At 37.1% G+C, this 121,896-nt stretch overlaps 3 protein-coding genes and 1 long non-coding RNA gene across 6 annotated transcripts; all 4 read left to right on the top strand.

Annotated features, from left to right (window-relative positions):
• Positions 1–2,904: 2,904 nt before the first annotated feature.
• LOC127420723 (synaptotagmin-11-like) lies at positions 2,905–28,967 on the top strand. Its single transcript, XM_051663228.1, has 4 exons — positions 2,905–3,211; positions 18,607–19,508; positions 26,390–26,510; positions 26,653–28,967. Exons 1-4 carry the CDS (start codon positions 3,178–3,180, stop codon positions 26,961–26,963), a joined length of 1,368 nt encoding a protein of 455 aa, XP_051519188.1. The 5' UTR covers positions 2,905–3,177; the 3' UTR covers positions 26,964–28,967.
• A 5,633-nt stretch (positions 28,968–34,600) lies between these two features.
• LOC127420770 (GTP-binding protein Rit1-like) lies at positions 34,601–60,567 on the top strand. Of its 3 annotated transcripts, none has more exons than XM_051663305.1 (6): positions 34,601–34,949; positions 40,420–40,537; positions 50,824–50,880; positions 52,968–53,041; positions 57,631–57,822; positions 58,813–60,567. In XM_051663305.1, the coding sequence occupies exons 2-6, from the start codon at positions 40,456–40,458 to the stop codon at positions 59,041–59,043; spliced, it is 636 nt and encodes a 211-aa protein (XP_051519265.1). In that variant the 5' UTR covers positions 34,601–34,949; positions 40,420–40,455; the 3' UTR covers positions 59,044–60,567. The 3 variants fall into 3 exon arrangements, with proteins under 3 accessions (XP_051519265.1, XP_051519264.1, XP_051519266.1); XM_051663304.1 differs by having other exon boundaries at positions 34,603–34,949; positions 40,448–40,537; XM_051663306.1 differs by lacking the exon at positions 40,420–40,537 and having other exon boundaries at positions 34,603–34,949.
• Positions 60,568–60,714: 147 nt separating this feature from the next.
• Positions 60,715–71,872, top strand: LOC127420759 (peroxisomal membrane protein 11B-like). The gene is made up of 4 exons (XM_051663291.1): positions 60,715–61,014; positions 61,955–62,070; positions 63,082–63,283; positions 66,797–71,872. Exons 1-4 carry the CDS (start codon positions 60,956–60,958, stop codon positions 67,221–67,223), a joined length of 804 nt encoding a protein of 267 aa, XP_051519251.1. The 5' UTR covers positions 60,715–60,955; the 3' UTR covers positions 67,224–71,872.
• A 30,300-nt stretch (positions 71,873–102,172) lies between these two features.
• On the top strand, positions 102,173–107,454 carry LOC127420793 (uncharacterized). The gene is made up of 3 exons (XR_007893877.1): positions 102,173–102,329; positions 102,679–105,340; positions 106,214–107,454. It is a non-coding gene; the product is annotated as an uncharacterized LOC127420793 (long non-coding RNA).
• Positions 107,455–121,896: the final 14,442 nt, after the last annotated feature.

Here is a 121,896-nt window from a genome sequence, read left to right as displayed (position 1 = left end):
TACAATATAATACAGTATAAAACAATATAATACAATATAATATAATACAGTATAATATAATATAATATAATATAATACAATATAATACAATATAATATAATACAGTATAATATAATATAATACAATATAATATCAATATAATATAATATAATATAATATAATATAATACAATATAATATAATACAATATAATATAATACAATATAATATAATATAATATAATACAATATAATATAATACAGTGTAATATAATATAATATAATATAATATAATACAATATAATATAATATAATACAGTATAATATAATATAATATAATACAATATAATATAATATAATATAATATAATACAGTATAATATAGTATAATACAATACAATATAATATAATATAATATAATATAATACAATATAATATAATACAGTGTAATATAATATAATATAATATAATACAGTATAATATAGTATAATACAATACAATACAATATAATATAATATAATATAATATATAATACAATATAATATAATACAATATAATATAATACAGTGTAATATAATATAATATAATATAATATAATATAATATAATACAATATAATATAATACAGTGTAATATAATATAATATAATATAATATAATACAATATAATATAATATAATACAGTATAATATAATATAATATAATATAATACAATATGATACAATATAATACAGTATAAACAATATAATATAATATAATATAATACAATATAATATAATATAATATCAATATAATATAATATAATATAATACAATATAATATAATATAATACAGTATAATATAATACAGTATAATATAATATAATATAATATAATACAATATAATACAATATAATATAATATAATATAATACAATATAATATAATACAGTGTAATATAATATAATATAATATAATACAATATAATATAATATAATACAGTATAATATAATACAATATAATATAATATAATACAATATAATATAATATAATATAATATAATACAATATAATATAATACAATATAATATAATATAATATAATACAATATAATATAATACAGTGTAATATAATATAATATAATATAATATAATACAATATAATATAATATAATACAGTATAATATAATATAATATAATATAATACAATATGATACAATATAATACAGTATAAAACAATATAATATAATATAATATAATACAGTATAATATAATATAATATAATATAATATAATACAATATAATATAATATAATATAATACAATATAATATAATATAATACAATATAATATAATACAATATAATATAATACAGTATAATATAATATAATATAATATAATATAATATAATATAATACAATATAATATAATACAGTGTAATATAATATAATATAATACAATATAATATAATATAATACAATATAATATAATACAGTGTAATATAATATAATATAATACAATATAATATAATATAATACAATATAATATAATACAGTATAATATAATATAATATAATACAATATAATATAATATAATATAATACAATATAATATAATACAGTGTAATATAATATAATATAATATAATACAATATAATATAATACAGTGTAATATAATATAATATAATATAATATAATATAATATAATACAACATAATATAATATAATATAATATAATACAGTGTAATATAATATAATATAATATAATACAATATAATACAATATAATACAGTATAAAACAATATAATATAATATAATATAATACAGTATAATATAATATAATATAATATAATACAATATAATATAATATAATATAATACAATATAATATAATATAATATAATATAATACAATATAATATAATATAATACAGTATAATATAATATAATATAATATAATACAATATAATATAATATAATATAATATAATATAATATAATACAGTATAATATAGTATAATACAATACAATACAATATAATATAATATAATATAATATAATATAATACAATATAATATAATACAATATAATATAATACAGTATAATATAATATAATATAATATAATACAGTATAATATAATATAATACAATATAATATAATACAGTATAATATAATATAATATAATATAATATAATACAATATGATACAATATAATACAGTATAAAACAATATAATATAATACAGTATAATATAATATAATATAATATAATACAATATAATATAATATAATATAATATAATATAATACAGTATAATATAGTATAATACAATACAATACAATATAATATAATATAATATAATACAATATAATATAATACAATATAATATAATACAGTATAATATAATATAATATAATATAATATAATATAATATAATACAGTGTAATATAATACAGTATAATATAATATAATATAAGACAATATAATATAATACAGTGTAATATAATATAATATAATATAATATAATATAATATAATACAACATAATATAATATAATATAATATAATATAATACAGTATAATATAGTATAATACAATACAATACAATATAATATAATATAATATAATACAATATAATATAATACAATATAATATAATACAATATAATATCAGTATAATATAATATAATATAATACAGTGTAATATAATATAATATAATATAATATAATATAATATAATACAGTGTAATATAATACAGTATAATATAATATAATATAAGACAATATAATATAATACAGTGTAATATAATATAATATAATATAATATAATATAATATAATACAACATAATATAATATAATATAATAGCTAGTGGAGGTTCAAGAGCTCAATTCATTGATTGATCTAAATGTGATGTCCTTTTCTTCTTGGTCTGTAGGAGGCGCTGAAAGGCTTGTATGTAAATAACAGCTCACACCGCGCTGCATCCGCCCTGAGCATCATCATCATCATCATCATCATCGCATCTGGAGCGGAGGAGGAGGCGGGAGCGCGCGCGCGTCACCGAGCGCATCCTTGAGGAGTGCGCAGGCACAGAAGACAACATCCTACAGCTCGGCCACACATTCAGCTGGAGGAACGGGCTGTAGAAATACATGGACATTAAATAGAAATTTCATTTTCTTTACTTTTTATTATTTTTTTTTTCGGATCGCAGCCAAGTCACTGGAATTTCAGAATGGCTGAGATGACTAATGTAAAACCAACCTATGGTAAGTGAATGAGAGACCTATATTTATATTTACGGAATGATCCTAAAAGGCTGTATGAGGCTGTGTAAATGTGTTGAAAATCAGGTTACTTGTTGTTGATGAGATCTTCATTCGTGAACTGATTTGTAACTGACTGAGATTATAGACTGACGAGCACATATTTTGTTTACACTAAATAGTCTGGGTATTTTCTTCCTGCTGTGCATTAGTTTTATATAATAGTTAATTAGGTTACTGGAGCAAGTTATTTTGTAAAAGATGGTTTATAAAATAGAAGATCATGTTGGGTTTACCAGTGAAGTGCATAACAAGTGCAGCACCGGAAATACGCGCATGAAGTCAAGATTCATGATTCACCTGATAGATGTATGACGTGTGTAACCTGTTCATATAGACACACATGAGATGGTATGATGCATCATTTGAATGGGTCTAAATGTAGACGTGAATGTTACCCGTCTAGATCAACATGTTTGCCCGGGTTTTCTATTTTGCGGCAGTTTAAACTTCTTTTTTCGTTCAGAGGATAGTCTACATTTTAACAGTTTTAGTTGACGTGATCGAGTCCATAAATACGGATGTTAAGCTGTATTTGTGAACAGCACAGATGGGAGATGATCCCGCGCGGCGCTGATGATGCTCATGCGTGTATGACGTCATGTCTGTTCACTGCGCGAGACATCAACTGGAGCAGTTCAAGTCCTACTTTTTTATAGCATCTCCACCAATCATAATAATATTAATCATAAAGTTGCTTATTGCATTTCTAAATGGCTAAAACTTGAAGCCTGTTTATGAATTGCATTAAATATATTCTTAATTGTTAAACTGCAATGCATTGTATTGTCTATATCTTTTCATTAATAATTGTGACTAGAGATTGGTTGTAATACATTACTTTTCTATTAATGGTTATACCTTTAAGAGTAGTGGCCTATAATGCATTATAACACGCAATTGGATGTTAATCATGAATTACTATTTAAATGTTGCGTATTAGCTACTATTTAAAGTATGAAAAAATAGGTATTTTATGCTATATATTATAACTGTATATGTCATTCTCAAGAACATGCAACTGGTTTTTCTAAGTTTCATTCATAGGCATAAAAACAGTATATTGCATTAAGAATACTGGTAACATTTTACAATAAGGGTGTATTAATTTAACATTATAGGTAACTACATTAGTTAATGTGAAAAAACAATTAACAAAACTTTTACAGCACTTATTAATGTTGGTTAATGTTAACTGCAACATATACTGATATATTGTTTACATGAAAAGTTGTACATTATTATGTTAATGTATGAACTAACACTAAGCAAGTGTATTTTTATAAACTAACATTAACCAAGATTAATACATACATTCTGAAAAAAATAAAATAAATAATAATAATAATATATATATATATATATATATATATATATATATATATATATATATATATATATATATATATATATATATATAACAAATTTTTTTTTTTTCAAGGATAGTTCATAAAATCTAATGCATTAACTACCTATAAATTGCTTGTTCAAGTGTTATCAGTACATGCTAAGCATATTATTCTAAATATCCAATTGTTTATATGCCACTAAGTCTCAGTTTTAATCATAGCTGTGAGTCTTAGTGGCATATAAACAATTAGTAACAATAATGCTGATGATGACAAATAACTTGTGCTAGTTATTTGTCATCATCAGCATTATTGTTACTCTTTTTTAACCAGCCAGAGCATACATAATCTTACCAGGATAGACTGGGGACTGCCACTAATTTTTGAATAGCAATGTGATTGCAATAACTATCATCATAAGAGTTTTTTCAATGGTATATAACCTTTAAATGTCAGATTTTTAGCAATCTTCTGTAGGCTTTAGGAGGATATCATATGCTGGGACGACGCACACCGTTTTGACGTGTTTCCTGGTGAATGAGTGTGATGTAGTTTGGGTCATGTATTTTAAGAACACATCTGAGGCATCTTGGAGCAAAACCCACAGCGTGGGAGTTTGCTTGTCAAACAAGCTTTTATTGCTTGTCACTATATTGTGTTTCACCTGGTTAGGATACAATGTATTGTGTGTGTTTACCTGAGTGCTATAATATGACAACAAACCCATGTGTATAACAAAACAGGTAAAAAATGACAAATTATATCCGCTAGGTCTCTATTTCTGTTGTACTGCACAGTTGAAATCTCCACAAAGGGGTGCCAAAAGCAAGTTGTATTTTTAGTTTAAATGATGTAATAAAGTCAACAGGAATTTATTAACCAAACACTCTAATTCAAATCCTAAACCTAACCAACAGTGGAGTAAAAAAAAAAAAATTCATTTATATAGTAGTTCAGCAGAATGGGGTTGATTTCAGGGCAAATGAACATTCTGAAGGAACAATTCGATTTCACATTTGATCATGTTGGTTGTGCAGCATTTTCAATTTCAGTGTGGACAAACAAATTACTTGTCGCATCAGGCCTGGAAAAGATACGGTGTAAGTCTTTGAAAATGGTGAAGCATGAAACTGGATTTATCAGAATAAAGCTGTATCAATATTAATCAAATGTCAAGTCTTCTCAGATAATATACAATACCCTCACTGATTGAGCAGAGAGTCGATTGACCTTGCAGGGCATCATTTTCATCAGCAAAACAGGATCTAAAATGCTTTCAGGAAAGATGGTGACCAGGTCAAGTCTCAGACGTCAATAGCATCCCTCTTTTGGTTGTCTGATGGAGATTCACAGTCTGGTTTGGATTATTGATGTTGGCAGCAGTGTGATGTCAGAATACAGAATACAGCATTTCAGTTGCATGAATGAGTTTTGTGAACAGATCCTGTCCTTTTTTGTGTTTATGCAGACTGATCTCACAGTGAAATCGGAAACAGTAGGTTGACTCTTCATTAGCTAAAATTGGTCTGTGCTTACCGAAATATGAAACACTGCCCCCAGTGGCCAAAGCCTTAAGTGTTGTTTGGTGTATGGGCATGTGTGAACTCCATTTTCTGGGTGTAATGTCCAAGGAGGGGAGCCAAAAGTGAGTTGTGAAGCAAGTTGTTTTCAGCTGTACAGGCTTTAATACAGTGAAGAGGAATGCATATTTTATAAACTGTACCACCCAATCCAAACCCCAAACCTGAACCTAACCATCAGTGTAGTTAAAAGGTAATGTTAGAGGGAAAAATGCAACCTCCGAATGGTGGTCATCACTGATAATGCAAACAAGTCTTCCACACGTCTGACGCAACGCACTTCAGGACACACCACAAGGGAAGGTAAACACACTAGAGCCAATGCAAAAATGGTGCTTCTTGGTGGGTCTGTATAATGTGGCTGATCCTAGGGTACTGGAACTCTCGGAAACAACATGTCGACTGCCCATATGATCATGTTGGTTTATGTGTGTGATGGAAAGCTATGTTAGGGGCTATCATGATTGGATTTGTGGAAGACAGTTAGTTCAAATTTCCTGGTTAAATTAAGGATGTTAAGTTTTCTGTTTTATATGTCATAGAAAGCCTCAATAATGCCCTGGAAGAATTTGAGTCCTTTGTGCACATTTTATTTTATTGTGGAATTAACGGAGTTCAAGTCAACACGAATCAACACTTGCAGCCCATTTTACATATGTATTGTGATGTTTTTCCAAGTGAAACATAATATTTAATGAGAAAAATGTTGGATGGGACTTGATTTTTCCATTGGGAATTGATTGGATCATGAAAAAAGAGGCTTCTGAGTGATGACATGCTAGCCTTTATCATTTTGACCTCAGCATACATTATAACACACAACTATCTGCAAAGTATACTTGTTCTCTTGTGTGTGTGTGTGTGTGTGTGTGTATGTGTAGAGAGAGAGAGCATGTGAAGCTGCAGTGAATTAAACAGTGGGTTGATTTACAGTATGTGTGCATCTGCTGTCAGAGTGACAGTCCTCTCTCTGTTCCTGCAGTGAAATCCAGAGCACAGTGACACTACAACACGACTGCTGCTGGTGAAGCTCATTTCCACTCTGCTTACACTGAAATATTACCATTGACCAGTGGCGAATTCTCAGGGCCAGCAAAGCCTTCTCTGCTGGCCTAACGTGCCATATAAATAAATATTTTTCATCCTGTCATTCTCAATCACCTTTTTGCCTATGTATTTTTAATTGCTTTCCACTCTTAATTAATCTACAAACAAATACAGAAAAACTAAAAGTTTATCCAGTCAGAATTTATTCCTCGATGCTTACAAGCAAAGTGTGACAACTGTTTCACAAATCGCATGCCCGAAGCGTGAGTTTGAGCTCCACCCCCTCAGGCCTTCAGAATTTTTATAGAATCCCTCAACAGTGCAAACGAATGAGCAACTAAAGTCAGATTCATCAGCCAATCAGATTGATTTATTTGTTCTTGGTGGGTGTGATCTTTAGGATATGTCCCGGTCGAGGCCTTCTAGCTGGCCTTGAGTGACGCAATCACGTTTTAAGTGACGTACGTAATTCAAGAGCGAAAAGCGTAAGATAAAGCTGTCTGACGAGTCGGCTGTCATCACTGCTGCTATCGCCGTTGAGAAAGAGATCCTTATGGATTTAAAAACACGAGATGTTCTGCATGACCGTGTGATTGCTTAATTTATTAATCATGAAAGGAGGACTTATTTTCACTTCAAGCAAATTGGTAAGTGCTTTTTGCATTGTTATAGTAACATCAGGAGTTTTCTAAATGTAAATTAGGCTGCTTGAGCATTCAGTGTCGGATCAAGTTTTGAAAAGTAGTGCTGCTTTCCATTCAACTCGGAAAGTCGGATTTTACAACTTCCTACTAGGAAAAGTGCAATGGAATGCATCTTGAAGTCAGAATTACAACTTGTAGACTCGTGCAGAAATTCTCAATTCCAATTTCACCGAGATGCAGGGGCATGATGTCACACAAACATGTCCACACTCAGGGAGATATACAAAGTAAGTGATAAACATTCACTTTATTAAGTAATATCGATAAATGATTTGGTTTCAACATTACGTGATATTAAAGCTTGTTTAACAAACGCCTGCAGAAACAGGTGTATAAAACATTATAGTCTCTTTTGATAATCGTACACCTGAAGCACAAATGCTAGCGCCGCAGCATTGTTTATCAGTTGGGTTGCTAGGAGACATCTCTAATGAGAGTCAAACCTCTGCTAAGCTAACGGGAGCGTTGCAGTTCCGAATATCGGGGAATGGAATGCATTTATGGTCGGAGATATCAAGTAGGAATATCCCACATCCAACTTGAATGGAACGCTGCGTAACCGTGTAACCTGACGAAATTATATTTATTGCAAGCAAATATTATTAGATAGATTTTTCCAGGTATTATAGACCTCCTTGGTAGATTCATATAAAAAATTATGATTTTTGAATGTCTGTTCAGGAGATGTTTATTTCACAAAACAGTCATGCTGCATTAAAAATTTGGCTTGCTTGAGCATTAAGTGTCGTTTCAAGTTCCGGCTTTCATGCGTGGACGTGTTTTTAAAATGTCAGTTGGTATTACTAGTTAGCTGCGACATAATGTATGATGCCCAAAGGCATAGGGTGTCTTATTCATTGTGAAACTGTGTTTTCTTAATGGCATGAATCACACTGAAGGCCCAGACTTAAAATGCACGGCCCGCCACTGCCATTGACAGCAAAAATAGAGAGGGAACCACCCTAACATGACAACAAACTAAATCTTTTTTGCAGTCTTTTTAAATGGAGATGCCTTCTAAGTAAAAAGCCAAAATTTTTACCATGTTTGAGCAAAAACAAAGAGAAAACAAAGACTGTAGCAGTGCTAAGCATCATTATTCACACCTGTCCACTCTTTCATCCATCCTATTTTCTTCACCACATCATGTTCCTCAACGCTTTCTCTTCATTTCTACTCATCATGAACTCCACCCTGTTCTACAGCTCTCCAGTGACTACAGACAAAGGCATCCTTTCTCATTTGTAGGCAGCAGTGTGTATTTGTGCAATTGGGGCACATTATGGAGTGTCATAACCAGAGATGTGTGTTTGCTGCAGATAATGTATTGTTTTTTTGAAGAATGAGCTGTGTTGACATTCATAAATTACAGTTTAGATGACTAATATGGATTTCTGAAACATTTAAAAAAAGAAACCATGCAACTGTGGTTTTAAATGGATTTAAAACAAAAATTTAGCCTGTTTTATTGTCTGCCAGGTGAAAATCGAAAGTCCGATCTCTTAGACACACCTCTCCTCAACATGCCACACAATTTGAGGTATCATTCATGGTCAGTGTTGGGTGTAATCTGATTACAGAGTAATTCGTTTTTGCAACCTAATTACTTTTAGTAGTAAAGTAGTGAAACACATTTCATTTTAATGACATTACTTGGGTTACACACATATTTCTAAAATAATATTATTGATATATGACACATTTAAAATATGAATTCATACGTTCATATGTATGTCTGTCTGTGTTTCTGTGACAACTGAAGTGTGTACAAAAATGAACAAGGAAGAAATATTGACATTATATTGAATTCGTAGAGCGGAAAAAATACATTTCTGGGAAAAGTGTTCGGAAAGTAACTTAAAAGTAAAGTAATTAGTAATAGGATTACTTTTCAATGAAGTAATAAGTAATCAGATTAACGTTTCGAAAATGTAATTAGTAATTTGAAGTGGAATACTTTATGAGTAACTTACCGAACACTGTTCTTGGCGCAGGAAAAGTTCTGTGCCGAAGTTATATATTCTGTTCAAATCCTTAACCCTAAGGCCAGAAACATACTTTAAGCAAGTACGCAGATGCGAGCGCTTGGCCAATGTATTGCAACGCATGATCCGACTGAACATACGTAACATGCAATCTTATGTTACTGTGGTTGGAACAAACCTCAGTACTGAAAGGTGCACAAAGTTTTTGCTGATTAAAAATGTTTTACACATAAACACATGAATAGCATTTTTTAGAAATATGTTGAAAATGATGTACACTCACCTGAGATGAAGACTCCAGTCTTATCAGAAACCTAATAAAAGCTGTTTAATTTTACATGGAGTGGGTCGCCCTCATGGACACTGCCGTGATGACAGCACACACCAACCTGTATCATGCAATTGACTGAGTTACTACAACTAATTATGACAATAATAATAAAATGTTTACTTTATATAACGCTTTCAGCCAAAGCTCAAACATAAAAGTACATGTAAACAAAACAAGCAAACCAAACAATAAAACAACTAACCCAACATACTTAAGATAACAATGGAGCCCAAGCCAACAGTAAAACAGTATAGTCCAGAATTATGATATTGATCAGCAGGAGTGTGATCCACCAGACAGTCCGAACAGAATGAGTGCAAGTGAAAAGATAAAATGTCCAAACAAGAGGGGGTTATGAAAAAACCACTACTACCTGTCACTCACATGCCGCAGATAACAGATAAACGGTGCAATATCAAATGACAAGCGTGAGCACATGGTGGTGTTCAGCCGGGGCAGAGAGCTCATGCGCCACTGCCCGTTCACAGTCTAGCACACAACAACGTGCAAAAATAAATTTGGATTGGATACAAGAATGTCTATTATAGTGTGTATCATAAGACTCAAAGTAACAAAACAGAAGATAAACAAATATATTCGGTGTAAAGCAGTAGTAAACAAACTTCTAGTATCCAGGACAATGGGTGTCAGTATAGAGTCCAAACCCACAAGTACTACTGGAACAGATGGGATGAGTAAGAGCAAGATAAAATCTTACTTAGTGCACCTTTAAGGGGATGATAGAGTTGGGTTTAATAGTGTGTGTCATTAAACTGTTAATATTCTGGTAAGCTGCAATAAATATATTGACTTTACCTAACCTGCTCAGCAGTATTCTCTTTAAACTGTTGCTCCACCATGACAGTAGACAGCCTTGAAAGAGAAAACTCACCATAGAAGCAGACGGTTTACACTAATATCCGCTGTAGTGCCCCTTGTGGCAACATTTATAATGCAAAGCATACTTGCTTTGTGATATGAATTGTGGTCAGACATATTTGGGAACACAACAACACACAAAATCAAGCTTGCGTAGCTAGAAACGTCTGCATTCACATACATGATTATGTTTCGACCTTAAATATGTGCAATAATACTAGTTCATGCCTTAGCAAACATGAACGTATTTCAAAAGTCATTTAGACACTTTTGTCCTAGTAACTACCACGTAATATTTAAACTAGAATGGTGACACTAATTTATCATTTACAAAGCAATTACCAGTGTGAGAGCTCAGGGCATCAGATGGCAACAGTATTTTTTTCTTTGCCTTCGTCTCTCAGAGGGGTCGTTTCTAAGCAACGGAAGCAGCTGGCTTTTAAACATGCAGCTAAAAGTGACATAATCGGATTCTGAGTCCCTCGGGGGAGTCGTAGTGTCCAGTGGAATTGGGGAGGGGTCCAGTCTTTGTACTGCATAGAAACAGGGTGGAGTTGAGGGAGGCTGGGGGGTGGTCGATGGCAACAAAGACAGTGAGAGAGTAATTTAGCTAAGAAAAGACAGAAAAGATAATGCCAAAAGAGTCAAAATCAGGCTCAAATGTTTCAAAATTGTTTTAAACTGCTGTACATTCCAGACCAACTGACAGATTCGTTTTGAGAATAAAAGATGCTCAATCAGAGATCGTATGTGCCCCTTTTCTCTATAACTCTTGCTCCTCTGTCTGTCACACAATGTCATTATATAATCTTTTCTTACGCCCTTGTTCATTCCTTCTTTCACATCTCTTTGTCTCAAATGACTATGTGCTGTTAATTCCTCACAATGTCTGGATGATGTACTGTGGATCTTCAACCATTATGCACAATGAGATTAGGTTATACCAACGACAGTAATTTTTATGGTTTAGATGAAACCGAAATCAACCTGATCTCACAGAATAACATTACTATATCAAGTAATAAATTTATTTATTTTTTTATGTTTTTTCATGGCTCGTTGTATTTATCATGGCAGTTTCCTGATGAAATGAACAGTAAAGGCACTACAAAAATGATGACTTTTATTCATTTTCACACAAAACTTGAAAAAATGACAGACTATCAGTTCATAAACTCTTATTTTCACCCTGTTTCTCACACAATGCTATCTTATGACATCTGTGTATTTTTACAGTAGCGCATGAGTTGTAAAGCGATAGTTTTTAACATTTGCAATACATTACCAACTATAAAAAGCTTGTTTATATGCAATCACATTGTGCAGTAGCTCAACTGATAGAGCGTTGCACTTGTGATGGAAAAGACGGGGGTATGAATCCAGACACGTGAGACAAAAGTGTCATTGAAGCACCACAAAATTACATTGTTTCTTCAGCAATTGTGTTTTTTAATCTCACGTTTGCTTTTATGACACTATCGGTTAGTTTTAAGATTAGGGTAGGGAGGTTGGTTTTGTTGATTTACAACTCGATGGGACATTAATCATAAAAACTTCAACTGTCAGAGAGCGAGAGGAAGACAAAGAGACCCAAGAGCAGAGGAACAGTTCAAAGATTTATTAACACTAAATATTCACTTCAACTGTGCTGGCGAAGACTGAGGATCCCGGCACCGGCTGCAGGAGCGGGGAGAAGTTTGTAGAGGCATGCGCGCCGTTGCCGCACAATGGGAAAATCCGTGAATAGGGTGTTAGTAGGCGAGTGTGTGCGTTGTGGAAGTTAGGAGCAGATTTGTAGGAATCTTCCGTTGAAGTGTAGTGAGGTGCAGAGAACCGCACCCAGCAGACTGGAAGGCAATCAATCTCCCGACATGTGGGCAGAGATGAGGAATCCTCCAACAAACAGTAAGGATCCAAGCAAGAACAGTGTTGGTTGACCAGTCTATGTGTCGGTTATGTGTGTTAGCAACCAAGGATGCCCCAACCCTACCGGTGCCGATGGAGATTGGATCATGTAAAAGGACAACTGCTCCGTATCATTTCCAGAGATGGTGACTGGCTTGATGGACTGGGTGATGATGGACAGGGCCGTGCCACTGAGGGTGTGGGCGGTAATAGGTTCATCCAATTGGACCATAGGAATCCGCCATTTGGAAGCCAAGTTGATGTCCATAAAGTTCCCTTCGGTTCCAGAATCCACCAGGCTGAGACCGTGTGACAGGTAGATCCATACTGCAGCCGGGCCGGGAAAAGTGTACGAAGTCCGGGGGCTTTGTCCAAAGGTAACCCCCTTCCTACTGATGAGCGGTGTCTTTTACCAGACAGAAAGCAGAAAAATGACCAGATCGAGCACAATGAAAGCATAGTCCATGAACGAGGCATTGCTGCTTCTCCTTATGTGAAATCTGAGTTCTCCCGACTTGCTTGGGCTCTGTGTCGGGCCGTGATTTGAGTGACCTGGCCGAAGTAGTGGACTGGGTAGGATAGCCAGCCACCCGGGTAGGTGGAGAGCAGCGGCGACAGTGTAGGGCCAGACGTTGATCGACTCGGCTAGCCAGATCCACCAAATCGTCGAAGCGTGGAGGCAGATCCATATGATAGATTTCGTCCTGGATGTTGTTGGAAAGCCCATGCAGAAGTCCCACATGGCATGGTCGTTCCACTTACAAGAAGCAGCCAGGGAGCGAAACTCGATAGAATAATCTTAGACTCGCCAATCTCCTTGAGACAGTCCGGATAAGACCCTCGCTGCCTCTTGACTTTGAGCCAAGTGGTAAAAAACTTGGCGGATTGCCGTGGAGAAGGCATGAAAGAGGCGCAACAGGGATATACCTGTTGTCCCACATGGCGGTCCCCCATTCAGTGAGGAGTGTGATCACACAAGCCACCTTCATTGTTTCTGACGGGAAAGCAGAGGGCTGTAATGTGAAGTACAGGGAACATTGTGAAAGGAATGTGCTACAGGATCCCACCTCACCTGAAAACAGGGTAAGAGGAGGGATACGTGCCTCTTGAGCGCCCAGAAACATGGGGTACCGCCGGAGCCGGTGAGGGTGCTTCCTGAGTGGGACCAGCATCGGAAGGTAGGTGGAGTTGTTGAACGACAGAGTTGAGCTCAACAAGCTGCAACGCCATCATCTCCAGAGCCTGTTTAGATGCATAGACCTGATCCTGCTGGCATCCCAGTAAAGCTCCCTGCTGGGAGAGGGAGAAATGAAAATATTCAGTTGAAATGAAAATATTCATTGAAAAACATGACAATAGTGTAGTACTGTACTATGCACTGTGTCTTTTTGTAAGTCAATGTAGTTTATTGTAAGGGCATTTTTTTTTAACTTGATATTTCCTGACATAATATTTCATTAAAGTTTCATTTTCAGTAGGAAGTGTTTTCAGAGGCTTGACTGCAAGACTTGCATCTTCATTGTCACATTTTGTTGCTCAGTGGCTTGTGGTTTGTATCTATGCTCCCATTGGCTGGCACTTTCCTTAAGGAGGCCATTTTGTTAGACTTCTAGAGTACATCCTGTTCTCATCAGCTCATTGAACCCAGGCCGAACTCTGAATTACAATCAGCTCTGACTGGCATGACGACAGAAAAGGACCTGTTGTTGCCACGGTGACCTGGACACTTCACCACCCCAGGGCCTTGAAGTTCAGACCTAGGCTAGAGAGAAGAAAGAGATGTAGAAGGGAAGGAGAGAGAGGGAAAGAAAGAGGGGTAGAAGGGTGCAAAACTAAACTAACAAGAGAAAAGGAAAGAGTGTCAAGTAAGTAAATGGATGAAATGAGAATAGATGAGGGAGAATCAGACAAGAAGACTGCAGAGGGGATGACAAAGAAAATGGAGTAAGTGGCAGCGAATCTATCATAAGTTTAATCTGAAAAAATGACTAATATGTCGCACAGAGGATGAAGTGAGTTTAAGTCAACGTGAAATCCAACTTGTCCCTATTAACTGTGCACAATTCTACTTTTCCAGTTAAAAGTTTGGACACTTGACTGAATTTATGTTCCTCATGATCTTAAAAACCTTGTTGATCTAAAGGCTTATGCTGTTAGATTATTATAATTATTTTCATAGACAAATGTAAATTGTGCTACATGAATTTCTTTACTAACCTATTTCTTTTATTATTAACACAGCCTTGTCTCATGAACGTTACGTGACTGGGGCAGATTTTTTGCCAGATGAAATTACGTGCTTCATTACACATTTGAACGCAGTTTCCCAGTGAAATGTCCAGCAGGGGCGCCAAAAGCGAGTGAAATACTATTGTATTCAGACAAGCTTTTTAAGGTAAATATTAAATGGAGGTTTTAATCTAAAACTTGAACCTAAACCTAACCAATAGTGATTAAAATCAAATGAGAGGTAGACACAAACAGACATCCTTACCCTTAACCAACAACTATACCCATTCGATAATGTCCAAGAACAAAATTAGAAATGAAAAGCAGATTTTCTGAAGCAACCACGACATTTTGTGTCAGTTCTAAGACACTCTTGTCTCACGTCAAAAGTCAATCTATCAGGTGAGCAACCACATGAGCTAATCTTGTTTGAATAAGAGTGTAAATGTAGGTGGATATTTAATACAAGATTTAAAATGTATAGTTTGTGAAAGGAGTTTTGCCCAGGGCGCCATACAAGCTAGAACCACTACTGCAGATGTGTGATGTTTCCTAATTGAATGTCCAGTAGCTTGTGGCAAAAGAAGCACCTGCCAGCTCCAGTTAAGCTTGTTTTGATCTTTTGCTGACATTTGAAAAAGTTTTTTTTTTTTTTTTTTTAATGGGCCAGATATGTCAGCAATATAAATTACCAGAGTGTATTGAAAGGAGCAGAAGTTTGTACATTGTGATTTTGCCTGTAGGTCTAACAGTAAATGCTCCTCCCACATGAATATTACCAGTGGATTCTCTGATGGCCTGTAATAAAGAATCTATGATCATACATATAACCGCTGTGCTCAGCATCAACCCATTAGGCAGCGAACAGCTGTGAAACAAGCAAGCGAAAACAGATATGAATTAAACAGGAAATAATCCAAGCAGCTGCCTCTCGTAAAGAGCAAGAATTATCATGCAGAATTATCAATTATCATCCTAAATTCAGGTTTAAATTTGAGCCAACTTTTGCACTCTAACATACGTGTTCTGTAACTGGGTGTTTCTTCAGCTATACTTACTTTTATGTGTTATGGATTGATTTTTTATTAAAACTAACAGGTTTCAACTCATTAATATATGTTTTCACACAAATAACAGCAGTCCTTTCGTAGTGGCGTCATTTCCACCACAACAAATACTTTTGCCACCCTTTTTTAAAGTTAGTGTACTGTTGATTATCAAGGAGACTTAAGTGTATGAGACATATGAAGAAAACAAATAAAAGTCGTAAAAAGAAAAATAACTTGTGAACAGAATATTTTGATTGTGTGCCATTTCCTCAAACGTTTCTGTCAAATTATGCAAACATTTTGAGTATTTAGGACATATAAAGAGTTATAAAATTAGCCTTAGCAAGACAAACGACTCACACCACACAAAACGTAATTTGAGATGTGGTGGAAATGATGTTGTGGTTAATTTTAATTTTAATTTTAATTTTTTTTAAAGACAGAAATCTGTAAAGCATGCATTCACTTTTGGACATTGTATGTTTACAAAAAAAAAAAAAATGGTGAGATTGTGCAAAGTGTGATTATTTTCTACTCCCATACTATTTTTCTTGTCCCATTTTTCTATCTTCCATACTGTTTTGCAGAAATACCCAATTGCACTGCATTTCTCTATTCCTTCCATTTTTTTTTATTCGTCTTGTATGCATTCCCCTGGACTGACCTGCAGCACTGCTGCTGTTTATTCTCTGTTTTCTGCCTGGTTTCTCTCTGTTCTACATCTATCTGGGTCAGTCTCGTACCTCATTCACAGGCCACTGGTGGCCATGTTTGCTGTTCTGCTTAAGCTCAGTTAGAACACACACGACTCGATACGAATGTGAGTCAGAATTCCTTCACTATGCAATAATGAGTTGATATTAAGTTATGAAGAAATGACTTTGCACATATGCAGCTGATAAAATTACAGTCCTGCAGCAGAAATTATGCTTTCATGGCCTGCATTTTAAAACTAGATTTTCTGAAGAAAATGTGAGTGGTATTTACCCATGCAAAAGTCAATGATTGAATGTTGTGTGAGTGGTTGCCAGGGCATTGCAATGTGTTTTATAATGTGTTTTGAGTGTTTTAAGTGCATTTTTATGCAGTTGCTAAGGTGTTCTGGGTTGTTCCAAGGTGCTTGCTAGGGTGTTCTAGGAGTGGTTGCTTACTGGCCCAAGTCAAAAGAGCCCATTCCTGTTTTATCATCTGTCAGGCAAAACTCATAAGCTCTGTGGTGGGTTGGTAATGTTATTCAAGTTTATTAAGATTGAGATTCATGAAATGCAACTCTTTCTACTAGTTCCGAAACAAGGTTCTAGTTGTGTCAATGAAAAAAAGGTGTGAAAAAAATTAAGCACAATAAAGTGACATGTACTGTTAACAAATAATATGCATACTAAAAGATTTGCATATTATCTAGCAGAAACATTACTGAAGCAATAATTAAAAATACAAGTAAAATCAGTCAGGCTCATCTTTAAATTAATACACAGAATTTCATAAAAAAATGTATACCCTATGACACATTATGAACAAATATTAATGAGTCAGAGCAGTACCTTTCCAACAATAGGCCTGTTTTCCAAATAATGCAGAATAATTACGAAAGAAAAGAAATATATTTACTTAATCTGAAATAGACGCATGCAATTATGTATAATAATATGTAATATTTTAATACAAAACAGCCTGTACTTTCTTTATTTAAAATGGCTCTTGTTTCCTGTATGCATATGTATGTGATCTGAGATGGCCTTAATAAGACATTGAGTACTTGGGTATTATTAAATGATTTTTATTTCCGTTCATGCTGAGCAGAAAATTTTTTCATTCCGGCTCCGGCTATTTGCAGCCTTCTATTAAATTTTTTTTTTTAGAAAGAAATAAAAGAACGGTTAATAACATTCTTTTAAAATGACAGCACTCTGTGCTAAGAGTGAGCGCTATACCAGTTGTTGTACCAGTGTTACTTGTACCACTTCTAGTCCCTGATTTATAGTCATTATACTGTATATTATTCTATTTTTTAATTCTGCCATTTTCGACATTTTTATTATCAGATCGATGCATTTTTCACCCCTATATAATAAGCATCAAAAAAGTCATTTCATTATGGCGTGCATAATGAAATTATAAAAAAAAGCTGATGTTTTGGGTGACATTTGCACACACGGGCACACACGTGGGGACGCCACAGTTTTTCAAATCAAAAGCTTTGGTGCCTTGAATGTTTTGAATTTATAAGCATGGTATATTCTAATTCTCATTTCTTTCTTCTTTTTGTTCTTTCTCATTCAGAGGTGTCCCCAGTCCTTGCAGGTTTTCTTGGCGCAGGGGTCTTGGTCGTGTCTGTGACGGTGGCCGTTTTCCTGTGGACGTGCTGCCAGCGACGCTACCGTCAAATGACAGGTGCCTACAAGCTGACCAGCGGCCCCTACGACCCACCTGTTGACCCCCCCTACAAGTTCATACACATGCTTAAAGGCATCAGCATTTACCCCGAGACCCTCAACAACAGAAAGAAGATTGTACGTGTGGGCAGTCGCTCAGGATCAGGGTCCTTTATGAGAGAATGGGGTCATGGGTCCAGAAATGGTGATGTTCTCCTTGTAGATCCAGATACCGATAGTGGACTGCTGAAAGGTACTCCGCACCTACAGATGAACCACCTGGTACCTCCTGTAGGACCTCCCAGACTGGAGAGAGCGCTGCCCATCCGGGCAGACTACTGCTGTCTGGAGAGCAGTTCGGCAAGCAGCAGTGAAGCACCCAGTAAAACAGTGACGCCCTATAGTCTCAATTCGCCTTCTCTGGGCACACTCAGTCTGGCCATTGACTACAACTTCCCCAAGAAAGCACTTGTTGTCACTATTGTAGGAGTGCAGGGGCTCCCTGCAGTGGATGAACAGGCGGGCAGCTCTGACCCGTATGTGAAGATGACCATCCTGCCTGAGAAGAAGCACCGGGTGAAGACACGTGTATTGAGGAAGACCCTGGAGCCCGTTTTCGATGAGACGTTCACTTTCTATGGCATTCCATACAGCTCGCTGCCCGAGCTCACACTGCACTTCCTGGTGCTCAGCTTTGATCGGTTTGCACGGGATGATGTCATCGGGGAGGCGGTCGTGCCATTGGTGGGCGTGGACCCCAGCACGGGCAGAGCGCACATCACCCAGCAGATCAGCAAGAGGAGCACACAGGTGAGACTGAGTTAAAGACCTCAAGTTCTCAGCTGTGTCCGAAACCAGAAGCCTTGCTGCCTTCCTGCCCAATCAGTCAATGACTTCACACACAGTGTTTTAGTATGAAGGAACCTCCTAAGGAAACTAGTTTCAGACCATCTTCCAAAACACCATAACATGGTGAATTCATTTTAATCTTTATGAAACCACACTTATACAGCAGTGTTGATGGCAATATTATCCTGCTGGAATATGGAAAGTATATAATATGTAGCAGAGTGGGGTGCACCTGATTCTGTTATATTAACATAAAAACAGTGTCATATTCCATGGCTGCAATTTGATCATGGGCAGCAATCATTAGACTCAGTGATTCTCATGAGATGGCAGCTCATATGGATCCTTCAATATGTTTTATGGTTAGCATTCTTTGGCCAGAACCTGGTAAACCTGATATAGGAAACAAGGTAAAAAAAGGAAAAGTATTTGAGCTCTTTGCCCCAGGATATGAATGCCGTGATTGATACAAGCGGTTTTCAAAAGGCAGCATTGCCATCAATACCTGTTCAGTGAAGCTCACAACAAACAGCTTGGGGTAATTGTATTTTTGAAGCTTTATAAGTGGCATTTAGAAACAGTGTTGTCCATTTATTCCTGCTTATCCAATGAGCTTTGACTTGAGATGTTTGAGACAAACCTTTCCAGCTGCATTCAGAGGAAACTGATTAAGGAAACTAATTAATGGTGCAAGACAAACATCAGTATTTCTATTGCTCTTAATTTTTTATAAGTATCACACTTCCCTCACAGGTATTAAACTAGTCCTGCACTGTTTGTGCTACAGACATGAATGATGCTTCAATTCATGTGAGAGGTGTGCTATTAAATGTTCAGTCTTACAAATTGCGCTTGGCGTATGATAAAACAAGTAAAACAATCGGAAGGACCACTCACCCAATCTATTTTTTATTTTATTTTTTTTACATTTATATATTGAATATCTGAGTATAGATATGTGTAGTAGCTGTATACTACCATATTGTTCTACAAACATACTCCCACGTTTAGGCTGGGCTGTATGGGTGGTGAAAACACCTATCGATCCAGGGCCCATTAAGCCGTTATTATAGCAGACAAAGAGTGGAGCCATAAAGGCCACTGACTGCAGGGAGACATCCAACAGCACAACCATCTGCAAACTAAACTAACATCATTAACAATGATACACACAAACTATAAACATCAGTTCTTTGCTGCATGAAAATGATCATTTTCATGAACTGACACTTCTTTTGTCATATCTGCTTCTTTTAAAGCTTTCCATAGCCCTGTTTACACCTGGTATTCAAATATTTAATACCACCATTGTTAAGAATGATTGTTTATTGTTAGTTCATGATACCTAGTGACCTAATAACCACTTGTGATCTGATTTTGTAGTCTGATCCAATATCACTTCACCATAGTGTTATGGATGTTGATAAAGTCCAAAGAAGTGAAAATAAAGCAGCACACTGTTGCCTACAAAGATACTTCTACATTTTAATTTCCCTGCAAATGTTGTTTCAAGTGGAAAGCTCTGTGATATTTTAGTGGGGTTCGTGTATTAACCGAGCTTTAGATGTGATTCACACAATCTGATGTTGATTTCAGGCAAATGGAGATGTTTAAAAGTTTTATTTTCTGTTGTTGTTTTTTATTGTGCACTTCTCCAAATGTTCCAGGCGATTATTTTCCTTTAAAGTAATGCATAACCTGCAAAGGATGATTGACAGGTGACTAGGCAGTTCTTTGATGTTGTTCAGGATGCATCAGGACCAGTTAGCGTTTACACTACAAATGCAATGTGGATCAAGTGATACAATCACAAAAGATTTTGGACCGTGTTTACACCTGTATTTAGCGCTGACCACTTGTGATGGCCTGAAATGGATGTTAATACCACCAGTTGAAAATTGGGCTTTAGTAAACACACATAGAAATAGAGAAATCAAGGTTCAGTTGTGATGAAGGCACAAACATGCCTTGCTCTCAAACACAAGTTGAGCACTGTTAAAAGTTGTTGCATAACAAGTAATCATAGCCTAATGCGCTGATGAATTTGTTTCCATCAAAACAGGAACAATAGCATTATAAGCCATGTTCATAATCTCATTCTTTCTGGCAAGAGGAAATCTTCAGCAATGACAGCACTTGGAGGCAAACAAGCATTGAACTTCTTTTCCCACTTGTGATAAACCCCATGATAAGGTATATACCACAAATGTCCATCATACCTCTCAAGTTCATGCATGTGTAAACTTGTACAAATCAGAAAACTTCCTGTCTTCCTTACTCTTCTATAGAGAGAGTATCTTAAATTGAATCAGCTGCTATTGCTCTGCAAGATAGGAACATTAGGGTGTTGGCCTGGGGGGGGGGGGGGGGGGGTGGGTGAACAATCGATTCTGTCGAGAGAGAGAGAGAGGGAACTAAGAGTGGCTGATGGAAAAAGAGAGGATTATGGGAGAGATGGAGAGAAGGAAGGAGTAAAGCTCAGGAAACAGATGGAGTGTAGCGAGAGAGAGGAGTGATTATGAAAAGTGAGAGACATATTGTGGCAGAGCCATGCTCGTTACGCTCGGAAGGTTACACGTCTTAAATAATTTTTCTAAGGAAGGAAAAGAACAGGAATGAGCGTGGGAGAAGAGTAGCCTCGTTAATGAAAATGAGGTTTAGCTGAGGCAAAATTGTGAGATAGAGAAAGCAGAATGAGGGATGGTGCTAAGCTGCAGAAGATAAGGGTTATGAAAGAGGGAGGCAGAAAGAGAGAGAGGAAGAGGGTAGAGTCTGAAATGACATCAAACTCAGTTGTAAATAGACAATTTTTAGACCTGACAACTACCATCCATACCACACACTTGTCTTTCGCTATGGTGTTTTTAATGCAGATTTCTTTACAGATTTTTAAAAAACAATAGCCACTAGCCTTTAGATTCCTCACAGTACAGCAAAACCACACTTAAGTATCTAGTAATCTAGTTTTTTTTGTTGCATTATCGCTTGCAGTGTAGACACAGAGTAGTCTTTTCCTCAGACAATGCAATTTAAAAGAACAAATCAACAGACAGAGACACTAAGATTTGGTTGTGCAGTTGCCCAGATACGCAGACACTATAATCTTGTTGTACAGCTAAAAAGAAGATCACAAACACTACTACACATTAGACAGTAGGCTGTTTTATGTTCAAGCTGAGCTCCAAAATGCTTCCTAATGCAAGTTGCCATGGTGATAACCAGTGGTGAGACTAGAATCCTTATTCTCAAAAAGAGTTGAGAAAAACAAAGACAGCAAGAGAGAGCAAGAAAGACAGAGAGGCAAAGAGCAAAGGAGAACAAGGTTGATAGCATATAGCTCTTGAAGCAAGGTCAAATCTTTGCATTTGATGTTGAATAAATGCATAGCAGACTCATTTATCCAAAGTGACTTGTAACAAATGAACAAAAATACAAGTGCCATCATAAGGGTACCAACACTTTTAGCAGATCTTCGGTAAAAAATTTCAAGAGCAAACCAGAATAGCACAAAACTATAGCAGAAGTAGAAGGTAAAACAGTACAGAACATGAGATCATAGGGAAAAGGAGTGTCATAAAAGCAAATGTGAGATGAAAAACGCAATTGCTGAAGCAACCATATCATTTTGTGGTGTTTCTGTATCGGCTTATGTGTTTACTTGTGTGCTCTTCAGATATCGTACCGCAGTCCTTTGCATCTCAAGTGCAACGCTCTATCAGTGGAGCTCTCGCACAGTTATTGCCATACAAGTCATGCGCTATAGTGAAAGTGTTTTGATGTCATAAGATAGCATTATGTGAGGAACAGGGCAAAAAGTAAGTGTTTATGAACAGATAATCTGCAGTTTTTCTCATGATTGTAGGAGACCAGGTTGTCCTTTTCATGATCTTTAAAGTGCCTTCATTTATGGTTATGAATTAGTGCATATGGAAGAAGTGTGTTTTTAGACATTTTTTGAAAATTGTGATCTTTGAAATCGTGGAGAGCCTGGAAACTTTAGGAAGCAACTTTGAACGTCATTAGCAGCAAGTGATCACCCTCTCACCACAGAGGATGGGACGGAACAGTGACTTGTAGCAGTGTTGAGGTAGGAGCATCCTGATCCAAAGACAGTTCTGTACACAAGCATTCAATTTGAAAGCCTTGAATTTGATCCGAGATTCATCGGTAGCAAGTGGAAAAGGTGTTGAACTTATGGTGGTTCAGTTCCCACAGAGAGGCATTTAGTTTAGTGTGAGAAGTGTGGAAGGGTAGGTGCAGTCTGTTTTGGGTTTCCAGTGTAACTGTCTTTTATAGATAGTTGTTGCTGAAGAATTCAGTGCTCTCAACGTGTCCGGTTGCGAGGCCAGTAAAGACAGACAAAGGGTGCTTCTTATTTCATAAATTGTGCATCCTTGTTTCCTCGCTCCTCTGTCCTCAAGCCTGTGACCCGGAAACTGTTCAAAGTCCACCATCATTAAGGATGAATAAATTCTCTATATGCACCGTGAGGACACGAGGACAGAGGAAGCTTCCTGAGGAAGCTTGAGCAAGGAAGCACAGCAGCTTCCTATGTGGAAAACTTTTTGGTCATCTTTTTTGGATAAATTCTACTCCCCCTTCACATCTGACACAGATGTTTCACCTTAGCAGTTTAAATAAACAATGATTGTCACATACTTCAACAGTGCATCTCTAATTATTTGGATATATTATGAATATATTAATACATAACATAACAAATAACATATTTAAATAACATAACAGCAAGTGCGCCGACATACTGTACTGTAGTGGCGCAAAAACGTGCTCTGAAGTGACGCTTGAGTGAGCAGGACATTTCATTTTACAAATCCATCTTGCTTTGATTCCTCTGTCCTCGTTTCTTTTCCTTCCATCCTTTCCTCATTTCCTAAGAGGGTGGAGCAAGGAAATGAGTAAAGGAAGCAAGGAAAGGAAACAAGTATGCACAATTTAAGAAATGAGAAGCACCCAAAGTGTAATGCATACATGTCCTACGCGAACCAATGCACGGCTCACTAAGATGCTCATGCTTACTTTGTCCTCTTCTCTGATGACAACGGACATGTCTCTTATTCCACCTTGATTACCCACATGGCCATATGAACACCATTGCCCAGGGAGATCTGACAGGTGCACAGATTGCTTGCATCACAGGTTTCCCTCAACTAGTCCATCTGGAGAATAAGTGGCAATTTAATGTCCAGGGTGTGCAGGACCGGCTCTAAGGTGAGCACAGTGAATGTTCTTTCCTTCTCTATGGTCTATTTAACTGTCTTCATAGAAACCCATTTCAGGTCTGTAAAAGGACTGGGTACCAAGGTAAAATCTGTCAATGTAAACCTTGCCAATAAAAAAAAAAAAAAAAAAATACATACATGAGTTTTACTTTCTGGTCAAAGGAATTATCACACCACCTCTACTTTCTCCCACAGTTTGAGGAGTTCTCTCACAATCTGAAACCTCTGGTTTTCCAGGCAACCCTAAATGACTATTTTTTGGGGTTTGAAGATCTCTCCACGTCTCTACTGCTTCTCTCACACCTTTTTGAGATGCTGCAGGTGTTCCTTACAGAACTCCAGATGGATGACAGCATCATCCTCTTATGCCATAGAGTTGTGCAGACAGTGGGATCACGGAATTATGTCCATCATTTTCTGAGATGTGGCAGGTGGCCCATGCAGGACGAAAGGGAGGCCACAGTGGCCTGCCAATAACACCTTGGAGAGTTGAAGGACATTTTTTCATTTGCTAAGTAACAGAGGGTACCTGCCAATACTTCTTAATTAAGTCGAACTTGTAAACAAACCTTGACTTACCCAGAAAATTCCTGGTGCAAGAATTGCAACAGTGTCCATACATTCTAACTATCTGAAACCACCAAGAACTCTTTTTTCTTACTATGGCTGGTTGCCGGATTAAATTGGAGATTGTTGTTGACTATGAAGTGAGTAGATAGGAGCTGACTGGCATACTGAGGTTGTCCCTTCACTGTCAGAAAAAAAATGTGCAAAATTTTTCTTTTAGGGGTACAACAGCTTGTCACTGGGGCAGTACCCCCAAAGGTACACCCACTTACCCTCTTCACACCTTAAGGTACTAATGTACACTTTAGGGACAGATAAGACACTTCAGGTACTAATATGTATCCTTTAGGGACAGATAAGGTACAAATATGTTCTGACTGACACTGTCCCAAACACGCTGTCGAACCCCCTAAAGGTAAAATTTTTGCACATTTTTTCTGATAGTGTTCTGGACTTGTCAAAGGCAGTACTTGTTACCCTTAGCCAAAGTTAACCCCAAAGGCATTTTGCAGAAACAGGTATTCTAGTCTGGCTATGTCCCAGGGGTCAGGCACACCAGGAAAGCACAGGACTCCAGTACTTCCTCAGCATGAAATCTCGCAGACTTTCAAACCCTGTCTTGTCCTGTGATCAGGGGTACAGTTAAGGTCTCTCAATACTCTGACATAGAGTTTCCATTCTCCTGGATTGGCTGTAACATTCATGGGCATTGTGGGAAGTTGGCCTTTGCCACCATGGACACAGGTGATGGCTTAATTTTTCCTAATTGGTACTAAACTGGGAAGTTATGGCAGGTTGTGCCAGGATTGCCAAAAGGACTAAGTAGCATTAATGTTCAGGCCATCCTCCTGCATCAGAGGCTTAGAATGCTCAATGGTGTAATCGCTGACAGCATGCATGGCTCATCAGCACCCTGATCTTTAGCCATGCATCTATTTTAGACAGTTTGTGGTTGTGTATGTGTGAGTGTGTGTATATGCTTATAAACATATGTCCAATTTATTGTGTTTAATCTCCATTTTGTTTCTTTTTTAGTGTGAAAGTCGTGGGGAGTTGCTGGTCTCTCTGTCCTACCAGCCCGTTACTCACAGGCTTAATGCGGTGGTGCTTAAGGCCAAACACCTGCCAACCATGGACATCACTGGCTTGTCAGGCAGTAAGTATACAGTACACGCACAAATACAAAGATCTCACTGTCACTTTTCTATCTGCTCAATACTGACACCAAACTTCACATACAAAAACGTCAGCATCTTACCACTCAAACTCATGTCTTTATTTATTTTATCCACTTACAGACCCATATGTTAAAGTGAACGTCTTCTACGGCCGCAAGCGCATTGCCAAGAAGAAGACCCATGTGAAGAAATGCACACTTAACCCTGTATTCAATGAATCATTTATCTACGATGTTCCCGCTGAGCTAATGCCGGACATCTCCGTGGAGTTTCTGGTCATCGATTTTGACCACACCACGAAGAATGAGGTGGTGGGTCGTCTGGTTCTGGGTGGTCAAAGCCCCATTCCATCAGGCGTGACTCACTGGAGGGAAGTTTGTGACAACCCACGGAGGCAGATTGCCAAGTGGCATAACCTTTCAGAGTACTAGCATCTGGTTAACACATGGGGAAAGCAAAGTGTATCATACCACTTTCTTCCTGTCACCCCCTCTAAAGAAAGAAGCCCATTTAACAATTCCCTTTCCCTATGAGACAGGTGTGTGTGGGTGAGCATGCGTGTCAACATTTCAAAGGACCACGGGCCCTACTAAAAATATGAAAAATGAATATTTGGAAGGTACTCTGATGAACCAATAGCAAGAAATGACAATGATTAATCATAGCAAAAATAGCAAAAAATAACCACATAAATGTGGTTTTTGGCTCTGATTAGATTCTATGGGAATTGTACCTGTATGAAAGTCATACCATAGTATCCACAGAGCCTTTTCACCAGTATACCGGCATATGAGAATATACATACAATAGGCTACTTAGCCGCCTGCTGGAGATAATGAGGCACTTTTATATATTAGAAAATAGGAGGGTTGTATGGTAATGTTTAGAAAGAAACTGATGAATGGGAATAGTCTGATGTAAAGCAGACACCATCAAGGGTTTTCCATGAGCATGTTAGCTAACATGCTTATATTTGCCCCAGAAGACAAGGTTAAAATAAAATAAAATATGGCTATTTTCAATATCAGGCTAAAAAGTTTTACATTTTGTTTTTGTAGTGATAGCTTAATGAATCTGAAAAAAAAAAAAAAAAAAAAAATCTGAGATGTTAAAACTCAAGAGGAATTCAAACTTTAAATGTAGGCTAATGCTGCCTTCAAGTCTTCCCGGGAAGTTCGTACTTACAGTACATGGTCAAAAGTAAAGATGATGTGATGTACATTCAAGTGATTTAAGTCAGAAAGAATGTACTTGTTTTGCAATTTTTAATATTTCTTTCTCTCATTTTCACTTACTGACAAAGACAAGAAACTTTTTTAGCACCAATGCAACAAAACAAAAAGCAGAGCCGCACATTGAGTGTATAAATTATGCTTTATCTATCTACAGTATTTTATCATTCTCGTGTCATCACATATAATGATGGAAAATGTAGTTTTGTTTCACACGCCTGTCACATCGTAAACCAGCTAAATGAGCCTTATTTTCAGGCAAATTTTGTTGCTATTCTTCATTAAAAGATTAGTTCACCCAAAAATGAAAATTCTCTCATCATTTTCTCACCCTTATGCCATCCCAGATGTGTATGACTTTCTTTCTTCTTCAGAACACAAATGAAGATTTTGAGAAGAATATTTCAGCTCTGTTGGTCCATAAAATGAAAATGTCTTGTAATGAAAGTGAATGGGTGCCAAATTTTTGAAGCTCCAAAAAGCACATATGGCCATCATAAAAGTAATCTGTTTCGACTTCAGTGAATTAATGTATGTCTTCTGAAGCAAAACGCTAGATGTAAGAAATAGATCAATATTTAAAACTTTTTTTTTACTAAAAATGTATGAGGATCGAGGTCAAGCACGTTGGCAAGTTCACGCGAGAACTGACACGTGAAATACGGAAAAAAAAACAGAAGCGCAGTGTTGTTTACAACAGAGGAGCATGGAGAATCATACATAGATGTCTCATTCAGCTCGCTGGATACATTAACTGTGGCGGCATCTCGGAATGGTCAACAAGGAGAGCTGTTTGAATTGGTTTGAATGCAAGTGAGTGAGTGGAGGAGATGCCTCAGAACGAGCTCCTTGCTCAGACCACTGCATAAACTCCTTGTGTTGAAAAAGAACTGTGGTCCATAGAAACAGCTGCTAATAAGGGATCTATGTACAGTATGAATATCTATGCAGAGGAGGCTTGCACGCTTATGTCATGCAAGAGGCAGTTTGAACTCCACCCTCGTCAACGTACAAACCTCAAGCTGGCTGAAAGCGAACATTTTTAGTTGAAAAAAAGTTTTAAATATTGATCAATTTCTTACACACTCCTAGCATTTTGCTTCAGAAAACATTAATTAGACCACTGGAATCGTATGGATTATTTTTTAAGATGCCTATATGTGCTTTTTGGAGCTTCAAAAAGTTGGCACCCATTCACTTGCATTTTATGGACATACAGAGCTGAAATATTCTTCTAAAAATCTTTATTTGTGTTCTGCTGAAGAAAGAAAGTCATACACGTCTTGGATGGCATGAGGGTGAGTAAATTATGAGAGAATTTTCATTTTTGGGTGAACTATTCCTTTTACAGTACAAAATATGTATATAAAATAAACTGTACAGTCCAAATCCACAAGTAACTGAATTATTGCCAACAGCAATTCTTTAATCATTCCATAGATGATTAAGAATTTGTGGTGCCGTTCATGTTTTCTCAACTCTTAAATACGATCATTCCGACATGACTTGAATGCACCAAAACTCATGCAGTACCATAGCTGGTGGTGTTGTGGCTCAAATTTTAACCACCTAGCAAATTGATAGTAGTGTGCACCAGCTCAGGACTAAAAAAACATCTTAATAAACATCTTAGTGTTACACAAATTAAAGCCCTATTTTTTCCCACTACTTTTATGCGGTAGCTACTGTACATAATTTATTTGTAGATGTACTTATACTTTATTGACGGTCATTTCTCAGACTAGATAACTTATACAAAGCACTTCCATGGTATGTTTGTTATCAGGTTATCACAACAATGATCTCAAAGAGCTTACAACCACTCTTTGGCTGTAATGAAATTATTTTTATTTGGCATGTCTTTGCACATGACAATTTTATTGCAAAAGATTTTTTGACCCAGTTACTGTGATATTATAGCACAGAGATCAGGGAAGGGTTGGTCAAAAAATGTTGGAAACGTTTCAAAGAAGGCAAAGAAGGATATAATTTTAGTCAAAGCCAAATGACAGATTAACATTTGTGTACTGTCAGGAAATGTATACCAAACATAATTTCTGTTGCCATTGAACGTGTGTTTTAAAGCCACTTAACTTAACGATTAAGTGTTTAATGTTTGCGCCACTAGCGTCACCATATGGAATTATAAATATAATGTTCAAACAGGTTTCCCAAACACTCCCCCCATCTGCCATTGGTGGAAAAAAGAAATAGTCCCGCTCCAATGTTTTAATAGCACAACATTATTTAGACTTTTTGGGGAGGTCATCCTACAAATGGCTTACTTATAGTTGTCTCTGAATATTAAACAGGACTAGGAGGAGGTATTTTGACATACTGTAAAAAAAAAAAATGACACACTTGTTTTTTGGTCAAGATGTACACAATGTATCATAGGACATAACATTGGTACTCTTCAGTTTCTTTATCCATACTGAAATTGATTAGCGCCAAATATTTATTTGAACTTTGACATGCAAATAGTGTCATGGAAATACAAGAACAAAATTTTTAGCTTTTTAGCCACCCCAACTTTTAACTTTGAAATGTTAGCTGCTTCAATACCCGGTTTAGCAGAAAGCCTATCCATTCTGATCCTAGAAATTATTATTATTAAATTATATTGCTGAAACAATATGCAGATTCTGACCAATTTGTGCACTTTCGTAGAGTACTGTATTTATTTTTATGATTTGTGTTCAACTGAAAGAATATATTTAAATGTATATCAAAAAATGTAAAAACAATAGTAGGACTAATTACTACATCAAATCAGGACTTTGTCATTTACCATTAACCATTAGTCGAAACTAACCAAAGCAGAGATAATAGACCGACGGTTTTGTGGTGTGTATATCTCACCCCCTGAGTAGGTACAGTGTTGGTGACCATGATGAAGCAGCTCACACTGCAGTCCTAGAGTCTATGTTCACAGACAGTCAGTGTGTGTCGATGTGTTCCCAATTATATCATCCGGTGCCCACAACCCCCTGAGGCAGATTTACATGCCATATTCCCAGTGTGAATGAGTACTTAGCTGGTAAGGCAGAAAGTGGGAGGGTGAAAGGAGGAAACAGGTATTGACTGGCTCATTAGAGGTAATTCATATTTAAAATGTGAAATTAATATAGCAGTAAATTAAGACCCAGCTTTTCCCCAATCAGATCTGCAATCAAGCACATTGTGAATTATGAATACCTCATAATGAGATTAAGCATTGTAATTTCCCTCACTTTTTTCAAGGCTTGCAGAATTACAGTTAAGATCAAAAAAGTAAACTCTTACACGCTACTTACACGCATATTTTTTACGCCCTGCATGCATATCGTATCAAACTTCTGCTTAAAAACTGGTGTATATATTACAGTTTTTAGTGGTTTTTATGACAGCAAAAGCCCCTTTTGTATAAAAAGAAAAAAAAGATGGCAACCCAAATTAATGCAACCTAAGTGAAATGATACATGCCTGTTTTTCTTTGTTCACCCACAGCTCGTTGTGTTACTTGGATCTTTTTGGATCTTTTGGGCATAAATCGTTTGTTTTATATAAATACTGAAGACTTAAAAATAAAAGAATATAACCAATTGTAAATGAGTGTTTGTTCCAATGCACTGGTGGGCAGTAGCACTTTCTGCTCTTCTTGTATCTGTGTTATCTGGAATGGAAATGGATTATTTTTGTGTAAACCTCCTATTTTGGAGAGCTCTACCCTTCTTTTTCTCTCTGCCACTGGTCCATAAAGAGAAAGTTCACCCAAAAGTTAAAATGATGTCACCATTTATTCACCCTCATTTCAAACCTGAACGACTTTCTTTCTTTCTTATGTGGAATGCAGAATCCTGCCTAACATCTCCTTTTATGTTCCACGTAAGTCATACGGGTTTGGAACGACATGAGGTAATGAAATGATGACAGTTTAAATTTTTGGGTGAAATATCCCTTTAACAGTCCCTAAGTTGTTTGTTGTTGTGTGTTGTACAAATAAATTAAAAGAAGTCAAAATGAACTGATAAGACTGATTGTAATACATATAGTAGTCCAGTTGGATTCTGCAATGTCGATATGGTTAAGATGGATTCAAAAAAGTGATTTGGCTTAATTTGAGTTGTCCCTAAAACCACTATACCTAAATGATAAACAAAGCACCACAATTGTAGCGTGATTTCATGTTGCTACCTTGCTTTTCAATATTTGGAAGTACAAGCAAGTACAAGCAAGTTGTCTAAGTAATGGAAGTACAGTGTAATAACTTGTACTTATATAATGGACATCTTTCCATTATTACTGCTGATTTCACTACATGATATTCAGGTGCATCTAATATAAAGTGTGACCTGTAATGCTTTTGAGGGCAAGTTATCTGCATACGGCTACCGAGTTTATGCTAAATACATTATGTTACACTAATGCTGACTTATGTTCAATTTGTTAACACAATGGACGTGCAAATAAAATAAAAACTGTTACACTAGATCAGATATTCCCCTCTTTTTCTGCTCTGATGATAAATTGTAAGAAAACCATTGCAAGTTCATTATTTTGTGTCGTCTACTCCCTGGCAAATTAACATATGCAAATGATCAATTGTGGGGGGAATGGATTTAGCAAATACACTGTAAAAAGTGGTAACCTCCAATTGTTATCCTTAGGAGTTATTTCTACCCAGGGTGTTGCTAGGGTTGAAAGAGATAAGGGGCATAACCCCCATAGGGAACCCCCCATTATTTGGAAATGCGTTCAAATTTGAATGAGTGATTGTGAATACTACACCAATACCTTCAACATTATGTATTTATCATATTTATCACATTTTGGACAAACACAATTATGATTCCCAGTTCTGTTGTTATTTTTATTGGTTATTACCCTCTTTCTTGATTTTAAAGCAATCACACAAGTAAAGAAAGGGTGTGGTGCTAAACTGTTTTCCCTCACTATGCCTGAAATAATTGCATTAACAATAATACTTGCCTAACTTAAAATGAGTCTAAGATTTTGGTAAATTGCATTATTTAGCTTACTGAATTAGTGCTGGAGAGCTACCAGTGAGCTACCTTCTGGATGTTGACCACATCATTAACGCTTGATCTGACTAAAATAAGAACAAAATAAGGAAAGAAAGACATTACGGATATGCATTTGTTTACATGGCATGGAGGTAAATGGCCAACTCTAATGTATTTACATTGTATGGATGACTATTCACTTTCCTGAAATATAAAAGAAGTTTAGCTATAAAAAAGAACTATCTGCATAATCAATCTACTTCTCATTTAATGGTCTGTCATGGATCATGTCATACATCTTGAGCACTCTATCTCCTGTTTTCTGAAAAATGTAGTTATTTTCTGCATGTCTTCACATCTGAAAATATGATTTATAATATAGTTTAAGATGTTAGCCTACATGTAGCATACTCCAAGCAATGTACTACAAGGCTACAAGCATGTTAACTTGGGCAATGTGGTTAATTATCTAGGTGCAACAAGTTTGCCAACTAATCTCTGATTTATAGCTCAAGCTGGAAGAACTGATTTGCCCATTAGGTACATATACTTACAGTAACTGATGTTATCAGACAACTGCCTGCTGTCTATATCAAATAATTATCAAGCATAGAAATTAGACATAAGATCTCAATACCGCTGAGCAATGGATACTACCTGGTTTCGCATGCGTATTATCTCATCAGTTCCTCAGTAAAACGATGGTTTGTTGAAGTTCCTGAAGCTCCACCACCCCCCCACCCCCCAGCAATGCCCCTGTTTCTACCTGATCTAAGCCTTGTTACACAAAGTATTGACATAATAACAGAACAACCTAGTGATAAAACTTTTTTTTGCGACATGAAAAGGAAAGAAAATGTAGTTAAATCTTATATAAGCATTTTTTGCATTCCAGTAAAAACGTGAAACATTATTATTTTATTTTTTTAATTTTTTTTCGAGTAGATTATTGGGGGGTTTAATCTTGTTTCAAGGGGGTGCGTGAACTGAAAACATTGAGAACCTCAGAAGACTTGAATTAAACCACTGGAGTCGTATGGATTACTTTTATATTTTCTTCATGTGCTTTTTGGAGCTTCAATGTTTTGGTCACCATTAACTTGCTTTGAATGGACTTGGAGAGCTGAAATTGTCTTTTTATTTGTGTTCTGTTGAAGAGAGAAAGTCATACACATCTGGGACGGCATGAGGGTGAGTAAATAATGAGAGAATTTTCATTTTTGGGTGAAGTATTTCTGTAACATCACTTATTCAACCTGAATACATTGGCTTACACCAAGAATGAAATGCATACTTGTGTATTTAGAAATGCTTTTGTACCATGGGCTGTGTCTCGTTTCGAAGGCTCCATGCTAGGTAGGACGTGTCCTTTGAAGGCTGCAGTATAACGAGTGTCCTCCTTTAAACAAGTCTCGTTTCTTAGGACAAACGGAAACGGAACGTAACATGGTTGCTATGACAGCACGTCACTCTTTAACAAGTGCGAGAGCTTTGAGTGAGAAGCAAACAAAATCCCTTTAGAAGCGAATGTATGAGGTACATTTTAGGAGAGTTATAATGATGTAAAGAGAAAAGAAAATAGATTTTACAGGTGTACTTTTAGTCTAATACTTTATTTTAAATATATATTAATATAATTATACATATTATATACTCTGCACCCATCTACTGAGGTACTTCAACTTGGGAATTAACATTACTTGCGTTTGAACATCATATTTACGGGCAAATTGGCATCATTTTTTTTTTTTTTTTTTTTTTTTTTTTTTGACATTTCCGTTGAAGCAAAGAATTGTGGGTTGTGGGTTGTGAGTGCCCACGAAGGATACACCTCACGCATCCTCCGAATTCCCGTGAAAGAAGGTCGCGTTCGAAGTGTCCTACTTGCTTTTCTGAAACGAGACAGCCTCGATGACGTATGCGGCCGACAAATGCGGCCGACAAATGCGACCTCTGGAGGACGCAGCCTTCCAAATGAGACACAGCCATGGTCACTCACTGTAGGTGAATGTGATCCTGCGGGCTTTAGGGCCCGTTTGAGCGCTTCTCCTGTCGTCCATGACGAGCTCCGTGTGTTTACAGTGAGAATTGTAAGGCAGGAATTTTCTACCATCAAATATTTAAACATTATTTGCATCCATACAAAAGTTCCAATGGAGACAGAGATCCTGTGACACAGGTGAGACACCAAACAACTCGATGAGCTTGTAACCATAGTTTTATTCACACTTTGTACAGCGAAAATATTGTTACATAGACGGCTGCTATGTTTCAAGAGTTTTTTCTGTTTCTCTGGTCTTTGTTTATAATGAAACATTGTCGCATCACGAAACAGCGCTTGTAAACATTCGTAAACAACTTCGAAAAGAGCGTTAGAAACTTCTGCAGGGTATTTGCTGATCCCTAAAGTGTAAAAAATGAACTTTATAAACATAACAAATGTTTATATAGAACAATCCTCATTGCGAGTCTATTAACTATCACAAATAATAAACTATGGTTTCTTAGCAGTACAGGCGAGCTTGTCATCCTAAACTCGGTCATTGAGCTATTCATTTTAAAAAACGTTTCTCGTGATCAAACAAAGTTCTCTAATAACTGCGGCAGCATTTTAACACTGTTTTAAGGACTTAATGATAAACTTTCCCTTTCAGTGATCGACCATGGTAACTATAGTTTCTGCCAACAAACCATAGTTAGCCTATTACAGATATACTAACTTCAGTAAAACTGTGGTAACTTGGTATTAACCTCCGCTGTCATTTGAAATAAACTATTTAAAATTACAGATTCTGAAAGCATCTTTAAAAAGGTCCCATGTTAATGTAGTGCCGTTTTACAGCAGTAGCCATGACTATGGTAACTATGGTATCTTTGTCCTGGTCAAGAAAACTGCATCGTTAGTCGTTACTAAAGTCATTGTTTTGTCAGAACATGTTAATGTAGCACAAACTGGGCCTGAACCGAGTTGGGCTAGTACTCGTTGCCTAGATGTTACTGTATTCCAATTACTAAACAACTGCTTATGATATCATTTATACCCTTATTTCATATCCCTACAAAAATTGCTTTGGGACTTTACTTGGGCCGAACTATGACAGTTCTGACACATCAGCATAAATATAGGTTTTTCACACAAGAAATTGTTGACCCTGGGTCATTTTGAACTCTGGGTTATGTAATCCTGGGTGTGAAAGGTTGATTGACCCAGGGTTAAAAGTGGCCTTAACACGGGTTAAGGAAGATATTGGTTGCATTTTAAAGAAACATTATGGGTTCAATACAAGTTAAGTTCAATCGACATCATTTGTGGCATAATGTTGATAACCACAAAAATTTATTTGGACTCGTCCCTCCTTTTCTTTAAAAAAAAAAAAAAAAAAAAAGCAAAAATCTGGGTTACAGTGAGGCACTTACAATGGAAGTGAAAAGTTAAAACACTCACTGTTTCAAAAGTATAGCTACAAGACGTAAACAATATGTGTGTAAACATAATTTTAGTGTGATAAAATCACTTACCTTTTCTGTGTAGATTTATATACAGTTTAACTACTTCATTACCATGATGTCATAACTACGTAAACCCTAAACCGACCAGGAAAACAAGTTTTAACAGAAGAATTAATGTAAGTGCTTTTATAAAATTATAAGTTTCACATTTCTGCCTTTAAAACTTTCCAAAAATTGGACACATTCACTAACATTGTAAGTGCCTCACTGCAACCTTGATTTTTCTTTTTTAAAGAAAAGGAGGAACAAGTCTAAATATTTGTTGTTGTTGTTGTTGTAATCAACATTACGCCACAAATGATGTTGATTGAGCTTGACTTGTATTGAACCCAGAATATTCCTCTAACTATGGCAAATTAAGACTACATAAGCACCTCTTTTACACAATTTCTACTTTTTGAAAACAGAACATTTTTATATCCGTTGTCAAGGCTGTAGTTAGGTTTTGGAACTGACAAAAGGGTAATTAAAGGGATAGTTCACCCAAAAATGAAAATTCTCTCATCATCTACTCACCCTCATGCCATCCCAGATGTGTATGCCTTTCTTTCTTCAGAACAAAAATGAAGATTGTTAGAAGAATATTTCAGCTCTGTAGGTCTGTACAATGCAAGTGAATGGGTGCCAAAATTCTGAAGCTCCAAAATCCACATAAGGGCAACATAAAAGTACAACTCCAATGGTTTAATCCTTCTCTTCTGAAGCGATATGATAGGTGTGGGTGACAAACAGATCAATATTTAAGTCCTTTTTCCTTCACTTTCTCCTTCTGTTTTTGGTGATTCACATTCTTTGTGCATATTGCACTCTAATGGGCAAGGAGGAGAATTTATGACCTAAAATGACTTAAATATTGATCTTTTTCTCACCCACACATATCATATCATGTCTGAACACATGGATTTAACTACTGGAGTCATATGGATTACTTTTATGCTGCCTTTATGTGGATTTTGGAGCTTTAAAATTTTGGCGCCCATTCACTTGCATTGTATGGACCTTCAGAGCTGAAATATTCTCCTAAAAATCTTAATTTGTGTTCTGCAGAAGAAAGTCATAAACAGCTGGGATGACATGAGGGTGAGTAAATGATGAGAGAATTTTAAATTTTTGGTTGAACTACCCCTTTAATACTTCTGTTAATCAGAAAACTGGGGTTTGTTATTGGCCAATACTGCTAGACTCAAAATGGCCAATTATCACCCGATTTATCGGCCTGGCCAATAAACGAGAAGGATATACAGTAGCTACAGGCAGAGCTCCAAATTGGCAGCAAAAGTAAAGACAGACTAAAACCTAACCCATTCCCTAACCCTAACCTTGTGTGGAGGTGTCCCACATTTTGGAGTTGGCCCAGCCCCCTTCTGGAGTAACCCCACCCTCTTTTGAAGATCCCACCCCCATTTAGAGATCTCCAGCCTGCAGCTATACCTACAGTACTTGCAATTAAACAGTCCATTACTAAAAGATGTTATAACACAGGGTTAAAAGCGAAAATTCACCCAAAAATGAAAATTCTCTCATTATTTACTCACCCATGATATCCCAGGTGTGTATGACTTTCTTTCTTCACCAGAACACATTTGAAGAAAAATAGAAAATAACTTAGATTATTATGTCTTAAAATGTAAGTGAATGGAGATTTCTCTTTTGAAACTCCTAAATTCACTGACAGTCAGCATGAATGTCATCCATACGACACCAGCGGTTAAATTAATGTCTTCTAAAGCGACATGATCAATTTTGGTGCAAAAAAGATAAATATTTAAGTACTTTTTAACTCTAAATCATCCCTTCCGGTAAGCTTCATGAGAGGGTGGAGTTCAAGCTGTCTCTCGTGTGACGTATTCGTGTTGCCATGATACAGACGTAATTCTCCACTCGGTTGAGACATCCAGGAAAAGCATACAAACGCACCATTGTGAGTAAAGAAATGGATAAATACAGATCTAAACCAAAACCAACTAAGCTACGGTACAGCGTTCCTTCTATTCACTTGTAAACAGCGCTGCTCTTCTGGCTGTGAGGCACGTGCGTCAGTTCACGCGTGTCTCATATGCTAATGCGATTACGTCACACCCGCGTACTGCTGCTCACCGGAAGGATGATTTAGAGTTAAAAAAAAAAGTACTTACACTGGCGGCCAAAAGTTTGGAATAATGTACAGATTTTGCACTTATGGAAAGAAATTGGTACTTTTATTCACCAAAGTGGCATTCAACAGATCACAGTGTATAGTCAGGACATTAATAACATGAAAAATTACTATTACAATTTGAAAAAAATTACTTCAAAGAGTTCTCATCAAAAAATCCTCCACGTGCAGCAATGACAGCTTTGCAGATCCTTGGCATTCTAGCTGTCAGTTTGTCCAGATACTCAGGTGACATTTCACCCCACACTTCCTGTAGCACTTGCAATAGATGTGGCTGTCTTGTCGGGCACTTCTCACGCACATTACAGTCTAGCTGATCCCACAAAAGCTCAATGGGATTAAGATCCATAACACTCTTTTCCCATTATCTGTTGTCCAATGTCTGTGTTTCTTTGCCCACTATAATCTTTTCTTTTTGTTTTTCTGTTTCAAAAGTGGCTTTTTCTTTGCAGTTCTTCCCATAAGGCCTGCACCCCTGAGTCTTCTCTTTACTGTTGTGCATGAAACTGGTGTTGAGCGGGTAGAATTTAATGAAGCTGTCAGCTGAGGACATGTGAGGCGTCTATTTCTCAAACTAGAGACTCTGATGTACTTATCCTCTTGTTTAGTTGTACATCTGGCCTTCCACATCTCTTTCTGTCCTTGTTAGAGCCAGTTGTCCTTTGTCTTTGAAGACTGTAGTTGTTTCATTCCTCAAAACAATGATTGACTGACGAGTTTCTAGAGAAAGCTGTTTCTTTTTTGCCATTTTTGACCTAATATTGACCTTAAGACATGCCAGTCTATTGCATACTGTAGCAACTCAAAAACAAACACAAAGACAATGTTAAGCTTCATTTAATGAACCAAATAGCTTTCAGCAGTGTTTGATATAATGTCAAGTGATTTTCTAGAACCAAATTAGCAATTTAGCATGATTACTCAAGGATAAGGTGTTGGAGTGATGGCTGCTGGAAATGGGGCCTGTCTAGATTTCATAAAAAAAAAATTAAATTAGTGATGGTGCTGTTTACATCAGTAATGTCTTGACTATACATTGTGATCAGTTGAATGCCACTTTGGTGAATTAAAGTACCAATTTCCTTCTGAAACAGCAAAATCTGTACATTATTCCAAACTTTTGGCTTCCAGTGTAAATATTGATCTTTTTCACACCAAAAGCGATCTTAACCGCTGGTTTCATTTGGATGAAATTTATGCTGACTGTCTGTGATTTTTGGAGCTTCAAAAGAGAAATTTCCATTCACTTGCATTTTAAGGACCTACAGAGCTAAGATATTTTTCTATTTTTCTTCAAATGTGTTCTGCAGAAGACAGAAAGTCATACACACCTGGGAGTAAATAATGAGAGAATTTTCATTTTTGGGTGAACTATCCCTTTAACTAGTCTAAAAGCCTAATAAAGAGATGTCACGTTGTCAGGATGTAGGACTAAAATAATGATTTATAGGCCTTTTGATATTTTATATGACAATAAATGTTTGAATTATTATCTTACAATTAATTAGCCGTTGATTCAGTATCACGGTGGCGCAGTTTAAGTTTAAGCGGCTCGAAACTTAAAAAAGCAACTCAGCACAGCAGTGCTGTTTCAGGGACTAGTATTATTTCCATTGTTGCAAAATGTTTAGAAAATCACATTGATGGGCTGCACAGAAGTAACTAACATAGCATCACTAAAATTGACAATGGAAAAGTCCACCAGACAGTGGTACACAGGCAGATAATCTATTATTGACCGTGGTTAATATTAAACCCAGTGGATGCCTCGCTTTGTCACATGAATAGCTTGACAAAATGACACTTCCTCTTCTCCATCAGATTGAAGCTCTGGTGTCAAATGCAGTCTCAACAAGTGCTGTTTATGGGTGTAGCCGCATGTTGCAATGTGACAGCAAAGAGCATGTGCTGTAATGAGTCTAGATGCATGCAACTGTTTAAATTTGGAATCTGATGCTGCATCTCTTTCATTTTTTTATTGCAGTCTGAAGTTTTTGCATGTTGCATTTCAGTTATTCGGATGGAGTCCTCGTGGGGCACTGGCGGTCATTCCCGCGAATACAAATTGGTGATGTTAGGAGAGGGGGGTGTGGGCAAAAGCGGTGAGTAATATACTCATGTATTCTCTCTCTCTCTTTCTCTCTCTGCCCCTTGTTGGCAATTCCTTCTTTCAGTTTTTCTCTTTCTTTCAACCTTTCCCCCACTTTATCCCATCTCACTCCCTTAATTAATATTTGGGTTTTCATTTAACCAATGTCAAGAACATGTCTGAGTTATTTTTCAAGTTGTACTTTGCTTAGAGGTGCTTTGTTTAATTTTTTTCACTGTTAAAATAACTTCTCCTATTCCAGCTTAATATTCAGAGACAACTATAAGTTAAGACTGTGACTCTGTGGTGTTATCAAAGCAGATCTCAAAGAAAAACATTACTCAGCAACACTGAGTGCACTTAAATACACAGTCGTACACTGATCATGCTTAATAAGCCAAATCAAAAAATGTTTCGGGATAAGGGGTAAGATTGTTTTACTTTGTGACATTATTTTCAAGACAGTTCCCCTGGTGTATATATATACACCGATCAGCCACAACATTAAAACCACCTGCCTAATGTTGTGTAGGTCCTCCTCGTGCCGCCAAAACAGCGCCAACCCGCATCTCAGAATAGCATTCTGAGATGATATTCTTCTCACCACAGTTGTACAGAGCGGTTATCTGAGTTACCATAGACATTGTCAGTTCCAACCATTCTGGCCATTCTCTGTTGACCTCTCTCATCAACAAGGCATTTCCAGCCGCAAAACTGCCCCTCACTGGATGTTGTTTGTTTTTGGCACCATTCAGAGTAAATTCTAGAGACTGTTGTGTGGGAAAATCCCAGGAGATCAGCAGTTACAGAAATACTCAAACCAGCCCATCTGGCACCAGCAATCATCCATGCAATTATCTAATCAGCCAATCATGTGGCAGCAGTGCAGTGCATAAAATCATGCAGATACGGGTCAGGAGCTTCAGTTAATGTCACATCAACCATCAGAATGGGGAAAATGTTTTATCTCAGTAATTTGGAACGTGGCATGATTGTTGGTGCCAGATGGGCTGGTGTGAGTATTTCTGTAACTGCTGATCTCTTGAGATTTTCACGTGCAACAGTCTCTAGAATTTACTCAGAATGGTGCCAAAAACAAAAACATCGAGTGAGCGGCAGTGCTGTGGATGGAGACACCTTGTTGATGAGAGAGGTCAACAGAGAATGGCCAGACAGGCTCGAAATTACAAAGTCTACGGTAACCGCGTGGTTAGAAGAATATCATCTCAGAATGCTATTCTGAGATGCAGGTTGGCGCTGTTTTGGTGGCATGAGGGGGATCTACACAATATTAGGCAGGTGGTTTTAATGTTGTGGCTGATCGGTGTATTAACAGAATATATATATATATATATATATATATATATATATATATATATATATATATATATATATACATACATACACACACACACTGGTGGCCAAAAGTTTGGAATAATGTACAGATTTTGCTCTAATGGAAAGAAATTGGTACTTTTATTCACCAAAGTGACAAATTTCCTTCTGAAACAGCAAAATCTGTACATTATTCCCAATCTTTGGCTGCCAGTGGATATATATATATATATATATATATATATATATATATATATATATATATATACATATACACACACAGTGTTGTGAAATGTCCTGATTTCTTCTGTTTTTGTGTATATGTCATATTAAATTGTTTCAAAAATCTAACATAAAACAAAGGCAATCTGAGTAAACACAAAATACCGTTTTTAAATTATATCATTATTTATCGAAGCAAAGTTATCCAAAACCAACTGGGCCTGTGTGAAAAAGCATTTGCCCCTTAGTTACTAAATCACCAAATCAATGAAACTGCATTCATAATGGGGTTCAGCTGGACTAGACACACCCAGGCCTGATTACTGCCAGCCCTGTTCAATCAAATCAACACCTAAATATAACTTTTTCAGCAGCATGAAGTTGGCTAAAAGGTCTCACCCTGTAGCACACTATGCCAAGGTCAAAAGAAATTCCAGAAGTGATGAGGAAAAAGGTACTTGAAATACATCAGTCTTGGAAGGGTTACAAAGCTATTTCAAAGACGCTGTGACTCCAAAGAACCACAGTGAGAGCCATTATCTCCAAATGGAGAAAACTTGCCACAGTAGTGAACCTTCCCAGAAGTGACCGACCTTCCAAAATTCATTCAAGAGCACAGCGAAGACTCATCCAGGAAGTCACAATAAAGCCAAGGACAACATCCAAGGAACTCTCGCATCAATAAAGGTCACTGCTCATGACTCCACTATCAGAAAGACAATGGCCAAAAATGCTGTCCATGGAAGAATGGTGAGGCAAAAACCATTGCTAACCCAGAAGAACATTAATGCTCATCTGAATTTTGCCAAAACACACCTTGGTGATCCTCAAAGCTTTTGGTAGAATGTTCTGTGGACTGATGAGTTGAAAGTGGAACTGTTTGGAAGACAGGGGTCCCGTTACATCTGGCGTAAATCAAACACAGAATTAAGACCTGTCGACGTGACGCCATGCGAGAAGCAGACGTGTGAGCGGCGAGCTCTGTGCACTTTGCTGGTTTTTATTATTTTTGCGTTATAATCCGGTGAGATTAGATACACCCTGCTACATATTTGCCTTTGTAGTCAATATGTCAAAAAATTCTAAATCTTCGGGCTCTGGAGATATTAAAAGACACTTACGTGCTCAAGCTGAAACCCCTGGGCCTGCAGACCGAGGACTCGATTTGAATGGCACGGCGGGAGAAATTCAGCGTCAACTGTCCAACATGTTTGTGATGCTGACGAAAGTTGTTGCCGATTTAGAACATCTCGCTGTAATACGTTGATCGATTATGGCGAAGGAAACAAAATTCTCTGAGTTGGTCACAAGAATGACAGATGTTGAGAGGCGGGTCAATTACCTGGAGTCATCGGAGAGGGAATTATCTGATAATCCGCTGGTGACCAAAGTTGATTTGGAACACATTCTTGAAAAACTTGAAAATCTTGAGAATAGGAGCCGTAGGAATAACATCCGAATTGTTGGAATTCCTGAGCATGAAGAGGGCAGAGATATGGTGAAATTCCTAGACAAGCTCTTCCTGAGTCTGCTCGACATAACAGACCGCAAGCTGGAAATCCAGTGAGCTCACAGAGTTCCGGCTCTGCTGAGGGAGACAGGCCCCGAACAATTCTGGCCAAATTTCTGAGATCATCCGATAAAGTTCTAGTGTTGTGTGAGGCAAGGAGCAAAGGAAAGCTTTCTTGGAAGAATCACAACATTTTCTTGTTCCCAGACTTTGCGAGTTCGACAAGAGAGAAACGTGATCGATTCAAGGAGTGTAAGAAACTCTTGCATCAACGGAAGATCGCTTTTGCTCTGATGTTTCCAGCCAAACTGAGAATAGAATCGAAGGATGGATGCAAAGTATTCACGTGTCCCAATCAAGCGCTGTCATTCATAAATACATTGGAGTGAGTAAGCCATTTGATGTTTCCCATGTGAGTGGACTGACTCGCTGTGCTTACTCTGGCTGTCTGAGGAAGCTGGGTGCCATTTTTGTTTCTTTTTGTGTTGACTCCGCCTTGCGGCTGGAGTTTGTTTGTGGAGTGTCACTCTTTCAAGAAACATTTGCATTGACGGAAGATCGCTTTTACACTGAAGTTCCCGGCCAGTGATAAGGATGACAGCAAAATATCTAAATGCCTATAACAAGCGATGTCTTTTATAGAGTTGATGGACTGAGGAAATCATGGTGTGTTTCTTATGTGACCTCTGAGTCAACTCATCTAGTTAAATATACACTTGACCGTCCGAGAAACCGGGACGCCTGTTAGTTTCTTTTTGTGCTGGTTCTGCCTAGCGGCTGGAGTTTGTTTTGTGGATGAACTTATCTTCGGGACAGCTGTGGATGAATCTGCTTGTTCTTTGTGCTTATGCCTTCTGTTGGCTGGAGTTTGTTTCATAAAATTTCTTCTGTTATGTAATTTTGCACCGGACTTGAGCAGTCCGACAGCAAAGTTGTCGCGGGGGTTCTCGTAGGTGTGCATGGACTCTTTGAGTTTAGAGGGATTGACGCCGGTTGGCGCTGTCGTGCGTGGGGTTAATACGCATGTTTTTCTTTTTTCTGTTTGTTTTGTTCGGGGTTATGTTCGGGGTTTTATTGTTGCACTGATGTTGAAATGTGGTTTTTATAATTTTGTTTTGACACAATCTATTCTTTATATTATATCAAAATGTATATTTTGTATTATATCTTTATATTATGTCAAAGGTTAATATGAGTGGACTGTCTCCACATGGAATGTGAATGGGTTGGGGCACCCCATAAAAAGAAGGAAGGTTATTTCTTTTCTTAAACGTAAGAAATATGATATTGTGTTTCTTCAAGAAACGCATCTCTCCCCGCAGGAAATTGAAAGATTTTGGAAGATATGGGGTGGACATGTTTTCTTTAGTGTGGGCTCAAGTAAGAGCAAGGGAGTCGTTATATTGATTAATAAACATTTACAATTCAAATGTCTCAAACAGACTAAAGATAAATTAGGAAATTTAAAAATTAGCTGAAATTCAGGGGCAAAGTCTGATTTTGGCTAATATTTACTTGCCTAATGCTGATGATCAGGGCTTTTTTTATAGATCTTGAAGGGATGATGCAAACTGTTGGCACCCCTCATGATATAATATTGGGAGGAGACTTTAATCTCTTGATGGACTCAGTCCTTGATCATAGTGAAGCAAAAGTGTGTAAGCCCCCTAGAGTAACATTGATGCTTCACAGAATGTGTAAAAGTCTTGGTCTTACAGATATTTGGAGACTTTTGAACCCATCTGGTAGAGACTATAATTTTTTTTTTCATCAGTCCATAAGATTTATTCTAGAATAGATTGTTTTTTTGATATCTAAGTCCCTCATTTCATCTGTTGTTGATTGCTCAATTGGAAACATGTTAGTCTCAGATCACGCCCTGGTGAGTTTAGAGGTGTTAACACATATGGAGAAAAATAAATCATATAGTTGGTGCTTTAATGTATCCCTTTTGCAAAATCCTGATTTTCAACAAATGTTAAAGTCTGAAATCAGTGTTTATATGGAGACCAGCTTGTCCTCAGTGTCCTCTGTAGGCATTGCTTGGGAGGCATTTAAGGCAGTTCTTAGGGGCCGGATCATACAGTATGCCTCATTCATCAAAAAATCCAAGGCACGAGAGCTCGTGGAGTTGGAAGGAAATATTAAAAGTGCAGAAGCAGAGCTGAAGCGCCGTATGTCATCTGATGGCCTCAGAGAATTGACCCGAAAATACAGATATAACACTATTTTGTTGCAGAAAGTGGAGTTTTGGTTATTCAGATTTTGAGTCGGGGGACAAAGCAGGAATACTTTTGGCTAGATATATAAAACAGAGAGTCTTTTTCTACCATTGCCTCAGTGAAATCTGCTGATGGTGAAATATTTACCTCGGCCACTGATATTAATAATGCTTTTAAAGAATTCTATCTTGAGTTCTATAGTTCCACATCTTCATCTACTGATGAAGATATTATGAACATTGTGGAACCGTTAGAACTCCCTAAATTGTCGACTGAGCAAAAAAAGTCTCTTGTTTCTGAAATAACCTTGGAGGAGATTGACGAGGTAATTAAGGCCTTACCTACAGGCAAGGCTCCAGGGCCAGATGGTTTTGCCGCTTAATTTTTTAGATCTTATGCTACAGAATTGGCTCCACTTCTGCTAGAAGTTTATATGGAATCATTAAAGAATGGAAAGCTTCCTCCAACCATGACACAAGCCCGGATCAGTCTGATTCTTAAAAAGGACAAAGATCCAAGCGAGTGTAAAAGTTACCATCCAATTTCCCTGATCCAGCTAGATGTCAAAATTTTGTCAAAAATTCTGGCTAACCGATTAAGTAAAGTTATGACATCTCTTATACATGTAGATCAGGTGGGGTTTATTCGGGGCCGCAGCTCTTCTGATAACATTAGGCGTTTCATCAATAATCATGTGGTCAGTGGCGAATGATCAGACTCCGGTCGCTGCCATATCACTTGACGGCGAAAAGGCATTTGATATGGTAGAATGGGATTAACTTTTTAAGATTTTGGAAATGTATGGGTTCGGGAATACTTTTATTGGATGGATTAAGTTACTTTATAGACACTCTGTAGCGGCGGTACAAACAAATGGATTAATTTCAGATTATTTTACTCTGGATAGGGGCACTCGGCAGGTTTGTCCTCTTTCCCCATTATTGTTCTTTCTTGCCCTGGAACCATTAGCAGCCGCAATAAGAAAGGAGGATGATTTTCCAGGGGTGGCGGCAGGAGGTGTGGCGCATAAGCTTCTGCTTTACGCAGATGATATTTTATTATTCGTCTCCGACCCTTCTAGATCTATGCCTTGCTTCCACAGAATTATCCATTCCTTTTCTAAATTTTTGGGATGCAGAGTTAATTGGTCTAAATCCGAAGCTTTGGCGCTGACAGCGTACTGCCCAGTAACTGCTTTTCAACTGGGCACCTTTCATTGGCCCAAACAGGGCATTAAGTATTTGGGCATTTTATTCCCAGCAAATTTATGTGGTTTAGTTAGAGTTAATTTTGACCCTTTAAAAGGTTTTTGAGCGATGTGGGCCTCATTACATTTATCGATGATTGGGAAGGTTAATGTTATTAAAATGAATTGTATTCCAAAATTCAACTACTTGCTACAGTCTCTCCATGTAGATGTCCCCCTCTCTTATTTCAAGCAATTTGATAGCATAGCGAAGTCCTTTATTTGGAACGGAAAGCGTCCCAGGTTACATTTCAATAAGTTACATAGGCCGATTGACAAGGGTGGGCTAGGCCTACCCAAGATTTTGTTTTATTATTATGCGTTCGGTCTCAGACGTTTGGTTCATTGGTCGTTTCCACCTGAGAGGGCACCTAGTTTCTTATTGAACAAGAAGTTCTTGCCCATATTTCGCCATTGCAAAGCCTTTCTATTAAACTAACCGGAGAAGTTAAGTCACACCCTGTTATTTTGCATTTGCACATGGTTTGGACTAAAATGTCCAGAGTGTTTAATTCGGACATTTATTTAAATGTTTCCTCAAGCATATGGCTGAACCCTAAATTGCGTGTTGGTGGGTCCCCTTTCTGTTGGTCAGAGTGGATTGGGAGGGGGGTTGCTACACTCGGTGACCTATATGAGAGTGGAGTACTGAGATCTTTTGATAATTTGGTTCAACATTTTAAGATTCCTAGATCCCAGTTCTTTAGGTTTTTGCAGCTGCGCCACCTGCTCTGTACTGTTTTTGGGAGTGCTGTACACCCCCCTAAAGCAGCAGATACTCTGGAAATGGTGATTACTGCTTATGGGAAAGGTCATGAAGTTACTGTGTATTACTCCCTGTTAATTCAGAGTTTGGGGGATGGAGCTTTGTCTTCTCTCAAGAGATTATGGGAGAAAGATTTAAACTTGGTATTGGAGGAGGGAGAGTGGGTTAGGATCCTAAAAAGCATCAGGTCTGCATCTAGAGATGCAAGGATCCGTCTGATGCAATTTAAGATTTTGCATCGGTTCTACTGGACCCCCTCTAGATTGTATAGGCTTGGTCTTAAAGACTCACCCACCTGCTGGCAATGCCAATCAGAAGACAGGGACACAACCCATGTTTTTTGGGGTTGCATTAAGATTCAGGAATTTTGGTTGAGGATCCAGAGTTTTGTGTGTGACGTACTGGACACTCAGTTTTCATTTTGCCCCAGACTGTGTATTTTGGGTGATGGAGGGGTCCTGAATATAGGAGATAAATACATGAAAAGCTGGGTCCTAACCACCGTTATGATTGGCAGACAGCTAATCCTTAGGGGATGGAAGTAAACTGATGCACCCTCATTTCGTGAGTGGTGCACTGAGTTTGGTAAAGTGGCAGCTTTCAAGGAAATGACTTCCAGACGGCTGGAGAACCTGTCGATTTATGGCAGAAAATGGGGCAGTTATTTGTCTCATTTGGAGGGGTCCTAGTGTGGGGCAGTTGAGGGAGACATTTATTTATTTATTTATTTATTTATTTATATATGTTGAACTTTGTCTTTTTTTATGTACTTATGTATTTCTATTTGTGTGTCTGTTTATATGTGGGTATGAAGTTATTTTGTATTTGTGTGTGGGGGGGGGGGGGGGGGTGTTATAAAGGGTTATAAGTTGATTCCAAATGCATAATTTTGTAGTTAAATTTATTTTTGTCTGTGTTGGAATCAATACAAATTTTTAATAAAAAAAATAAAAACAGAATTAAAGTTTTGGAGTGGCCTAGACAAAGTCCTGACTTGAACCCGATTGAGATGCTATTGCAGGACCTTAAACGGGCAGTTCATGCTCAAAAACCCTTCAGTGTGGCTGAACTAAAGCAGTTCTGCAAAGAAGAGTGGGCCAAAATTCAACCACAGCGTTGTGAAAGACTGATCTCAAGTTATCGGAAGCATTTGGTTGCAGTTGTTGCTGCTAAAGGTGGCACAACCAGCTATTAAGTTTAAGGGTGCAGTTAGTTTTTCACATGGGTGATATAGGTGTTGGATAACTTTTTTGCTTCATAAAAAAAAAAAAAAAACAATATTTGAAAACTGTGTTTTGTGTTTACTCAGATTGCCTTTGATTTATGTTATATCTCGTTTGAAGATCTAAAACAATTTAGTATGAAAAATACACAAAAACAGAAGAAATCAGGAAGGGGGCAAATACTTTTTCACAGCACTGTAACTGTATTAAATAACAATTTGTAATTAAACATTGTTGGGTGTAATCTGATGACTAAGTAATTAGTTACTGTAATCTACTTTTAAGTAAAAAAGTATTGTAACATTACAATTTAAATTCTTGTAATCAGATAACAGTTACTGACTTTAAGTTAATTACAGTACTTTTTAGTACATTTCTTTGGTTACACACACTTCTAAAATAATAGTCTTTGTTTAAAATTACATTTAAAACAAAATACATTCATGTCTGTGTTTTTGTGACAACTGAAGGGACAAAAACAGTGAACAACGCGGAAATATAAACACTATTTTGAATTTTTCAGTGGAAAAACAATAACATTTAATTGGGGGGGCCTGGGTAGCTCAGCGAGTATTGACGTTGACTACCACCAATCCAGAGTGTGCTGAGTGAATCCAGCCAGGTCTCCTAAGCAACCAAATAAATTCAAAAATAAATTATTTGCATATCATGGTAGTATTTATTTAATTCATGCTGATTTAAATCAGAAGTATGTAATTTCTATGACACCGAATGGAATTGCTAAAATAAACAATGTTTTCAAAACAGATTTCTGTATCTGCTGTTGGTCAAACAAACAGATAGTCCCGCCCCCAACTCATGCCATTGGTTGAGTAATGTTGTTGGGGCGGGTCTAAGCGGGTCGCTCAAAACAAACAGGAATTTTTTAGCAGACACAGTGCTTGCAGTTTTCTCAAAAATTAATCTATGTATGGCTTACTTATAGTTGTCTCTGCATATTAAGCTGGGATAAGAGAAAGTTTTTAACACTGAAAAAGTTACATCAGCTTTAAATAAAAAAAAATTATTACAGTAATGCAATAATATTGTATGAGTAATAAAAAAGTGTTGTAAAAATGAATAATCAAAATGGGGGGGCGGGGGGGTGAGGCTTAATTGTCCTGAAGATTATGTCACAATGCATCTTAATTGTCTTTAATAAAGACTTCATGTTCTTTTATGCAAAATGTAATTTCAGTTATTTTTCTTTTGATTTTGCGGTTAAATGTAACCTGGACATGAGATTCTCCCATTCATTTCCTCCCGCTCCCTCTCTTTTCATCAAGTTGTTTTCGTCCATTCTCATTCACTCCAGCTCATTATTGTGGTCAGACAGTGGGCTGGATTTATAGTCTTACATGTACAGTCACAAGCAGGCAGACAATAGAAGTGTGGGTGTTGGCTTAGTGCTTCAGTCTGGTCGTTATGAAGGAGCAGGTGCCTAGCAACTTCCTTTCCCCTCCTGGAGTCTGTTGCGAAGGAGATGAGCAGAGGTCACCTGGTGAGGATGTCTCATTGTATGAGAGTACACCGCAGAAGGTTCTTTAGGGTGACTGATATTCTCTCTTTATCACTGTATCCATGGGAACAGAGCAGAGAGGACATACAGAGCAAATACATGCAGACAGCAGGGTGTGTTTGCTCAACTTGAAAAGCTCACTGCTGGGAGAATGCCGGGGCATTATATGGTGGGGAGATGTTTACACTCCTCTGGTTGAATGTCATAATGCCAGAATTATGTAAGAACTCTGCTGGTCTTTGTCTTTCTCTCATAGCCATCATCATGCAGTTTATAAGTCACAGATTCCCAGAAGATCATGACCCTACTATTGGTAAGGAAACAAGTAACATAAAGAACATGCATTTTTACCCTATAAGTATTCTACTTTACCAGTGTATTTAGTGCATTATGCATGATCTTTTTGGCCCCACTAGATTACATGACCGTTGTATTTTAGAAAAAGAGAGATGTGTCCAGAACTACTCAACAAGTTATTCAACAATACATTAAAAACATAATTCACACACAACAATTACTTGAGTACATCATGTACTATGATGAACATGTTTTAAATTTCAGTTCAGTCATTTTGATATTTTTTCTTGGGCATAAAGTAAAAAAGTAGTGTGACTATCCAGAGACAGTAAAAAATTATAATAAAACTCTCAAATGAAGCTAAAAGACATGTTGGCATTAGTAGTTTGGAACCATCTTTTATTATTTTTATTATTTTTTAAATAAGCAGCAGAATTTATTTCTTCTAAAATATTATTAATATTTAAAAAGCTTTTGTTCACCATATGAAAGTCAGGTGGTGTAACCAATATGTAGGTTGCCTACATGAAATGACCCCTTTAGACCCTCGTGACTTTGTGATGTTTTTTGAAAATATCAGATATTTTAAATTTTTGGTGAAAAGGTACATTTTGTTCCGGTCAAATGCAGTAACCCTAAGAAAACATAATATTTGTGACTCAAAAATGTATGATATTTGCAAAACAAAAAGATTAAATCAATGATTAAGTTGTGTGTGCTCACATGTGTTGAGGGTGCAAGAAAAGTATTTTAATACCTTTTAGTTTATGGTTACACCACATGACATTTTTAAGTATTTTTTATTTTTTTTTGTAGAAAATGCTATAAATGATTTTCAAAAATGTATAAAACCAACATGGACACAAATATTAAATTTCTATTAAAGGATTAGTTAACCCAAAAATACAAATTATCTCATCATTTACTCACCCTCATGATATCCCAGGTGTGTATGACTTTCTTTCTTCACCAGAACACATTTGAAGAGAAACAGAAAAATATCTTAGCTCAGTAGGTCCTTAAAATGCAAGTGAATGGTGACCTGACTTTTGAAGCTCCAAAAATCACTGACAGTCAGCATAAACGTCATCCATGTGCCTCCAGCGGTTAAATTAATGTCTTCTAAATTGATATGATCACTTTTGGTGTGAAAAAAGGGCAATATTTAAGTACTTTTTAACTATAACCCAACGTGAAACGTGAGTGTGAGTAAATGAAATTAGAATTTTCATTTTTGGGTGAACTAACTCTTTAACTTTATACATGCATTTTAGACAAGACTTTTTTTTAAATGATTTCTCATTTTAATCATTTTTGACAGCCTTATTTATGTCCCATAACTTTACATTATTGAATGTATTTTCATTGCAGTATTTGCAAAGCAGCTCTAGTACTATATTGACATTTCTTAAGCATTCTGGTTTAGGGTTTTTTAAGTTTATAAAGTTCCTTAATTAATGCAGCCTAAACCGCTTAAAGTACAGACTTTTTAAGTCATTTAGATTAATTGACAATTTCCTTTTGAGTTACATTGTTAGAATTGCTAACTGATTTGCATTCTGAATTGTAATTGGTCTTCTTTCATGCATTTATTGGCATAGTGAGATGTAATTGATTTTTTTCTTTCTTGCATCTACAGTATTTAAATATCTATAACTGATTTTACACTCAAAGACAGCATTGTGTTATGTGTTGAATCTTACGCAGAGCCGACAGAAAACAAAACTTGTGCTGAGCGTCATGGCAACGAGACAGTGGCTCTGATGCAGCATTTCATTTGTGCATAACCAAAGCCTCAAACCTAGATGTGCCTAAAACACTATTCTATTGCTTCTGTGCGAGCACTGGTAATTTCTTAAAGAAATATTTAATTTTAGCCTCTCAGCAGTGTTGTGCTCTGCTTTTTTGCCTCATATTCTCTCAACGTTTTGAGCATCTGTCAAACCACCCAGTCTTTACTAAATATAGCCCTTAGAGCTGTCACTTCCCATATTAGTTTTTTTTTTTCTGTTGTCTTCTGCATTTAAGCTGTCTAATGTTACTGTGATATCTCATCAACCTCTGTTCAGACTGTTTGTTCATGCATGTTTCTACTGTTTTTAGAGGATGCCTATAAAACGCAGATCCGCATAGACGATGAGCCAGCAAACTTGGACATCTTGGACACAGCAGGACAGGTAGGTGGGAGACGAGGAATGATAAACACAACTCGAGGAAAACAAAGCAAACGTCAGAGCAGTGCTTTTAGACAGTGAAGTGCAAAAATCCATCTGCGTACAAAAAAAAGTTTATTTAGCAGAATATTAGAAGGACCACTGAGACCAACTGTAGTAAAATAGCAACACATGTTTAAAGCAATTAAATAACCCTTTTCACTAAATATGGGTAAATAAAATATTGACAATACAAATATTGTATTGAAAATATTTTCAATTTGAAAATCCCAGCATGAAAGTCACACAACAGTGCCCACTGACACCATTGCTGATTTTTTTAATCATATTTAGTGATCTTTTTGTGTGTTTTTTTTGGTGTTTTTTTTATACCCAATTTTACAGGTTTAAGGGGAAAAATTAACACATCATCATCAATGCTTGGGTCTCTGAGGGTTATACCACGTTCTATGTCACTTCACTTTTTCACAACAGACACACCACAGGCACAATGTCTCTCCCTCTAAGTCAGCTAGTTTTGTACATCTCTTCACTCACATGAACACATATGACTGTTATAAAATACATTAGTCATCTTGTACCATGAGTTTAATATAACGTCATTCTTAGCACAGCCTATAATAATGTACTGTTTAAGATAATTACAAGATAGTTTAATGCTTAGTCCTAGGAGTTTGCAATAGTAATAGTGGTGCTTGCCTTAGATACCCCCTTTAATAATGTTTTATATCCTCACAAAAACACTAAATTAAGACACTAAAAAACACTATTAACCTATTTCTAACCCCTTGAACTCTCTGGGCCAAATATGCATGATAAGTTTACACTTATATTGTAAAAGTCCCTGGATACATACATGTGACTGCGTGTTTATTTCAAACTAGTTAGCTAAATAAACATCAGTACTGTATGCTTAGTATCAGTCAAATGTTGACCATTAAAACAAAGAATAAATAAAAATACAATAAATAGCTAAATAAACATCAGGACTGTTCAGTATCAGTCAGTTGCTGACCATTAAAATAAAGAATAGATAAAAATAAATAGCTAAATAAACATCAGTACTGTTTAGTATTAATCAAATGCTGACTATATTAATACTGCCAGTCAATTAGAGGCAGGTTGTAAAACAAGAAGCATTTACACCTGCCGAGTCCAAGCGGTGTTACACCATATTCTGCTGTACAAGTTCAGGGGAAACATTCAACGGTGGAAAACCAGACTTTTAAATATTTCGTTTTATAAATGCAATGACTGGAATTGTTCGATTGAAGGGTGTACCAAACTGAATCTTGAACAAAATAGTTTGGTGAATACATGTTTACACATTAGCTTCCACTCAGCTGACAAGCAATGAAAGTAGCTACGTGGTTAGCTAGCTAGCTGTAAGCTCGTTGTCACGGAGAGTAAAAGATGGACGTTGTTTATTTACTTTCCAGCATTGCGTCTCACCAACTAGGTAACAACGTAGCATGAAAACAACACTCAACAGACACAATCCACCACCGCACCGTTGTCTGCTGAGCTGCAAAAAGATGCTCTGATGTTTACCTTTCTATCTGCTACATTACTGACTGCACTGACAAACTATAGCTGACTAACAGCAAACAGACATGAGTGACATGGTTGTCAGGGACAGGGTTAACGTTATATTAGTTAAATTGAAAAGGGAAAATTATGGGGTCATTGTTTATTAAGTTTCCAGTATGTATTTCACAAACTAGTTAGCAACTTACCGAGAAGACACCGCTTAACTCTGCACCGCTCAACTCCACCCTGTCTGCAGAGCCACCGTCAGTTCAGCTCTGTAAACAGTGGACTCGGAGCACGCTCTGCTGGACAAACTACGTTATGACACCAATTCTAAAGCATTGTTTTCTAAATTATATGTTCTGAAAAAAGGTTTTCATATCTGCGCATATCGGTAAACATATACGCCGATACCGATATATCAGTAATATCGGCCAATAATATCGGTCGGGTACTAATGCAAAGGTAAAATCATGATAAGATATAAAATTTAAATTAACACGTCTGGGTTTTACAAAATCTTCCACAAATATGTACTGGGATGGTTTTTTTTTAACGTTTTGCCACACCTGATGCAGCCCATCAAAGGCCTGATAACAAGCTCATAAATGGAACCAGGAGTGATAGAGCCAGAAGAGATCTACAATATGCGGTGTTGTGAGTCCTGAGGTAAAGGAGTGAGAAAATCTGCTCCAAAAATAAAAGCAAAGTATAATGCAGGGGTTGCTGTCAGAAACCACATAGCTGGTCTGCGTCAGGCCAACTGTAGCTATTCTGAAGTTTACAAGACCCTAAAGGCAGAGAAAATCCCCATTTCTCTATTAGCTATTAAGAGAATTGGTCAACGCTTTGAAACAACAGGTGATGTTGCCAGAAAGAAAGGATTTGGAAGGCCCAAAGACTCTTCATGCAGGGACGACCACCTGCTGAAATTTACAGTTCTCAAAGACAGGAAAAAAAAAAAGCCTAAAAAAACTGTTGGCAGAATTACAGACCTCAAAAAACAAGACTCTTTCGAGAAGAACAATAACCGGGAGTTTATATAATGCAGGTTTTGTGTCTAGAAGATGTTAAAAAGCCATTGCTGTCTCTGAAAAATATCAAAGACAGAATTACGTTTTTGGCAATATTTTAGAAAATATTTGGTCTCACATTAAACTCAGACTAAACGGGAAATGTTTTTCAACTACTCATCAATTGTTTGAAGCATCATCATTGAGTGGAACAACACTGACTCTTCTTTCTGTAAAAAGCTGTCCGCAAGTTTACCCACAAGGTTCTTGCTAATTTTCTGACCAATGATTTGTGGTTAAGATTACACTGCTGGGCAAAAAAAAGAAGAAAAAAAAAAATAAATAAATAAATAAATATATATATATATAGCTGAGATATTTGATGAAACATTGGGGAACATGCACGCAATCCAAAATAGACTGGATGTCTATGGTGTGAGTGCTCAGCTGATAGGAGGTGTACTGAATTGGAGGTGTACCTGTGGATGTATTTTAAGGCCTACCTTCAAACTCAGTTCCTCTTTACTTGACATCATGGGAAAATCAAAAGAATTCAGCCAAGACCTCAGAAAAGAAATTGTGGACCTCCACAAGTCTGGTTCATCATTGGGAGCAATTTCCAAACACCTGAAGGGACCACGTTCATCTGTACAAACAATAGTACACAAGTATAAACACCATGGGACCGTGCAGCCATCATACCGCTCAGGAAGGAGACGCACTCTGTCTCCTAGAGATTAACGTAGTTTGGTGCGAAAAGTGCAAATCAATCCCAGAACAACAGCAGGCCTTGTGAAGATGCTGGAGGGAACAGGTAGACAAGTATCTATATCCACAGTAAAACGAGTCCTATACTGACATAACCTGAAAGGCTGCTCAGCAAGGAAGAAGCCACTGCTCCAAAACTGCCATAAAAATGCCAGACTACAGTTTGCAAGTGTACATGGGGACAAAGATCTTACTTTTTGGAGAAATTTCCTCTGGTCTGATGAAACAAAACTTTTTGGCCATAATGTCCATCGTTATGTTTGGAGGAACAAGGGTGAGGCTTGCAAGCCGAAGAACACCATCCCAACCGTGAAGCATGGGGGTGGCAGCATCATGTTTTGGGGGTTCTTTGTTGCAGGAGAGACTGGTGCACTTCACAAAATAGATGGCATCCTAAGTACGGAAAATTATGTGGATATATTGAAGCAACATCTCAAGACATCAGCCAGGAATATAAAGCTCAGTCGCAAATGGGTCTTCCAAATGGACAATGACCCTAAGAATACCTCCATAGTTGTGGCAAAATGGCTTAAGGACAACAAAGTCAAGGTATTGGAGTGGCCATCACAAAGCCCTGACCTCAGTCTGATGGAAATTTTGTGAGCAGAACTGAAAAAGAGTGTGCGAGGAAGGAGGCCTACAAACCTGACTCAGTTACACCAATTCTGTCTGGAGGAATGGGCAAAAATTCCAGCAACTTATTGTGAGAAGCTTGTGGAAGGCTACCCAAAACGTTTGACCCAAGTTAAACAATTTAAATGCAATGCTTCCAAATATTAACAAAGTGTATGCAAACTTCTGACCCACTGGGAATGTGATGAAAGAATAAAAGCTGAAATAAATCATTCTCTCTACTATTATTCTGACATTTCACATTCTTAAAATAAAGTAGTGATCCTAACTGACCTAAGACAGGGAATGTTTTTTACGATTAAATGTCAGGAATTGTGAAAAACTGAGTTTAAATGTATTTGGCTAAGGTGTATGTAAACTTCTGACTTAAACTGTATGTTCATCATAAGATTGTAAACATATACAATGTTATTTATGAATTGTTGAAATCTTTCTTTCAAATTCAGTGGGAGTTTCTGTAAAATTAGACCAGTTTATTGCAGTCAGTCCTCTGTATGTGTGTAAGGTGAGCTTTTATGTTTAGAAGGCACCAGACCACAGTAGGAACCATCTAGCGATACCCTAGCAACCACCATCATAACTTTTAGTTATTCATGTATGAGGTTGATTGATTTATTAAATAGGCCTGCTGTATTTGTTGTGATCCAGGCGGAGTTCACAGCGATGCGTGATCAGTACATGCGGGCAGGCGAAGGTTTCATCATCTCATACTCCATCACAGACCGCCGCAGTTTCCAGGAGGCACGGCACTTTAAGCAGCTGATCTACCGCGTGCGACGCACTGTGGACACGCCTGTTGTACTGGTGGGAAACAAGTCTGACCTGGCCCATCTCAGACAGGTGACACACGTTACCCTCCATCTATTGAGTGCCTTTCACAACATTTATTGTATTACTTTATTAATCCATGATGCATTCATCAACACAAAATGAATATTATAGGCAAGAATGTGACAGATGTGCCATGAGAAGTTATCCTTTACAGTAATTTTACCACAATTAAAGACCATTGTAAAATCACTGTAACTCAAGGCCACAAGTGGCTTATTGCTTTATTTAATCCGTCATATTCACGCCTACAACGGCAATTTGATAAAAGACACCAATGTTCAAAAAATAGTTACTGGTAAATGTATTAATATTAAAAATGGACTTAACAATTTTAAGCAATTTGCCGCATTAATTTCAATGGCTTATAATGTGGCTTTTCCAATCTGAATTTAGAGTCAGATCTCTCCATTTTATAAATAGACATTTACATTACAGAAATAAAAAAGCAAATAATAAATGCATTATTTTCCACAAAGTTTATGTTTTGAAGAAAGAGAAAGAGAATCATCAGTGTTTTGAATGAGCGTTCATATGAATTTTCCTAAGTTTAACCCTGAACCCAAACCTAAACCAAACCATGCTTTTAATTTGGAATGAGACGAGGGAAGCGAGAGAAGCAATTACAGATTATTGACATATATCGGTCATTTGTATTGCATAAATAAATATAGAATGAGTAACCAAGATCAGCTTTAAACTTTTTTTTTTTTTTTTTTTTTTTTTTTAATGAACATTTTTATTGATATTGATTCATAGACAGCTTGAAACATTTCTTGATTTTCATAGTGTAGTATTCTCCCCAGAACTAACATTTGAGAGGATTTTAAATTGTGAAAAGTCAGTCACACAAGGTTTTGGGTTCCATTTATTTCCATTCATATGCATTCAAACATGGAAAACAGATTACCCAAGCAAATGCATATTTTTTTTTTCTCTTTTGCTGTGTACCAAAGTTCAAGAGGTTTTTTTTTTAACCTTAAAAATATTTCTCACTTTCAGGTGTCTGTGGAGGAGGGCAAACAGTTGGCGAGAGAGTTCCAGTGCCCTTTTTTTGAGACCTCCGCTGCGTTCCGTTACTATATTGACGAGGTGTTTGCCGCACTGGTGCGTCAGATCCGTCAGCGTGAGGCTGAGATGGTGCGGGGGAGCGAGAGAAAAACTCGACGGAGCCATTCTTTCTGGAGTCGCCTGAAAGCTCCCTTCCACAGGAAACAGCAGTCCGAGCACTGAGAGAGCCACAGAGAAAAGCATGATGGGGCAGCATGGCTCTCTTGCCTGCAGCTGTATTAGTTCCACCCCTCTTAGGTGGAGTGAGGACTCTTTTCATAGTTTATATTTGACTGGTTGCAATGAAGCACTCCTAATCATTTCAGATGGAAATTAGACTACAAACCTCAACGTGCAGGGCACACTTATGGGATGTGGGCTGATTTACTGATTTTAGTGTTTAGAAAATAAATATTAAACTTGTCAGTAATGTCTTTTTTAATTTTTTGGGAAGCATTATATATGTAAAGGTGAAATTCAGGGGAATTATTGTCACCTCACATTTTAACTGGTGCAAAGGCAGGTAATGCGGCGCAGAAGGATAGATTCTGTAAATGAAAAACTGTAATGGAAAGTCTGAAGTGACAAGAGAGGTAAAGTTATTTCCGATACCGGATCAAAGATGTGCTGAGAAGAAATGATAGGTGGAATGAGCTTGAATAGAGAGCATGTTGGCAGAGTAAAAAGAAAGAGCAAAGTGTGTGCAAAGGTGAATTGTGGATAAATAGGCTAAAGGTTCATGGTAGGAATTTTAACTTCATTTGCCAGTATAAGTACTGTAAACCATTCCTTTAACCTGACTGTAGTTTTTTTTTTTTGTTTTTTTGTATCTAGTAGCATTTGAAATACCATGACTATAGTTAAAAGTATGAAAGTATGGCACAAATTCTATTTGAGTTGAACTCGATAGTTTCTTTTGAAAACTGAGTGAATCTCAAATTATATGTCTGGCCATATTTCACCCCAAAATTAAAAGAATTTAATAAAACAAAAAATTAATTCAAATATATATAAGAAAATGAGAAGGAGAATGAGATTTCTTTACATTATGATAATGTGAACAGAGGGTAAATATAATAATATAATTTCTTGTTTATTTTCTTTCTTTTGATTTTGGGGTGAAATATGACCTGGAAATATTCTTGACAGGTTTGTTCAGAAGAGGTTGCGAAGTACTTTGCATGAATGACTTTGTGTAAACTTTTAACCACACAAACAGATTGAGCGACTTGATTACGGTGGTAAACAGAATTGTATCCTTTTTACACCATGGGTATTTTTTTTTTTTTTTTCTGTAGGAAGTATTAGACAGATCTCTTGTGGTTTTATGAAGGTGTCTCCATATGTAGATTTCCTCTTACAAATACTGTGCACTTACTACATGTCAAATTTGAATGGTATGTCTGTTTATATTGGCATTTCATCCAAAATCATGTTATTAGTTTTCTTGTGATTATTAGATTTTATTTTTTACTTTTAACCAGAATGATCTTACTATATTTTCCTTTATTTATTGTCATCAAAGATACTCAAATAAAATTGGTCAAATTAATCTATCTCACGGTTTGATGATGATGATTATTATTATTAATAGTGTAGTGATTAAATATCAGTATTATTTAGTCTTCATTTTGAGTTCCTGGCGACCCCTTATGGCTGTTAATATTTTTGTCAGATACTGAGCAATTACAGTACAGTTTTATTTTTATTACGTTTGGAAAAAATTTCATGTTACAAAATAAATAGACATTTAACATGTTTGTGTGTGTGTGTGTGTGTGTATCTAAGACACACAAACCTTATTTCACTGTTATTCATCGACAAACGCTTGACGCGATCGCAGTTTAACCAACGCTAACCGTTTGTCCCTCTTCAGCTGCCGTTGATGGATGAAAGTGTCAGAACGACAAAAACACAACAACTACAACAGAACAGAGCAAGAATGCGAAATAACTATAGCGCGCGACTGCAGTCAAGTGCACGCATTCACTGAAAACTCAAAGGGTCTTCACTGTCAGCCTGTCTTATCTCCACCTGAAGGTGTAAATATCAGTAAACACGCATCTGAAGGACTCGCAGGCCCAGTTTATGCTGTATGATGGAGTCGTGGGTGAGATTCAGCGCGCAGAGTCAAGCCAAAGAGCGCGTGTTCAGGTACAGCACAAACACTCACTGCACCTGTATGCATTATTTACTTCACTGCATCCACAGACACGAAACACTGCTGTATTGCAAGCTCGGGTCATTGCTAATGTTGCTTTTACAACTGCTGAACAACAATTACTAACAATATTAAATGGCATTACCATTTTTTTGGGACAAGGTTCAATGGAATTTCTATGCTGGTGGTGACATACATGGAATTCTCTGAAGTACATTTGTACTTGCCATGTTTGATGCATGTTACCATTGTGCATGACTATGGTAATCAAATCATTAAATATCATAATATATCAAAGTATTGTGGTATTACTATCTCATACTAGTAACGATCCATTGTACTGCCTCCAGTGTTGGTTGTAATCTAATTGCAAATTAAATAGGGAATATAATATAATTGCTTGTTTAGTCAAAAATTAGTGTATTAAAATATTATGTAAAGATGTTTGTATGAGGTATGTGCTGCAATGAAATATAGGAAATATAGACATTGTTTTACATTTGTTGAGCCATCTGTAAAAAGTGTTTTAGAAAGTAACTTTAAAAGTAAAATAATTAGTGATGTGATTACTTTTTCAATTATGTAATCAGTAAGATAATTTGATTACATTTTTAGAGAATTAATGGTGGATTACCTTTTGATTAATTTACTGAAAAGCTGACTGCAGCATACTTTTTGTAAGGCATCTTTATTGTTGAGAATTTTATTTCTAAAAGAATTGGCATTAACAGAGTTTCACAAGTTCACAGGAATGGAAATAGATTTTTCTTCATTTATTTGTAGATGCTTTTATCCAAAGTTGTTAACAATTGACAACAATACTGTTAACTTTGTGCTGACAAGCTGAATGTTTATGCATTCACAGGTAATTTGCTTTGGTAATAAATCAAAAGTGCTAATTTTCAGTGGATTATGGTGATTGTGTTTGAACAGGGCTGCCCAGTACGCCTGCACACTGCTGGGGTACACGCTGCAGAAAGGAGGCGCAAGAGCAGAACTGCTGCACACCATCAAACAGCTGGAAGCTCACATGAGCCTGACCAGAAAATGTACGTTTAAATATTAATTTCAGAAGTCATCTTTCTTTCAGCTCTTCACTGCATACTGATGAGATTAATGGATCAGTCTTGTAGTAGTCAGTTGATACAGTCATATCTGTTGTAAATCCCACTTTTTCAGTTCTCCTATTCTGTCTCCAATGAACTATTTATCTCTGTATGTCTCAATAGTAGCAATATCCCTCACTGTTTTATTGACTGTATTTACATGCACATTAAAATTTAGAATAATATTCTCATATTCTGATTATGTATGCCTCTAAACCTATTACCATAACTTGATTAAGACAATATTCCAATTTCTAGAAGTCTTAATATGACAGCCGGCATATGCCTGTGTTAATCTTAATTCTGTGTCATGTAAACATCTTATTTGGAATATAAGGTGTCATAAATGACAACAGGAAGCATCTCAAGTTCTTCCACTAGAGAAAGTGTCTTAGTTTACTGGGAATATGCTGATTACATGCATACAAGAATATACCAATAGTTGTGAATCAAGTAAATGTCTTTTCCTGAATAAAAACCAGGATATTAATTGGAAAATGTGCATGTTAACATTGTCACTGATACAATGTTGCCATGTGTTTTGTCTCAGTGATGCAGTTAGGGAAATCTGCAGAAGCTAAAATTCATATTAATATTCGTCATTTGTTGAATATGCTTGCATTAAAATGGATAACCATAAGACGATTGCGGCAATATTCCAGTTTTTAGAAATCCAAATTAGGCAGCTGGCATATGCTTATTAATCTGAATTTTGTGTCCTGTAAACATCTTATTCTGAATATCAACAGTGTTATTAATGACAACAGGAAGCATCTTCAGTACTTACACAAGATAAAGTATCTTAGTTTACTGGGAACATGCTGATTACATGTATACAGGAATATTCCAAGTAAAGGTCTTTTTCTGAATAAAACCAGGATATTAATTATGTATGGAAAATATGCATGTGCAGTTGTGTTCACTGATACAATGTCTCCATCTGTTTTGTCTCAGTGATGCGTTTAGGGAACTCTGCAGAGGCACTGGAGGCAGCTAAACGCACTGTACATCTGTCAGACTGTGTGTTGCGTCTTTGCATCACAGTGGCCCATTTAAACAGAGCAATGTATTTCGCCTGTGACAATGTACTCTGGGCCGGCAAAACGGGATTGCTGCCTGAACTGGACCAAAACAAATGGAGCCAGAGGTCATTTAGGTGAGTTGCTGCTTAAATTTCTTTCTTTACTCAAAAGTGACTTTGGTTATTGAGTATGTTTTACAAACATGTTTATACCCACAACTCATTTTACCTCTATAATGTCAATATGTTATTTTGATAAAAGTTATGAAGACAAACATTTTTTACTCTCTTTGGAATAACTGATGAATCATGCACCATCAAAACCAGGACTGTATATTAAAGGGATGGTTCACCCAAAAATGAAAATTCTCTCATCATTTACTCACCCTCATGCCATCCCAGATGTGTATGACTTTCTTTCTTTTTCAGAACACAAACAAATATTTTTAGAAGAATATTTCAGCTCTGTTGGTCCTCACAATGCAAGTGAATGGTGACCAGAAATTTGAAGGTCCAAAAGGCGGTATAAAATTAATCCATACGACTCCAGTGGTTAAATCCATATCTTCTATAGCAATATGACAGGTTTGTGTGAGAAACAGATACATATTTAAGTCCCTTTTAACTGTACATCTCCACTTTCACTATTCTAGTGTGGAAGTGACTTTCACTTTCACATTCAGCCATCTACTGGTTGGGGCTGGTTAAAGGTGGAGATTGATAGTTAAAAAAAGGACTTAAAATTTCTTTGTTTCTCACCCACCTATCATATTGCTTCAGAAGACATGGATTTAACCTCTGGAGTCTTATGGATTACTTTTATGCCACCTCTATGTCATTTTTGGACCTTCAAATTTCTGGTGATCATTTACTTGCATTGTATGGACCTACAGAGCAGAAATATTCTCCTAAAAATCTTCATTTGTGTTCTGCAGAAGAAAGAAAGTCATACATATCTGGGATGGCATGAGGGTGAGTAAATGATGAGAGAATTTTCATTTTTTGGTGAACTATCCCTTTCAGAAAGGAAACAATTTTGATTTCACATTGAATTCAATATTTTGAGAAACATGTGAAACTTTATATCTAATGTGAAACTTTAGTTCGTTTGATCTACGGCTGACGGGAATGTTTAGGAAATCTGTTTTTTATAAAACATTACTTTTGTAATTCTGTTTTCTTTCTATACTCTTATCACTGTAAACCTTGTTGTTCTGTTTGGTTATTTTATTACCAATTTGCCTTTTTTGGTTTTAATAAAAATGGTATCCTTTATTAGAGAGGTATAGAACTTTGTGACTTCTCATCTTTTTACAATCTAAACACAAAAAATCCTGAATAGATTCCATTAAGTTTAAGTAATTTAACAGGAAAAAAAAGAAAAATGTAACTCTTCTTTTTATTCCAAGTCTTCTCTTTGTAACACCATGGTCAGGTTTGGCTGTACATTTAGCACTACATGTGGTGTTTTTGCAAAAACTGACGATTCAGACCAAGTGGTTTAAAAAAATAAATAGCTGAACTTTGACAAATAATTGTTTTTATAATGTCTAAAATAGTGCTCTCAGTTGATTAAATTATTTAATTGCGATTAATACCATAACTTTTCATAGGTAATCACGATTAATAGCAGATTATGGAAATGCTGAAATTTGACTTTACATTTATGTCTTTCTCTGTCAAAAGGCATTTATTTCCTTAGGAAAAAAAAAAAAAAGAAAAGAAAATATTACAATAAAGCTTTATTAACATTTTCCAAACAAAGCCTTTCAGAGTATAAAGATAAAAATGCTCTAAAATAGCATTGTACCTTGTAGCAAAATAGCAATTCAAGTAACACTAAACATTTCCCAAAGTTTAAGTGGAAGGTTGACTAATTGAAAGAACTAGTCTCCATAGGTTCCCCAATGTGTTCAATGCAATGGGTATTAAATCTCTTAAACCCTCATACTCCACAGTATTAATCGGCAGGCAGGCTATCCACTTTGGATATGGAATTCACGTCAGGGCATCAAGTGCCACAAGAACTCCACATGAAAAGCACTACAGGTAGTGGCCATGTCCAGAATGGCATACTACTCTTACTGCTTTCATATCTAATGGTAGTATGCTATTGCGAAAAGACCAATGTCTTGTTCTGCTTTTAGCGCTGGCACTGCCCATGTAGTAATACTTCATTCGAATTGTCCAGTAAACATTAGCTGACGCTTCGAAAGCTCAGTGGCAACGGGTACAAAGTTGAAATTATATGAACTTTGAGCGGAGCGTCGACAGACCCTTCATGGGAGAACTCCAACAAGCTGTGCATCAGTCCCTCATCAGTGCCATACAGTAGCCTATATTGTGTGTTTGGCTAGTAGATGATAGTTGATTTGACGTGCTTCTGTGGTAATATTCCAACTTACAAAGTTTGTGAAGTACTTTATTTTTGTCTCAAGTCCCATCTGGGTTTGTTTTCTAAGAGGTCCATTATCCATCACTTGATCATTGGCACTGTGTTTTTGGTGTGTACATCATTGCAGGGTCCATGCCGGACACATCGCAAATGTCACTCCTGTTTCAACCAGTGTTTAGAACTCTAAGTGGAGCTGAATGAAATGCCAGAATCTAATGTGAATTGGTAAATGTGTAAATTGTGTTTAAGAACATATAACGCGTTAAACATTTTAGATGAATCGCATGCATTAACACATTAATTTTGATGGGTCTAATCTAAATATATATACAAATGACTAACTTGTGATAATATCTAGAAATTAAGTTAAAGCATAACAGCAAAAGACCAGGCAGCAAAAAGGGGAATACTATGGCCACCTATAGGTCATTTATGTCATCGCTATGAAATTGTCCTGTTGTTTTTTTTGTTTTGTTTTTTCAGCAGATGGCATTTCATAATAGTTCAATTTAGCTTTTTACTGAAGGGAAAGTTACAAAAATTTGCTTTTTTATTTATAGAGCACCTATTATGGTTTTTCAAACATTACCTTTCATGTAGTGTGTTATATAGCTGTTTGTGAATATAAAAAAAGTCTGCAAAGTTTCAAAAATTAAAGTGCACGAAATATGGAGTTATTGACTCCCAAAAGAAAGAACCGATTCTGAACACCTGAAACGAGTCGTTAGAAATTCCAGACTTACTTCCTGTACTAACCTATGTAATTTTGTAACAAAAACCCCGCCTCTGGTCTTCATTGGCTGCTCGCGAACAGCTTTGACCCGCCCTCAAACACTACACTAAGCGGTAGACCAATCACAACAGACTGGGACATCTGACCAATCAGAGCAGTGTAGGCTCTCTGAAAGGAGGAGTTTAGAATGGATCCTTTAGAACAGATCATTGAACGAGTCGTTTTTGACACTGGGGAAAAAAGGTAATGCTGCAATTTAAATTATGAGCAAATTAAAGTGTTTTTTGACCTTGGATGCATGTAAGTCTATTGTATGAGACCTTTAAAACAAAATTAGGCACGTTTAAAAACCATAATAGGTGCTCATTAAAAATTAATTGTGCCATTTGAGTTAATTGAGGTCTAAAGACCATAAAGTCCTCCAAAAATGCAAAAAAATAAAATAATAACTATTAAAGTTAGTTAAGTGGTGTAAGACACAAGGTTAATAACCTAATTTCCTCTTACTTCCAATGAACAGATACTACTTGTTTGCACTCATCCTCAACCTAACCCGAGACGTGTATGAAATCCATCTGCTGATGGAGAGAGAGTCCCGCAGCACTTCATCTAAAAGCTTTAATTCCAGTCCGTCCCCTCTCACTCTGACCACAGAGAACGGAGGGTTCCCCCTGACCCCCTCTCCACCTTCAGCCCTGTCTCCACTGCCTCCCCTCCCTCTGCTCTCAGCCAGGCTCAAAAAGCACTTCCGCCTCCTGGTCACTGTGCTGCGCAACAACCCTCCACTGCTCTTGGATGTCCTGAAGAACATGTGCGATGTGTTCATTCCACTGGACAGACTGGGACTGTACCCAACGGGGCCGGGCTTTATAGGGGCCTGCGGTCTCACCTCCTCCATCCTGTCCATTCTCACTATAGTTCACCCCTGGCTCAAACTCAAGCCTTGAATGACATGATTAAAACTACACATCCTGACTGTGTATATCTAACAAGAGCCTCTCTGAGGGTGTGTAGATAGTGGAAAGCAGAATATTTGCTGCTACATTCCAGTTTAATTGCACATTCAGCAAAACCTTCTCTTCTTCATGGGTGGAAGAAACTGAAACAAGAGATGGCATAAAAAAAAATAAAAAAAAAGTCAGTTAAACTTTAACCCTCGTGTTTGTAGTGAAATCCAACACAGAGTAAAAGTTTTGCTGATCTGAAGTCATCATTTTCATTTTAAATTTTAATTTTTTTGGTAAACTGTCCCTTTAAGTCATTAAGTCTGACACTGTCTTAGTCTGGCCTTATTTGAAATTGTTCCTCTTGCATTACTGCATATAAAGGTTTAGTTTTCAGTATGATATATATGGATACTCTGAGTCATATCGTTCATCTCCTGAGGCTGAACAGCTTAGAGGGATAGTTCACCTAAAAATGTAAATTTAAAGGGTGAATCTTAAGAATTGTACTGATCAAATATCAGTCCATAATCGAATAGAAGAAATTCTATATTATATAATGAAAATTAAGCCTATTTTAGGACCAGCATGGTTATCATTATTGTATTACTATATACAGTGTGTTTGTGTGTGTATGTATGTATGTATGTATGTGTGTGTGTGTATATATATATATATATATATATATATATACACACACACACACACACAAACACACTGTATATACACTGGTGGCCAAAAGTTTGGAATAATGTACAGATTTTGCTCTTATGGAAAGAAATTGGTACTTTAATTCACTAAAGTGGCATTCAACTGATCACAAAGTATAGTCAGGACATTACTGATGTAAAAAAACAACACCATCACTATTTTAGAAAAGTCATTTTTGATGAAATCTAGACAGGTCCCATTTCCAGCAGCCATCACTCCAACACCTTATCCTTGAGTAATCATGCTAAATTGCTAATTTGGTTAGAAAATCACTTGCCATTATATCAAACACAGCTGAAAGCTATTTGATTCATTAAATGAAGCTTAACATTGTCTTTGTGTTTGTTTTTGAGTTGCCACAGTATACAATAGACTGGCATATCTTAAGGTCAATATTAGGTCAAAAATGGCAAAAAAAGAAACAGATTTCTCTAGAAACTCGTCAGTCAATCATTGTTATGAGGAATGAAGGTTATACGAAACTGAAGATTTAATTCAAAGGTGTACACTACAGTCTTCGAAGATAAGTGACAACTGGCTCTAACAAGGACAGAAAGAGATGTGGAAGGCCAGATGTACAACTAAACAAGAGGATAAGTACATCAGAGTCTCTAGTTTGAGAAATAGACACCTCACATGTCCTCAGCTGACAGCTTCATTGAATTCTACCCGCTCAACACCAGTTTCATGTACAACAGTAAAGAGAAGACTCAGGGGTGCAGGCCTTATGGGAAGAACTGCAAAGAAAAAGCCACTTTTGAAACAGAAATACAAAAAGAAAAGGTTAGAGTGGGCAAAGAAACAGACATTGGACAACAGATAATTGGAAAAGAGTGTTATGGATCTTAACCCCATTGAGTTTTTGTGGGATCATCTAGACTGTAAGGTGTGTGAGAAGTGCCCGACAAGACAGCCACATCTATGTCAAGTGCTACAGGAAGTGTGGGGTGAAACCTGAGTATCTGGACAAACTGACAGCTAGAATGCCAAGGATCTGCAAAGCTGTCATTGCTGCACATGGAGGATTTTTTGATGAGAACTCTTTGAAGTAGTTTAAGAAGTTCTGAATTTATTTTTTATTTTTTCAAATTGTAATAGTAATTTTTCATGTTATTAATGTCCTGACTATACATTGTGATCAGTTGAATGCCACTTAGGTGAATAAAAGTACCAATTTCTTTCTATAAGAGCCAAATCTGTACATTATTCCAAACTTTTGGCCACCAGTGTATAATATATATATATATATATATCGGTACACACACCGATCAGTCACAACATTAAAACCACCTGCCTAATATTGTGCAGGTCCCCCTCGTGCCACCAAATAGCATTCTGAGATTACAGTTGTGCTCAAACGTTTGCATACGCTTGGAGAATTGGTAATATATGTACCATTTTTAAAGAAAACATGAGTGAGCAGGCAAAACACATTTCTTTTATTTCTTATGGGATTCATATTCAACTGTAGGTTATAACAGAATGGCACAATCATAAAACAAAACATGGTAACAATGAAAAAAATGAAATGACCGCACGTTTGAGATCTCCCCAGAGTGGCTCGATGATATTAAGGTCAGGAGACTGTGATGGCCACTCCAGAACCTTCACCTTTTACTGCTGTGACCACTGGAGGGTCAACTTAGCCTTGTGCTTAGGGTCATTGTCGTGCTGGAAAGTCCAAGAGCGTCCCATGCGCAGCTTTCGTGCAGAAGAATGCAAATTGTCTGCCGGTATTTTCTGATAACATGCTGCATTCATCTTGCCATCAATTTTCACAAGATTCCCCGTGCCTTTAGAGCTCACACCCCCCCAAAACATCAGTGAGCCACCACCATGCTTCACAGTGGGGATGGTATTCTTTTCACTATAGGCCTTGTTGACCCCTCTCCAAACATAGCGCTTACGGTTGTGACCATAAAGCTCTATTTTGGTCTCGTCACTCCAAATAACAGTGTGCCAGAAACTGTGAGGCATGTCAAGGTGTTGTTGGGCATATTGTAACCGGGCTTTTTTGTGGCATTGGTGCAGTAAAGGCTTATTTCTGGCAACTCGACCGTGCAGCTCATTTTTGTTCAAGTATCGTCGTATTGTGCTCCTTGAAACAACCACACCGTCTTTTTCCAGAGCAGCCTGTTTTTCTCCTGAGGTTACCTGTGGGTTTTTCTTTGTATCCCAAACAATTCTTCTGGCAGTTGTGGCTGAAATCTTTCTTGGTCTACCTGACCTTGGCTTGGTATCAAGAGATCCCCGAATTTTCCACTTCTTAATAAGTGATTGAACAGTACTGACTGGCATTTTCAAGGCTTTGGATATCTTTTTATATCCTTTTCCATCTTTATAAAGTTCCATTACCTTGTTACGCAGGTCTTTTGACAGTTCTTTTCTGATCCCCATGGCTCAGTATCTAGCCTGCTTAGTGCATCCACATGAGAGCTAACTGTTTATACACAGGCACTAATTGCAATTTAAAAAGCCACAGGTGTGGGAAATTAACCTTTAGTTGCCATTTAAACCTGTGTGTGTCACCTTGTGTGTCTGTAACACCGCCAAACATTCAAGGGTATGTAAACTTTTGATCAGGGCCATTTGGGTGATTTCTGTTATCATTATGATTTAAAAAGGAGCCAAACAACTATGTGATAATAAATGGCTTCATATGATCACTATCCTTAAATAAAAGACATGATCAGTCATATTTTCAAAATCAATGCCAAAATTTCTGCCAGGGTATGCAAACTTTTGAGCACAACTGTATATTCTTCTCACCACAATTGTACAGAGCGGTTATCTGAGTTACTGTAGACTTTGTCAGTTCAAACCAGTCTGGCCATTCTCTGTTGACCTCTCTCATCAACAAGGCGTTTCTGTCCATAGAACTGTTTACATCAACCATCAGAATGGGGAAAAAATTTGATCTCTGTGTTTTGGACCGTGGCATGATTGATGGTGCCAAATGGGCTGGTTTGAGTATTTCTGTAACTGCTGATCTCCTGGAATTTTCCCACACAACAGTCTCTAGAATTTACTCCGAATGGTGCCAAAAACAAAAAACATCCAGTAAGCGGCAGTTCTATTGACGGATATGTCTTGTTGATGAGAGAGGTCAACAGAGAATGGCCAGACTGGTTTGAACTGACAAAGTCTACAGTAACTCCGATAACCGCTCTGTACAATTGTGGTGAGAAAAATATAATCTCAGAATGCTATTCTGAGATGCGGGTTGCTGCTGTTTTGGCGGCATGAAGGGGACCTAAACAATATAATATTAGGGAGGTGGTTTTAATGTTGTGGCTGATCGGTGTATATGTATTAATAAAGAAAACCCAGATATTTCTTGACAGTTTTCATGTTCACTTTAAATTGCTGCATTTTATTGAGCTTAAAATGTAATTGACAAATTCTGAGGAGTGTCATAAACTTTGCTAAGCAGATGCTGTTGTATAAGTACACTGATTAATTCAGTAACAGTTGCCGTTTAATGTTCAAGGATCTTTTAAATCTTTATTTGTGTTGAAAGCTGTTTCTTATATTGCTTAAGTTGATTCTCTTAATGAAGTTTCAAAACTAATTTCAACACTGGTACTTTACTTGTGCAGTGACTTAACAAATTATCAACCAAAAATGATTTTGGAAAATTATATAGGCCTACAGGTTAATGATTTTCTTAATGAATTATCAACTGAAAACTGTGGTCATGAGTAATGGAAAAACTTCTAAGCTTTTTGAAATGACATTGAAGAGTCCCTTTTATCTCATATCTGAATCAAAGCAGCATCGGCGATCTAATGTATTTCATGTAACATAGCTATATTTTGGGACTACGTGATGGGAGATTTTTCTCTTCCTGAATGTTAATGCTATGCATCACTGGGGTTACCTGATTAGTGACATGTTGAATTTGTGAGTGTAACTTTTGAAATAAATAATGCCTTGAATTTTATTCTTCAGTTGTGATCTTTCCCCTATAATTTTTAGTATCATGAAAAAGCTCACTCATTTTTATACAGCTATTTATAACCAACGGAAAACTAAGTGCAGCATTTATGCAAATGTTTACTGTGTGTTCAAGTGGTCACAAATCTGTGGTAGGTCAAGATTAAAGTTGTGGCATCACCTGAGAACATGTGCACCAAGATCTTTGAGTAAAGCTAAGTGTATGCTTATAAAAACCAATTGAAACACATTTTATTAAACTTTTATGAAGACCCATAGTCCTAGACTACATGTGATTGACCTGCATTTTATGCAGATAAGCTATAATTTTTGTTACTGTATTGTAGTGTTGCAATTTCTAATATAGCTTGTCACTTAAACAATCAGGGCTCCAGGCATTCATCTTTTTATTTATTTATTTTTCTGGGACCTTAAATACGTATTCATTTTTGAAGCTGTGGCAAAAAAAAAAAAAAAAAAAAAAAAAATGAGTGCCTTACCAATGCATTTTATTTTTTGTATTTACTAATCAAAAGGATCCCTGGATTGTTTTTGGGAAACATACTTATCAAACTTTTTTTTTTTTTCTTTCAGGTCTTTTCACAAGTATCCCACAAACAGAGACTGACATTACTTCAAATATGTCTGAAGGGGAAGCACATCATCAAGGTGGGACAGATATTTAAATTGCTATACTGATATTTTAAGTATATTAAGGTGATCCTAAGTGGCCAGTGTGATACAGGCAGTGGTCACAAACGTGTATGTTGCTCTCTAGCTGGTAGTCTGTAGTATTTCATTATCTTTGTTTATCTGAAGTGGTGCAGTGGTCATTTAAACACTCCTTTGCCATTCATTGAAGGACTTACTTAACCATTAAATAGCATAAAGGTTAGCAGTGAAATCTGCATCTGAGTGTATCAAAGTTCTTTCCAGTAACATAATTTAGTTTAATTTGTTTAATGTACAATATAATTGTTTAATTTAGAAATAAAACAAAGTAATTGTGAAATTTTACTCCTCGTTTTCAGTTGATTTGTTGACAGGTGTTGCAACAGAAGACACAGCTGGGCAGAGCAGTGTGGGTCAGTATTCATTGTAGAAATTTCCTGGCAACAGTAGCTTTCTGTGTAATAAGTACAGTAGCATTTGATTTTCTATAATACACTGTTACATTTAATATAGATGTAGATTACGATTCACATGTCATAGTACATAACAGTAAAGCAAATTTACTGTTATTGGCTGGCTAGTTTAAATACATTTCTTTGTGCCTTTGCCTGGTGTGGGCAACAATGAAATTGCTTCTCTCACCTAAATCTTGTAATTACATCTCAATGCATTGGTTGGTGCTGTGGATGCATGCCATTGTAAGAGAACGACTTTATTTTTAACCCCAAAATAAAATTCTGTCATTATTTAAAATGACTGTATTGCTTCAGTAGATTTTAAGTGTTGTTTTTTTTGTACAATGTGAGTACAATATATATATATATATATATATGTGTGTGTGTGTGTGTGTGTGTGTGTTATTTATTTATGCATAATGATGGTTATTGCATTAAAAACATATTTGAAGGTTGAACTTAAATATTACATACTCATTTTTAGAGCAGTGGTTCTCAACTTTTTTTCTCCCAAGGCCCCCCATTGTTGGAGAAAATATCCAAAGCCCCCCCCCCATAGATAATAATATGTAACAAAATTTTTGTTCCTGGGTAGTAAGTGTTATTTCCTAATTGCTTATGTCTCAAACATATAGAAAATGGCTATTATTCCCCACAAACTTTGCTTTTGTGACCAGGACAGTGATATTTTGAAATGTACCTATTTCCAATAAGAAAACGGACAAATTTGTGTCTTTTCGTTCACATAAATTCAGAAAAAAACAACATATGAATCCAAATTAACATGTAGTTATACTAAAGTAATACAAAAATGACTACAAAAGATTTAGAAGTGAGTAGTTTTTCGAGATTTACGATTATATTGTAAATCACTTTCACAAATCAGCCCCCGAATGTAGTCTCCCATCATGTTCTCGTTATACTGGCCTTGGTAGCGGTGTTCAAAGTCCAGTATATCCTGATGGAAGTGCTCGCCTTGCTCCTCCGAGTATGCTCCCATGTTCTCCTTGAATTTATCAAGATGAGCATCAAGGATATGGACTCTGAGGGACATCCTACAGCCCATTGTGCCGTAGTTCTTCACCAGAGTCTCAACCAGCTCCATATAGTTTTCGGCCTTGTGATTGCCCAGGAAGCCCCGAACCACTGCAACAAAGCTGTTCCAAGCCGCTTTCTCCTTACTAGTGAGCTTCTTGGGGAATTCACTGCACTCCAGGATCTTCTTTATCTGTGGTCCGACGAAGACACCGGCTTTGACCTTTACCTCAGACAACTTAGGGAGAAAGTCTTGAAGGTACTTGAAGGCTGCTGACTCCTTATCTAGAGCTCTGACAAATTGTTTCATAAGGCCCAGTTTGATGTGCAGTGGTGGCATCAGCACCTTCCGAGGGTCCACCAGTGGCTCCCACTTGACGTTGTTCCTCCCCACAGAGAACTCGGTCTGCTGTGCCCAGTCCCGCCTGTGGTAGTGCACCTTGGTGTCCCTGCTGTCCCAAAGGCATCCCAAAAAACATTTTAAAATTAAAAACTTTTACAGTATTTAAAAATAACATAAAATTCCGAGCAACAATTGTCCATCTTACCTTCCAGAGTTTTTTTTTGCAGTGCTCGCAGGTGAAATGAGGTGCCCAGGGTTTGTCTTGATCCCCGACAGGCATGCCGAAATATGCCTTGTAGGCCTCACACATCTTAGCAGATGCTTCCATGGAGTACTTTTCCGCACTTGTCTTGATAAATTGGCCGCAGACATAGCAAAATGCATCTGCCGGATGCTTGCTGCCTCTTGATGCCATCTCAGAAAATGCAGATATGTATCCACTTAGGCAGCTGGAACTAAACTGAACTGGTGGGCTTAAGGCCCCTGTATTTATACTACTATTTATATTACTGGAAAGTTCTAGAAAGTTCTAGAAGTTACTCCAAGTTAACTCAACACTGAATCTATCTGGAATGTTCTGGAAAATAGGTACATTTCAAAATATCACTGTCCTGGTCACAAAAGCAAAGTTTGTGGGGAATAATAGCCATTTTCTATACGTTTGAGGCATAAGCAATTAGGAAATAACACTTACTACCCAGGAACCAAAGAATACATTAAAATTTGTTACACGGTGTAATTGTAATATATATTTATTATAAGATATTTTCTCTGAAAAAGAAAGATCTTATAATACTGTAATGATGACAAAGCTTGTTTTTCAAGTTTTTTACTGCAAGAAATTACTAGTGTTAATACATTAAAACAATTAATCATGATACATTTTGTGATTCCAGAAATATCTAACTGTATATTCTTTATAAAAAGAAACTGTTAAAGGAAGTTATTAAATTGTTATCATTATCAGAAAGTTGAATTATAATAATTACAGTATATGAAAATTATAATAATCTACCTTATTTTAAATAATTTTAAGAAATCTTGAGGCTATCCTGGAAGTGTGCAAAGGCCCCCTAGTGGGTTGAGAACTACTGTGTTAGAGTACTCAAATAAAATTTTTGAAGCTTAAATAAAATTCAAGAATAAAAAGCTTGAAATGCCCATCCCTATTGGGAACTGAGCTTTGATTTTTGCATTACTAACACCATGCCTCCAGAGTTGAGCTTCAGGAACTTCAATATATTCTCATTTTCAGTTATATCTATTTTGTCAGTTTACTGTTTTCTGCCACTGCCATAAAGCAACAGTGATAGCTGTTTCAAACTGTCCTATGAAGTTTATGAACTGCAAATATAAGTATTTAATAATTCAGATCAGTCATGGTAAATGTAGATGTGGATTTTTGACAATTAATCATAAAGTGTCTTTCAGTCCTTTTGACCTTCTCTTTTGTCGTAAACTTGTTATTAGCACAAATGTCAGAAAATTCTGTACTGAAGAAAGTGGAACGGGCTATTTGTTCGACTGGACAAACTGGACCAGAAGCTTTCAGATATCAAATCCATGCTTGGAGGTCTTATTCCACCAACTGCATCTTCATATGAGTTTCTGCTGAATCCTTGCCAGAGCACAAATGAGTTGGAGGATTTGTGCATGAAGTTAAAAGATAGATGGATGGATGGATGGACAGATAGACAGACAGACAGATAGATAGATAGATACAGTTGTGCTCAAAAGTTTGCATACCCTGGCCGAAATTGTGAAATTTTGGCATTGATTTTGAAAATATGACTGATCATGCAAAAAAAAAAACTGTCTTTTATTTAAGGGTAGTGATCATATGAAGCCATTTATCATCACATAGTTGTTTGGCTCCTTTTTAAATCATAATGATAACAGAAATCACCCAAATGGCCCTGATCAAAAGTTTACATACCTTTGAATGTTTGACCTTGTTACAGACACACAACGTGACACACACAGGTTTAAATGGCAATTAAAGGTTAATTTCCCACACCTGTGGCTTTTTAAATTGCAATTAGTGTCTGTGTATAAACAGTCAATGAGTTTGTTAACTCTCACGTGGATGCACTGAGCAGGCTAGATACTGAGCCATGGGGAGCAGAAAAGAACTGTCAAAAGACCTGCATAACAAGGTAATGAAACTTTATAAAGATGGAAAAGGATATAAAAAGATATCCAAAGCCTTGAAAATGCCAGTCAGTACTGTTCAATCCCTTATTAAGAAGTGGAAAATTCAGGGATCTCTTGATACCAAGCCAAGGTCAGGTAGACCAAGAAAGATTTCAGCCACAACTGCCAGAAGAATTGTTCGGGATACAAAGAAAAACCCACAGGTAACCTCAGGAGAAATACAGGCTGCTCTGGAAAAAGACGGTGTGGTTGTTTCAAGGAGCACAATACGACGACAATTGAACAAAAATGAGCTGCATGGTCGAGGTTGCCAGAAAGAAGCCTTTACTGCGCCAATGCCACAAAAAAGCCCGGTTACAATATGCCCGACAACACCTTGACATGCCTCACAGCTTCTGGCACACTGTTATTTGGAGTGACGAGACCAAAATAGAGCTTTATGGTCACAACCATATGCGCTATGTTTGGAGAGGGGTCAACAAGGCCTATAGTGAAAAGAATGCCATCCCCACTGTGAAGCATGGTGGTGGCTCACTGATGTTTTGGGGGTGTGTGAGCTCTAAAGGCACGGGGAATCTAGTGAAAATTGATGGCAAGATGAATGTATCATGTTATCAGAAAATACTGGCAGACAATTTGCATTCTTCGGCACGAAAGCTGCGCATGGGACGCTCCTGGACTTTCCAGCACGACAGTGACCCTAAGCACAAGGCCAAGTTGACCCTCCAGTGGTTACATCAGAAAAAGGTGAAGGTTCTGGAGTGGCCATCACAGTCTCCTGACCTTAATATCATCGAGCCACTCTGGGGAGATCTCAAACATGCGGTTCATGCAAGACGACCAAAGACTTTGCATGACCTGGAGGCATTTTGCCAAGACAAATGGGCAGCTATACCACCTGCAAGAATTTGGGGCCTCATAGACAACTATTACAAAAGACTGCACGCTGTCATTGATGCTAAAGGGGGCAATACACAGTATTAAGAACTAAGGTTATGCAGACTTTTGAACAGGGGTCATTTCATTTTTTTCTTTGTTGCCATGTTTTGTTTTATGATTGTGCCATTCTGTCACAACCTACAGTTGAATATGAATCCCATAAGAAATAAAAGAAATGTATTTTGCCTGCTCACTCATGTTTTCTTTAAAAATGGTACATATATTGCCAATTCTCCAAGGGTATGCAAACCTTTGAGCACAACTGTAGATGGATGGATGGACGGATAGACAGATAGATGGATGGATGGATGGAAGGATAGACAGACAGACAGACAGACAGATGGATGGATTGATAGACAGATAGATGGATAGACAGATAGATAGACAGACAGATAGATGATAGATGGATAAATAGACGGACAGACAGACAGACAGACGGACAGATAGATGGATGGATGGATGGATGGAAAGAAAGGTTCCCAAAGGATTTGGAACACATAGTGAACTAAAAGAAGCCAGTGTCCGAATAATGGCATAGGATGCACAGAGAGCTCCTTCAAAACTGTCTGAAAAGCCTCTCAAATAATTTCTGAAATAAACACTTCATAAAATTTGTTGATGCCCAGATTGTGAAAAGCTGAAGAAGAAGCTTTGAATAAGCTTAAAGAAGCTACTTTGAAGCAGCAATAAATAAATACATTTCATGATTTGTTTAACATTTTTGGTCACTGCATAAGCAAATTCAGGCTACCATACAACTAAACTTAGCATACTTCCATTTGTGTTATTTCATAGTTCTGATGATGCTATTACTTTTTTTATCTGGCAAATGGAATAAAGAATAGAAAAGGGAAATTTTGACTGGAGTACAGGCTTAATTACATATTAAATACATGTTGTTACATTGCCAAGTACTAAGTACTTAAGTTATTACACGGACTGTGACACAGACACAGTTAAATAGTGTTACCTACTTTTTCAACTACTCCTCAACTAACCATTCTTCACTGAGTAGCTAGTGTAAAACTGCCTTGTATCTGCTCATTTTCTTTTACTCATTTAGTCTTTAACAAAATAAATTAAATTTGAGTGTAATAAAGAATTATTTTATAAATACTTTAAATCTTTTTAAATATATGTTTACATATGAACATAACATGACATTCCTTCATGAAATGTTTGGATCTTAAAATGGAATTTAGAACAAAACTTTTTTCTGTTACTCTCAGTATACAGCCTAAGAATTAAATCATCCAGAGCTGATTTATATTCCATGAAAATTCAGAATGAAAAAGACTTTATAGATTTTTAATTCAATATATAATTGAAAGAAAGGAAGAAAAACAAACATCTCACTTCATGATACTTAACACACAAAGATTTATTTTATATGTTTTAAAACTTACTTAAAACCAATACATGAAACTGCTCACATCTGTGATGTATAAAACAAAGTCATTACAACCATTTGAGCTACATCAAACAGATTAGATTTCAACACATTCAAAAGCATAAAACAAAATCTGTTTGTAAAATTATATTTTAGGCATTGTCTAGATGGTGATATTTGGAAAGCCCACATAATTTACTTTCTGGTGTTTAACCATGTTATTTCTGTAAATTATGGAGATAATTTGTAATTTGTTAAGATGTCCAATTTCAATATCCAATTTATAGAAACAATGATAACGATAATAAACACCAACAAAAATGCTATGCCAACACCAACACTGATATGGTTAAGGATGCGTGCCATTCTGGAGTTTTTCTCTGCCATTTTTTGCTGTCCCAACATGTTTGCATTCTGAGTCTGTGAGAATAGATAGAAACAAATAAAAATGGAAACAATATGTTAATTACATCTGTTTCAAGGACTTCTCATTTTGAAGTCATAGAAGCCAATTGGCAACTTTGGCCAGGACACCGTGGTTACACCCCTACTCTTTTCGAGAAAACCACAGAGAGTCAGACCAACGGTTTCAGTGGAAATCCAAAGGAAAAGCTCATCAATCCGCACATTTTTATATTTACTCATGTTTAAATTACTGTTAAATATTTGAAATGCTTCATATGATAATCTGCACATTTTCTTATCTGAATGAGGCAATGATAAATACTGTAAATGATTTAAGAAAGCTGCATAAATGTATACTTACGGAGATGGAGTAAATGAGAGCAGCAAGACTCAGAGGAAAACAGCAGCACATCATGTTAAAGAGAGTGTAGCACAGGTAATCTGGCAGTGGTTTGGCCAGTGGTGTGAGGGTCACGGATGCAGTTGGCTGCACATTGACCACAGTCTGGTCTGAGAATTGCCCTTGGGCTCCGTTTTGTAGTTGCCCCATCTTCACTTTCTCAGATAATTTGCAGTCTGCTGAAGGACCATTAAAAGATTTGCCAAAAGCCATTCTTCAGTTTATTTGATGAATTAAATGGTTCTTCCTCTCCTGAAAGGCTGACAAATGTTGATAGGTTTTCCTCTTTTGCATCTGCTCTGCAGTGATGATGATGCTTCTTGGGTGGACTCTGGGTACTGTAGGAGGAATCTGTTGTATTTAAGCTTTTCTCTCATTAGCATTTTTATGGTAAGAGTTGATTGGTTGGAATCAAATGGGAGGTGGGCTGTAGGCTTTATGGGAGGCGTGAAATAAAGTCAATTGTTCATTCATTCAGTCAGATAATTATTAATTGTATTAATTATTCTTTTGCATTAAACTTCCTCATCCTCTTTCAACAGGCTTACAATACATGCCCCAAACAAAGATTTTCTTGTAGTGCTGGTGTGTGTGGTTTTAAACTCATCCACGGTTAGTGGTGGTATCCAAAGTTTTCCAGACCAACAACTGAGCACCTTCATAATGACGCTGGACTGTTTTCTGGTTCTGGTCTCCATAAGAAGCAATGTAAAAACTATCGAAAAAAGATAAAAAAGATAAAAATACCCCCTCCAAGATCACGTCCTAGTTCCACCCCTGGCTCTCAGGATTTTCAGGGGTCTTTTCTTCTCTAAGAAATAGAGGCCTGCAGAGATTCAGACCAGTGGTGTTGTGGGGCCATATATGCACATACAACATACGCCATATGCTTTTTCCAAGGGCTGTTTGCATATAGCGACTTCTCAGGATCAATATTTGTGTATACCCTCAGCATCCTCACTTGGTTTGCTGCTTCAGAGGTCCATAATCTACTGCGGTGTCTGCTTCCCCTTTAACTGTATCCCAAAATGTTTGTGAAACTGGTGATTCTTTGTTGTATAATTAGTGCATTACCACTTGAATTCTACCAATGCCCGCCCAAACAACCATCCCATATAATAAGGAATCATCGCCTATTTAAGGGGAAAAATTGTGTTCTGTATGAAATCCGTTTGTCCCATATTTTAGCATCACACTGCCAAACTGCTGAGAATGTTTCACAAATCGAGAAAAAAATGACCTGGGGGCATACTACAGAAACATCCTAACTTTGGAATCCTATCTTATTTGCTTTTTACCATGGCAATTTCAGTTAGGATCTCATTTAGGAAAAAAGCTATCCACCTTTTTCCTGATCTGAAGTGTTCTACGATTTGACTGTTTTCAATTTCTGGTCTCCAGTGTTTTCACTCACATCAGCATATATTCTTAGCGGGTAATGTAATGTTTAAGGTATTACATTTGTAAAAACTGTCAAAAAAACATGCCGGTATTTAGAGTCGAGATGACCATTTTTATAGACAGAGTCTCACCTGAGTTTGTAGATTATATGAAGCGATGATCCAAGGTGAGTTACAATGATATCATTAATTATTCTGAGTTGTTATGACAGCTAACAACTGCACAAGTTGAGCCTGAAATTCATTTTTACTCCAAATAACACTTAAATGGTTGTTGGTCTCCAATGTATTGCTCGTTTTGCAGTTTTTACTTGGCGTCTGGAGACCAGAAATAGAAAACAGGCAATTATAATCATCATGGCACCGCCCAGTGGTTGCTCAGAAAAACAGAATATGGATAACAGAATATTTCCTAAGTGCATTATCTTATCTTAACTACAGTTACAATTTGCTTCTGTAATACGAATTTGTGAAAAATCCTAACTTAACTGATCAGATCTTACTTAAGATAGGAAGTTTTCTGCAATATGCCCCTTGAAACACAAAAACCTTTTGCGTGAGGTGTGTGAGATATCAGCTGTTGCTTTACAAGGACGCCAAACTTGACAGAAGCGGCTGGGGCTGTTCACACTGATCCTGTTTTTGCGTCCATCCGTGCTGTTTTTCAGTGTAAACAAGCTCTAGATGGACCTCTTTAACTGTTGTGCAGCGTGTTGTGCAGGAGCACCTGTATATATAGGGTACAACAGGGTGTGGGATACAAGTGTGGGATAAAAGGCAATCTCACCACCATCGCTTCTGTTACTGCACCCCCCCAAAAATGTGTCATTAACCTTCTGTTATTATTTATTTTCAAACGAATTATGTTGCTCCACCAATATTCAATATACAGTTGAAGTCAGAAGTTTACATACACATAAACTCATTTTTTAACCGCTCCACAGATTTAATATTAGCAAACTGTAGTTTTGGCAAGTCGTTTAGGACATCTACTTTGTGCATGACACGAGTAATTTTTCCAAAAATTATATACAGACAGATTGTTTAACTTTTAATTGATTATATCAAAATTCTATCAGGAAGTCTCGCAGATTTGAGTAAAGTTTTAGATTACATTTATTTGATGAATATAAAACAGGAATGTAATGTCTCTCTTTGGCGTAAACACCGTCTGGCAGTCCGAAGTTGTTGTACTCAGAACCATCAGATCCTGCCGGAGATAGGCAGGGGCGAGGAGCCTATCCCTGTGCAGGACGGGACTCAACTGGTGGTGGTGGGGTGGTGGAGGTTGCCGTGTTAGTACACTGAAACAGCAATGTGATAGATTATGAGCAGACTTATAAAGCAATGGTTTACATGTGATCGGCTAGGAGTTACATTGCTAATGGTGCAATGTTGTACAGTTGCTAGTCTTCCCGCTAGAACTACGCTGCATTTACATTTCCAGTTGGTCAGAAGTTTACATACACTAAGTTAACTGTGCCTTTAAGCAGCTTGGAAAATTCCAGAAAATGATGTCAAGCCTTTAGACAATTAGACAATTAGTTCTGATAGGAGGTGTACTGAATTGGAGGTGTACCTGTGGATGTATTTTAAGGCCTACCTTCAAATTCAGTGCCTCTTTGCTTGACATCATGTGAAAATCAACGGAAACAAGCAAAAGACCTCAGAGAAAATTGTGGACCTCCGTAAGTCTGGTTCAACTGGGAGCAATTTCCAAATGCCTGAAGGTACCATGTTTATCTGTACAATCAATAGTATGCAAGTATAAACACCATGGGAACACGCAGCCATCATACCACTCAGGAAGGAGACGCATTCTGTCTCCTAGAGATGTACGTAGTGAAAAGTGCAAATCGATCCCAGAACAACAGTAAAGGACCTTGTGAAGATGCTTGAGGAAACAGGTAGACAAGTATCTATATCCACAGTAAAACAAGTCCTATATCGACATAACCTGAAAGGCTGCTCAGCAAGGAAGAAGCCACTGCTCCAAAACTGCCATAAAAAAGCCAGACTACAGTTTGCAAGTGCACATGGGGACAAAGATCTTACATTTTGGTGAAATGTCCTCTGGTGTAATGAAACAAAAATTGAACTGTTTGGCCATAATGACCATCGTTATGTTTGGAGGAAAAAGGGTGAGGCTTGCAAGCTGAAGAACACCATCTCAACCGTGAAGCATGGGGGTGGCAGCATCATGTTGTGGGGGTGCTTTGCTGCAGGAGGGACTGGTGCACTTCACAAAATAGATGGCATCATGAGGAAGGAAAATTATGTGGATATTTTGAAGCAACATCTCAAGACATCAGCCAGGAAGTTAAAGCTTGGTTGCAAATGGGTCTTCCAAATGGATAATGACCCCAAGCATACCCCCAAAGTTGTGGCAAAATGGCTTAAGGACAACAAAGTCAAGGTATTGGAGTGGCCATCACAAAGCCCTGACCTCAATCAGATAGAAAATTTATGGGCAGAACTGAAAAAGCATGTGTGAGCAAGGAGGCCTACAAACCTGACTCAGTTACACCAGTTCTGTCTGGAGGAATGGGCTAAAATTCCAGCAACTTATTGTGAGAAGCTTGTGGAAGACTACCCAAAACGTTCGAGCTAAGTTAAACAATTTAAATGCAATGCTACCAAATACTAACAAAATGTATGTAAACTTCTGACCCACTGGGAATGTGATGAAAGAAATAAAAGCTGAAATAAATCATTCTCTCTACTATTATTCTGACGTTTCACATTCTTAAAATAAAGTAGTGATCCTAACTGACCACAGACAAGGAATGTTTTCTATGATTAAATGTCAGGAATTGTGAAAAACTGAGTTTAAATATATTTGGCTGAGGTGTATGTAAACCTCTGACTTCAACTTGTTTATATATATATATATATATATATATATATATATATATATATATATATATATATATATATATATACACACACACTACCGGTCAAAAGTTTTGAAACACTTACTCATTCTTTATTATAATTTTTTTTCACATTTTAGAATAATATTAAAGTCATCAAAACTATGGAATAGCATATATGAAACTATGGGAATTATGTTGGGACTAAACAAAATCCAAAATAAATCAAAACTGTGTTATATTTTAACATCTTCAAAGTACTCATCCTTTGCCTAGAATTTGCAGACATGTACTCTTGACATTTTCTCAACCAACTTCTTGAGGTATCACCCTGGGATACTTTTTAAACAGTATTGAAGTAGTATTGCACTTATTGGCTGCTTTTCTTTATTATTCGGTTCAAGTCATCAATTTCAAAAACTTTTTTTATTTTTTTATTAAATTTTAGATTTATAATGAAATAAATTATTATGGTGGAACAATTATATTTTTGTCTACAAAACTAATTTCAAACATTTAAGCATACACCTTCAGATCAAAAGATTTTTAAGATCATGAGAAACATTTCGGTCAAGTGTTTCAAAACTTTTGACCGGTAGTGTGTGTGTGTGTGTGTGTGTGTGTGTGTGTGTGTATATATATATATATATATATATATATATATATATATATATATATATATATATATATACATACAGGGTTGGGAGGGTTACTTTTTAAATGTATTCCACTACAGATTAAAATGTAATTTGTAACGCATTTCATTAGATTACTCAAGGTCAGTAATATATTCTAAATACTTTGGATTACTTCTTCAGCACTGGTAGATTTTTTCACTTGTTTTGACTATAAAAACTCTGCCAGTACAGTAAGACAAAATACACATGTTAAAAATACATTCTCTGAAAAACCTAAATATCTTATGCAGTGTTGTTTCTAAAACAAGATAAATCAAATTGATCTTGTTTTAAGGATTTTTAGATATTTTTAAAGGAAAACAATACAAAAATTATTATCAAGAATATGATTTTTGCCCAAATATCAAAGGTCTTACTAGAAAAAAAGAAATTATTATCCAACATGAATTTTCTGGATAAATAAATATGATCGTGTCTGGTAACATGTGCATGTAAAATGGCTAGAAATAGCATTTTAGCTTAGCATAAAGCTGACAATTTACACAAGGTTTATTTCTATTTCTTCTGCTCCAAACTTACTTCAAACTTACTTCTCTGTCTGCTCGTATGAATGTAACACATCATAAGAAAGTGTTTCACCGCTGTTCAAATGCACTTTGGATCACATCATTTATATGTATAAATGTTTTCCATCTGAAAGGACTAAATATTAAATGAAACAAATGACAATAAAATGCAAAGTAATCTCTTCAGTAATCAAAATACTTTTTGAATGTAACTGTATTCTAATTACCAATGATTTAAATTGTAACTTTAGTGGAATACAGTTACTTATATTTTGGATTTTAAATACGTAATCCCGTTACATGTAATCCGTTACTCCCCAACCCTATATATATATATACGCACCAGTCCCCTGGGCGGGCCCAAAAAAGTCCACTGACTGGCTGCCTTTCCTCCCACGTTTATTTTATTTAAGGGCTGATAGTAATCTTTGATGTGGATTATAATGCAATCATTTTGCTAAATTGTAAAAAGTAGGAGTCATTTTGAATAGCTGTGTTAATTGTTTTGCGAGCATTGACATTATTTTAGAGAAATGCGTACGATCGGTAGAGAAAAGCTGTAAAACCCCAAAAGATCATAATTTTTCTCAGCAGTTTCAGGCCTGCAAGTTTTTAGTAAAGACTGGATTTAATGGAAGTTTTAATGACCTCCCAAGAAGCTCTACTATTTCCTCAATTTTCCACCACAGAGAGTTTTTGCAGTGTCCTTTGAGTATAACTGCACTTTCCTCATGGAGTGAGGCTTTGGTTTTTGCAATTATGAACAATTTTTTCTCTTCAATTGAAAGTCATTTCTCTTTTAAACATTGCAAATGCTTGTTTTTTCATCAGCAAAATAAAGTCTTGACAAGCTTGTAACCAAAGTATTATGTTGTGGTTGTGTAGTTCCTATAATTTCTCATCAGCATTAGATTATTATTTTGCATATCAATATATTATTGATTTTGTAGTTTTTGGTCCACACACACTTGTACTGTATAATGCATGTAATTTGCCCTTTGTTTTTATTGCAGGGCACTCTATACGGTATGTCTTGGTGAGTCATTAACCTGCTATTGGCAGTGTATTGCTGCATACTCAACAATATTAATGGCAGAACTTTTGCTGTTATTATTTTTAAGATATAAGTTATAACAAAAGTTACTACCGACAATAAAAAAAAAATGTTACATCTGTGATTGTAATTTCAGACTGTAATTGCACAGGATTCAGATGATCCAGATGTTGATGATTGCAAAGCACCACGTTTTATACCCTTGTTATCACCCTTTCTTTGTTCCATGCTACACTTCTCATTGAAGCACATACCAGGCAATATTACACTTTCATTAAGACCATAAACAGTTTGGTTGTGAAACACATTCTGCATACAGTGTATTCTCCAAAAATGATTTGGTAATTTAAGCTACATTTAGCAATGCCCATATGTTTTTAAGTATAAAAAAAGTGTGCAAACACTTTTGGGGCTAATCTATAATGTACTGGGTGTGTGTTGCACATGTAAAATCACATGTATGGGTGAAATTGGACCTACCATTAGTCTTTTTGGTCATACTCTCTTTTCATTTGCACTGCTTGTGTCTTGTGTATGTTACTTGGTCAGCTTCGTTGCTCTCCATTCTGCACAACAACATGTTTTTGCACAACTGCTCTTTCCCTGACTGAAGGAGGATTAGGTCTCTTCAAAAAATGTGTCATTAAAAACCTTGAAAGCTTGTAACCATGAGATGAAATTGTGGTTTTACATTTTCTTTGACTTCCCTTCATTATTTATTAATTGTCCATTTCCATGCCTAATGATCTTGTCCGCTTGTTCATGTCCATTTGCAAATGTATCTTTTTATAATGGACTTCACATCAACATTTGTGGCTGGCTCTGGATTTCCTTTACAGTTGTTTGTGTGAGTTCTGCTCTCATAGCCTTTTCTCAGAAGATAGGTTTATTTTTTATTTTATCCGGTAGGGCGTATCTGAAGGACCTTGTTAGATCCAGTCACTTTACTAGGTCTCTCTGAAGATATACAAATCTCAGAGTTTGTCTGATATCCAAAACCAGTCAACATCTTGTCATGTGAACTCTTTATACCAGCCCAAGAGGTAGCACAGGCAGCAGGGGAAGAGCAAATTCAATGAGAGTTTTTATTACCAAGCAACTACAATGGAAAATTACTGCTTCTCAACATCGCCCTGTGACGATTGAAGACCTTGAAATGGAGACAACTCCTTATCTCTAACTTGTGTAGATGATACAGCACAGAAAATCAAAGCATAGCAATAGCAAGAAACAATGTGAAATGAAAAGTAAAAATACTAAGCATACTAAGAAATTAGTAAATATTTAAGAAAATAATATGAAAGAAATGTAGAAAAAGCATAGTTGCAGTACAACACAGATGTTTGTTTGCTCTCTTGAAGTGGCACACACACTCAGGTTGCCTTTAAAAGACACACATTACATCCTTAGATCCTTCAGCCTGTTTCTAAAACCTGATTAACCTGATTACGAAGAGCCTTTTCACAATAGTAAAGATTTTGTCAAATGGTAGCCAAGTTATGCACAAAGATAAGCTTCATAATATGGTGCCCACATTCAAATTCTGAGCATTACTGAAAGATAAGCTTGAGATGAAGAATAATGTGTCAGTAGTAGTACTACCCTCATGTCATCCTAAACCCATATTGCTGTGTTTGAAACCCATTGCTTCTAATTTACTGCACAAATTAACTGGTAGTTTTTTAAATGAGGCACAGGCAGATACTGGAGTCAAAACTGTGAGCACTTTTGCAACATGGAGACAATACAGAACACTCTCTTCGAGTTGTGCTATTTAACAAGCTTCAGTGTAAAAAAATTATAGACACAGACTGTCATTCAAGTGAATAAAACAGACTGTAACATTTTGAGCTATATAGTTCATGAAAAAGAGAGGGAGCAGGTAATACAGTTGAATATAGTGATTTATTCAGTTGTTACATAATCTTTAAAATTCCCAATTTTCCCATGCTGGCTAATTTAAACAAAAGAAGAGTCAAACTTTCACTCATTGGTATAGCTATTCACTAATAATTGTAGAAATTGCAAATAGATACTTTTTTTAATTAAACTTGCTTTTTACTCTCTTTTTAGATACAGTGGCAAGAAAATGTATGTGAACTCTTTGAATTACATGTAGCTGTTTTTCTGCATTAATTGGTCTTCAAATGTGATCTCATCTTCATCAAAGTCAAACACAAATGTGCTTAAGCTAACAACACACAAACAGTTATAAACTTTAATGTCTTTACTGAACACATCCCATTAAACATTCACAGTGATGTGGAAGAAGTAAGTGAATCCTTGGATTTAATAACTGGTCGACTGTCATTTGGTAGAAATAACATCAACTAAGCATTTCCGGAAGCTGCGGATTAGACCTGCACAACGTTCAGAAGGAATTTTTAACCATTATTCCTTACATACTGTAACTGCTTCAGCTCAGCCATATTCTTAGGATGTCTGGTGTGAATGGCTCTCTTGAGGTCACTCCACAGTATCTCTATTAGGTTAAGGCCTGGGCTCTGACTGGGACACTCCAAAAGGTGGATTTTAATTTTTTGAAGCCATTCTGTAGTGGATTTATTTTGATGTTTAGGGTCCTTGTCCTACTGCATCACCCAACTTCTACTGAGCTTCAGCTGGTGCAGTCACCCTGACATATTCCTGTAGGATATCTTTTTTTTTTTGTTATTAACAATTTTATTGATTCCAAAAATAAAACATACAAACGCAACATAAAAAATGGAATCAATTATTCACATTATCACCCCCCCCCAAACCCCTCCGCCCCCAAACATGCAGTACTGTGGTCACCAACAATTAGATAATCAAAATAAAATAAATACGAGAAATACATAAAAAAATAAGATATACATTCAAACAAAATCAATAAAACACATACCCAACTAAACTACAAATCCCTCTCCACAGCCATTCCCTGAGAACCATCCAAAAAAGCCAAATAACACCCCCACTTCCTGATGAGCAAATCACATTTCCCCAGCCTTCTAAAAAACATCTCCTCAAACGCTGCCACCTCGCCCATCTCCCCGCACCATTCTCTAAATGATGGTGCCCCAGCCGACTTCCATCCCCTGAGGATGATTTTTTTTTACCAATCATGACTCTGGCTAGGACCCAACTTTTTAAATAACTGTCCCCAATGTCCAGAGTCATCCCATCACCCAGGATACAGAGTCTGGGGCTAAATGAAAGTTCAGTGTTCAACACCTCACTCATAAAGTTCTGAACCCTCAACCAAATTCTTGGATCTTTACACATCCCAAAAATACATGTATTGTATACCCGTCTTCTGATTGGCACCACCAGCTGGTGGGGTCCAATAGAACCGATGCAAAATCTTAAATTGCATCAGACGGATCCTTGCATCTCTAGATGCAGACTTAATGCTTTTTAGGATCCTGGCCCACACTCCCTCCTCCAATGCCAGTTTTAAATCCTTCTTCCATAATCTCTTGAGAGAAGACGAAGCTCCATTCCCCAGACTCTGAATCAACAGGGAGTAATACACTGATGCTTCATGACCTTTCCCTAAAGCAGTAATCACCATTTCCAGAGTATCTGCCGCTTTAGGGGGGTGTACATTACTCCCAAAAATAGTACAGAGCAAGTGGTGCAGCTGTAAATGCCTAAAAAACTGGGATCTTGGAATCTTAAAATGTTGAAAAAAATTATCAAAAGATCTCAGTACTCCACTCTCATATAGGTCACCGAGTGTAGTAACACCCTCCCAATCCACTCTGACCAACAGAAAGGGGACTTATTAATGTGTAATTTAGGGTTCAGCCATATGCTTGAGGCAACACTTAAATAAATGTCCGAATTAAACACACTGGACACTTTCGTCCAAACCAGGTGCAGATGCGAGATAACAGGGTGTGACTTAACTTCTCTGGTTAGTTTGATAGAGAGGCTTTGCAATGGCGAAATAGGGGCAAGAAATTCCTGTTCAATACAGAACCAGGGAGGGGCTCTCTCAGGTGGAAGCGACCAATGGGCCAAATGTCTGAGACTGAATGCATAGTAATAAAACAAAATCTTGGGTAGGTCTAGCCCACCTTTGTCAATCGGCCTATGTAACTTATTGAAATGTAACCTGGGACACTTACCATTCTAAATACAGGACTTCACTATGCTATCAAATTGTTTGAAATAAGAGAGGGGGACATCTACAGGGAGAGGCTGCAGCAGGTAGTTACATTTTGGAATACAGTTCATTTTAATAACATTAACCTTCCCAATCATTGATAAATGTTATGAAGCCCACCTGCCCACATCACTCAAAAACCTTTTTATTAAAGGCTCAAAATTAACTCTGACTAAATCACTTAAATTTGCTGGGAATAAAATACCCAAATACTTAATGCTCTGTTTGGGCCACTGGAAGGCGCCCGGCTGAAAAGCCGTTACTGAGCAGTGGGCAGTCAGAGCTAAAGCTTCGGATGTAGACCAATTAACTCCGTATCACGAAAATTTAGAAAAGGAATTGATAATTCTGTGGAGGCAAGGCATAGAGGTCGGAGACGAATAATAAAATATCATCTGTGTAAAGCAAAAGCTTATCTGCCACACCTCCTGCCATCACCCCTGGAAAATCATCCTCTTTTCTTATTGCGGCTGCTAATGGTTCCAGGGCAAGACAGAACAATAATGGGGAAAGAGGGCAAACCTGATGGGTGCCCCTATCCAGAGTAAAATAATTTAATCCATTTGTTTATACCGCTGCTACAGGGTGTCTATAAAGTAACTTAATCCAACCAATAAAAGTATTCCCAAACCCATACATTTCCAAAATCTTAAAAAGATAATCCCATTCTACCATATCAAATGCCTTTTGGCGTCAAGTGAGATGGAAGCGACCGGAGACTGATCATTTGCCACTGACCACATGATATTGATGAGATGCCTGATGTTATCAGAAGAGCTGCGGCCCAGAATAAACCCCACCTGATCTGTATGTATAAGAGATGTCATAACTTAATCGGTTAGCCAAAATTTTTGCCAAAATTTTTACATCTAGCTGGATCAGGGAGATTGGATGGTAACTCTTACACTCACTTGGATCTTTGTCCTTTTTAAGAATCAGACTGATCCAGGCTTGTGTCATGGTTGGTGGAAGCTTTCCTTTCTTTAATGATTCCATATAAACTTCTAACAAAAGTGGAGCCAATTCTGTAGCATAAGATCTAAAAATTCAGCAGCAAAGCCGTCTGGCCCGGGAGCCTTGCCTGTAGGTAAGGCCTTAATTACCTCGTCAAGCTCCTCCAAGCTTATTTCAGAATCAAGAGAGTTTTTTTGCTCAGTCTTCAGTTTAGGAAGATCTAATGGTTCCACAAAGTTTCTAGTACCTTCATCAGTAGACAAAGACGTGGAACTATAAAGATCAATATAGAACTCTTTAAAAGCGTTATTAATATCAATGGCCGAGGTAAATATTTCACCATCAGCAGATTTCACTGAGGGAATGATAGAAAAAGACTCTCTGCTTTATATGTCTAGCCAAAAGCTTCCTTGCTTTGTCCCCCAGCTCAAAGTATGACTGTTTTGCTCTGAATAACCAAAGCTCAACTTTCCATGACAAAATAGTATTATATCTATATTTCAGTTGGGTCAATTCTCTGAGGCCATCAGACGACATTTGGCGCTTCAGCTCTGCTTCGGCACTTTTAATATTCCCTTCCAACTCCACGAGTTCTCGTGCTTTAGATTTTTTGATGAATGAGGCATACTGTATGATCTGACCCCTAAAAACAGCCTTAAGTGCCTCTCAAGCCACGCCCACAGAGGATACTGAGGACCAGTTGGTCTCCATATAGACATTGATTTCAGTCTTAACATTTGTTGGAAATCAGGACCAACTATATGATTTCTTTTTCTCTGTGTATGGCAACACCTCTAAACTCACAAGGGCGTGATCTTAGACTAAAATGTTTCCAATTGAGAAATCAACAACAGAGGAAATGAGGGACTTAGATATGAAAAAAAAAATCTATTCTAGAATAAATCTTATGGACTGATGAAAAAAATATATAGTCCCTACCAGATGGGTTCAAAAGTCGCCAAATATCTACAAGACCAAGATTTTTACACATCCTGTGAAGCATCGATGTTGCTCTTGGAGGCTTACACACTTTTGCTTCACTATGATCAAGGACTGAGTCCATCAATAAATTAAAGTCTCCTCCCAATATTATATCATGAGGGGTGCCAGCGGCTTGCAACATCCCTTCAACATCTATAAAAAAGCCCTGATCATCAGCATTAGGTGCGTAAATATTAGCCAAAATCAACCTTTGCCCCTGAATGTCTGCTAAAACAATAATGACTCTTCCTATTTTATCTTTAATCTGTTTGAGAAATTTGAATTGTAGATTTTTACTTAACAATGTAATGACTCCCCTACTCTTACTCGAGCCAGCACTAAAGAAAACATGTCCACCCCAGCTTGAACACGTAAGTGTCTTTTAATGTCTTCAGAGTCTGAGGATTTTGACTTCTTTGCCATGTTTAGCTCAAAGAGCAAATATGTAAATGGGTGTATCGAATCTCACCGGTTATAACATGAAAATAATTAAAAAACTAGCAAAGTGTGCAGAGCTAGTCGCTCACACGTCTGCTTCTCGTGTGGTGTCACGTGACCCCCTGTAGAATATCTTGATAAACTTGGGAATTAATTTTCCCTTGATGATAGCAAGCAGTCCAGGCCCTGAAGCAGCAAAGCAGTCCCAAATCATGATGCTCCCTCCACCGTACTTCACCATTGGGATGATGTTTTCATGTTGGTATGCGGTGCCCTTTTTTACGCCATACGTAGTGCTGCATGTTCTTCCCAAACAAGTGAAGCTTAGTTTCATGAGTCCACAAAACATTTTCCCAGTAGTGTTGTGGAGTGCATGTTCCACGTCAGCAGCTTCATGTAAATATCACACTCAAAATGTTTGAGTGCTTTTCAAAAGTCAAAGTAGCTCTAACCCACACCTTCAATCTCGTTTCATTAATTGGATGCCAGGTTTGCCAACTCCTGACTCTAATTAGCTTTTGTTGACATCATTAGCCTAGGGGTTCACATACTTTTTCTAACCTACACTGTTATTTTTTAATGATGTATTCAATATGTACAAGAAAAATACAATAATTTGTGTGTTATTGGTTAAAACAGATTGTGTTTGTTCATTATTGTAACTTAGATGAAGATCAAACCAGATTTTAAGACAAATTTCTACAAAAATGCAGGTGATTCCAAAGTGTTCACATACTTTATCTTGCCACTGTATAGTATACATATCCCAACTGACAAAGAAAACAAAAATGTCTTCAGGCTTTTGTGATTTAGATAAAGCTTTTAACCTGGTTTGGAATGAAGGTCCGGCAAACACAATTTTAAACAAAGTTGTTCAGTAATTTGTTGCTATTTGGGCTATTTATTGAAGTAATACAATGTTTACAGATAATATAACATTGGTGTAATGTGTTGTCTGGTCATGCATTGATGCACATATGTGTGTAGTAAGAACCATATGTGCCTGCCACCCATGCTCATTTGTAAAACATTAATATAAAATACAATTGTTTATTGTTAGTTCATAATGCATTAACTAATTTTAACATATACAACATGTTTTTTAATTAAAAAATTAGTATTATATGTTGAAATTAACATTAAACCAAAATAATTAATGGTGTAAAAGTATTGTTCATTGTTAGTTCATGTTAACTAATGTTAACAGATGGAACCTCATTGTAAAGTGTTACCATTTAATAGTGCTGGGTATTGATACTTCCCGATTTTATTCTGTTCCGATTCACAAGCTCTGAATTCGATTCTGCAGTTCGAATTCCCCCCACGAAAACACTTATTTTGAGTAAAGAGACCAGAAGAGACCAGACATGAGTTTACTCAAACCCAAATAAAGAAATGCAAACACACACACATAAACAACTGTGCCTATGGTTGCACAAGTAGTAATAAAACAAAGGGTAAAAAAAGAGAAAGCAATATGAAATATGTACCCAAAACAGACCTACAAAATATAGACTATATAATTGAATGTATCTGTAGATGTTAGCCAGCTACAGGCCTGGTTCCAGTTCAAAATTTCTCTGAAAATAGTGGGGGTGCTCCGTATAAAGTGGAGATGTATTGTAATTACACATTTTTAATAGATTAAATCATGTTTAAATGCTACTAAAACAATGTATAGAACAGTTTTTCATGTACAAAACATTTATTGCTTCGTTTTTTTTTTTTCACATGAAAATGACAGCAAAATGTTGCAGCTGTAGATTAGGACATACATTGATGCAGCATTTTGTGTGTTCACAAAATGCAGGGATTTTTATGTGTTTGCTGGGATTCAAGGAAATCTGCTTGCCAATTTACATTATTAATCTTCAATTGAGCAGAGGTGTGCAATTGTTTTGGTACAGGGGCCACGTCAGCCGTTAAGTAAATCCTGGAAAAGAGAAGATAAAATGTTCTGCATAATTGTATCTTTTATGCCCAGAAGTAGTAGTGCACACATGCACTCAATGAAAGAAGCACAATTTTCTGAAGTGTACTGTCACAAACTCCCTTGTGTTTGTCTCATCTCCTTCCCATTATGTTTTGTCTATTAGACTACACTTCCCATGATGCACCTGTTGATCACATTCATCTGTTCCCCATCTTTGTTCCCAGGTGTTCTGTGTTTGGTCATTACCATTGTGTGTATATATATATATGCCCTCATGTTTCCCTTAGTCTTTGTCAGTTCTTGTTAGTTTGCTTGTTTGTTAGCCTGTTAGTGTTTTATGTTATTTTAGCCAGCAAACTGCTGTTATGTTTGTTTTACCTTTTGCCCCAGTGTTTTAGTTTCATCTTATGGGGCTTTTCCACTGCACGTTACAGCTCAACTCGACTCTGCTCGCTTTTTGGGGGTTTTCCACTGTGGATAGTACCTGGTACCTGATACTATTTTATTTTTTTGTACCACCTCGGTCGAGGTTCCAAGCGAGCCAAACCGATACTAAATGTGACGTCAAAACCCTGCAGATCACTGATTGGTCAGAGAGAATCGTCACTACCAGCTTCACTGGATTTGCGACACAGAACATCAACCCGCTAGTTTTAAAGTTAGCAACAACGACAGCAATATCATTTGTCATGTGACTTTCGAATTGTAAAAAGAAATGGCTGTGCGCAAAACCACGCCGTGGTCAATAAAGGAGGTGCAGATGTTCCTCTCGTTAGTGACAAAAGAAACAAAAGTCTTTCAGGAAGTGTCTCAGCTGTTGGCCGCACACGACTATCACCGGACCTACCAACAGTGTAGGGAAAGTAAAAAAAAAAAAACTTAAAAGTGACTACAGAACCATCAAGGACCACAACAGCCGGAGTGGTTCAAACAGAACAAAGTGGAAGTGGTTCGATCAAATGGACGCTATCTATGGCAATAGACCGGCGAGCAATATGAGGGAGAGTGCCCTGGACTCGGCGTTGTTGGAGTCCACGATGGAAGATGGTACATTTTGTTACGTTAACTCTATATTCTGCTTGAAAGCTTCACTTTATTTAGTTGACCAGCTACTGGAAAGCTTGCTTCTAAAACAACCAGGCCAATTTAACTGTTACACTTGTGTAAAATCACCATGCAACAACTGTTTTTTGCAGCACAATGAGCTAGTAGCTAACAGCTAGCGGTCGTGTTATTGTTTATGGTCAGTAATGTTTGTGTCGCGTTTAAGATGATGTCACGGCAGTAGAGGCGGCGCAACTATGACGATCAGCCTATAATCCCACCCACGTTGAGGCGGCACTAAACTGCAGTGGAAAATTAAGCTCAGAAAAGTAAAGCGAGCAGAGCAGAGTTGAGTCGAACCATAACGTGCAGTGGAAAAGTGCCATTAGTTCCTTAATAGTTTCTACAATTGGATCCACACTCTCTCGTCTTTCCCATTTTCGTCACAGAAGAACCGACCAAAAAAGATGGATCCAGCAGAACAACTCGGGTGATTCACCCAAGGGTCGTCTTCCATGGAGGCTTATTGTATAAGGAACTATGGTTCCAGTGGTCTCCGAGCTCCCATCAACGGAGACTACTTTCTCCCCAGCCTCGGTGGCCCTGGAGCTTTCCTTCATCGAGCCTCCCATGGCTCCGCCTTCCGAGCCTCCAAAGGCTGTGCTCACGGCCATCTGGAAGAGGAGAATAAGGGTTCCTACTCCCCAGTCACTGCCCATGCTCACGACCACGGAGGTTGTTCACCCATCACTGCCCGTGCTTACGACCACGGAGGTCGTTCCCCAGTCACTGCCGGTGCTCCTGACCATGACAGCTCCGCCCCCAGAGTCTTTGATGTCTCCGCCCGCTCTCCCCGAGACTCCACTCCCTGCTCTCACAGTGGCTCCACCTCCGGATCCTCCTCCTGGAACTCCATTCCCTGCACCTCCTGAACCAGTCCCGGCCCTGTGGCCATCTCCCATGCCTCCTGTCCCTGCCCGGTGGCCACCTCCCAGGCCTCCTGATCGTCTGCCAATTTCATCTGTTTCCGAGGTGTTCTGTGTTTGGTCATTACCTGTGTGTGTGTGTGTGTGGCCCTCATGTTTCCCTTAGTCTTTGTCGGTTCTTGTTGGTTTGCTTGTTTTTTAGCCTGTTAGAATTTTGTTATTTTAGCCAGCAAACTGCTGTTATGTTTTACCTTTTGCCCTAGTGTTTTTGTTTCATCTTAGTTCCTTGATATAGTTTTTGCAATTGGATCCACACTCTCTCGTCTCGTCCTTTCCAGTTTCATCACATGTATACAGACTGATGGGACAATTCTGTGATTGCTTGCAGTTTTGCTGCTACTTTTCTATCATGTGTTAGTAAAACTGAATAAAGGCTGAATATAATTATAAATGTTATTAATAACTTTATTTTGTATTCAATTTAACTACATCAGGAGTCTGGTTTAATAGTAAAATATTCGAAAATTATAGATTCTAAAAGCTTATATTAATGTTGACCGCAAAGTGGACCTGTTTAATTCTGAAGACATTATCAACCTGTTTACACGCTCATGGGCCATGATGTGGGTCTCGTCAATGGTTTGTTTGGCATCTCATTCAGCACACAACTGAATAATACAGGCTGCATGACACTAATAAATGATTACTGCCAGAGTAACATTCACATACAGGTGTGAGGGACTTCAGCATTTTACAAATAACACAAAGAACAAATATTTCTCTCACTTGGTTTTGCTCGCGTGTCCCCTTCATGTGCGAATGATGCGAAGACCTACTGGGATTTTACTAAAGTTCATAATTGAAAAGGTTTGCTCGGAGTGGTTCAAACAGAAGAAAGTGGAAGTGGTTCGATCAAATGGATGTTATCTATGGCAATAGACCGGCGACCAATGGGAGGGAGAGTGCCCTGGACTCGGCGTTGTTGGAGTCCACGATGGAAGATGGTACGTTTTGTTACGTTAACTCTGTATTCTGCTTGAAAGCTTCACTTTATTTAGTTGACCAGCTACTGGAAAGCTTGCTTCTAAAACAACCGGGCCAATTTCACTGTTACACTTGTGTAAAATCACCATGCAACAACTGCTTTATGCAGCACAATGAGCTAGTAGCTAACAGCTAGCGGTCGTGTTATTGTTTATGGTCAGTAATGTTTGTGTCGCGTTTAAGATGATGTCACGGCAGTAGAGGCGGCGCAACTATGACGATCAGCCAATAATCCCACCCACGTTGAGGTGGCACTAAACTGCAGTGGAAAATTAAGCTCAGAAAAGTAAAGCGAGCAGAGTCGTGTCGAGTTGAACCGTAACGTGCAGTGGAAAAGTGCCAAATGTGTATCACAACCGTTTGGTACCATATGTTTTAATGGTACATTTGAATCTATTCTGTGGAAGCACACAGGTGAAGATGGTCAAACTTTTTTCAAAATATGACAAAATTGCAGCTTGATTGGAAATGACGCCCAATAAAAATATTCTGCTCACAAATGATATTTATCTTAAATCTTCTCTGTTTTCTACAAAAATAACTTGTCTCATATTTAATCTCAAGCATGCTCTTCACTGACACTTTTGTCGATTTGGCTAACAAGTACACAGATTTTTGACCAAAAACGTTATTTGGGGCAAAATTGTTTGTTGTGGTTGAAACGACGCCTCAACTGTGGGACAGCTGTAATAAAAAAAAAAAATGATAGAAATCTTTTTCACACAATAATGATTGAAATGGTTTATGTTTATTTCACTTATTGTTTAGACTAGCATAGTCTCTAGCATGCAATAATTTGTAGTTTTGTAATAGATTTTATTTGTTAAATATTGAAAGTCTGGGACAAGGTGGTGGTTCTCAAACTTTTTCAGCATGAGGCCCCCCTTGTATAGGGTGCATCACTTTGTGGCTCCCTCAAAGAAAATTCATGACACCAAACAATCTCAAACTTACAATTTTAATTAAACCAAACTCATATTAAATTATACAATGCTGGAACATCACTTCTGTTGGTTGGTAGCGTTATTTCTCTGATGTTTGATTACACAGAATTTATGATCAATTCTATATTTCATAAAATGGAACAGATTGTAATAAAACTGTTTTGACAGTTAGAAATAGTATTGTGTTGAAACTGATACTTTCAGAAATTTTTGTTTTGGAAAAATGCAACAAAAGTGAATAATAGTGAACATTAATTTACTATTTCCATAGTAGATGAATATTGAACATTTAATTTACATATATTTAATCAGAATTTGCATTAAACCCATTACATTTTGATGTGGTAATAATATAAGCTTTTTTAAGCACAGTAGCAAAATGTCTAGTGGCTCAGTGGTTTTGTTTGCAACTTGGACTGCGTATCTGAAGTTTTTTTGTTTTGTTTAGTTTTTTTGCCATGAAACAAATAAAAAATGTCTACTCAAAAAGAAATAGCTTTAAAATATAATTTAAAAGAAATTATGCAATTCAGGAACATCAATTTAATAACAACTACTGTACAAAACCACACAGCCTGTCTTAGTGGGAAGGGTGAGACTGTCTTTCTTTGCAGAGCTTATCAATTCAGGGTGTTACTGGTGACAGGCAAACTCTCAAGTCATCTTCCACATTAAGCCGTGCCCTGTATTTTGTCTTTATTGTTATTGAGAAAGATGTCTCACAAAGATATGTGGTTGGGAAAGGCAACAATATTCTTATGGCCTGAAAAGTAACCTCTTTGTACTCCTTTTCAACCGTGGGCCAAAATTCTGCTGGGGTCTGCTGATTAAATCTCATCCTGAGAGTGCGATCACTGGATAATTCCAAAAGTTCATCCTCAGCCTTTCCACTGAGGCCACTGACCATCACATCACAAGAAAAGGGATCTCGAACCCAGTCATATTTCTCCATGTCAGTGTCTGTGAAGTAGTGACTGAAATGTTCATTGAGTGAGGTGAGGTGAGTGGTAACGGTGTCGAGCATGAAGTCCACTCCCATAATGTTTGTGTCCAAAAATTCAGATAGATTTGGAAACATGTCAGTGATGCCTGTTTGTAGTTTATGTATCCACAGATCAATTTTTCTCCTGAATGCATTTATTTTGTCACTTGCCTCCAATATTGTGGAATAAGACCCCTGAATAGACAGATTAAGTCCGTTGAGACTTAAAAATGTCTGCAAGGTAGGCCAGTTTTGCCATCCACTGTTGGTCGGAAAAGAGTAGTGCCAGGTCAGGTTTATGTGCTTTCAAAAAGTCATGGAGCTCATGTCTCAATTCAAACACTCGCTCTAAAACTTTCCTGCGTGAGAGCCACCGCACCTCCGAATGGAACTGTAGCCGATCATGAGCTGCCCCCATCTCCGTGCCTAGTTTTGCGATGAGACGTGACTTCAGTGGTCTTGACTTAACAAAGTTCACAGCTTCTACTACTGCTTCCAACACATCATACAGGTCAGGTGCCATTGATTTTGATGCAAGTGCTTGACTATGAAGCATACAGTGAGTGGCTACGATCTTTTGATTTACGGCTTGAATTCGGGTGACAACTCCACTCTTGTGCCCTGTCATTGCTGCTGCACCATCAGTGCAAACAGACACACACTTTTCCCAGCTCAGATGTTCGTCTACCATGAAAGTGTCCAACATTTTGAAAATTTCCTCACCCATAGCTCTCCCCTCGAGTTCTTTGGAAAATAAAATATCTTCCAAAATTTTACCATCCCATGAATATCAAACGTACACTAACAACTGCACTGCACTGCTAACATCAGTGCATTCAACAAGCTGAAGCGTGAACTGCTCACACGATCGCAAAATTTCAGTCAGTTGAGATTTCACATCAAAAGAGAGGTCCTTTATCCATCTGCCTACTGTATCGTTGGACAGTGGTATGGATTTAATCTTGTTTGCGGCCTCCTCCCCGACCATCACTCTGCACATATTCACTGCTGCTGGAAGCATTAATTCCTCCCCAATCATGTGCAGATTTTTACATTTGGCTATTCGCAGGGCTGCAAGATGAGATGCTTGCTGCGCTTTCTCTGGAATTGTCGTAATGTTAGTCAGTCGTACCTTTTGCTTTACATATTGTTCTTTCTTTCTCTGGAAAAAATCCTCACTTTTATTTGCATGCTCCGGATGAATTGTTGTGAGATGTTGGTTGAGTTTATATGGTTTCAGCGCTTCAACGGATTAAATCTTCAAGCACAATGTGCACTGTGGTCTGCCGTCACTATATTCCATGAAGCCATATTTTATGTACGAGTCTTCAAATTTCCACAATTTAGTTTTTTTCACACTAGGCTCTTCTGTATTAACTTTCTCAGCTAAGAGACTACGTCCTTTATCTAAAAATGTATCCATTTTAAATAGTCTTAGGTTTTATCAGTGTTTGGTGATGTTGCAGCTTAGTGTGCTGTGTATAATTTCTCATTTTTATGTACATAGTTCAAAGGTTGACAATCCCGATTTACATTCAGGTAAAATTTCTTTAAAAAAAAATCATGTTCTAGAATTTCTATGCGGCCCCCCTGATACCATCTGGCGACCCCCAGGGTGCCGCGGCCCCCAGTTTGAGAACCACTGCGCTAATCGGTGGCGTAGCCAAGGGTGGGCCAGAATATTAGAGATCATTCTTTGAATTCAAATATATATTTATAAAACAGTTAAAAAAAAATGCATGAATTCTGATTTTTGAAAGTGTGAAAGAATGTGCCACTTCTCTGTTGTTAAGAAAAATGTGGTTAAAATTATTCTCCTAAATTGTCCTAAAACTTGGCCCATCCATTTTTATTGAGGCCAACCCAAAAGTATTTTTCTGGCTATGCCCTTGCTGCTAGGTGGTCTGCTAGGGTTTTCTGGGTGGTTGTTAGGTTAGGCTGTTTACTGGCCCAAGTAAAAAGAGTCCACTCCATATAATATCTTTATGATATTCTGCCAGGGCCATCTAAAAGGCAAAATAGTCAACCACCTAGGGCCCCAACATACCTGGGTGGGGCCCTTGAAGGCACAAACAGGTGAAAAATATATGATCAAGTCATAATATTAAGGAACTTTTATGATTTTTATTTTTTAATTCTACACAGCCTAATGGTATTTTCTATCCCAAACACACAAGAGAACACGCAACACGTGTGGACCTGTTCATTTAACATACAAATCACAAAGATGGTGAAAAATAAAAACAACATATTAAGTATAAAATGAGCTCTGAATAATTACAAAAAGACAAATAACTGAAAGTTACACCAAATAAAATAACAGTAGTGTATCTAAAATTGTCAAGAATTAAAGTTAAGCAGTACAAACTGATCTGCATAATTTATTCATAACACAAATCATTGCTGGGTACTTGAGTGCCGCTTCTTATAACAGTATTATTAGACACAGATCACACCTTGCTGAATAATGGTCACACCTGACAGAAACGCAGAAAATAAGTTATGAAAAATATTGCTTTGTTGCTATTTGAGTCTTCGAGGCTTATTTAGTGTAATTATAGCAGAAACAGTGCTTGACAAATCATTATGGCTTTTCACTTTTCTCAAGAATAATCTGCTGGGGAAGGAATTCAAACACTGCAGATATAAAGACGCAAAAACTCGAATAGAGTGAACATATGAGCAATTAATCTGGAAAATAATCAAACCATCCTATCTGCAAAGATCTCTGCTCTCTAAGAGGTATGTGTATATTTTTTACATTTGTTTACAAATATATATTTCGAGGTGTTGTGTTTATAGGACCTATTTAAAATATGTAATTTTATTGCTGTAGTTACCTGATTTTCCCTGATGTTTTAACTTCTATTCACTTCTGCACACATTATGGCCAACTTTGTTTTCATTGATTTTGTTGCTCTAAATAAACATTTACACATAGTTATGTGTGTAGTTCAAATTGAATTTCAAGCATTGTCAGCCATGTCCTATATTATTAAAACTATCTAAAACTATTTTAAACAGCATGAAAAGCACTGCCATGAAAACTGACAAACCAAGGAAATAATAACTTTTTTTGTCATTTTTCCAGAGCTGCTGCAGCTGCTCAATCCAGCATGTTGGTGGCGCTAATCAACTGGCACACTTGTACAATTATTACAACTTCTCATGAGACCAGGTTGTATTGATTTCTTTTAAGAGTTTTCAAGAGTAAAACTTTTGAAATAAATGATGACCACCAGTTTAGGAAGGGGGCAATGATGGTGATCAACGTCATAAGCACCAGTTTACCAATTGGATTTGCCTCAGAATTTCTGTTGTTTCCTTTTACACCACCCACAGTCACACACAGAACAAACTTTCTCTACCACTTCACATTCTCTATCTTACTCTTTCTCCAAGTTCCTATTTTACAGTCTATCTCATTTTCTCTTTTGATCAAATCATTCTGTGGATAAGGGAATCAGATTTGACTCTCAAAAGTATATCTATTTTACCACAACATAAACTATTCTTTTGTTGGGCTCCTAAAATGTCATGGAGCTATAGTTTTACTTAAATGTCTTTGTGGACATTTCAAGGTAAATAAAAATCTGCTGAAGACTGACATCAACAAAGATCTGGACACACACAGTGCTGCAGACAGTAATATTACTGTAAGCCCACACTGCTTTAGAAAGAGATAGAGAGGATGAGTAATGTTTGGCTGACCCCAACAGTGCATGTCTTTTATATGGCTGTGTTTAATGAAACAGTGCCAAGCTGTTATTTCTACAGTTTTAATAGACAACTGATTGTCTATAAACTCCTTACATAACAAGCAAGTCACAGCAAAAACCAGTCACATAATTGGCAAACATAATAATAGTAATTGAAACGACTTCTGACATTTTTCACTAGAAATAAAGGCAAGGAAAACCTGGATACATCAGGTAATCTTTAAATTGTGCTTTACAGTCCTCAACAAAAATGTTAGAAAGTCACAGAAAAGTCATGGAAATTTCTATATTCTATGCTCTAAAAGATTCAATCAGCTAAAAATTGCTCTTTGTCAGTGCAATATCAATATCTTTTTTACAAATTCCTATCCAGTAATGGACTGTGTTGGTTAAGTTACTCAAAAAAGTAATCCACTACAAATTACTAATTAATTCTCTAAAATTGTAATAAGCTTACTTTACTGATTACTTCATTGAAAAAGTAATTACATTACTAGTTACTTTACATTTTAGTTACTTTACAAAACACTATTAACTGAAAAGTTTTTGTTGTTACACTCAAAAAATTCAAAATAATGTATATTTTCCACCTTTTCATAGACTCGTTAGGGGGTGCACTGCTTTGAGCTGTTACAGGAACACAAACTCATATTTAATATTTAATATTTTTATTGTATTCTACTTAACATTATTTGAGAAATGTATATCCCAAGTAATGTATTTAAAAGTAATTAACTGAACTGAAAGTCAGTAAATGTAATCTGATTACAAGAATTTAAAATGTAATGCGTTGCACTACTTTTTGATAGAAAATAATTATATTACAGCAAATAATTTGTAATCAGATTACACCCAACACTGGTAATGGAGGACTTGAACTAAAGACTGTAAAAGCCATGGAAATTCATTGGTCTATGAGGTGGGAATGATGAAAATTGTTTATCCAGTTTTTTGGGAGGAAATTTAAGAGTTACTCTCCTTCCCAGGAGAATAATCGACACATTCTCTACCAAAGATTATTTTATATGATACGCACATATGAATGGACTTCCTCCACAGCATTCACACTGCTTGTAGTGTAAAGTCATCATAACATGTATATCTCTTTAGTAGAAACATTACAATAATCAGCCCTCAGGCCTATGGTGTATTTTTGTCAACAGCTGATCAAGATAGCAAGTGTTTCAATGTACACATCATGTGTCTGTCTTATGCACAGGGCCATAGCTAGTGGGGTGAAAGGTGGTAATGATTCTAGGAGCCCAAAGGTCCAGGGGGGCCCCACAACAAATTCTAAACTGTATTTTTTAATAGGAAAGGGGCCAAGAGCAATATACAGTCAGGGGGCCCAGATTACCTTGCTACTGCCCTGATTATACACACAATACTATCTGATCTACATGGTGATTAAGATCAACCCTCATGTCCTGTGCCTGCAAATGAGCCGGATATGTGCTGCAGGGGAGGACATGAGTCCTGGATGACCTTCTGTCATCTCCTTACAGAAGGTAAAAGCAGAATGCTGTCGCATTATCAAGATGGTGCATTGTGCAAAGCCACATTGAGGGGAAATAAGGTGAAGTGGGATTTCTTGTAAACAACACGGTCATAAGCTTTCAGAGAGCATACTTTTAAAAAAAAGTGTCTAAAAGGAATAGAAATGAAAATGAAAATGCCCCCTGCCCAAACTTTACATTTACAAAGTCTCTGAAATGATGGCAAAAAATGTTGTTCTTGTGCTTCCTGCTAATTCACTTATAGTAAGATGCCTGCATGAGCTATGATTATTTTTAGACTATTATTATTTATTAACCTCGTGCAACCCCGCGTCCACGTGTGTGGATGTTGAATTTTGGCCTAGCTATATGCAACACATAATTTAAATGAGTTAAAACCAACTGAATATTGTTCACGAGACTCTACACTGTCATTTAAGGGTTAAACTTATGCTGCATCGCATCACATGACACAACAGTGTGACGTTGATTTCCGTGAAGCACTCCTATGGGGGCAGCACCAACAAAAGTGCCTCTGGTAAGAAACCTCTAAGTTTTTTTATTAAAACCTGTTTGTTTGTAAAGAGTAGCATCTCTAGTTTCGTTTGATATGATGCTTAAAAAAATCCATAAATTTTTCACGCGTCAGCACGCTGATAAATATGAAGTCCACATATGTGGAAAATGGGACCTTATTTCCTCAAAAGTTGAAAACCTGTTAGTTATTTTGAATAATTTTCAACTAAAACAAATTTTGTGTATATATATATATATATATATATATATACACACACACACACAGTATATACAGTATATATAGTATTCAGTATACATAGCCATTTTGCAACAAATTTTAATCAACTGATTCCAAGGTGATTTTAGTGCATATATAAAGTCAATTTGTAGGTTGACATCCATGAAAAGTGTAAACACTGCGAATCTGTGGTGCAATCAGAACGTTGCTCAGTTTGATTAAGCACACTGGATCAGCCTGACATCGCAAGATTGGCTTAACTAATGGTGTGAGTTTGTGGTGGGACTATCTGTTTATTTGACCAATGCAAGACAGGAGGAGTGTTTGGGGAAACCTTTTTGGGAACAATTATAATTTGTGCAATTCCATTTGCTGATAATGGTGCAGATATCACACACTTCAGTTCTATGTGTCAAAGTACTTTTTGGGGCAACTGCATTTGAGTTCAGTGCAGGATGACACGTGTTCACAGTAAAATTAGATAAATCTTTTAGGATGTTTTCCTTACCAATGCTTTTATTACAATAAAATAATTTCACTGCGTTCCCTAGACTACATCACAAACACTATGCTAAATATTTTCTTTCTTTCATTTCCCACAATGTAAAATGAGCTGCAACTGAAACATTAAAATAATAACAATACTGTTCTTGACAGTGGGTATAAGAGGGCAGCATTGTGGTATGAGCCTTCCGAATGGCCTCTTGTCCCTGTCTGGGCCTTCGTCTGCAACAGAGATCCCTCAGGGACTGTGGAGGGGAATGATGACCAAATATGCCCAATCCTGTTTGTCCTCCTGTCACTGGGGAGTACAAATACTGCAGCTACGTGCTGCAAACCAAGCCTCCTTCTCCAGTGCAGCATGTCCCAGGATCCTCTGGGAGGGTCAGTGTATGCCATGTGTATGCATTTCACAGGGGCAGGGCAGAACATGGGGGACAAACGTCATGGATATAGAGAAAGCAAAATAAATCTGCATATATATATATATATATATATAGTGTTCAACATGTTAAAGAAAATGTTTAAGTCAAGTTTAGCAAATATAGTACTGATTACATTTTCAGTTTTTTTTAAAAATACTATTGGTTTAATTTGGCCACTGATTCAGGCAGAGCTGCATGAGGCAACGGACTCAAACACAGAAACTCACAATACATCTCATTCTCTTTTCCTCATTCCTTGTTCCAAACCCATTTCTTTCTCATACACTTAACTCAGTTCCACACCGTTCTCCCTCACTACCCCTGACTGCACAGATACTTTGGTATGGCTGGGCAGAGAGCCCTAAAATGGACCAACAGCGAAGAGGTTTGAGCTGGGCCATTTGGATCTGGGCAATACACACACCCAGTACTGCACAAATCAAATATCTCATGCAATCTGAGAATGTGCTGTTGTCTGCTGTTCTCCATGTTACACAGGGACACTGAAAAAGCAATTATTGTCTCATTTTCCAGAGCTCAGCTCATCGAAAACAATGACGGCAGCCACTGGATACCTGGGAGCAGTAATGAAAACTATGAAAAGCCGAGATGCAGGTCAAGAGGCTGGTGGCTTTAATGAGTATATGTAATTACATTGTAAAGAACTGCTCAGCTGAGGGTGGTCCAGCTATGGTGGCCATTTAGAGGGATAAAAACCCCTCACAGAAGACAATGTATGGCTAAAAGTTATTTAAAATTAAACAACATGATAAAACTATCCTGAAAACCTGAGCTCCTGACATATTAGCATATAACGAATATGCAGAATTATTAGCTACTTTTAGAAGTTACTTTGTAGTGAATACCTCACATTTAGACAGTTTAGGATATTGTGTCTCTTCATTGTCTGTACAGATGTAAGTTGAAATATTATGTTAATGTTATGGATGTACAGTTGCAGTATGTTTTAAGTAAAAGAGTTTGATTATCGTCATGATGTGTCTTTTGCATCTTGTCTTCGTTAACGTTGTCAAAATAACAAAAACCTTCGTCAGTGAACATTTACATCAGTAATTTAACTGACAACCTTAACGCTAGGTGAAGCAAGTTATATTTTTTTGTTTATATTTTGATGAAAGATTACAAAGTTTTCTATAAATATTTTAAATTAAATATTTTGATGAAAGATTAGAAAGATTTTTTTTTAAGATGGAATAACGTGCACTGATGAATTATGCACAATAGAACCAGGAAAGTGGATTAAGTAATACACACAGCCAGATGTTTAAATAGGCAGATGTTTGTAGTGTCAATAATAATAATCAGTAATATGATTCCAGTCGAACATTCCTTCCAAAAATTGCTCATTTCCTCTGCACCACAGTGCAAGCATGCATGCACGCATAATACAGTGCACTAACATCACGCGCCAATATATTTAGTACGGAAGTATTTCAGATCACACTGCCTTGGGAATGAGGTGCCTTTTTCCACTGTTCTAGGCCCAGTTTCATTTATCCAAACTTAAGCCATATAAATATTTTTAGAGCCTGGTCTCTGATCACACCAAAGGGTCACCTCACGCAAACAGCTCCTTTCCCATGATCCAACCTGCCTCCCTCATTCTGAGTCCTGATTTTGCCCTAGCAGACCACATTTCTATGTCATTACAATGCCAGATTTTCCTGGAAAGTTTATTTGAGTGCTTTTGTTCCCTAAAAGCTGTTTTTCTTGTGTGCTTCCAGAGTGTCTTTAAAGAGATTGGACAATAGGACATGTGCCAAGACTAAAGTGATTAAAGGTTTTATTTAGAAATCCCTTTGATGTGTTTGTAAAGTGATGCCTTTGATATCAGGAAACTGGTGTTAATGTGGAGGTCATGCCCTCTACTTAGAAAGATTTGCGTGTACTAATCGCAAAGCATTGTTGTACAGTAGAGGAAATAACTCTTTATGTTGTATATCTGCATTCGTTTTCAAAACTGAGATCCAGGTGTTGTTTTCAAGAATTAGAATATACACATTGCCTGAGTCCCCAATGACTCTGCCCGAGTCCCCAGCGGCTCCGCTCTCGCTCAAATGGTCTCCTGGTGCCTCGCCTGGCCCTCCCTAATCTCCGGGCCGTCTCACATCTCCTGGCATCCCACCTGGTCTGCCCTGGTCTCCTGGCCGTCTGCCAGATCCCCAGTGGTCTCCTGATTGTCCGCCGGATCCCCAGTGGTCTCCTGGCCATCCGCAGGAGCCCCAGTGGTCTTTTGGCTACCTTTGTGCTCTCTCTGATCTCCGGGCCGTCCCTCATCTCCTGGCTGCCCACCTGGTCTGCCCTGGTCTCTAAGCCGTCCCTCGTCCCTCATCCCCTGGCCATCTACCGGATCTCCAGTGGTCCCCTGGCTGTTCATCAGATCTCCAGTGGTCCCTTGGCCATCCGCTGGATCCGCCCTGGTCCCCTGGTTGTCTGCCAGCTCCCCAGTGGTCTCTTGGCTGTCCACCGGATCCCTCTTGGTGTCTAAACCCTCTCTGGTTTCTGTATCTTTTGCCCTGTACCCTGCCCTGTCCCTTTGAGAACTCTGTTTTGGGCGTCAGGTGTAGAGGTCTTTATGGGTCCAAAAATTTGTGCCCGAACCCAAAGAGACCTGGAAATGTACTAGCCGGACCGAACCGGACCCGTCTATTATTTGACAGCTTGGACCTGTACCCATGCAGAACCAAGAAATGCCGGACCCGGACCAGACTGGACCCATCTATAATTTGAAAGCTGGGACCCGGACGGGAGACACAGACCCGATTGACACCGATTTCACAGCTGATTGCTATTAAAAAGTTAATTTACAAGTTGTGAAAACAAAACTTTGTGTCTTACCTAATGTAACATTAGTAGCCTTCTCCCCTGTGCCTGGCCGTGACGCATATAATCCATCCTCTTTGCCAAGTAAGTTGGTAAAATACATCCAGGTTTTCTGTGAATCCTCTCTTGCTGATTGAAACAGCATAGCTAATCCACTCATTATTTCAGCTTCAAAAGTCCACTTGCTGTCACGGTGATGGATGACAAACGCGACTTGTTTAGAATCAGCTTTACAGTTTTTTTTTTAATCTTGCATAAGATAACTTTGACTGTTTGCCCTTTTGAACTATAATAACGATTGCTCGTTCATAGCCACAGCTGCTAACGTTAGCATTGCTAATTTGCTATCGTGTGCCTTAATTCCACTCTGCCTCTGACGTCACTCAGCTCTTTGTGGCTCCGCTCCGTTTTTCACCTTATTTCCTGGCCCGCACTTTCTCATCCTAATTTTACAATGTTGCAAGTTACAACACACACACACACAACACCATCATCATCAGCGCTGTCTGGTCACAGCTGAGTCTTCTTGGTCTGTTCTTATAATTGTTTTATTATACAGCATCGCTGTAACAACTGAAAAAAAATGTAAGCAACTAGATTGCCACTATTGCATCATCTTTATGCGTAATATTTTGTGAGTTTTAATCACACTTTGTGTTAATAAAGGACATTTCTCTGACCAAGAACACTTGTAATAGAACAGTGATGTAGGGTCAGAAATTAAGCGGGGCTTGCTCGGGGTAAAAATGTCCCCAAAAGTGAAAACAATGCCCTAAAGTCCAAAATGTGGGGTCACAAAATGCCCTGCTTTCTATATTTATTTTGTATATTATATCTGATATAGTTATTAAAACTCTACTTTAAAGAGTAGCATAACACATGTTCACATGTTTATTACATAAAAGTGTCCTCATAGACATAAAAATCCCACTGAATATTAAATCCAGTGTACAAATATACCCATTTATGGAAAAGTAAATTTCTGACACTGCAGTAATGTAACATTTCTATATGAAAAATTATAATCGGTAAGAGCTTGTTACTTTCATTACCCTTGAATTTTGCATTTAAATTTGTTTTATGTCAATTCTGTGTCACTGTAAAGCAAATAGAGCTGCATTTGAGCTGTGTTGGGTGTGAGGCATCACAACAATCAGAACAGAGATTACAATTTCCTGCTATGAGATGATTCAATTAATTTATTATTATTATTTATAATCCATCCACATGTTCTGTTGTAACTTGGGTTATAAATAAGTTTATAATTTGATACAAATTATTGTGCTCCATTGAATTTGGTTGACACGCAAGTACGAGCTGAACATGCGCAGTACCAGCAGAGAGATGCATGAGTGTTCTGAACGCTCTCTCTTATTTCCTTACACTCAAATGGTACTGGGAAGTCCATGAATCATTATTTTTAATGTTTCAATGAAACATCAGAACGAACCAATTCACTACAATTAATGAAACTTTCCAGCACTACAGGGGATGTTTCTGGGCGTGCTCAATAAACTCAATTCGGTGCTCGCACAATGGCATCTCTACTCAGTTGTATGATGCGTGGTATCGGGACATTTTAACAAAAACAAGTACATGAGCAATGTATCTAACCTGATACCAGTCCTATAACAAATGCATCATTATTTTTGCGTGGTGCTTCATCTGTGGAATCTGGAGGATTCCAAACTCTTTTTGAACTTTGCCATTGGATGAAGATGGTGGATAAAGCTGGTGGCGACAGTGAAGAAAATGCGCCTCCAGTGGATTACTGTGCTGTAAAATGTGCTCTGTACACGATAGTGTCACCCAGTGTTCAGAATATGAATTTTATCAAAACATTTCATTAGCGGGCCAAATTCTGTTCTATTTCTAAAATCTCTTGCAGGCCACAGCAGAGCAGTCGCTGGAGCTTAAGAATGGTGAGGGTGATAGGGAACAAGTACAGCTGATCAACAGATGAGTGGTGTGTATGAGCGCAACTAAGGAGACGCTGCTCTAGTCCTCCACGTGTCACCTGTAAACACATGAGGGATAAGGAAGCACAATGACACATGCACCAACGGAACAGAGATTAGGGCAGGATCATGACAGTACACCCCTCTCCACCCCCCCGGACACACTTGGTGTCGAAACTAGGTCAGAAGGGCCAAGGGGGGCACTGACAATGTCCAGGTCCAGGGTGGAATCGGTGGAAAAATACAGAACGGGACCAGCAGAATGGGCAGGACAGACCATGGGAGGGTGGGAGGGGGAAAACAAGGAGGTGACTTAGAGGAGGGAGCTAGGCCTGGCGGGGTTGACAGGGCAGCGAGGCACGGTGGGACAGGTAGGGACTTGAAGTTAGGCATAGATGGTTTAGTGGCCGCTAGGGAAGGGATTGTTTGTTGGTGGCCGCTGGGAGAGGAACAGACTCAGTGGCTGCTGGGGATGGGACAGACACGGCAGCCGCTAGAGAGATGAAGTAACTGACAGCCGCTTGGTTAAATAGTTCATTTTAAATTAGATATGTCTATTTTCAATCAATGTGCAGAGTAGCGAATGGGTTCCATTGCCAGGTGATACATGCATTGATCCCGTGTTAAAAGGTTGGTTGGGGTATATCCTTCCATTTAATTAGAACAAGATGTCTAGCCAAAAGTGTTGTGAAAGTCGCCGTTTCAGTACATGGGCTACTTCTGTGGAGTTCCTGAAGTAGGGTTAGGAAAAAGGAGAAAAAAAGGAGAAAAGACAAAAACATATTTTTGAACATTATAAACATATGCTAGAGAATGCCTGGTTCTGTTCTACACCATTCGCACACATTTTCAACATCTGGTTTATTTTTCCAAACTTACTTTAGAACAGTGCAGATGGTGAACAATTTTGAACTGGATAATTGTATGTCATAGACAAACTGAAGATGAGTGTATTTTGTTGATGATGTTCTGCCACAGCTCATCTGATAGTTGTATGTTGAGTTCCTCCTCCCATTGCTGTCTTAATGAGGTCAGAGTTATCATATTATTTGTACTAACAAGCGAGTGCACTATACCAATATTCTCCTTAAAACAGGGTCGAACTTTTTATAAATTATCTAAGAGAGAAAGAGTCAGTAGGTAATGATGGAAAGCAGGCAAAATAAGATTAACGAAATCTCTGAAACTGTAGGTATCTGAACATATGTTGCAAGTGTAACTGGTCCCGCTCTGAGTGGTATTCAAAATGGCATCAGCCAGCATGGGAGACGGGCGCACTAATGAGGAGGCTAAAGGCTACAGCCCCTAGTGTCAATCGCTAGTGCACCTCTTGAGGCCAGGGGAGTGAGGTTTACAAATACTGCACAGCTATCATGTACCTGGTGGCTTCTGTTACACAAGGAAAGTTAAAATTTGTTGTTAGATACTCAAAAGATGCAAAATTACCATTCACATAAAGGTCTTTATATGTACTAAACTTAGATTTTAAAAGCTGGAGGGTATCAACATGTTATTTCAAACTATAGTTGCATGTTTTGATAAATCCTTAATGGAGAAAGCTTGTTTAAACATAGGCTGGAGAATTTCCACATGTTGCTGCCTAGAGTGCTCTGACAATATGTCAGATCAATAAAGCGTACAACCATTTAGCTTCACCTGTCTACCTCTCCACAGTGCTGATATTGGCCTACTGTTTATTAGCTAATACAGATTGAGTAGTTACAGGTCACTCCCTGTCAAATTAAAATCAGATCGCAGGAGGGTATCTCGTATGTGACCCTAATTTAGCCATCAGCAGCAGCAATCACCATCACAGGTGTGTTGTGGAGTAAGCCGTCATGCTGATCAGGTGTACGGGCTGGTGAGAAGCCAGCTCTGTACTGCACTGTATCACCCTGAGCAGCGTTTGGACTTAAATTAGTGGAATTCTGGATCGGAGGGGGCTGAGGTGCCCAGTGGAATACCAGCAATGCCCGTCTCAAATACCATCTGAACACACACCTGCCTTGAGTGCCTCAACACACACACACACCTTGGCCTAGGGTGTTTTTATGTGCAGTAAAATGACTGGCTGAACTGCAAAACAGAAAGTAGTGTTGGGTTTGAGTCCACCTTAGTCAAGTCCGAGTCAAGTCTGAGTCTTTAAACGATCGAGTCCAAGTCCAAAAGGGGCCGAGTTGGACTCAAGGCCGAGTCCATAACAGGCCGAGTCTGAGTCGAGTCCGAATGAATCTGTTCAAGAATCTGAATTAAAATAGTAACCGTAAACTCAACATCAATATTTTAAGCTTATTTTAACCTTCACAACTAAGAAAAACAATTTGTCAAGATAAATGCAAAAAACAAATGATTAGTATCCTGCTAAACAAATTTCAACGTGGTTTCAGAATGAAAGCATATGCTTTATGTGTATGAAGACAAAACTGTCCTTCAACACACTGCTTATTGTGTTCTGTTGACATTTCAATTATTTGTTGCTTTTCCCCTCCACTCAAACATACACCAAAGAAAGTGAAAGCTGCGCTAGTCATTACAACCTAGTTATTATTAGTTTTAATTTTGTTTTTATTTTTTACTTCATTTTCAATTTGTCCATTCAATTTAGTTTAATTTTATCTAAAATTATGGGTGAAATACATTTAATGTAATTAATAAATACATTTAATGTGTTTAATACATTTAATAAATGGTAATATTAAAACATTTAATAATGCCCATAAAATTAAATGCAACAACAGAAAATAAAAACAGAAAAGATCAGAGACCATTAAAAAATATTTCTATACAACTGTACTACACTTCACACTTTTCAGTCCTCCTGCTGTGTCCAGGTGTAGCCTACTTCCCTAAAGTCAAGATCAAACTCACCTTGGGCTGACGTTTCGTTCTTTTCACATTATATTTAGAATGGATAACTAAATATAATGTGTGTTCCTCATTGTATTTTCTGACTTTTTTGCCATCGAAATGCAAGTGCCAGCTTTACAGGTAACACAGAGGTTACAAAAAGTCTAAGTCTGTAATGGCCAAGATGTGTGAATTGTTTGAAACAAACCTCTTTTTCTACTGCTTTGATGTGAATGTGTTAAAGGTGCAATATGTAATATATTTACTGTACAAAAGCATAAAATTATCATAATATGTTATCAGAGATTTAGGAAACATGCTAAGTTGAAATACTGGCTTCTCCGAAAACAATGCTACAGCCGGTATAGTTTTGGCCTGTGTGATCCTGCCCACCGCCCATTTCCCAATAGTATTTCGACAAACAGGGTTGCCAGATTTGAAACAAGTTAGCGGGCAAACACAATGCGCTGCTGCCATGGAAGCCATTAATACATCTAGCCAACATTGACAGAGTTATAAAAAATCCACATGAGCTGGTTTATAATTTGCAAACAATAAAAACATTGCAAATGTATACATTAGCTGATCAACTTACAGTGTAAGGCTCGACGCTTGCCATTGTCAGTTTACTCATTCCTGTTGCGTCTCCTCAACCTGGCAATCCACGTGAGCTTTGAGTCTGTCCAATATTTTGAATTTGGACTGCATTACCCATTTTAAACACTTGATGTCAATGTTACATATTGCTCCTTTAAGCGAACTTTTCTAAATTTTGAATCAAATGTTCAACGAATGATACAGTCAAATATGTAGGTGACTGCTGTTTTAAAGAAGTGTGTTTTCAAAGTAAGGAAAACAGTTGTTTTAGTGACTTATGAATTTCAATAAACAAAAAGTAAATGGTTTACTTTGGTTGTTTATATTAGTTGTAATTGTGTCAAATAAAAAGTCTCTAAATTCTCTCATTGTTTGTATCTCTCTCTCTCTTTCCCTCAGTAACACATCTTTTAGAGGTCTAGTAACTCTTTAACTTTAAGAAATACAAAATAAGATTTAAACATGTTTAATTGTGTTAAGTTAACTCCTCCTCCACACAAACACAAACACATGTTGGTGCAGCTATCCTTATGAGGACCCTCCATAGAAATAATGATTTTTATACTGTACGAACTATAGATTATATTCCCTAACCCTAACCCTACCCCTAAACCTAACCCTCACAAAAAACTTTCTGCATTTTTACATTTTCAAAAAAACTTTGTTTAGTATGTTTTTAAGTGATCTGAATTATGGGGACACTAGAAATGTCCTCATACACCACATTTATAGCATAATACCCTCGAAATTACCAGTTTGTAACATAAAAAAAGTCTTCGTAAACCACACAAACCCGCCCACACACACACACACACACACACACACACAGTATTGACATTTTTCATCTTTTTGGTCTTTGTCCTTTTTTGGTCTTTCTAATTTTCACCTACTGTTGCAAACAATATATAGACTTAAATTTTAAAATTGTTATACATGTACAATTTCATTAGAATGACATGGTCACCATACAACAATACAGTGAAATATCTCAAATTAATTACAGCTATTTCTTAATCTCACTATTTAAAATCTTCAATTTAGACATTGAAACAACAATAAACTAAGAAATTGTGATATTAGCACACCCGTGAAAACATTGAATAAGTGATTAATCACTGTTCTATTCATATTATTTCAAATGGTAGAGAAATTAGCTTTTTAAATTAGGGTAGAAGAATTTATTTTAGCATAGAAGCAACAAACATAAGCCTATCGAATATGTATTCCCTAGTTTGTGATGAAAACAGTAAAATAATAATAGTTCCAATAATGTTATAACTAATAGTGTTTTAAGGTAAGCACTTACCATTTTTTTTTTAACACTGTAAATGTAACGGTCACACTTAATTAGAGAGCACAAGTAGATGTAGAACTCAACCAAATATTTAAATTCATTAAATATTTATTTATTTGGTCATAAAAGTTTAATCTAGCATAACATCTCACTGAACCATAGTCTTAGCCTTCTGATACAGTCATTGCACCGGAGGGGTTTATGAAAACAGAGAATAGTAGCTAGCAGACTTCCCTCTGCGAAAATAAATAACAGAACTACGAAATAAATAACAGAAATGTGAACTTTTGTAAAAACGTATACTTTTCATTCAAACAACATTTATTTAAACCTATGATGCATCCATTTTACATGTGTACATTTATTCATTTAGCAGACACTTTTATCCAAAGCGACTTACAAATGAGGAAAACAACAGAAGCGAATCATCCTACGGAGGCATTAGGAAGGCATCTTATGACTTTGTAGAGTGCAGGTCACAAGACACACGCATCAACATAAACAGTTGAGTTTAGTTGTTTTCCTTAATTCAAATCTCATCTGTTAATTTCACAAATAGGCTTCTAACTCAAATTATAATGCTTAAAGCTCTGTTTAGTCGCCGGTGTTACAAATATTTTGGTTCACAGATCCGATGTTAACAGTTTTTTTACAGAACTGTATTAACTCCAGTAGATGTTCTAGGCTCAGTGGATATGTATGGGTTAATCCTTTGATGAAAATAGGAATATAATACACTTTATAATTACAGTTTTGTCCTGTGAGGACTCAATTATGTAAAGTATATTTTAAAATATTACTAAAACTAAAGGACACACTTTTCTTGCTACATTCCCATTTGTATGGCTAATAAATGACTTAGATTCAAGTCAAGATACTTGAGGCATTTAAGTCTTTCACCTTTTCATACAACAACTGAAATTAATTCTGTATACCCTAAACAAATGTTTTGGGTTCAATACAAGTTAAGCTCTATGGGCTGCATCTGTGGCATTGATTACTCAATAATTTTGTCTCCATCATTTTGCAAAAACAAGCAACAATTGTGTTTAATTTAACGTGTAACTAATTATATTAAACATAACGCTTTAAAAAAATAACGCAATTAATCGTGCCTCTTCCTGACCTGTGTGCAAACTGCATAATAAGAGTAAGTATTTTACTACTATCGTAGCCATTCATGCTTGAAGTTAATGTATCTTTGTATTTCTACAAGCCGCGCCAGCAGGGGCAGTCAGCGCACCTCAACAAACTTCACAGGCAGCGCAGCCACAGAATAAGAGCCAATAAGAGCTGTTCTTGACAGCTGGATAAAGCACAACATTATGCAGGGATCTCAAGATGTGATTTTCAAAGTTTCAACTCCTTTTAACTTGAAGCAGCATCCAAAAAACCCAGCGTTTATGATGCTGAAAACCAGTGAGACACTACAAAAGTGTCTGTCTTATGCATTTGTACATAGACAGACAATAATATATATACAGTATATACAAATACAAATAAAAAGACAGATTGCCGAACTCAATTGCAAAATAGATTTCTGTTGACTAGGTTTATGTTCAATGATGTGGGAATAATAATAATAATAATAAAAACAATAGTACTGTATATTGACCTCTTAAGTCACTTTTTATATTGTTAATCAATGCTTTACTCATTTGCCACAATAATCAAATATATTTCAATCTGAGTATCTGGATTATGTAATATTTATAATATTATATAATATTTTTATTGTATGATCTTTATTTGGGGGCTTATCTTTATTTTTCTCTGTAAATTTTGATGTATGTGATTAATTGAGATTGATCGATTAATTATAATTAATTTTATTCAATTAATGCTCTTACAATCAAATGGAGCAATGCAATCACATTTTTCAGCTCCTATCATGACAATGCAAACAGTCTAACTTTTATATGATATGTGTAATGTTACCAGAAAGGGACTGTTTACATAGAGAAATTTCCACTCACAGGAATTATGTCAGTAACACAGAAGTCAATCTTTCTAGTCCTCAAATAATGCTCATTTTAATGGGATAATTTATAAAAGCTCTTTAACAAAAAACAAGCTGCACAATTCTGCTTTTAAACCAAGAAGGCCTTTGCCCCATAGACTTGCATTGTAAATGTTTTACTGTGTATAACTTATTTTGAACCCGGAACATTGCTTTAATGCAAATAGTAGAATGTTCACTGTAGCAACAAATTGTTTCTAATTATAATTTTCTTAACTTAACTAAAATGTATTTACAAGATTCTATGTGAATTTGTCACTGGTTATTGTGCTGTATTTGGGTATTAACTTTTACATTCCTAAGGATTTAGAGTTTAATCATTAGCTCAGGCTGCTTGGGGTCCATTACACTCTCTGGAGGGCAAGATTTATAGCTGAATCAACATTAACACAATGATCCACAGTGATTTACACTGAATTTGAGTTTTCTAATGAGGTACAAAGACTTCCTACAGTTAGAGGTGAAATTATAGGACTTTGAATACATTTCTCTTATGGTTTGAGTTATTGCTAAAGGATCTGCAGAACAAAGTAAGGTCTTAAACAGGAACATGCAGCCACTATAATAGTTATTTCACTGTATTTGAGGAATCATTAATGAGTTCTTATTTAGCTTACCATATAAGCACAACTTTTCCTTTTCAAGTGTCTTTATTTTAGTGTTTCTGATCAATACGATGCACACTCCCCTGGTGGATGTTAATGAGTTGCACAGACGTTTTGTGGAATTTTCCACGACAAAGCGACAACCCAAGCCCAAGAACATCCTGGTAATAGCACTCGAATGATGTGTCTCATAACAAAGGCAGTTGAAGTACAAACCTTGGTGAGTGTGTGTCAGAATTCCTGTCACATTCCTGTGAGCCATTGTAAGAAGTAGATTGGACCACCAATTGAGCAAAGATATACACCTCTCACTTAGGGTCCCCCAAGGGACTTCTTTATATATAGAGGAAGCTCTTAGAAGATTGAGGATGGAGATGGAGATGTGAGGTTGTTTGGAAGGAGTGAGGTTGTTTGGAAGATTTGATGAGCAAGCACCTCCCGAATTTACATTTAAGAACTTGTGATTTGGTTGCTGGTCCCTGCCATTGGATGCTGATGTCCCCATTGGGCTTTTTGACAAGCTTAACAAGCAAGATTTCCTTGATTAACCAGCTTTACCATTCTTTTAACCAGAAAGAGTATACTGTTTGAACCCAATTTTTTGGTGGTGAATATTATGGCTTCACTGGTACATGAGACAGAACAGCACCAAACCAGATCAGCCTATGATAAACTGGCTGTTCTGTTCAGCAGGATATGCAAAAATGTATCTGGATGAAATGTAGAATAGAAAAATAACACTGATAGGAAACAGTGGCAGTGCTCGGCTGGCTTAGTACCCTCTGGAAGTACACATTTTGAAGGCTGCCATAGGCACTCAGTTCCAGGATTGCCTCGTCGATGGCAACAGAAAGAGAAAAAATAAGTCCATTTCATGCTTAATAGCCCTCTAAAAGCAATTAATTACTGATAGAACATCTACTGGGCCATCTGGTCAGGGCTTCGTGTCCCAATTTGATTTGATATGGGATGCATCATTTCATCTTTAAATACTTGACGATCCCATTTTTTATGGGACAGGTGACAACCCTATCAGAGAGGTATGTCATGAAGTTCATGGCCTACCAGCAGGAAGATAGAGTGCAACAATCTGGCTTGGTAAATGAAAATCCCATTTATTTACTCCATAAGCTAGTTGATTATGACGATAACTTATGAACCCTTAAAAACAGACCTACCGTGAGCTCCAAGGTTGTTAATAGATGGTATATGCTTCTGATGAAGCCATCAGTCCATGTTATTTCAACTTCATTTAAAAAATTTGTTCATTAGCAGAATTTCTGGTGAAGAACTAAACTATCCATGATCCAGCAGAAAAAAAGTCCACCAATCAGAGAATCACAGCCAACAACGCGCACCAAACGAGCTCCACAGAGTCCATCCACTTCCATGATGCACTACGAATGATGCAATTGAGTCTGCCTCCCTACACTATCAATATACTTACTGTATATTTGAATATATCTGAATACTTTGCAATAAACAAAATATATTGTTTCCATACTAATAATCATCAAATTTAAATCATTAGTTTTATATTTTTTCTATTGTTTTTAACTTGATTACGTCATTGGCAATGCTTCATGGGATTTTAGCTCATTTCCTCATCAAAGATGTTAAGTACACAGTCTTGTACCTTTGTCATTTGGTCATATTTTTAAATATATATATATATATATATATATATATATATATATATATATACAGGTGCATCTCAATAAATTAGAATGTCGTGGAAAAGTTCATTTATTTCAGTAATTCAACTCAAATTGTGAAACTCGTGTATTAAATAAATTCAGTGCACACAGACTGAAGTAGTTTAAGTCTTTGGTTCTTTTAATTGTGATGATTTTGGCTCACATTTAACAAAAACCCACCAATTCACTATCTCAAAAAATTAGAATATGGTGACATGCCAATCAGCTAATCAACTCAAAACACCTGCAAAGGTTTCCTGAGCCTTCAAAATGGTCTCTCAGTTTGGTTCACTAGGCTACACAATCATGGGGAAGACTGCTGATCTGACAGTTGTCCAGAAGACAATCATTGACACCCTTCACAAGGAGGGTAAGCCACAAACATTCATTGCCAAAGAAGCTGGCTGTTCACAGAGTGCTGTATCCAAGCCTGTTAACAGAAAGTTGAGTGGAAGGAAAAAGCGTGGAAGAAAAAGATGCGCAACCAACCGAGAGAACCGCAGCCTTATGATTGTCAAGCAAAATCGATTCAAGAATTTGGGTGAACTTCACAAGGAATGGACTGAGGCTGGGGTCAAGGCATCAAGAGCCACCACACACAGACGTGTCAAGGAATTTGGCTACAGTTGTCGTATTCCTCTTGTTAAGCCACTCCTGAACCACAGACAACGTCAGAGGCGTCTTACCTGGGCTAAGGAGAAGAAGAACTGGATTGTTGCCCAGTGTTCCAAAGTCCTCTTTTCAGATGAGAGCAAGTTTCGTATTTCATTTGGAAACCAAGGTCCTAGAGTCTGGAGGAAGGGTGGAGAAGCTCATAGCCCAAGTTGCTTGAAGTCCAGTGTTAAGTTTCCACAGCCTGTGATGATTTGGGGTGCAATGTCATCTGCTGGTGTTGGTCCATTGTGTTTTTTGAAAACCAAAGTCACTGCACCCGTTTACCAAGAAATTTTGGAGCACTTCATGCTTCCTTCTGCTGACCAGCTTTTTAAAGATGCTGATTTCATTTTCCAGCAGGATTTGGCACTTGCCCACACTGCCAAAAGCACCAAAAGTTGGCTAAATGACCATGGTGTTGGTGTGCTTGACTGGCCAGCAAACTCACCAGACCTGAACCCCATAGAGAATCTATGGGGTATTGTCAAGAGGAAAATGAGAAACAAGAGACCAAAAAATGCAGATCAGCTGAAGGCCACTGTCAGAGAAACCTGGGCTTCCATACCACCTCAGCAGTGCCACAAACTGATCACCTCCATGCCACGCCAAATTGAGGCAGTAATTAAAGCAAAAGGAGCCCCTACCAAGTATTGAGTACATATACAGTAAATGAACATACTTTCCAGAAGGCCAACAATTCACTAAAAATGTTTTTTTTATTGGTCTTATGATGTATTCTAATTTTTTGAGATAGTGAATTGGTGGGTTTTTGTTAAATGTGAGCCAAAATCATCACAATTAAAAGAACCAAAGACTTAAACTACTTCAGTCTGTGTGCATTGAATTTATTTAATACACGAGTTTCACAATTTGAGTTGAATTACTGAAATAAATGAAC

The sequence above is a fragment of the Myxocyprinus asiaticus genome, chromosome 30 (genome assembly GCF_019703515.2).
Source record: "Myxocyprinus asiaticus isolate MX2 ecotype Aquarium Trade chromosome 30, UBuf_Myxa_2, whole genome shotgun sequence".
NCBI lineage: Eukaryota > Metazoa > Chordata > Actinopteri > Cypriniformes > Catostomidae > Myxocyprinus > Myxocyprinus asiaticus.
Note: the sequence above shows the minus strand (reverse complement) of the source record. Positions and strands in the feature narration are given on the sequence as shown.

Bases quoted from the DNA above. Each gene is read 5' to 3' on its own strand.
- LOC127420759 (XM_051663291.1), top strand. From the start codon at position 60,956: ATGATGGAGTCGTGGGTGAGATTCAGCGCGCAGAGTCAAGCCAAAGAG. The intron at 61,015-61,954 runs GTACAGCACAAA...GTGTTTGAACAG, and splicing joins GCCAAAGAGCGCGTGTTCAG to GGCTGCCCAGTACGCCTGCA. The intron at 63,284-66,796 runs GTGAGTTGCTGC...TCCAATGAACAG, and splicing joins TGGAGCCAGAGGTCATTTAG to ATACTACTTGTTTGCACTCA.
- LOC127420723 (XM_051663228.1), top strand. From the start codon at position 3,178: ATGGCTGAGATGACTAATGTAAAACCAACCTATG. The intron at 3,212-18,606 runs GTAAGTGAATGA...TTTCTCATTCAG, and splicing joins TAATGTAAAACCAACCTATG to AGGTGTCCCCAGTCCTTGCA. The intron at 19,509-26,389 runs GTGAGACTGAGT...TTTCTTTTTTAG, and splicing joins TCAGCAAGAGGAGCACACAG to TGTGAAAGTCGTGGGGAGTT.
- LOC127420770 (XM_051663305.1), top strand. From the start codon at position 40,456: ATGGAGTCCTCGTGGGGCACTGGCGGTCATTCCCGCGAATACAAATTG. The intron at 40,538-50,823 runs GTGAGTAATATA...TTTCTCTCATAG, and splicing joins GGGGGGTGTGGGCAAAAGCG to CCATCATCATGCAGTTTATA. The intron at 57,823-58,812 runs GTGACACACGTT...TCTCACTTTCAG, and splicing joins ACCTGGCCCATCTCAGACAG to GTGTCTGTGGAGGAGGGCAA.